Raw genomic sequence first — 143,446 nt, forward strand, 5'->3', positions numbered from 1 at the left:
AGAAAACAACTCCATTTACAATTGCATCAAAAAGAATAAAATATCTAGGAATAAACTTAACCAAGGAGATGAAAGACCTATACCTGAAAACAACAAGACACTCATGAAAGAAATTAAAGAGGACAACAATAAATGGAAATACATCCCATGTTCATGAATAGGAAGAATTAGTATTGTCAAAGTAGCCATCCTGCCTAAAGCAATCTACAGATTCAGTGCAATCCCTACCAAAATACCAACAGCATTATTCAACAAACTAGAACAAATTGTTCTAAAATTCATATGGAACCACAAAAGACCCCAAATAGCCAAAGCAATCCTGAGAAGGAAGAACAAAGCTGGGTGAATTATGCTTCCCGACTTTGAGCTCTACTACAAAGCCACAGTAATCAAGACAATTTGGTACTGGCACAAGAACAGACCCATAGACCAGTGGAACAGAATAAAGTGTGCAGATATAAACCCACACATATATGGCCAATTAATATATGATTAAGGAGTCACAGATATACAGTGAGGAAATGACAGCCTCTTCAACAGCTGGTGTTGGCAAAACTGGACAGCTACATGTAAGAGAATGAAACTGGATTACTGTTTAACTCCATACACAAAAGTAAACTCAAAATGGATCAAACATCTGAATGTAAGTCAGGAACCCACAAAACTCTTAGAAGAAAACATAGGTAAAAATCTCTTGAATATAAACATGACCAACTTTTTCATGAACACATCTCCTTGGGCAAGGGAAACAAAAGCAAAAATGAACAAGTGGGATTACATCAAACTAAAAATCTTTTGTGCAGCAAAGGACACCATCAGTAGAACAAAAAGGCATTCTACAGTATGGGAGAATATATTCATAAATGACATATCCAATAAGGAGTTAACCCCCAAAACATATAATAAACTCCCATGCCTCCACACCCAAAAAGCAAATAATATTATTAAAAAATGGGCAGAGGATCTGAACAGACACTTCTCCAAAGAAGAAATTCGGATGGCCAACAGACACATGAAAAGATGCTCCACACCACTAATTAACAGGGAAATGCAAATTAAAGCCACATGAGATATCATCTCACACCAGTCAGGATGGCCAACATTTAAAAGACAATGAACAACAAATGCTGGCAACATGTGAAGAAAGGGGAACCCTCCTACACTCTTGGTGGGAATATAAACTAGTTCAACCATTGTTGAAAGGAATATGGAGGTGCCCCTCAAAAAACTAAAAATAGAACTACCATTTGAATCAGTAATTTCACTCCTAGGAATCTATCCAAAGAAAACCAGATCCCTGATTCAAAAAAACATATGCACTCCTATGTTCATTACAGCACTATTTACAATAGCGAAAATATGGAAACAACCTAAGTGACCATTAGTAGATGAATGGATAAAGAAGATGTGGTACATATACACAATGGAATATTATTCAGCCATAAAAAGAAAACAAATCCTACCATTCGCAACAACATGGATGTAGCTAGAGGGTATTATGCTCAGTGGAATAAGCCAGGCAGAGAAAGACAAGTACCAAATGAGTTCACTCATTTGTGGAGTATAAGAACAAAGTAAAACTGAAGGAACAAAACAGCAGCTGACTCCCAGACTCCCAGAAGGGACTAGTGGTTACTACATGACAAGTATTTATTGGGTATTCCTATTGGGTATTGTGCAACTAGTAGAGGAAGTTGCCATTTCACTGAAAAAAAAAAAACACTGGCTAAGAAACAGGTTTGAGGGAAGATCATGAGCTTAGTTCTGGAGATGCTGAGTTTAAGGGCCCTGTGGGAGGTACACTCCTGGAGCCTCTGGAGATGTCTGGACTCCAATCTATAGAAAACACTAGAAGCTATGGATGTGGGTGGCACTAGGAAAAGAGTATAGAATAAGAAGAGGGCCCAAGACCTCCCATTTCCTACCACTGCAGAATCTCCCCAATCCTCATCCCCATAACCATCCACCCTCCATAATAAAAATTAGGAGCATCATCGAGAGAAGCAAAGGAGGGAGCTTTTTATGTTCTTTTTTGGAGCCCCATCAGTCATTCTGCTCTTCTTTCAGTCTCCTATCATCTTATCTATCACACTTGCTGGTGAGCAATGCAAGAATTCCCCCTCTGTTCAGGTACTCCAAATATCTCTGGAAGAAATGTTCCTCAAAAACTTTTAGCAGCAAATAATTTGAAAATAAAAAACTCTAAATTCCATTTTAAATTGCATCAAAATTTGTCAAATACCTGGGAATAATTTATTGAAACCCTACACTAAAACTACAAAACATTGCTGAAATTTAAGAAGACCTAAATTAATGAGAGATATGCCGTATTTTGGATTGAGAGACACAAAATGCCTAATATAGCAATCCTGCCCCCATCTGATCTATAAATTCAATGTAATCCCAATCAAAATTCTACCAGGCTCTCTTTTTCTTCAGAATTTGAAAATCTGGTTTTAAAATACATGTAGAAATGCATAAGACCTAGAAAAATTATGCAGTTTAAAAAAGGACAGATTTAGAGAACTTACTCTATCCGATTTTAAGACTTCCTTAAATCTACAGTAATCAAGACCATTTGGCACTGGTGAAAAGGTAGACACATAAATCAATGGAACAGAAGAGAATCCAGACATATATGGACCCACACATATATGGTCAATTGAATTTTGATAGACATACTAAGGCAATTCAATGGGAAAAGGCAAGTTTTTATTCAACAGTTGTGCTGGATTAACTTGATATCCAGTGGAAAAAAAATGAACGTTGATACCGCATACCATATCCAAAATTTTGTTCAAAATAGCATCAGAAACTGAAATATAAAACCTAAAACTATAAACTTCTAAACAAAACAAAAAAAAGGAGAATATGTTTATAATCTTGGGATGGGCAATGATTTCTTAGAATACAAAAAGCATGATTAAAAGAAAAATAGATAAATTTGACTTCATCAAAATAAAAAACTGTTCCTCCCGTAAACTCACCATTACGAACATGAAAAAGTAAGCCACATTCTAAGAAAAAATATTCATAAAATATGTAAAAGACAAAAGACTTGTATTCAAAATGTGTAAAGAACTCTTACAAATTAATAATTAGAAGACACATAGCTTAATAAGAAAATGGGCAGAAGATTTGAACAGACATTTCACAGGAGAAGATATACAAATGGTTAATAAGCATGACAAAATGCTCCATATCACTAGTTATGAGGGAATTGCAAATTGTAACACAATGAACTACTATTACAAGTCCACTAGAATGGTTAAAATTAAAAAACCTGCCCATAGCCAGTGTTGGTTAGGATGTGGTGCCACTAAAGCTCTCAAGCACTATTGGTGGAAATTTAAGGTGGCACAGTCACTTTAGAAAACAATTTGATAGTCTTTTAAAAAAATAAACCTACACCTACCATATGATCCATGCATTTCCTTCACAGATATTTAGGGTCTCATCCAAGAGACACTAAAACATTCTACACAAATACTTGTTCATGGAATTTCATAGCTTTATTTGTAATAGCTAAAAATTGGAAACAACTCAAATTTCCATCTACAAGAGAATAGTTCAACTGCAGTATGACCATACACTGTAACACCATTCAGCAGTAAAAGTGTCGGCACTCACACAAAGTGTTGACACACAGAACGAAATGGATGAATCTCAAAATCACTGTGCTTAGTCAAGGAAAGCAGATCCCTCATCCCTTCCCCCCAGAGAAGAGTACATACTGTATAACACTATATTCCATTTTAGAACAAAAGTGCCAACTAATCTATAGGGACAGAGAGCAGATCAGGGATTTCCTGTGGGCAGGGGTGGAGGGAGTTTGATGACAAAGGAGCACAAGAAAACTTGGGGGTTATGGGAATATTTGCTGTGCTTTCTGAAGTTTAGTTTCATGGGTGTAGGTATATGTATATATATATAAACTGACCAAATTGTTCATTTTTAACATTTGCAGTTTATTTTACTTCAATTATACCTCCATAAATTTTGAAAAATCTTTTTAAAACATTTAAAATTAATCTATACCATTAGAAACCAGAATAGTGGCTCCATTTGGGGAGAGTAGTGACTGGAATGGGACAAAAGGCATCTTTTGGGGGCTGATAAAGTTCTGTGTTTTCAGTTGGGTGCTGGTTACACAGGTATGTTCAGTTTATGAAAATTCATTGAGCCAAACATTTATTATTTGTGAACTTTCCCATATGTTTACTATATATCAATAAAAACATGATGTCTTGCCAGTGGGTTTCAGCCCCAGACAAGTTCACTATGGATTCAATGTGACCAAAGAAATGACAGTAGAACGTTCTTGGGGTGAAAGGGTTATACCCAACTTTATTTCCATGGTGGCAAGTCAATCACTGAAATTCCATCCACTCAGAGTGAGTCTGCATGCAGCAAACCGGTCTGCAGGCTTTTCTGCCCACACAGCCATCCTCTGCCCTTGGAGCTGCCACCACTCCAGCCTCTGCTCTGCTCTCCTGCAGCCTTGCAGCCCTGCCACCATGTCCCCCAGAGCACTTGGTGGAGCTCTTTATATAGAGTCAGTAACAACATATTCCCCACACATATGTGGTGAGCTAGCCAATCAGGGCCACTTGAGAATCCTGGCCACAGGAACCTTCATTTTATCCACATATGGGTTTTTTAAAAAGGTTTCCACCAGGCCTTAGATGGTGACCTGGTTGCACACAGTTGAAGGTTCAAGACGGGACACTGGAAACAGCCTGTCTGGCTTCAATATCCTCCTGTACCTGTTTGCTAATTGAATGACCTTAGGCACTTTTTAAAATCTCTCTGAACTTCAGTTTCCATACCTGGAAAAAAATGGAGGTAATAATGAAATTCCTCTCACAGGTCTTTTTGTGAACAACTGAGATGAAAAGAATAATAGAAATCTTTACATTTATTGAGCACATATTATATGCTGGGCCCTATTTGCACTTTCTAAGTTTTATCTTGCTTATTTTTCACAGTGTTAGGAGGATATTCTCAAATTCCCTATTTAACAGATGAAAAACATGAGACACAAAGAAATTAAGTAGCTTGTCCAAGGTCATACAGCTAGTACGTGAAAGATTGTAAACCCAGGAAACCTGACCGTATGACTAACCTACACAGCTTTTGTTAGTCAAGGCTTCACCTGATGCACCTCACACAGTGCCCAGCAGATAGGAAGCACTGAAGAAGTGTTCTTTACTGTCATCATCGTTGTTATTTAAGATGTCTCCATTCTAAAGGCTTCTAACAAGGGAAACAAGAGGAAATCAAGCCTTGCCAGGGCAGATTTAAAAATCATCAGCTCCTTAAACTGAGCACCCAGCAGCATTACCACAATTCCCTTTGAAGATCAGGCTTTCTCAGCGGTGTGCCAAAACCCCGCTTCAGTGGGCCAGCCTGCTTCTGTCTCCCCCACTGGCTCATTCATCTCTGAAGCACAGGGCCTGGCACAGAGGCAGGTCTCTGGTGCCAAATGAACAAGTGGGAGGGGAAATGGAATAGACAGGTTGCTGGGTCCATTTTTAGCCAATGAGAGTCTGTAGACCTTGAAGCCCAAACCTCCCCCCCACAACCTCTCATTCCAGGGCCCATTCCAGCCTGTCCATTACACGGTGCTGAGCAGGTGCTAGAGGTGGAAGGCATGTGGGTTGGGCCCTGGGGAAACCAGACGCTGAGACCTATTTAGGAGTTTAAGAGAACAGGGGGAGAGGTGATGACAGTGGAAGATCAGGCACTGAGGAAGCAGGGCCTGGGTAGAGCAGGTCTTCAGACAGAGAGACGGATCTGACGAGGGCTCAGCCAACCCAACAGGGGCTCTGGAGTCCTGGGCTGGGCAAACACGATCTGGCTTCTGGTTTAGATTTAAACTAGGGCTTGGAAAAGATTCACTTCACAAAGTAGAACATTGCTCTGCTACATGCTATTTCCACGTCATCTCATTGATCATCAGGCAGCCCGGTAGGTGAGGAAATGAGAAAATAACTTTCCAAAGCTACACAGCTCCCAAGTGGCGGAGCAGGATGGAACCCCTCATCTCACAGCCTGCACTACTACCCTACAGAGTCTGGGGCTTGGAGGGATGATGGAGAAAACTTGCTCTGATCTGCTGAGTTACAGAGGAGGATTCTTAACGACCAAGCATGTTAAGCTTGCAGCAGGCAGGAACATGGCACCCACCCATACAGCGAGCCCTCAGAATGTGAGCCTCAGCCAGAGGGGTTACCAGCTGTTCCTTTCCTCAAATCAATTAGGTTGGGTGGCTGTACTTTCAAGGCCCTGGGTCTGAGTCAGCCCTGACCTGTGTCCTCAGGCCCAGCTGCAGGGCCACCCGTGCTGCTAGCTCTGTGGCCTCAGCTGCTGCACACCCAGACAGACGCTGATGGGCATTGTGGAAAGTTGAACTGCACCCACAGGAAGAGAGGGAGCAGGTGGGGTCAGAAAGTGGTAGGGTAAGGAGAAAGGGCCATGGGATCCAACAGAAACCCCACAGGGATGAAAATCGTGGCTCCCCCTCCCATCCTCCCTGTGGGCCAGTGGAGGGGCCATGAGATTTGATGCCTGGTAGTCCTAGGTCCAAATACCAGCTCCACTGACCTCCCTTTCCCCTTAGTTTACTATAAAATGGAGCAATACATTCTTGTGAGGACAAAATGAGAGAATTATAGAGTATCTAGCATCTAGTAGGGGCCTGGCACATTGTGGCTTCCTCCCCACATGCCCTAAGGAATGAGGATCAAAGACCCCAGCCCTTTCCCTGGAGCTCTGTCAGACTAGTATGGGACAGACTTGATCCTTTTAACAGATGATTCTGCTAAGAGGCTGAATAAAGCAAGTCTTACTCTGGAGCTGCTGAGAGAGAGATGGGAAGGCTTCTAGGGGAGGCGAAGGGACTGTTCTGGAAGGAAGTGTCAGGGTTCAGTAAGAGAAGAAGCAGGACCCCTATGAGTTATGGGCTGAGGGATGTATTTCCAGAATTAGACCTTGCATGGCTGTAGGAGGGACTGGGGAAGTAGAAATGCTGGAGGGTCAGAGAAGTGGTCACCAGCAGATCACTCTGAGCAGCCATGTCCAGCCATCCAGGCGGGACCACCAAGAGGAAGCTCCTGAGAGATCTATGAGCAGCTGTGCCTCCCCAGAGCTCCCACAGCTGTAGGTCTTATTTAAAAAAATTTTTGTTAATGGGGTGAAATTCATATAACATAAAATTAGTCATTTTAAAGTGTACAGCTCAGTGGTATTTAGTACATTCACAATACTGTGCAATCACCCTATAATTCCAAACCATTTTCATCACTCCAGAAGAAAAATGCATATCCATTAGTCAGCAAGTCCCCAGTTAAAAAAACATGTTAGGTAGAGCTAAAATACAAGTGGTATTAAATGTGTTCATGATTTTTTTCTTTTTTGAAAAACTGTCCATTACCCCAGAGCTCCTGCTCTGTGTTTCCAAGGAGGAGCTTCAAAATAGTATTCTTAAAAGGATTTATTTAACTTTTCAACCCAAAGTCTTTCCCCCTTGAGATCAAGGAGGATGGGATGAGACAGAGTTGACTAGCTATTCATCTGATAACTTGTAAAAACAAGTAAAAATGAATTTTAAAAACCCAAGTAAACAAAACCAAGTAAAACAAGAGCAGCACCAGTGGTACTTGCTTTGAGATAAAATTGTCAAATAAAATACAGAACACCTATTAAATTTGAATGTCAAATGAACAACGAATGATATTGAATGTCAGCATATATTTCACTTTTCACTATGTCCCATGCAATGTTTGGGACAAACTTTTGCTAAATTTGGCAACCTTACTTGGGAGTTGTTCAGAGAATCACATGAGATGCCAAGGAGTACAGCGTTTTTTATTAGTGTTCATGGGGAGGCAGTTTGCACCAAGGTGGCCTTTGGGGGCTGTTTCTGGGTGTCTCAAGGCAGCAGCCCTCCTCCTTCTGACAAGCCTGGATCAGCAGTATTAGACTCTCACTCAACCCCCTCCTCTCACCTCCACCCTCAGCCCAGGGACTGCGCAGAACAAACAAAAGCAAGAGAAGGCTTTGAGGCTCTACTTGGTCTTCTCAGAGTTTGGACCTGACCTTTCACATATTTCCTGCTTTCTTTTACACATTCCCAGCAGCAGTTGATGTAGTTGGTCTAGGGGTGCTTTTGTTTGTTTTTCCTCTCTTTAATTTGTCCTAAGTGCTTATAACCTTATCCCCTCAACATTTTACTATGAAAAATTACAAACTAAAGAACAACTTCCAGTTTCAAAAGAAAATAAAATCAAAGTCCTTCTCCCTATTCTTTCATTAATGCTGCTGAAACCTGTGCACATTATATACAAACATAAGAACAAAGGTAAGAGAACTCTGAAAAGTGGAGAGTGGAGGGCAGACTGGCTAGGAACCTCAGGGCCTGAGGAATGGCAGGGAGGGAGTTATCCAGGTTTTCTTTTTGCCTAATATGTGCCCAAGTTGAAGCTGGATAAACCAACAACCTGAACACACCAATGGGAGCACAAACAGCCTGGACACGAAGTTGCTCTCTCTGACCAGAGGACAGGGAAATGCACAGCCCAGTAAGGTAGAAAGCTCCAGATAATAACTGTTCTATAGGCACATACCCCTGAAAAAACTGTGGCCCCAGCCCCATCTCATCAGCAAAGAATTCCATCATGCCCAGCTGTAGCAGAGAGCCTTCCACCTACCCACCAAGGTGTCAGCCCTGGTCTCCCAGGAATAGTGACAAGACATTCCTCCCCTTCCCAGCCAGACTGGTGTCAACAGACACCAAGTGGGAGCCTGGACTTCCAACCCCACCCAGCACTAAGACACAGAACTGAAATAAAATCCAATGGCTCCAAACAACATATCCAAAATGTCTAAGACATAATCTAAAATCACTTGCTCTACCAAGAACCAGGAAAAATTAAACTCGAATGGCGAAAGACAATCAATAGACACCAACACCAAGCTTATATAGATGTTGAAATTATCTCACAAGGATTTTAAAGCAGCCGTCATAAAAATGTTTCAGTGAGCAATTGCAAACGTGCTTGAAACAAATAAAAAAGGTTAAAAGAATTTTACAGTGAACTCCAAACTACCTATCACCTAGATTCTATAATTAATCTACTTACTTCCTCTTCTACCAATTTGTCTATCCATCTCTTCCCATCCATCACTACATCTTATTTTTTATACATTTCAAAGTGGGTTGCAGGCTTCTTCTGCTCACAAGGGCTAGAGGTTTCTTGCAGGCAGGAATGAGGGGACAATCCGATGTCTTGTGGCTGGATGATGCCCAAGATTGTGTGTGTGTGTGTGTGTGTGTGTGTGTGTGTGTGTGTGTGTGCAGGTGTGCATATGCACATGTAGCTTTTGTTTCTTAATTTAAAAAGCCCCTTCCTCTCTGAGGCTCCTGTTCATAGGGGACCAGCACTGACAGGAAACCCAGGGAAAGGCAGTGCAGGACGGGTGCTGAAGGCCAGGAATCAGGAGACCAATCTGTGCTCTTCTCTGTTACCTTGGTTAGGGAGGCTGTAGCATGGGACATCAGCCAGAAGCTTCAGGACCAACCCTGGACCCGGGAAAAAAGAGCTGGGTGAATCCTCAGAAATCACAAAGCCCACTGTATCACTACAAATTGAACACTTGTCCTGAGCACTGCTGTAGGTCTGTGGCAGACACCAGGCTGCTGCTCCATCTCTCTGGCCAGAACAGCTGCTGCCTGGACCTCAGCTGGTGAGCTGCTCACCCACTGTCCAGGCAACTGCAAAAAGTATGCAGCCGGTATGGGCAGAGCCCTGGGCCAGGACATCAGCCAGTCTGTCTAGCCCTCGGACAAGTGCTCAGCCTACAGATGGGGCCAGGCCAGATGAAGGACCAGGCTCACAGTGGGGAGGGTGCCACAGTTCTCCTGGGCCCACTCACCAAAAGGCACTCTTCTTTTAGAAAAATATATTTTTAAATTATGAACTATCTCAAAACACATAAACAGATAGGAAATCATAATGAACATTGGGCCCCACTATCCAGCTTTATCAAAACTTATTAATTTAGTTGTATTTGCTTCAGACCTCCTCTTCATGTTTTAAGAAAACTGTGCACATTATATACAAACATAAGAACAAAGGTAAGAGAACTCTGAAAAGTGGAGAACCTATCCCCAAGCTTATTTCTCTTACTACCTCCAGAGTTTACTACTATGAATTTAGAGTTTATCACACCTGCACAACTTTTATACCTCTGCTACTTATGTGGGTATCTACAAACATGTTTTTAAATATTAGTTAAGATTTCTTTGTCCATATATGTACTGTGATATACTGTGATTTGTACAGATCATTCAAAACTTACTTTTTTGCTTAATACCATTTTTATTTATTAAGGTATCATTGATATACAATCTTATGAAGGTTTCACAAGAAAACAATGTGGTTACTACATTCACCCTTATTCTCAAGTTCCCCCCATACCCCACTGCAGGGTAGTAAGGTGCCACACAGTCCTTGCTTGTCTTTTCTATGCTACACTGTCTTCCCTGTGACCCAAAAAACACACCATGTGCACTAATCATGATACCCCTCAATCCCCTTCTCATTCCCTCCCCACTCATTCCTACCCCATCCCTTTGGTAACCGATAGTCTCTTCTTAGAGTTTGTGAGTCTGCCACTATTTTCTGCCTTCAGTTTTGCTTCATTGTTATACTCCACAAATGAAGGAAATAATTTGGCATTTGTCTTTCTCTGCCTGACTCGATTCACTGAGCATAATATCGTCTAGTTCCATTCATGTTGGTGCAAATGGTAGGATTTGTTTCTGTCTTATATAGGCTGAATAGTATTCCATTGTGTGTATGTACCACCTCTTCTTTATCCATTCATCTACTGATGAACACTTAGGTTGCTTCCATATCTTGGCTATTGTAAACAGTGCTGCAATAAACATAGGGGTGCATATATCCTACTGAATCTGACAACTTGTTTTCTTTGGGTAAATTCCTAGGAGTGGAATTCCTGGGTCAAATGGTATTCCTATTTTTAGTTTTTTGAGGAGCCTCCATATTGCTTTCCACAATGGCTAAACTAGCTTACATTCCCACCAGCAGTGTAGGAGGGATCCCCATTCTCCGCATCCTTGCCAGCATTTGTTGTTCCTAGTCTTTTCAATGTTGGCCATCCTAACTGGTGAGAAGTGATATCTCATTGTGGTTTTACTTTGCATTCCCCTGATAATTAGTGATGTGGACCATCTTTTCATATGCCTGCTGGCCATCTGGATTTCTTCTTTGGAGAATTGTTAGTTCATATCCTCTGCCAAGTCTTTAATAGGGTTATTTGCCTTTTGGGTGTTGAGAAGTGTGAGTCCTTAACATATTTTGGATGTTATCCCCTTGTCGGATATGTCATTTACAAATATATTCTCCCATACTGTAGGATGCCTTTTTGTTCTGCTGATGGTATCCTTTACTGTACAGAAGCTTTTTAGCTTGCTATAGTCCCATGTGTTCATTTTTGCTTTCATTTCCCTTTCCCCAGGAGATGCATTCAGGAAAAAGTTGCTCATGTTTACATTCAAGAGATTTTGCCTATGTTTTCTTCTAAGAGTTTTATGGTTTCATGGCTTATATTCAGGTCTTTGATCCATTTTGAATTTACTTTTGTGTATGGAGTTAGACAATATTCCAGTTTCAGTCTCTTGTATATAGCTGTCCAGTTTCGCCAACACCAGATGTGGAAGAGGCTGTCATTTCCCCACTGTATATCCATGGCTCCTTTATTGTATATTAATTGGCCATATATGCTTGGGTTTATGTATTGGCTCTCTAGTCTGTTCTTGAGCCAGTACCAAATTGTCTTGATTACTGTGACTTTGTAGAAGAGCTTGAAGTTGGTGAGTGTAATTCCCTCACTTTATTCTTCCTTCTCAAGATTGCTTTGGCTATTCGTGGTCTTTTGTGATTCCATATGAATCTTAAAACTATTTGCTCTAGTTAATTGAAGAATGCTGTTGGTATTTCGATAGGGATGGCATTGAATCTATAGATTGCTTTAGGCAGGATGGCCATTTTGACAATATTAAATGATTCCTATCCATGAACATGGGATGTGTTTCCATTTCTTGGTATATTCTTCAATTTCTCTCATGAGTGTCTTGTAGTTTTCAGGGTATAGGTCTTTCACTTCCTTGGTTAGGTTAATTCCTAGGTATTTTATTCTTTTTGATGCAACTGTGAATGGACTTGTTTTCCTGATATCTCTTTCTGCTAATTCATCATTAGTGTCTAGGAATGCAACCGATTTCTGTGTATTAATTTTGTATCCCGCAACTTTGCTGAATTCAGATATTAGACCTAGTAGTTTTGGAGTGGATTCTTTAGGTATTTTTATGTACAATATCATGTTATCTGTAAACAGTGACGGTTTCACTTCTTCTTTACCAATCTGAATGCCTTTTATTTCTTTGTGCTGTCCAATTGCCTTGGTAGGACCTCCAGAACTATGTTAAATAAAACTGGGGAGAGTGGGATGGAGCTCAAGATGGCAGCGTGAGTAGAGTGGCAGAAATCTTCTCCCCAAACCATATATATATTGAAAATTCATCAAATACAACTATTACTAAAAGAGAGACCAGAAAATATCATACAAAAGCCAGGCTACATCTGTATCTGTGAGAACTCAGCATCTCACAAAAAGGGTAAGATACAAAGCCATGACCCAGCAGTACCCGAGCACTCCCCCCACCCCAGCTCACTGGTGGGAGGAAATGAATCAGAGTGGAGAGGGAGTGGAAGCACAGGACTGCTAAATAACCAGGCCTAGTAATCTGCACTGGGAAGACAGACACACACTGCATGGAGTTCTGAATATTAGAGAAATGGAAAAGTAAACTCTGAGACTGAGACTGTGATCAGGTCCCCACAGCTGGCTGCCCTGGGACAAAAGAAAAGTGGGTGCTTTAAAAGTCTTAAAGGGACAAGAGTTTAACAGGTGAACAAACTCATCCTGGCACACTAAGCCCAGCAGGCTGGGAATTTTAAGGAACTTCAGGTGCCCTAATCCCCCAGGTGGCAATGCAGCTCTGAAGCCCTTCATGGTGATAGGCAGCCTTCCATTCATTCACCCCCACTGGCACTGCAAGCAAACCAGCTGACCCACCATTGCTGCAGATCAGCCAGGGAGCAGCTCCATGCACAGCAACCACATGGAGTCCTTTCCCAGTGTGCAGCTAACCGGGCCAGACCAAGAGGCTGCCTGCTGCATGCAGCTGCCCAGCACAGGCAGAGGAAGCTGGCACAAAGTCTGGAAGGCACAAAGGGGTGCCATTCTCAAAGGAGAACATACACCACATGCCTGCTACCCTTGGCAGTGCCCTAGGCCATCTCAAGGGCCTCCCTGCCCATGGTAGCTCAGGGGATTAACCAAGAGAATGCCCCTTGTGTGCAGTTAAAAGTCACAGGCAGCAGAGTAGGGCAAGGTGACCAGCAAGCAAGAAGCGAGTTTGTTCTCCCAGCAGACACACGCACCACTTGCTGGCAATCACTTTCATTGCCATGAAAAGGCAGAAGAACCTGGTCGAGTCCAAAAACACTCAAATGCCAGACAGAGGGCTTAAAGAGACTGATATAACTAATCTTCCAGAAAAAGAATACAAAATAAAATTCATAACCATGCTGATGGAGCTGCAGAGAAATATGCAAGAGCTAAGGGATTAAGTCCAGAGGGAGATAACAGAAATGAAACAATGGAAGCATTTAAGAGCAGACTGGATGAGGTACAAGAGACTGTTAATTGAATAGAAATCAGAGAACAGGAATATAGAGAAACTGAGGCAGAGATATAAAAGGATCTCTAGGAATGAAAGAATATTAAGATAACTGTGTGACCAATCCAAATGGAACAATATTCACATTATATGGGTAAAAGAAGAAGAAGAGAGAGAAAAAGGGATAGAAAGTGTCTTTGAAGAAATAATTGCTGAAAACTTACCCAATCTGGGGAAGGAAACAGTCTCTCAGACCATAGAAGTCCAAAGACCAACACAAGGGACCCAAGGAGGATAACCCCAAGACATATAGTAATTAGAATGGCAAAGATCAAAGACAAGGACAGGGTATTAAAAGCAGCCAGAGAGAAAAAAAATATTGCCTAGAAAGGAAAACCCATCAGGCTATCCTCAGACTTCTCAACAGAAACCTTACAGGCCACAAGACAATGGCATGATATATTTAATGCAATGAAACAGAAGGACCTTGAACCAAGAATACTGTATCCAGAAAGACTATCATTTAAATTTGAATGAGGGATTAAACAATTCCAAGATAAGCAAAAGTTGAGGGAATTGGCCTCCCATAAACTAACTCTACAGTGTATTCTGAAGGGACTGTGCTAGACGGAAGTACTCCAAAGGCTAAATAGATGTCACCAGAGAAAATAAAATCACAGCAAAGAAAGCACACCAACCAAATACTAACTAAAGGCAAAAAAATGAAATCAGCTATCCACAAAAACAGTCAAGGGAAACACAAAAGAGTACAGAATAAAACACCTAACATACAAAGGATGGAGGAGGAAGAATAAGAAGAGAGAGAAATAAAGATTCATCAGACTGTGTTTATAATAGTGTAATAAGTGAGTTAAAGTGAGATAGTAAAGAAGCTACCCTTGAACCTTTGTTAACCATGAATCCAAAGCCTTCAATGGCAATAAGTACATATATATATATATCAATAATCACCTTAATTATAAATGGCCTGAATGCACCAATCAAAATACAGAGAGTAATAGAATGGATAAAAAAGCAAGACCCATTTATATGCTGCTTACAAGAGACTCACCTCAAACCCAGTGACATACACAGACTGAAAGTGAAGGGATGGAAATATGTAAACAATAGGGAAAAAAAAGTAGGTTTGCAGTACTTGTCAGACAAAACAGACTTCAAAACAAAGAAAATAATAAGAGAAAAAGAAGGACGTTGCATAAAGATAAAGGGGTCAGTCCAACAAGAGGATATAACCATTACAAATATCTATGCACCCAACACAGGAGCACTGACATACATGAAACAAATACTAACAGAATTAAAGGAGGAAATACAATGCAATGCATTTATTGTAGGAGACTTCAACACACCACTCACTCTAAAGGACAGATCAACCAGACAGAAAATAAGTAAGAACACAGAGGCACTGAACAGCACACTAGAACAGATGGACCTAACAGACATCTACAGAACTCTACACACACAAGCAGCAGAATACACATTCTTCTCAAGTGCACATGGAACATTTTCCAGAATAGACCACATACTGGGCCACAAAGAGAGCTTCAGTAAATTCAAAAAGATTGAAATTCTACCAACCAACTTCTCAGATTACAAAGATCTAAAACAAGAAATAAATTGTACAAAGAAAACAAAAAGCCTCAGAAACACATGGAGGCTTAACAACATGCTCCTAAATAATCAATGGATCAATGACCAAATTAAAACAGAGGTTGAGCGATATATGCAGACAAATGAGAACAACAGCACAATGCCCCAGCTTCTATGGGATGCAGTGAAGGCAGTTCTAAGAGGAAAGTACATACAAACCCAGGCCTATTTAAATAAGGAGGAACAATCCCAAATAAATAGTGTAAAGTCACAATTATTGAAACTGGAAAAAGAAGAACAAATGAGGCCTAAAGTCAGTAGAAGGAGGGATATAATAAAGGTCAGAGATGAAATAAATAAAACTGAGAAGAATAAAACAATAGAAAGAATCAATGAAAGCAGGAGCTGGTTCTTTGAGAAAATAAAAGTAGATAAACCACTAACCAGACTTACCAAGAAAAAGAGAGAGTCTACACACATCAACAGAATCAGAAATTAGAAGGGAAAAATCACTACGGACCCCACAGAAATACAAAAAGTTATTAGAGAATATTATGAAAATCTATATGCTAACAAGCTGGAAAATCTAGAAGAAATGGACAACTTTCTAGAAAAATACAACCTTCCAAGACTGAACAGAAGAAACAGAAAATCTAAGCACACCAATTACCAGCAACAAAACTGAATCGGTAATCAAAAAACTACCTAAGAAGAAAACCTCTGGGCCAGATGGATTCAGCACTGAATTTTATCAAACATTCAGAGAAGACATAATACCCATTCTCCTTAAAGTTTTCCAAAAAATAGAAGATGAGGGAATACTCCCAAACTCATGCTATGAAGCCAGCATCACTCTAATACCAAAACCAGGCAAAGACCCCACAAAAAAAGAAAATTACAGACCAATATCCCTGATGAACATAGATGCAAAAATACTCAAAATATTAGCAAACCGAATTCAAAAACACATCAAGAGGATCATACACCATGATCAAGTGGGATTCACCTCACGGATACAAGAATGGTACAACATTCTAAAATCTGTCAACATCATCCACCACATGAACAGAAATGGGCATAGAGGGCAAGTACCTCAGCATAATAAAGGCCATATATGAAAAATGCACATCCAACATCATACTTAACAGTGAGAAGCTGTAAGCTTTACACCTAGGATCGGGAACAAGACAGGGATGCCCAATCTCCCCACTATTATTCAATATCAGACTGGAGGTTCAAGCCATGGCAATCAGACAAAACAAAGAAATAAAAGGCATCAAGATTGGTAAGGAAGAAGTCAAACTGTCACTGTGTGCAGATGACATGATATTGTACATAAAACACCCTAAAGAATCCACTCCAAAACTACTAGATCTAATATCTGAATTCAGCAGAGTTGCAGGATACAAAATTAATACACAGAAATCTGTTGCAACCATATACAGTAATGATGATCTAGCAGAAAGAGAAATCAGGAAAACAGTTCCATTCACAACTGCATGAAAAAGAATAAAATACCTAGGAATAAACTTAACCAAGGAATTGAAAGACCTATACCCTGAAAACTACAAAACACTCCTAAAAGAAATTAAAGAGGACACTAACCAATGGAAATTCATCCCACACTCTTGTGTCAGAAGAATTAATATTGTCAAAAAGCCATCCTTCCTAAAGCAATATACAGATTCAATGCAATCCCTATCAAAATAAGAACAGCATTCTCCAACGAACTGGAACAAAGAGTTCCAAAATTCATATGGAACCACAAAAGACCCATAATAGTCAAAGCGATCCTGAGAAGGAAGAGTAAAGCAAGGGAAATCTCACTTCCCAACTTCAAGCTTTACTACAAATCCACAGTAATCAAGACAATTTCGTACTGGCACAACAACAATCCCACAGGCCAGTGGAACAGAATAGACAGTCCAGATATTAACCCAAACATATATGGTCAATTAATATACGATAAAGGAGCCATGGATATAACAAGTGGTAAATGACAGCCTCTTCAACTGCTGGTGTTGGCAAAACTGGACAGCTACATGTAAGAGAATGAAACTGGATCACTGTCTAGCCCCATACACAAAAGTAAACTCAAAATGGATCAAAGACTTGAATGTAAGTCATGAAAACATAAAATTCTTAGAAAAAAACATAGGCAAAAACCTCTTTGACATAAACATGAGCAACTTCTTCATGAACATATCTTCCCAGGCAAGGGGAACAAAAGCAAAAATGAACAAGTGGGACTATATCAACCTGAAAAACTTCTGTACAGCAAAGGACACCACCAATATAACAAAAAGGCATCCTACAGTATGTGAGAATATATTCATAAATGACAGATATGATAAAGAGTTGACATCCAAAATACACGAAGAGCTCACACACCTCAACAACAAAAAGCAAATAATCCAAATAAAGAATGGATAGAGGATCTGAACAGACACTTCTCCAAAGAAGAAATTCAGATGGCCAACAGGCACATGAAAAGATGCTCCACATCACTAATCATCAGAGAAATGAAAATTAAAACCACAATGACATATCACCTCACAGCAGTTAGGATGGCCACCATGCAAAACAAACAAAAACAAATGTTGGCAAGGATGTGGAGAAAGGGGAACCCTCCTACACTGCTGGTGGGAATGTAAATTAGTTCAACCATTGTGGAAAATAGTATGGAGGTTCCTCAAAATGCTCAAAATAGACTTACCATTTGACCCAGGAATTCCACTTCTAGGAATTTACCGTAAGGATGCAGCACTCCAGTTTGAAAAGACAGATGCACCGCTATGTTTATCACAGCACTATTTACAATAGCCAAGAAATGGAAGCAACCTAAGTGTCCATCAGTAGATGAATGGATAAAGAAGATTTGGTACATATCCACAATGGAATATTATTCAGCCATAAGAAGAAAACAAATCATACCATTTGTAACAACATGGATGGAGCTAAAGGGTATTATGCTCAGTGAAATAAGCCAAGCAGAGAAAGACAAATACCAAATTATTTCACTCATCTGTGGAGTATAAGAAGAAAGAAAAAACTGAAGGAACAAAACCCAAGTAGCGGAATCACAGAACCCAAGAATGGACTAACAGTTACCAAAGGGAAAGAGACTGGGGAGAATGGGAGGGTGGGGAGGGATAAGGGCAGGGAAGAAGAAAGGGGGTATTATGATTAGCATGTATAATGTGGGGGGTGGGGGAAAGGGGAGGGCTGTGCAACACAGAGAAGACAAGTAGTGATTCTACAACATTTTGCTATGCTGATGGACATTGACTGTAATGGGGTTTGTGGAGGGGACTTGGTGTAGGGGAGAGCCTAGTAAACATAATATTCTTCATGTAATTGTAGATTAATGATAATAAAAAAGGGGGAGGATTACTCCCTGATAGGATAAAACTAACTGCAAATCAATGATTAATGCATGCTTTATATATCCTTAATTTTGATCTTTTAAAGGGTGTCAGATGATCAGCTATGGAAGTACATTTTTCTGATAATATTTCTTTCTCTTAAAAAAAAAAGCAGTTCCTGTGTGGTGGTCTCCAATAGGTTCTTCACAATGGCATAAAGGTCATATCAAAGTGTGGGCAAAGAGTTTGTTTGTGTTTATACAGAGGATCAAAGCCTAATTTGGCTACCCAGAAAACGAACTAAGATACAATATGAAGAAGAACTTCCAACATCAACATCCTCTGGAAGAGTCATTCCAGAAGATGATCATAAAAAAAGTTCAACAAAGATCCTGGCGCTGTTGCAGTTGTAGCTGCATTCATCCCACCCGTTCCTGGACTTGTCATTGGAATGAAGAAGGAGATGTCTAAGCTGGCCTGTGCATACAGTAAAACAACAAATTTGACTGGATCTATATTGTCGGAACTCAACCAAGAATTAGGAGAAGTGCAAGTTGCAGTGCTCCAAAATCGTGCGACTGTAGACTATCTACTGTTGAAAGAACATATGGGATGTGAACAGTTCCCAGGAATGTGTTGTTTTAATTTGTCTGATTTTTCTCAAACTATTCAAATTCAGTTAGACAATATCCACCATATTATTGGTAAGTTTTCACAAATGTCTAGGGTACCTAACTGGTTTTCTTGGTTTCACTGGAGATGGCTGGTAATTGTAGGTCTGCTTTTGTTATGTAGCTGTATTCCTATTCTGTTAATGTGTGTACGCAATTTAATTAGTAGTTTGTTAAAACCTATACATGCTTATGTTACTCTACAAGAAGTTATGTCAAAGAAATAATCAATCTTCCCATGTTTTCTTCCATCTGCTACTTCTATAGCTTTTCTTCTTCCTTCCTAATTACAGCCCTTTAGTAGAATTCGTGCCTCATATCGAAAATTACCGAGTATCATAATTCTTCCAAGCTGTAAAGATGCCTCAAGACAAATGCTGGGCATAGAAGCCACAGGGCATAAATATGCAAAGAAGTAAAAAGCTAACCTTTTCAAACAATATTGCTTCTCTCTCACTTACCAACTTTACATTTCCCTGCATGGCCCCAGAAGACAGCTGGTTAGCCAGAGACGGGTAAGATTCCTCAAGGGAGGAACAACCTAAGACAGGCACAGTTGCAGGGGGGGCCATCAGGTGAGAAATTGGGGATCAACAGAGGTGAGGCTTAGAACCTCACACCCCTGTTTTGAGAGAAATCTGCATCTGTGGATGTTTTGTTGCCCTTGTCTAGCTTGGATTAATACTTAGTCTATAGGCACAGACCTGATCATCTACATTTGCCCTCTTACAGCACTAAATTATGTTTTCTACCTTTATCTTGCATCTACCTACCACTTCAGCATTTTATTAAAATAAAATAAGGAAGACAAAACCGAAAATTTCTGTGATGACTGCCCTTGTACTGTTCACCATGTAACTTATTCATTATGTAAGAATTTGTTCTCCATATCAGAACTTGTTCGTTATGCTTCAGAAGATGGGAGACTGACGAAAATTAGGCTTGGGGTGGATTAATGATTGTGCATTGAGCATTGACTCCCCTATACAGAATTTTATTGTTGTTAACAACCATTTGATCAATAAATATGAGAGATGCCCTCACAAAAAAAAAAAAAAAAGTACACACTTCCAATTGTAAAATAAATAAGTAACCGGGATGTAATGTATAGCATATGGAATATAGTCAAAATATTGTAACAACTTGGTATGGTGATAGCTGGTACCTAGAATATCATGTATATAAATGTTGAATCACTGTGTTGTACACCTGAAACTAATGTAATACTGTGTGTCAACTACCCTTCAATAAAAAATAATTATCTACAAAAAAAATAAATAAAATAAAATAAGGGAGAAATGTGAGATTCACATATAAATCAAGTATAAAAGTCAAATGAATATTCGTATTTGACCTGATTGTTTATAGTTCATGATGCGTAATCAAAACCGAAAGTTTCTGTGATATGACTGCCTTTCCACTGTTCACCATGTAAAAACTTGTTCATTATGCTTCAGAAGATTGAAGGCTGTTGAGAATTAGGCTTGGGGTGGATTAATGATTGTGCATTGAGTCCCCTATAGAGAATTTTATTGTTAACAACCATTTGATCAATAAATATGAGAGATGTCCTCTCAAAAAGAAAAACAAAAACAATACTGAGCATCCTGGAGAAAAGGTGGCAGAACTGTCGATTTTAAGTAATCACTCCCCAAGATCCTTACCTTCCACTTCTTCCAGTTGTTAGATTTGCTGTTGGGGCCCAGACAGGGAAGTAGGGACTGTGGGAGAGGGTGACGTAATGCCATGGGCTACAGGAATCTGCCAGAGACCCTTTAGATCCCACACTGAGGCACCAGTTCTGGCCAGGTCCAGAAATAGGGCTGCCCTGGTGCTGATACCTGTCCTGTGAGGTCCCCAATCCCCACGAGAATAGTACTGATTGTAACCAACGGCACTGATTCTAGGTGGTCCTCTTTCAGATTGCTTGTTCCCTTGAGGCATCTGAGATGCCTCTGGCCAGCCCAGGTTGTAAGGCACAAAGGGAAGGACACAGACAGCCCACTCCGGCCCTATCCTCTCCCTTGGACTTTGCTCCCTTTTACAGTCCCCCAAGCTAGGTACAGAGATCCTGAGCTATTTCACCCTCCCAAATTCCACACACTTTCCCCGAATGTCTCCTCCCCCAGTGTCTGCAGATGGCTGTGATCCGCTCCAGCTGGCCTGCTCCCCATTCCCTGCAGTGCTCCTTTCTTTCAGCAAACCCCATGGGTATGGACTTGAGATCATTTTCTGAAAGACATTCTGAGTCGTGAATTCACACATCAGGTAAAGCCCAGGAACTTCCCCGCCGGAGTTCAGCACTTTCGGAACAGTCTGCATCTGCCTCAACCTCCCCCAACGGAACCAAGGTTCAGGAGCGGTCAGGCTCACCTCCCTTGGAGGAAAACGGGGAGGCCCGAGGAGGTGGGTAAGTACTGAGGCCAGCCACCCGGCGACAGCCCTTGCTTGGTCCCGAACAGTCAGCCCCGTCCGTCCCGAGTGGGCGGAGGGTGCAGCTGCCGCCCCTGCGGTGCTTGGCGGGGCTCCCGCCCGGTCCTAGTGTCCGCTGCCAGAGTCTCCTTCAGACCTCCGAAGGCACCACCAGCTCTCGCTCTCCCGTGCCCGGCTCGCCGACGCCCGCGTGGCCCCACAGCTGAGCTCGCCGCGGTTGCCTCCCCGGCCCCCGCTAGCCATGAGCAGCGCGCGCTCCCTGGTCCTTTTCTCCTTGATTGCCGTTTGCAGGCGCGGTGAGTTCTTTTCGGGGTAGGAGGGAGGGGCGCCTGGGTAAGGCAGAGCCCGACGGGACTGGCCACAGGTGGGAAGGAAGGGAGGGTGCCCTGCGCTCGGGGGAGTGGCCCGAGGTTGCCCGGCCGGAAGAGGGTGTGGGCGAGACGAGCCTATGTGGGAGGGGCGGGCCCGGATAAGTGGGTCTGTGAGGTTTGGGGTGTGGACCACCTCTCTCTCTGCACGGGTGCCAGGGCCTCCCTCCGTGGCGCGTGCCTTTGGGCTGGGCATTGGGGCCGATGGACTCGCCTCTGCAGGCAGCACTGCTCAGCCCCAGCGCGAAGGGACGCCGAGAGGCACCGACTCCGGGTAGTAACAGGTTCTTCCCCTGAGAGGTCTGGACACGAGGGAGCAAACACGCTGCTCTGTCTTGGGGAAAGGACACATCACTTTTGTTGAAATCGGGCAACAGGCTTGCGGGGATGCGGCTTGCCCAAATCGCCAGCCTGGAATGTTCTGTAGTTTGGGACAGGGTCTCCTAAGAAAACACACCCTTAATGTACCACTGCTTCTGGTCATCCACCCCTGGGGGCTGGAGGGGCTGGACAGCCAGCTTGGCCGAGGGCGGGGCTCGTGAAGTGCAGCCTGCCAGTCCCTGACACCTGGAAATGAAACCCAAACAGTCCTTCCCAGGCAGAGGCCAGGTGTGGTGAGGGTTGCCTTCTCTGTGCCTCAGTTTCCCCACCTGAGTTCCAAGGACTCTTTCAGCTCCTACCCTCTGGCCCAAGCTTGTCCTCTGAGCCCTAGTCAACCTAGAGGACCGGGCTACATCTTGGACAGAGACACACCACAGGGGCTGTTGGAAGTAGGAGTGATGGGGACATAGAAGTTCCTGTAGGGAAGTGGAGCTCTCACCAGAGGTGGTGTCTGCACTCCGTGTGTGTGTCCTGGATCTGGAAACAGAGCCTGGGAATATGCATTTATATAAGCATCCAGGTGATACTTACAAATGACTGGAGAAGCTACAGAAAATATATGGTAAGCTTTCTGTAAACTGTGAAAACCTTAACTTTTTTTTTTTTAACTCATAGCTGCCTTTTAATAAACACAAATCTTCTGTTCCCTTCCTCAGTTAAAAGATTCACAAACCCTAACTGAAAAGCAGTCTGCCTTTTGGATGCCCACTTGGCAGGAAGATTCTGTTGACCTTTACCTTCTGTAGTTTGTAACCCAAACCAATAGGTATTATCTTTCCATTTCTCCAATATAGATTTTAAGGTCACTATGCTTTTTCAAACTGTACAGACACTCACATAGTTTAGAATTCCAGTTATGGGTTCCTCTTGGATAACCCCTTTCTGCTGGGGAGCAATTTTTCCAGAGAAGGCTTAGGAAGGCAAGGCCCTGGACAAAGGCAGGTGGAGCCCACTCCTTATCAGATTCATTGGGTCATGACTGACCCCTAGTGGTAGCCTCTCTGTTTACCTGAGATGTGACCCCTCATTTGCACCCCAGAAGCTTCCACCCATTCTGGACCATCCTTGTCAGGGCATGTCCCTTGTCTTTTGAAACTAGCAGACCTTGCAGGCATAAAGCAGCAGATGAAAACCCTAAATGTGTGTTGTTCCGGGCTTTTCCCCACCACCTTTTTGGGGAAGTAGGAGTGCATTCCAGTCTATAGCAGCCCTCCTGGTCATCCCCACCCGTAGCCCACACAGTCATACATACAAGTACAAACACAGGCATAGTCATGAGCACATACTTGTCTCCTCTGGACACCAACTCAGCCTCTGTAACGGCAGTCTCCTTAGAGTAAGTTAGCAAGAAATACAAAAGAAGGCACAGGGGTTGGGGAAGGGTCTCTGTCTGCAAGAAGCTCCTAGACCTGGCTCTGTCTCTGACTTGCTGAAGCTCTGAGTAAATTCCTTCCCCTCCTTGGTTTCAGTTTCCCCAGCTGAAAATGGGGAGTTAAGCTAAATGGTTTAAGGTTTTGGGAACCCCTAACTCTGGAGCCCATAGCTGGTACTAAGGTGGGGTTATGTCCCTCGGGGCCAGCTGAACGCCAGAGAGGCAAGACTGTTCCAAAGGTGAGCAGCCTGAGCATTTCAGCTGGGCTCAGAGCCGGAACACAAGCCCCCACAGCCTGCAGAGCAGCCCTGACTTCTCAGGAACCCAGACCAACCAGCCCCCTGGGGCTACAGAAATGGGAGATCCAGCCTCCCCTAGAATGGCACAGCTGGAGGCCAAGAGCTGCAGATTCTGACCCCAGAGCTGCCACAGACATGCCAGGTGGCCTTGGGCAAGTCATACCTTTCCTTCTGAAATAATGAGTCAATCAAAATATACACACTGAAGAAGGCCTGTGGGAGGGACCCATCTATAGCCTGGGGCTACAGACTGGCAGCCAGAGTATTCAAGGAGGTCCAAGGTATGAGAGGCAGGGCTCAGAATCTAGGCCAAGCATCCAAACGACCCCTTCTGGACAGCATGGGCAGTCTGGGGGAGGGACAGCAGGCAGTAGGTGCGCCTGCAGCATCTTTCACAAGGCACTAAATATTTCATCTGCTCCAGATAGGCAGCGACTTGGAAAGTGCATAAAGCAGGCAGGGTGGCACTGCTCCCTATGGCCATTTGTCTATCCCAGCACCCACCCAGGAGTCCACTTCAGAGTTGTTGATTGGGCAATCCACAATCTGGGCTCTCTGACCCCACCCACAGGGAGGGGTTAGCTAAGACACTGGGAACTCCTCTTCAGAGGAGGTTGTAGTCGGAGTCCTAGGCCTGGTGAGCTAGCAGCCCCTCTCTGCCACCCAACCCCCACCCCTTCAGCCTTCCTTACTCCCTCATCCTCCTCCTACCTGTTCTCCTGCCCCTACACTATTTCCTCTGTGCATCCTCATCTCTCTCCTTGCTGCTGGGCCTTCCTGCTTAGCTGTCCTTGACCTTCCTCTGAGTCTACCTCTTTCCAAGACACACACATTCTTCCTGAAGACACCAAGAGTAAATAAGATCGAGTCCCTGAACCTCACCTTCACTCCCAGATGTGTGAGGCAAATGCGATATGGACCCAAACACCACTTGGCAAGAGATCTGGGGCTTTGAACTCAGGGGGCCCCTGGCTAGGTCAGGTTCCCCAAAGAAGGCTGCATTTGTTGGGTCTTGAATGAGGCTCTGAGCCAAGACCACTCCTTTAAGCTCTAGACCAGGAGCCAACTGGCATTGGGTATTCTCAGTTGGTCTGAGTCTGAACCCAGTCAGTTCCCCCTAGCCTAGTCCTGTTCTCTTCTAAGTGAAAGCACCACCATTCACCCAGCTCTGCACACAAAATCCACATTAGAGTAATACCTCTTCTCCTCTATACTGGAAGCTTTCTGAGGCAGGAGCCATTTCTGGTTTTTTGCAAAACACAGACACTCAGATATTTGATGGCTGGTGGCCTTGGGACAATCCTGGCAGGAGTGTGTTCAAAGACTTAGAAGTAAGACAGTGAAGGCTACATGGGGTCAGGAAAACAGTTGGATATGGCCAGAATGTATAGTATCTGGGTGTAGAGGTAGGGAGGGAGGAAAGATCAGGTTGAGGAAGATAAGCTGGTACCAGGGGTAAAGGGCTTTGGATGCCATGCAGATCATTTGGGTTTGCACTTTGCCTACAGCTCTGAGAGGTTGTGGGCTCTGGTCTAGTTTGTTGGAGGAAGACTGCTCTGGCATTGCGTGGTGCATGATGTCGGGGTAGAGTGGGGGTGGAGAGACCAGCGAGGAGGCCACTGGAGGAGAGGGCAGGATAGTAAGCTAGGAGCAGGGCTAGGGGCACGGGAGGGAGGACAGCCTGAGAGACTTGGAAAGCAAAATAGGACTGGCTGGCCACTCCAGTTTCTGGAGGATGTCTAGAGTGTGATGTGCCATTCACTGCTAGAGGGAACAGGAGGAAGAGGTAGGACATGGGAGGAGAGAGCCAAGCTCTGCCTTGGATATATTTAACTTGAAATCCGCAGGGAGAAGCAGCCCTGCCAGCACTTCAGCTGCTCCCACTGGCCCTGAGGGCACCCTTACTGCGCTCCCTTCACTGCCATCAGTAAGGGTCAGATGACCGAGGGCCCAGCACATCTATGTTTTCCCAGGGGACTGTCACGTGGCCAATGCTGAGGAGAAGCTCATGGACGACCTTCTGAACAAAACCCGCTACAACAACTTGATCCGTCCAGCCACCGGCTCCTCCCCGCTCATCTCCATCCAGCTGCAGCTTTCCCTAGCCCAGCTCATCAGTGTGGTAGGTGCAGGGGCAGTTGTGCTAAAGGCAGGTTTCCAGTGCCCCAGCCAGGTCTGGGGAAAGGCAGTGGCCATTCAGTGTGTAGGGCTGGGAGTTGGGTGGTTTGTGTTTTACTTCTGGCATTGCTTAGACAAGATCCCAGATTGCTCATCTCATCTTTTTCCATATGCATAAATTAAGGAATTTGCCAAACCGTTAAGGGTTTTGATTGCCTCTAATAGGCTTTGATTCTTTCATTCCAAAAATACTGTCTGTGCCTTTGCTCATTTACTTCTCTTTGTCCTGCGCCACTCTGTGCACACTAGTGCAACAGTTTGGAGTCACCTACAAATCCATGATCTCAATATTGATTAAAATGCTTTGGCTTCAACTACCAGAACATCCAACTACAAGTGGTTAAAGCAAATAAGAAGAGTATTATATATATCACATAACAAGAGAGCAGGCCAATCGTTTCAGTGCTAGTTAATGCAGTAGTCTGCTGGTGTCAGGAGTCTAGGTCGTTGTCAGTGTCAGGACTGTGATTCTCTTGTTTTTTCTGCCTTCATCCTAAGATGGCAGACACAGCTCCAAACATAAAATCTTCACATAATAATGTCTGCAGCAGGAAATGGCAAATCCCTTCTTGGGTCCCTTTTCAAGTATAAGGAAAACTTTCCCAGAGACCTGCCCTCTAGATAATCCCCACATCTCAGATGCCAGGGCTGCAGCTCATGCCTAAGCCTTAACCAATCATTGGCTGGAGGAATGGAATTACCATGGTTGGCTAAGACTTATCATTACATGTCAAGGAGGATGGGGAAGGGTCCATGAAGTTCATGAGTATCCAATATCTAACAAAGTCATGATTTTGTTAATAGAGATGTGAAGGGGAATGGTCACTGGGTAGGCAACCAATTAGCCTGCCATAGACAGGTAGGCTCCCAACATGGCCATTAACTTCTCCTTGTCTTCACAGCTCTATCCTATTATCTTCCCCAGCCTACTCAACAGATGGCCTCACATACACCCTACTTGGAGGAGAGAGGAGCTAGGTTGCAGTAAACTAATGGATCCAGATGTCCAGGAATAGGGACAGGACCAGAGGCAACTCCTGCCCCAGTATAGCCATGTGGGTGAGGGTCTGGACAAATAAGGGCAGTTGCTGAAGGTACAGAAGGGAGGAATGGACTGCAGAATTCACAGCAGGGTTGTCAGGTCTCAGTGTGTGGATGTGGGGAAGGGGTGGGGGTGCTGAGGAAAGCTGAGGTACCAGGGAGTTCCCCTTCTTCCCTTTGCTTTCTCTGAGGTGTGGATGTCTGAGGGAACCATGGCCCATTGTTAACTTTCCCCATGTGGCCCTTCCCACATCCCTATGCATTGGGCTGGAACCCTGCCCTTGGCAGCAGCACTGAGGGGAGTTTATATGAGGAGCATGTAGGGTTTTCTGTCCAGCCATGGGGAAGGAGGTAAATGAGCTGGCTGAGCCTCCTCTAGTCAGGTGGCTGCCTTCTTACCCACTGCCCCTCTCCCTAGCACAACTGGCCCCCATAAACCCAGCCCTTCCAACCAAGACCTCTCAAGGAATGAAGAGCTTGTGCTCTCTGTCCCTCTCCCCTCTGTAGGCCGACTGGAAGAAATAAGGGCTTCTGGCCAGGCTATGCCCAGGCTGGTTACTGAGAATTACTGTCTTGCCAAGGGGGTTTTGCTTAATGGGGTGAGCCCAGCTGCTGTCCTGGTGAGGGTGAACAGCCAGGCACTCTGGCCAAGATTCTAGGCTAAGGCTGCCAGTGCCAGATCTGCACTGTGGGCCCCATGCAGAAGTTACCAGAAGGAGGATAGGGTACAGCCTCCAGCCCCCATGCATGTGAGTGTGCCACTATGAGTTGTTATTATCCTGAAAGCTGAATTTAGAACAGATACTAAGTTTTAGGATTTTTTTCCCTCTTCTGTATGTCAGGGCTTGGTTTTCAAGGAGGGAGAGTTATGGGTATAACCACTTTGAATATGGAAGTTTCTAGGAAGTAGGCAAGGTGTTTGTGCTGGGTAAGTCAAGCAGGCCTTCAGAGGCAGCTCTTTGAGGAGGCCAGTGACTTGAACCAATGCCCTCAGGCATGTAAACATCAGCTGCTAAGTGACAGAAGGGGAGTGAGGGACAGGACTAAGGCAAAAGAGAGCTTTCTGGGTGATAGAAATGTTCTTTGTCTTGAAAGGAGGGGGGTTCATGAATAATACATTTGTTAAAATTGATCAGACTGTACACTAAGATCTAAGCATTTACAACTATTTAAATTACAACTTAAAAAATGTTTTAGAGACAGATGGTTTTCAGTTTTCAGCAATGGCCAAGTAGCATGTTGCACATTAAACTTTTCACAAGAACAGTTAGAAAAGCTGGACAAAAATGTCCACACATGAAATGAAAGCCTCTTCAACAGCTGGTGTTGGCAAAACTGGACAGCTACATGTAAGAGAATGAAACTGGATCACTATCTAACCCCATACACAAAAGTAAATTCAAAACGGATCAAAGACCTGAATGTAAGTCATGAAACCATAAAACTCTTAGAAAAAAACAAAGGGAAAAATATCTTGGACATAAACATGAGCAACTTCTTTATGAACATATCTCCCCGGGCAAGGGAAACAAAAGCAAAAATGAATAAGTGGGACTATATCAAGCTGAAAAGCTTCTGTAGAGCAAAGGACACCACCAATAGAACAAAAAGGCATCCTACATAATGGGAGAATATACTCATAAATGACAGATTCGATAAAGGGTTGACATTCAAAATAATAAAGAGCTCATGCACCTCAACAAACAAAAAGCATATAATCCAATTAAATGGGCAGAGGAGCTGAACAGATACTTATCCAAAGAAGAAATTCAGATGGCCAACAGACACATGAAAAGATGCTCCACATAGCTAGTCATCAGAGAAATGCAAATTAAAACCACAATGAGATATCACCTCACACCAGTAAAAGATTGCCACCATCCAAAAGACAAACAACAACAAATGCTGGCGAGGTTATGGAGAAAGGGGAACCCTCCTACACTGCTGGTGGGAATGTAAATTAGTTCAACCATTGTGGAAAGCAGTAGGGATGTTCCTCAAAAAGCTCAAAATAGAAATACCATTTGACCCAGGAATTCCACTCCTAGAAATTTACCCTAAGAATGCAGCAGCCCAGTTTGAAAAAGACAGATGCACCCCTATGTTTAACGCAGCACTATTTACAGTAGCCAAGAAATGGAAGCAACCTAAGTGTCCATCAGTAGATGAATGGATAAAGATGTGGTACATATACACAATGGAATATTATTCAGCCATAAGAAGAAAAAAAATCCTATCATTTGCAACAACATGGATGGAGCTAAAGGGTATTATGCTCAGTGAAATAAGCCAGGCAGAGAAAGACAAGTATCAAATGATTTCACTCATCTGTGGAGTATAAGAACAAAGAAAAAAACTGAAGGAACAAAAAAGCAGCAGACTCCACAGAACCCAGTAGGACCAAAGGGAAAGGGACTGGGGAGAATGGGTGGGAAGGGAGGGGTAAAGGGGGAAAAAGAAAGGGGGCATTATGATTTGCATGTGTAATGTATGTGGGGGTCACAGGGAGGGCTGTACAACACAGAGAAGACAAGTAGTGATTCTATAGCATCTTACTATGCTGATAGACAATGACTGTAATGGGGTATGTGGGGGGACTTGGTGATGGGGGGAGTCTAGTAAACATAATGTTCCTCATGTAATTGTAGATTAATGATAACCAAAATATATATATATATATATATATCCACCCCATTCCCCACATCTGTTTGGGGGTCTTTGAGAGCTCAGTCAGGACTTAATGCACCAGGTTCCAGGAGGTGATCCTGCCAGCCCATGGTGCTTTCCCCAGTGTGTGATAATCAGTAAACAGTGAAGGGTCAATGGCTAAGGAGCTGAGCACAAAGTGGTGGCTGAGAACCTGGGAAGCCTTGATGAATGTTTAGCACTCTCATGGTCTGGAGTCACACATTTAGAGTCTGAGCCCCATTAGGAGATGGGACCTTGGTAGAGACATTGAAAGGACCATGCCTAAGAATAAAAATGAATAAAACATAGACCAGCCTTCACAATAACAACCTGCTTTGAACTATTTGAACCCTTCCCTTCTTAGGAACTAGGAAAGAACAGATTAGATTAAGGAGATCTGCCTCTCCTCTAACTCCCTGCCATAAAGGCAAAAGCAGTACTCCCCGGAGGCATTAAAGTTGGATAAAAACTTACTAGGTATGCAATGAGACAAGTAAAATAAGAAATACCAAGAGAAAAAAGAAGACAATGGAAACAGATGACTCAGATATTAGAGAGATCAGACACAGACTTTAAAATAACTGCCATTAAGATGGTAAATTTTATGTTATGTGAATTTTACCACTATCAAAAATAAATAGTAAATAAATCAATTTTCTTAAAAAGAAAATAACAGCCATTAATATGTTCAAAAAATTATAATGATGGAGAATTAAAATTCACTGGATTGGTTAAGTAGATTGGTCATAGCAGAAGAGGGTAATGAACTGAAAGAAATGTCAATGGAAAATAACTGGACAAATGATAGAAAAAAGGATGGACAATCTGTATTGATTGAAAAAAAGATAATATGGTACATGAAAAGAAAAGAAGGTCAGGTCTAACATGTATATCTGGAGTTCCAGAATAAGTGGAAATAAAGGATAAGACAGAAGTAATATTTGAAATGACACTTGCTGAGAATTTTCCAACACTGACCAAAGACATAAAACTACAGATTCCAAGGATCTGTGAATACCATGAGGGGTAAGTACAGAGAAAATCATACCCAGGTAATTCATATTAAAACTCTTAACAACCTAAGACAAAGAAAATCTTAAAAGCAGTGAGAGGGAAAAGAAAGACAGAAGCAACAATAAAACTAACAGCTGAAAATGGAAGCCAGAACACTGAATGACATTTTAAAACTGCTGTAAGAAAAAACCCACAAACCTAGAATTAGATAACCAGTGAAAATAAACCTCAAAAATGAAGGTTTAATAAAATATTTTCAGACAAGAAATAGAAAATAAATAAAATCTGACCATAAGGAATATAATCCCAGATGGAAACACAGAAATGTAGGAAAGAATGAAGCAAAACAAAGAGTAAATGTAAAGATTAATTTAAATTGATATTGACAGTATAAAACAATAAAAATATATTGCAAGGTTTTAATTACATGTAGAATTAAATACATGACAACAATCGCCCAAAAGTCAGAAGGGGATAGATGGAATTGAAATGTTCTAAAGTTCTTGCCTTGTTCTAGAAATGGTAAAAGTACTAATTTGTATTAGATTCTAAAAAGTTAAGAATATGCATATTGTAGTCTCCAGGTTAATATTGGGAGAAATGGAATAACATAATCTGAAGTAAGGCAAGAAAAATGAGAAAAAGAAATAAACAGAAAACAGATGATAGGTTTAAAGCAAACATATCATAACTACATTAAATGTAAATGGCTTAAATACTCTAATAAAAAAAAGACAATTGGCATACATCCTTCTCTCTCTTCTTCCCACCTTTCCCTCAACAGTCTGGGGACATAATGGCTGGAGCTACAACAATCATCTTGGACCATGCTAATAAGACTACACTCTAGGTGTGGCAGAGAAGAAAGCTGGAAGGAATGTGTGTCCCTGAAGACTTTGTAGAGAAGAAAACACCATATATGTCTGAACTGTAAACTTTATTTAAACCAGTGTTACTCTGGCTGACTGTTACTGGCAGCTGAACCTTATCCTACTGATATGCTCACATAGTTGAGGGTTCAGGAAAGTTTCTTTGAAGAAGTGACTCAAGCTGAGATCAAGATGCTGGAAGTTATTTTGCTGAAGAGGAGGCAGGGAAAATGTACAGACTGAGAACACAAGACGCAGAGAACTGAAGGTGGCAAGGGGATGGAGGGTGCAAGGACAGAGCACAGAATAAAGGGAAAGAGGGTGGTGAAACGAAGCTGGGAAAGTTGGAAAGGCCTTGCAGACCCTGTGAAGGAGTTAGATTTTTATTATATATCTAAAGAAAGCCACAGAAGTGACCCATGGAGGGATAGAACTGAAGGGGAAAGTGGCAGGAATTTTGGAAAGTTTATTCTGGCTGCATAGGAAGAATAGATGTGTGTGTGTTGGGGATGCGGGTGGTGCACAATGGACATAGACCAATGGGAGGGTCTTGCAATGGTCTAGAGAGAAATGGATTAGGGTGGGCTGGATTATTGTGGTAGGATTTTTGTATTTTTCAGCACCCTGGCCGCTCTGCAGAGAGTAGACTAAAGGCTAGGGCAGAGCAGGAAGACCAATAGTCCAGGTGACAGATGATGGTGCCATGGAGACGAAGGAAAGCAGACAAATTTGAGATACTTGTAAGAAATACAATCCATAGGACCTACTAATGGATCAGAAAGTGAGGTGTCAGAGACAACTCCCAGATTTCTGGCATGTGGAATTCTATGGCTGGGGGTGCCAGTGGAGGACCAGGTTTGTGTGAAAATCATGAGCTTTGTCTCAGACACCCTGGGTGTAAAACACCATTGAGCCACACAAGAGATGTTGGGCCAGCAGTTGGTCACATGTCCCTGGAGCTCAGAGCCTTTTGTGTGACAAAGTGAGATCTGTATGTGAGGGCTCCTCCTACCCATTGAACTGATAACCCCATTTTCCTCCCCAGAATGAGCGAGAACAGATTATGACCACCAACGTCTGGCTGAAGCAGGTAAGTGCCCTGATGGATCCCCAGCCCAGAAGGACTTTCCTCTAGGGTTGCCTCCTGGTGCTGATGGACCTACCAATGAAGGGGCATTACCTATCTGCTCAGGAATGGACTGACTACCGTCTGGCCTGGAACAGCTCCCGTTATGAGGGTGTAAACATCCTGAGGATCCCTGCAAAGCGCATCTGGCTGCCTGATATTGTGCTTTACAACAAGTGAGTTGCAGGGTTGGCTAAGTTGGTGAGGGCCAGGGCAGTGGGCCCAGCCTCTGGGCTCCTCAGTTCGTTAGTTCAACCTCAGTCCTCATCTGTGCTTCACTCAGACTTTCAGGCCATCGGTCTAGAAGAGGAATTAGAAACGAGCAGTGTCAGCACACTCAGGTACAGTTGGGGAATCAGAGACCCAGAGATGGGGGCCTTTGCTAACTCACTCTCTAGCACAGCTGGCACCAGGGCCAGCATCCTGACCCGGAGTCCAGTGCTCTTTTTATCCTCCATACTGTCTTTTGGACCCTCAGTTGCTTTTTCTGTTTGGGGTATTGGTAGCAATGAGTTACTGTGCATAAATATCTTAGGTAGGTGGAGGGAGCTAAAGAAACTCTTCATGGGTTGTAGTTATATCAACAGCAGCATGAAATGATTATAAGTATGTTAGGGACAACAGACCTGAGTTCAAATTTCAGCTGTATTGTTTACTAGTTTTCTGATTTTGAAGAAGTCATTTAATGTCTCTGAGCCTTGGTTTTCCCATCTGTAAAATGAGGGTAATAATAAAACCTACCTCTTTGAACTATTGTGAGGCTTAAATGAACCAAACATGAGGAGCTTTTAGGCTGCTTCATTGGAAGGCTTGCTCTACCAAGTAAAACAGGCCTTTGCAGTGAGGGCATGAGATGGGGAAGGGAGAGTTTGGAAGGGTAATTAGTGAGAAATAATACTGAAGGGCTTTTTGGTGAGTTCTGAGAGTGGGTGGTCAGGCCTTGTCTGTGGATTTCATGATGCTCTCTCCATGCCCTGCCCCCACTCTCAGCGCTGATGGGACATACGAGGTGTCTCTCTACACCAATGTGATGGTCCGCTCCAATGGCAGCATCCTGTGGCTGCCCCCCGCCATCTATAAGAGTGCCTGCAAGATTGAGGTAAAGCACTTCCCCTTTGACCAACAGAACTGTACCCTCAAGTTCCGCTCTTGGACCTATGACCATACAGAGATTGATATGGTCCTCAAGTCACCAACAGCCAGCATGGATGACTTTACCCCCAGTGGTGAATGGGACATAGTGGCCCTTCCAGGGCGAAGGACAGTGAACCCACAAGACCCCAGCTACGTGGATGTGACTTATGACTTCATTATCAAGCGCAAGCCACTCTTCTACACCATCAACCTCATCATCCCCTGTGTGCTCATCACCTCGCTGGCCATCCTTGTCTTCTACCTGCCATCTGACTGTGGTGAGAAGATGACGCTGTGCATCTCCGTGCTGCTGGCGCTCACAGTCTTCCTGCTGCTCATCTCCAAGATCGTGCCACCCACCTCCCTTGATGTGCCGCTCATCGGCAAGTACCTCATGTTCACCATGGTGCTGGTCACCTTCTCTATTGTCACCACTGTCTGTGTGCTCAACGTGCACCACCGCTCACCCAGCACCCACACCATGGCGCCCTGGGTCAAGCACTGCTTCCTACACAAACTACCCACCTTCCTCTTCATGAAGCGTCCTGACAGCAGCCCCTCCGGGGCCCCCCAGCCCAGCCAGTCTCTCCTGACCAAGTCCAGAGCCACCACCACTACCGTGGCCATGGGACCTGCCAGCCCTTCCAACCTCTATGGGAACTCCATGTACTTTGTGAATCCTGCCACTACAGCTCTCAGGTCTCCAGTTGGCTCCGACTTGGCGGGTATTCCCAGGGATTTTTGGCTGAGGTCTTCTGGGAGGTTCCAGCAGGATGTGCAGGAGGCTCTAGAGGGTGTCAGCCTCATCGCCCAGCACATGAAGAGTGATGACCAAGAGCAGAGTGTAAGTTGCTAGCCAAGCTGCTGCCCCTGCCCACAAGCTTCCCGTTTCCCGCAGTTAATTCATATGAGACAGAGGCTCTCAAACTCTTGGTTTGAATAAGGAATCCCAAACTGAAATGGCCCTCTGAGGACGCAGGGGAACAAGCCTCAGAATCCCACTCTGGGAGGGAAGCAGGGGTATTCACCTGTCAATGCCCATCCCCCATGGTTAGAATGTATCCATCCCTACTGCATTAATGCCCCTGCACTCCTGGTTATGCCAGCCAACTCTGGAGCATGCTGGAGAAAGCCCTGGGGCAGAGAAGAAAGGAAATGCAGGCACCTGAAGTGGGAGGCTGTCAGAGGGCTGGAAAATGCCTTCTGTAGGCTTTAGGGACACGTGTGGGCTGAGGCGCCAACGGCAAACTGCTCCATCCCCATAGGCTTGCCAAGGAAGCCATACGTTACCTTTATGGCTTTTAGGAATTTGGAAACATCAATTAAAATACTGCTACCAAGGCAATAAATTATCAAGTAGGCTGACTATAATTACAGATTTCTTTTTAAAGGTTAAGTTACTTTCACAGGACAAAGTAATGAGTGCCAGAGTTAAGGTATCTGAAATAACTGCACTTCAAAGGACAATTTCATAATTAGCTCAACACAGAATGTGATGGTAACAGAAATTTCCACATACATCCCCATAGTGGTCAGGAGAGCAAGCTTCATGGTCTTGCAAGTGTTCTCATTCCAGCGCCTTATCAGATCAGATTCTTTGAACAAGGTGTTTATGGCACAGCATGCAGCTGAATGGAAAAGAGCACTGTCTCCTTGTTCCTGTCTTTCCACCATTACTCTTCACTAGACGCCTTCTCCAGGGAAAATGCTGGGATTCCATTAGCACAGAGAGAAAAGAGCAGGGCAGAAAAGCTCCAAAATCATGCTGTGGAAAAGAGAAAAGAGAATTGCTAACAAATAGAATTTAGGACACAAGCTCCTCCACACCGTGGCTCCTCGGGGTATGGTGCTCAGACCAGCAGCAGTAGCCACGGCCTGGGTATTGGCTAGAAATGTAGCATCTCGGCCCCCACCCCAAGCTTCTGAGTCAGAATCTGCATTTTCACCAGATCCCCAGGCAGATTCCTAGGCATTTCCCACTTGGAGAGACACAGCTCTCTAGGACTGTCAGATTTCCCTTTCTAAAAATTAATTTGTGTTTTCTTTTGTTTAAAACAATTCAGTAGTTCAGCATTACCTAATTCATTGTCTCCTAAATGTTACTATATAGCTTGGGACCTTTCTGGCTAAATGAGAACCTTGTGGACAACTTTTCAAAATACAGCTTTGGGGCCACCCTTACTGACTGAGCCAGTATCTCTGTGGGAGGCGTCCAGGAGCCTGCTTCTCCCACCAGATCCCCAGGGACTTGTGTGCACATGCAGGCTGAGAAACACTGGTCTCTTGTGCCCCCATATGAGCTGGCACCCCTTCTGAGCTCTCTCTTCTAAAGGTCTTGGCAGTTGCAGGTCTCCTGCTCTTTCTGACTCAATTAATTAAAAGCCTCTTGTGGAAAGTAGCTTAGGCAGGACCCACCATTATTATAATTGCCAGTGTTAATTGAGCTGCAACCATACATCAGCTGCCCAGCCAGGACCTGACATATATTATTGCTAACCCTCCCAGGAACCCTCTGTGAAGTGGCACTTACTCAAACCCGCATTTTACAATAGGGAGAGGCCCACTGACTTACCCAGTGTCACACAGCTAGCCCAGAGCAGAACCAAGCTCCATATATTTGGATCTTTCTGATGTCTTTAAACTTTCTTGCCCTGTACTGAGCAAATGGTGGACTTCTTGATTGATAACTTTCTCATATCTAGCTGGAAAAAGAGGCTTTCTTTCCTTCCAGATCTTGTCTGCTAAACCAGCCCAAGCTGTGTTTCTCATCCACAGCACTTTCATCCTCCTGGTTATTAGCTGGTCACTATAAATAGCATATCACAAAAATATAAAAAGAAAAGGCACACACACCAAAAAAAGTCATTTGAAATGAGTGCTGTCAGGCTGTCGGAAAGAAACCCAGGACAGCCGAGGAGCACTCAGCGTGCAGAGCTGGGCATGCCTGCTGCATCTTAGGGACAGGCCACAGTTGTTTGGCTGGGGGTGAGGGGACCGATGGGCACAGGATTACCCTGGAAGATAGATACACACCGTCGATGCAGCCCTGACAAATTGGGTCACTGACATCAGCTGGCCTGTTGCTGCCCAAATTTCCAACTCCAGAGCCTCTGTTTAGTTCTGATCTGGCCACTTTGCACTAGGAAAGGGCAGCCGGGGAATCCAGACCATCCAGAGTGTGGTGGGGGGAGACCAAGGTGCTGGCTCACTCTCAGGGCACAAAGAAGGTGGGCACATTTGTGGTGATACCTGCAAAGGGCAGCCAGCTTTCTATGAACCTCGCACCCCACAGCCACCTCTGAGAAGACCAAAGGGAGAGAAAGAGAGATGTGAGGCAGCAGGAGGGGCTGGGTCTTAATCATAGGAACTAGCAGACACTGCTGCTATGGAAATGAGCAAATTAAGCAGCAGCACATCCAGGTGGGTCCCGAATCTTCCTTTGTGGGAAGCCAGCTCCAGCAGAAGGCTTAGGGTGAAAATAAGAGAAGGGGCCTTGTCCCCTTATTTATAAGATGTGTTTTTCAAATCATAATGTGTGATATTGGTAACCCCCTCCATTCCTAACTTTGCTGTATAGCCTGTGTTCCCAGTGGCTCTGCAGTGCCACAGTGGCGGCCACAAGGGGTAGATTGAGGACCTGAGAGGCACAGAGGTCCCCAGCAAGTTCTGAGTGGCCTGTAAGGTCCCTGGCCAGAGAGAGGGGGCCCAGTTCAGGGGAAAGTACAGGAGGATCCCAGCGTTCAGTGCCTGTAACTGGCCCCTCTTTCTGCCCACAGGTTGTTGAAGACTGGAAATACGTGGCTATGGTGGTGGATCGGCTGTTCCTGTGGGTGTTCGTGGTTGTGTGTGTGCTCGGCACTGTGGGGCTTTTCCTACCTCCCCTCTTCCAGACCCATACACCTTCTGAGGGGCCCTAAGCTGCTCTGTGCCCAGGGGCCCCTGGATTTGTGAAGTGAGATGATGTGAGTGGCCAGGTGGGCAGTTTGCTGCTTCCTTCCTATGGCTGATGAGGCCCTAAATAAATATGAGGCTAGCAGCCATGGCTGAGGCAGAGGCAAGGATGGGGGTCCCAGACTGAACTCCCTGAAGGCCTTGGAGGAGCCCCAGGAAACCCCAGCAGGAGTGGGCTTTGGACAGTTTGATTCTGGCTAGTTTTCCTCCCAAGCCCCTGCACCAGGGGCTGGGGAGGATGAGCACCAAAGTAGCATCTCATATGTGCCATGCATCTTGCCTGCACCCCGGCCTACCTCTTTTCCATCTCCCCACCCATTCCCACCACCCCTCGTCCCTGAGGCTCACAGGCCTTCTTTCAGCCCCTCATACACACCCAAATCCTTCCCAGCTTACAGCCTTTGCATGTGCTGTACCTTCTCAAACCTTCCCAAGGGCCTCCTAAACTCTTCCCAAGGCCGCATCACTCAGGACTCCACTCTGATCCCTCCTGTGTTCCACTGTAACCCCCTCCAGTCACTTATTCTAAAGTGTTCTCCTCCCATGGCCACATGTCTCGACCACCTTCCTGCAGCAATCCTCAGTACCTCATGCTCTTATTTAGTGGCATGTTCATTGTCCTCTCTTACCCACTAGAGTTTGAGCTCTGTGAGAGTAGGGACCTGGTATTCCCTGCAGTATTCCCAGGGCCTAAGACAGAGCCTGGCATATAGTAGGTGCTCAATAAATGTTTTTTGAATCAAATAATGGCTCGCTCCTATTCTTCCTTCAAGCTCTGATGCCCCTCGTCTGAGCAGCCATACTTGGCTCCACACCTGAAAGGCATGGTTCTCTCCTACACACTCCATATCCCTGGTCACAGTCTGCTCTATGTCACAGCTGGGTTTGGGGGTATCTCCCTCACAGGTGCTCTAATTGGTCCCCCCACATACTATATTTTGCCTAGTGCCTGGCCTGTTGTAGGCTTTCAAAATATATGTGACATGGAGGTGGACTTTTAAAAAAATTCTATCATAAAATTATTATCAGATGACCAAAATATATATTTCTCAGGTATAGTTGGTCTTCATCCACAGTTCCTGAAAATGCTTCAGAGCCATAAAGGTGAAATGAGTGTCTTGTTATGTTAATAGGAAGATTCTTAAACCCCGACCCAAAGTTGGGGGCTGGTTGCCAGGGTTCAACCATGTGATTAGAGGGTAGAAACTTTCAGCCCCCAACCTCCTGGGAGGGAAGAAGGACTGGAGGTTAAATCAGCCACTGGCTAATGACTTCAGTCATGACTATGCTGTAAAAATCCACAAGAAGAACATTTTGCTCCATTTTGCATCCTGCTTCCCTGTCTGAGAGAGTTTTCATGCTTGGGGAACAGAACCCTTCCAAGTGCCACCAAGTGTGGCCTCAAGCCCCACCAGGACAGAGGCTCCTTTATTTGGAACCTTACCCTATGTATGCCTTCATCTGGCTGATAACTTGCAGTATCCTTTGTTAAATCAGTAAACAGAAGTGTTATTCCTGAGTTTTGTCAGTGGCTCTAGCAAATTAACGGAACCTAAGAGGTAGTTCCTTGGAATCTCCAATCTGTATCCTGTGGGTCAGAAGCACAGGTAAGCACTGGAAAGACCCATCACCCAAAACAACTGGAATCTGGAGGAGTGAGGGTGCTCCTGTAGGACTGAACCCCTAACCTGGGGGATCTGGTGCTGTCTCCAGGCAAATAGTGTCGGAAGTTAGTTGTGTCAGAATTCTCAGACACTCCGCTGGTGTTTGAGAATTGCTTGGTGTCATGCATGGGAAACTACCCCCACCCCCACCCACACACTCACACACTGGACTTGGGTCCAGGAACCTGCACAGAATTGTACAACAAAATTGACTTTCTATGTAAAATTCTATGAATTTTAACACATTGATACATTTGTGTGTTCAAGATACAGAAAAGACCCATCACTTAAAAGTGCTCTCTCCTGCTACTCCTTTATGGTCATGCCTCCCTCCACCCCTAGTCTTGGCAACGACTGATATTTTCTCTATCACTTTAGTCTTTTCAAGAACAAGAATGTCATTTAAATGAATCATATAGTATTAAATTTTGGAGAGACGCTTCTTTTATTTAGCATAATGCCTTTGAGATTCATCTACAATGTTAAGGGTACCAATAACTTGCTCTTTTGTTTTGTCGAGCAGCGTTCTATCATGTGGATGTTGAAGCACCTGTAAGTCGTTACCAGTTTTTGGCAATTATGAATAGAGCCACTATAAACATTCAAGTATAGGATTTTGTGTGAACAAAAGTTTTTATTTCTCTAAAATACTCAGGAGTGTGATTGCTGGGTTATATGAGTGTATGTTTAATTTACATGAAACTATCAAATACTTTTCTGGAGTGGGCATACCATTTTTCATTCCCTCCAGCAAAGTATAAGAGATCCAGTTGTTCTACATCCTTGTCTGCACTTGGTATTAGCAGTGTTTTGTTTTTTATTTTAGTCATCCCAGTAGATATGAAGTGATATATCATCTTGCTTTTAATTTCCTTTTCCCTACTGGCTAGTGACGCTGAACATCTTTTCAATAAATTTTTGCTTTCTGTATATCCTCTTTGGTGAAGTATCTGTTTATGACTTCTTTGCTCATTTTAGAAACATCTTTATTGAGGTATAATTTACCTATCATAAAATTCATCCATGTTAAGTGTAAAAATCAATGAGTTTTAGTAAGTTTATCACCATAATCCAGTTTTAGAATATTTACATTACCCAGTAAGATCCCTCTTACCTATCTACTGCTACTGTTGAGTTTTGAGGGTTCTTTATATCTTCTGGATATATAAGCTCTTGGTTGGATATATGATTTCACTTTCCAAATGAAGGGTTTTTAGCCAAGAGAATGAGAATGCTCTAAACGGGGGCCTGAGAGTTTGGCGCTAATTCTTACAAACATTTTCTGGGTTCCACAAAATGGCTCCTTTTGTTTGGTTTTAATGTGAATAAGCAGGCGCCTCACCTGTCCTGTGATAAGAGAACCGCAAGCAAGCCTATAGGCGCCCCACCCCGCGCTCAGTGCCTAGTCAGAGAGGCCAGGCGGGCCTGGGGAAGCCTGCCTGGACACTGCAAATTGCCAGCGCCCCCAGGGGTGCGCATGGGGAGGTGTGCATAAGAAGTTCTGCAGCAGCGTGGAAGCAAAGTGCCCTTTCTGATGGCTAGATTCGAAGCTTCATTTTTTATTTATTTTTTCTTTCTTTTGTTCTACCTCTTAAAAAATATGTCAAACGAAGTAACCTCCAGATACTCATCTAGCCTCAATTGACTCATGGAGGATATTGTTTCGATTGACTGACTCTTCCCGGCCTAAATCATAAAAGCTCTTAAAAACACAAATACCACGATCACACCTAAAATATTTAACACTTTTTTTTAAAACACTTTCTTACAGAGTCAAATCTCGAGACCTAGTACTGAGGGTGTCAGAGCCTCTCAGGAGGACCAGCGAACAGTCAGAAGGTTGAGACCCGCCAGCACAGGGACCAGGGGCCGCTCTGCGCCTCCCACGCGGCAGCACATCTCCCCGGCTGCCCCCGTGGAGACTCAGAACGCCCCCGGCCGCGGGACTGGGAGGGAGGCCGAGAGGAGCCCGCGCTGGGCAGGGCGCGCCTCGGGAGAGCCCAGGCCCGGAGCCTGGGGCCGGACTCGCCCGGCGGGGCGGGGCTGTGGGCGGGGCGGGGCTGGGAGGAGCGGGGCGGGGCGGGGCTGGGAGGAGCGGGGCGGGGCGCGGCGAGGCGCGGCGGGTCCGGGAGGCCTCGGCCCAGCCTGAGCGGTGGGCGGGACGAGTCTGTCTGGCGCGCCGCCTCTCCGAGGTTCAGATCCGCTCCGCCCGCCGAGCCCTCGACGTTGGCCGCCCGTGCGCGCGGGTCTCGGGCCGGCAGGCAGAGTCACGATGGACGCCCACCCGCGTGGAGTCCGCGTCTCGGGGTCTTCGCAGCTGCCAGCGCCGCCCTTGCTGCTGCTCTTGCTGGTCCTCCCAGGTTTGGACTCGGGGCCGCGGGGTGGGAACGGTTGCTGTCCGGAGCTCAGCGCCGGGAGGCGGAGAGCAGGGGCGCGGTTGCCGTTTCCCTCTCGGCACCCCCTGCCTGATAGTCAGGATGCAGGGAAGCGCGGGGAGGGCCCGGGCTGTGGTGCTTCATTCCCCGTTCCAGGGGTTACAGATCGGAGTCCTGGCTCTGCCCTTCGCCCCTACTCGGCGCACCGGGCGCCGGGCCGCTCCAGCGCCTGCATCCCTCCCAGTTTTACCAATAGGTGGGAAACAGGTCAGAGAGCTGAAGAGTTGACCAAGGCCTTCTGGGAGAGGGGAGTCGTTTCGGGGCGAGGGGGCGGCAGCCGGCGCGCCAGCCTTCCTCCCTGTCTCTCCGCGCTCCGGACGGTGTAAACCGAGACGCCTGGCAGTGCAGCGCGTGCCCCCGCTTTCCGCTGGTCTCTAAGAGGAAAGCAAGAGGGAGAAGCCCGTCCTGACACGCCACCAGAAGGCTCTTCAGGGTGCCTGGGAGATGCCAAGTGGCGAGGGATCTGGTAGGGCTGCGAGGGGTTCCTGCGGCCGGTAGGCTGCGGGGAGAACGCGTTGACTGTACTCAGAGCGCTGTTTCTGCCTCCTTGGTGCTGAGACACCCACTACTTCGAGTGCCTGGCACTCCCTACACAGTTGCTGCCTGTGGCCTCTCCTTTATTTGAGGGCGGCACCCCATTCTCAAGACCTGGAGAAGTTGCGTTGGACTTCACCAAGGATTCCCTTCATTCCTTTCCCAGACGGTCCCCAGGTTCAAGACCCCTGGGGTGTGGCTTTGAACAAAGGGGATCCCAGGGTTTCAGAGAGACAAGGGTCTTTGATCAGGATGTGAAGATAGCATCAGCAGAACCACGGGTCACACTCTGAGATCATGGAAGCCCCTGACACACCCTGCTTCTAAGAGGGTTGGTGGCCACACCCCTAGAGGGTCCTGGGTGGGATGAAGGAGAGCCCCAGACCTGGGCTACAGTCTCCTGCAGGCTGGAGTGCAGAACATCTGGCCCTGGGTGACCTGGGAGCAGACTGGTCTTCTCTCCATCACAGAAACAGTGAACTGCTCTACCTAGGTAGACTGTGTTTGCATCACATCCCTGCCTTATAGTAACAATGAAGGTAGGATAGTTCTTGAGCTCCCATATGCCAGGACTAAGCTAAGCTTTTAACAGCCCTAAGGAGGTGGACACATTTATAATTGATATTTTCACAAATAAACAGACTCAGAGAGGTCAAGCCACTTGCCTAAACTCACACAGCTCACAAATAGCTTGTCAGGATCTGTACCAGATCTATCCAAATTCAGAGCCCAGACTTATAAACCACTATGCTTCTCACTGAACGTATGACCTGATGGAATCCTTGTCTCTCTTGGGCCTCAATTTAAGTAGTAAGACTAATTTGAAAGTCTGGAGTTCCAGAGGACCCCCAGCAAGCTGAGAGGGGGCTGTAGGTGGGTGGTGTCTCTGGTGAAGGGAAAAGTGGCAGTTTCCCCAGGGTCTGACAGGTCTAATTGTCAGTGGCCAGCGCCTCGGAGGCAGAGCACCGTCTGTTTGAGCAGCTCTTTGAAGATTACAACGAGATCATCCGGCCTGTGCTCAATGTGTCAGATCCTGTCATTATCCAGTTTGAGGTGTCTATGTCTCAGCTGGTGAAAGTGGTGAGTGCTGGGGTCACAAACTGTGGCCATGGGGAATGGGGTTTCTGGAAGAGCCTTTCTCAGAACCAGCCTTGTTTTTGTAATTCACACGTCAACTTCAATCTCTCTGTCTAGGATGAAGTAAACCAGATTATGGAGACCAACCTGTGGCTTAAGCAAGTGAGTAGACCCTGAGCACTGCTGCCCCCTGGTGGTGACTGCTTTATTTGCTGTCTGTAAATCAATAAGGGACCCAAGACCTGGCTTCACTTCTATGGACACAGATTGGGGTCCACTGACTGGCTCATCCGTCTCTTCCTGGGCTTGGGGTCACATGCCCTGGTCTACAGTCCCTCTGGAAGGACTGCATGGCCCAGCCTCTCGAGTTACGGATGACAGACTGCAGCCTGGAGAGAGAGATTTTTCCCACAGTCACACAACAAAGTGGGACAGACCTTGGTCTGGAGCCCAGGCCCTGAACTCTGGGGTGGTTCCTGAGACCACCTCCTTCCCTTTCTCTTGCCAAAAAGTCATCCTTAAGTCAAAAACAAGTGCTGTTGTTCTTGTTATTAGGGTGGGAATAGGGGCTGTGGATTTTTGTTGAGAGTGAGGCCAAAGAAATTTACTTGCATATCCTTCCCAGGGTTTGTTCAGACCTGGACAAATAACCCACTGGTCTAATGGTGACTCTGCTGCCAGCCCATCCAACTGAGTGCTCTGCTCATGCAGCCTTCCTCCCCAGGAGGCTGGAAAGCCAGATGGGCATGGTGCCCAATTAGCACTCTAAGGCACGTTTTCTTCCTGGCCACAGCCTCGCCTCTCTCAGGCGCTCAGGACATTCCTGGGATCTGATGGAACCATAGTTCCATTCCCAGAACCCTTTAGAGGCCAACCCTGCTTAAACTGGAGGTGGAAGAGGGTTCTGTGTGTCCTTAGCACTCTGTTATTGTGTTTTTGGGGCATCTGAAAAAGATCATAAAGAGCCATTTCAGGGACATATACAGCAGGAGCTAAGGCATGAACCTGGACTTGGCACCAGAAAGGACAAGAGAAAGCACCGGTCCTCCTTCTTTGATTGGTGAGGGGCCGGGTTTGCCCACAGTCATGGAGCTGGTGGCTTCCACGCAGTCAGAAGGCAATCTGAACACAGAGCCCAGTGCTGTCTTCCTACTAGCATCCACATGATAAACTGGGCCTGTGTGGTCAGTGACATGAAGCAGAAGTAGGGAGTTCAAGACTGATGTTAAGAGAAGTAAAACCATGCTGGTTCTTTTGTTCCTCCTTCTCCTTCCTTACTCTCTCCCCCCAGATCTGGAATGACTACAAGCTGAAGTGGAATCCTTCCGACTATGATGGAGCAGAGTTCATGCGCGTCCCTGCACAGAAGATCTGGAAGCCAGACATTGTGCTGTATAACAAGTAAGGTGCTTGGTGGCCTGCAGCCTCCCAGGGATATTGGGTCTGGTGCACTTACAGCCTAGCCTTCCTCACACCTTTTTTTTAAATTGAAGAATAATTGATATACAATATTAGCTTCAGGTGTACAACATAGTGATTCGACATTTACATAAATTATGAAATGCTCACCACAGTAAGTGCATGTAATCATCTGTCACCATACAAATACGGTATCAACTATATTCCTTATGCTGCATATCCCCATGTCTTTCACAACTAGAAATTTGCATCTCTTGATCCCTTTCACAATACTATTTTGTCTATTTCCCCATCTCCTCCCTTCTGGCAACCATCAGTTCTCTGTATCTCTGAGTCTGTTTCTATTTTGTTTTGCTTGTTAATTTGTTTTGTTTTTTAGATTCTATGTATAAATCATATGGTATTTGTCTTTTTCCTTCTGACTTTGCTTACCATAATGACTAATTTCAGTTAGTCCATTCATGTTGTCATAAATGGCAAGATTTCATTCTTTTTTGCAGCCAATATTCTATTATATATATACCAAAACTTCCTTATCCATTCACCTATTGTTGGGCATTTAAGTTGCTTCCATATACCTTGGACATTGTAAATAATGCTGCAATGAACATAGGAATGCATGTCTTTTTTGAATTAGTGTTTTCATTTTCTTCAGTAGATAGCTAGATTGAATGTTTTTTCTATTTTTAATTCTGTACCAGTCTACATTTCCAACAGTGTAGGAGGGTTCCCTTTTATCCACATTCTCACCAATGCTTGTTATTTATTTTTGGTAATAGCCATTCTGACAGGTGTGAAGTGATATCTCTGTGGTTTTGGCCATATGGTTATCTTCTTTGGAAAAATGTCTATTTAGGTCTCCTGCTAATTTTCTTTTTTTTTTACATTTGGAAATGTTATCTTATTGGCTCATTATTGCCTTTGATGAAAATATTTTTTTATTTTTATTTTTTAAATTCATTTTATTATCATTAATCTACAATTACATGAAGAACATTATGGTTACTAGACTACCCCCTTCACCAAGTCTCCCCCCAACAAACCCCATTATAGTCACTGTCCATCAGCATAGTAAGATGCTGTAGACACACTACTTGTCTTCTCTGTGTTGCACAGCCCTCCCTATGCCCCCCCACATTATACATGCTAATCGTAAGGCCCCCTTTCTTTTTCCCTGCCCTTATCCCTCCCTTCCCACCCCTCCTGCCCAGTCCCTTTCCCTTTGGTAACCGTTAGTCCATTCTTGGGTTCTGTGATTCTGCTGCTGTTTTGTTCCTTCAGTTTTTCTTTGTTCTTATACTCCACATAGGAGTGAATAGGGTACTTGTCTTTCTCAGCCTGGCTTACTTTACTACGCATTATACCCTCTAGCTCCATCCATGTTGCTGCAAATGGTAGGATTTGTTTTCTTCTTATGGCTGAATAATATTCCATTGTGTATATGTACCACATCTTCTTTATCCATTCATTTACTGATGGACACTTAGGTTGCTTCCATTTCTTGGCTATTATAAATAGTGCTGCGATAAACAAAGGGGTGCATCTGTCTTTTTCAAACTGGAGTGCTGCATTCTTAGGGTAAATTCCTAGAAGTGGAATTCCTGGGTCAAATGGTATTTCTATTTTGAGCTTTTTGAGGAACCTCCATACTGCTTTCCACAATGGTTGAACTAATTTGCATTCCCACCAGCAGTGTAGGAGGGTTCCCCTTTCTCCACAACCTCACCAACATTTGTTGTTGTTTGACTTTTGGATGGTGGCCATCCTTACTGGTGTGAGGTGATATCTCATTGTGGTTTTAATTTGCATTTCTCTGATGACAAGCGATGTGGAGCATCTTTTCATGTGTCTGTTGGCCATCTGAATTTCTTCTTTGGAGAACTGTCTGTTCAGCTCCTCTGACCATTTTTTAATTGGATTATTTGGTTTTTGTTTGTTGAGGTGCATGAGCTCTTTATATATTTTGGATGTCAACCCTTTATCGGATCTTTCACTTATGAATATACTCTCCCATACTGTAGGGTACCTTTTTGTTTTATTGATGGTGTCCTTTGCTCTACAGAAGCTTTTCAGCTTGATATACTCCCACTTATTCATTTTTGCTTTTGTTTCCCTTGCCCGGGGAGATATGTTCATGAAGAAGTTGCTCATGTTTATGTCCAAGAGATTTTTGCCTTTGTTTTTTTCTAAGAGTTTTATGGTTTCATGACTTACATTCAGGTCTTTGATCCATTTCGAATTTACTTTTGTGTATGGGGTTAGACAATGATCCAGTTTCATTCTCTTACATGTAGGTGTCTAGTTTTGCCAGCACCATCTGTTGAAGAGACTGTCATTTCCCCATTGTATGTCCATGGCTCCTTTATCATATATTAATTGACCATATATGTTTGGGTTAATATCTGGGGTCTCTATTCGGTTCCACTGGTCTGTGGCTCTGTTCTTGTGCCAGTACCAAAATGTCTTGATTACTGTGGCTTTGTAGTAGAGCTTGAAGTTCGCGAGTGAGATCCCCCCACTTTATTCTTCCTTCTTAGGATTGCTTTGACTATTCGGGGTATTTGGTGTTCCATATGAATTTTTGAACTATTTGTTCCAGTTCGTTGAAGAATGTCATTGGTAATTTGATAGGGATTGCATGAAATCCATATATTTCTTTGGGCAGGATGGCCATTTTGACGATATTAATTCTTCCTAGCCAGGAGCATGGGATGAGTTTCCATTTGCTAGTGTCCTCTTTAATTTCTCTTAAGAGTGTCTTGTAGTTTTCAGGGTATAGGTCTTTCACTTCCTTGGTAAGGTTTATTCCTAAGTATTTTATTCTTTTTGATGCAATTGTGAATGGAGTTGTTTTCCTGATTTCTCTTTCTATTGGTTCATTGTTAGTGTATAGGAAAGTAACAGATTTCTGTGTGTTAATTTTGTATCCTGCAACTTTGCTGTATTCCGATATCAGTTCTAGTAGTTTTGGAGTGGAGTCTTTAGGGTTTTTTATGTACAATACCATGTCATCTGCAAATAGTGACAGGTTAACTTCTTCTTTACCCATCTGGATTCCTTGTATTTCTTTGTTTTGTCTGATTGCCATGGCTAGGACCTCCAGTACTATGTTGAATGATAGTGGGGAGAGTGGGCATCCCTGTCTTGTTCCCGATCTCAGAGGAAAAGCTTTAAGCTTTTCACTGTTCAGTATGATGTTGGCTGTGGGTTTATCATATATGGCCTTTATTATGTTGAGGTACCTGCCCTCTATACTCATTTTGCTGAGAGTTTTTATCATGAATGGATGTTGAATTTTGTCGAATGCTTTTTCAGCATCTATGGAGATGATCATGTGGTTTTAGCCCTTCTTTTTGTTGATGTGGTGGATGATGTTGATGGATTTTCAGATGTTATACCATCCTTGCATCCCTGGGATGAATCCCACTTGGTCATGTTGTATGATCCTTTTGAAGTATTTTTGAATTCGGTTTGCTAATATTTTGTTGAGTATTTTTGCATCTACATTCATCAGGGATATTGGTCTGCAATTTTCTTTTTTGGTGGGCTCTTTGCCTGGTTTTGGTATTAGGGTGATGATGGCTACATAGAATGTGTTTGGGAATACTCCCTCCTCTTCTATTTTTTGGAAAACTTTAAGGAGAATGGGTATTATATCTTCTCTGTATGTCTGATAAAATTCCGAGGCAAATCCATCTGGCCCGGGGCTTTTGTTCTTGGGTAGTTTTTTGATTACCGCTTCAATTTCTTTGCTGGTAATTGATTTGTTTAGATTTTGTGTTTCTTCCTTGGTCAGTCTTGGAAAGTTGTATTTTTCTAGGAAGTTGTCCATTTCTTCTAGGTTTTCCAGCTTCTTAGCATATAGGTTTACATAGTAGTCTCTAGTAATTCTTTGTATTTCTGTTGGGTCCGTCATGATGTTTCCTTTCTCGTTTCTGATTCTGTTGATGTGTGTTGATTCTCTTTTTCTCTTAATAAGTCTGGCTAGAGGCTTATCTATTTTGTTTATTTTCTCAAAGAACCAGGTCTTGGTTTCATTGATTTTTTTCATTGTTTTATTCTTGTCAATTTTATTTATTTCTTCTCTGATCTTTATTATTTCCCTCCTTCTGCTGACCTTAGGCCTCATTTGTTCTTCTTTTTCCAATTTTGATAATTGTGACATTAGACTATTCATTTGGGTTTGTTCTTCCTTCTTTAAATATGCCTGGATTGCTATATACTTTACTCTTAAGACTGCTTTTGCTGCGTCCCACAGAAGTTGGGGCTTTGTGTTGTTGTTGTAATTTATTTCCATATATTGCTGGATCTCCATTTTAATTTGGTCGTTGATCCATTAACTATTTAGGAGCATGTTGTTAAGCCTCCATGTGTTTGTGAGCCTTTTTGCTTTCTTTGTACAATTTATTTCTGAATAAGTTTTTTAGTCTGAAAAGTTGGTTGGTAGAATTTCAATCTTTTGGAATTTACTTAGGCTCTTTTTGTGGCCCAATATGTGGTCTATTCTGGAGAATGTTCCATGTGCACTTGAGAAGAATGTGTGTCCTGTTGCTTTTGAGTGTAGAGTTCTATAGATGTCTATTAGGTCCATCTGTTCTAGTGTTTTGTTCAGTGCCTCTGTGTCCTTATTTATTTTCTGTCTGGTGGATCTGTCCTTTGGAGTGAATGGCATGTTGAAGTCTCCTAAAATGAATGCATTGCATTCTATTTCCTCCTTTAGTTCTGTTAGTATTTGTTTCACATATGCTGGTGCTCCTGTGTTGGAAGCATATATATTATAATGGTTATATCCTCTTGTTGGACTGAGCCCTTTATCATAATGTAGTGTCCTTCTTTATCTCTTGTTACTTTCTTTGTTTTGAAGTCTATTTTGTCTGATATGAGTACTGCAACGCTTGCTTTTTTCTCCATATTTTTTGCATGAAATATCTTTTTCCGTCCCTTGACTTTTAGTGTGTGCATGTCTTTGGGTTTTAGGTGAGTCTCCTGTAAGCAGCATATAGATGGGTCTTGTTTTTTTATCCATTCAGTGACTCTATGTCTTTTGATTGGTGCATTCAGTCCATTTACATTTAGGGTGATTATTGATAGGTATGTACTTATTGCCATTTCACACTTTAGATTCATGGTTACCAAAGGTTCCAGGTTACTTTCCTTACTATCTAAGAGTCTAACATAACTCACTTATTATGCTGTTACAAATACAATCTAAAGGTTCTTTTCTATTTCTCCTCCTTTTTCTTCCTCCTTCATTTTTTATGTGTTAGGTATCAAATTCTGTACTTTTTGTCTGTCCCTTGATTGACTTTGGGGATAGTTAATTTAATTTTGCATTTGCTTTGTAATTAGCTGTTCTACATCTTTTGCTGTGGTTTTATTACCTCTGGTGACAGCTATTCAACCTTAGAACACTTCCATCTATAGTAGTCCCTCCAAAATAGACTGTAGAGATGGTTTGTGGGAGGTAAATTCTCTCAGCTTTTGCTTATCTGGGAATTGTTTAATCCCTCCTTCAAATTTAAATGATAATCTTGCTGGATAAAGTAATCTTCATTCCAGGCCCTTTTGCTTCATGGCATTAAATACATCATGCCAGTCCCTTCTGGCCTATAAGGTTTCTGCTGAGAAGTCTGATGTTAGCCTGATGGGCTTTCCTTTGTATGTGATCTTATTTCTGTCTCTGGCTGCTTTTAATAGTCTGTCCTCATCCTTGATCTTTCCCATTTTAATTACTATGTGTCTTGGTGTTGTCTTCCTTGGGTACCTTGTGTTGGGAGATCTGTGGATCTCCATGGCCTGAGAGACTATCTCCTTCCCCAGATTGGGGAAGTTTTCAGCAACTACCTCCTCCAAGACACTTTCTATCCCTTTCTCTTTCCCTTCGTCTTCTGATATCCCTATACTGCGAATATTGTTCTGCTTAGATTGGTCACACAGTTCTCTCAATATTCTTTTATTCTTAGAGATCCTTTTTTCTCTCTGTGCCTCAGCTTCTTTGTATTCCTCTTCTCTAGTTTCTGTTTCATTTATTGTCTCCTCCACCGTATCCAAACTGCTTTTAATACCCTCCATCGTGCTCTTCAACAATTGGATCTCTGACCTGAATTCATTCCTGAGTTCTTGGATGTCTTTCCGTACCTCCATTAGAATGTTGATGATTTTTATTTTGAACTCCCTTTCAGGAAGAGTCACGAGGTCCATATCATTTAAATCTTTCTCGGGAGTTGTATTAATAATTTTACTCTGGACAAGGTTCCTTTGGCGTTTCATGTTTGTATATGGCGCCCTCTGGTGTCCAGAAGCTCTACTCTGGAGCTGCTCAGCCCCTGAAGCAATGTCAGGGTCACAGGGGAGCGGTACTAGGGGGAGGAAAGAGTTGTTCCCCGCCTCCCGGCTGCTGTGCTTGTCTCCACTGCCTGAGCCAGTGGGCCAGTCACACAGGTATAAGTTTTTGTCCCAGAGCAGCTGGATGTGGATCCCTGCTTTCCACAAGTGGCCAGAATCCCAGTCTCCCCAGGAACTCTGCCTGTGTTAACTTTCCAACCCGGTAGTCATGCAAGTCTCATGAAAGCACCATGAAATGTAGGTTTGTGCTCCCAGCGCAGATCTCCGGAGCTAGGTACTCAGCAGTCCCAGGCCTTCCACTCCCTCCCTGCTCCGTTTCTCTCCCTCCTGCCAGTGAGCTGGGGTGGGGAAAGGGCTCGGGTCCCGCGGAGCCACAGCTCTGGTACGTTACCCCTTCACTGAGGTCTGCTCTTTTCCCCAGGTGTGTGCAGTCTGATGCTGTCCTCTTTCCTGTTGCTCTCTCAGGATTAGTTGCGTATATTTTCTAATTGTATCCAGTTTTAGGAGGAAGCCTCTGTCTCTCCTCTTACACCACCATCTTTTTCAACAGAGCTTCATGGCAGGGATTTCTTCAAGCAATCGTCATGCTCATCTCTGGCTTTTTAACAGTGCATCTTCAGTGCCCTTTTTTGACTCCAGTCTACTCAGACTCCTGACAAGTTTTCAGATAAAAACTCAGATTCTCTTAACTTCTTTTCTCATTTTCACAACCTCACTGCTAAGGCTCGGTGTCCCCGGCTGGGCCATGATCTCCTGCCCATTTTAAAATCACATTTTTTTTGTTTTTTATATTAAGTTTTGTTTTGTAAGTTCCTTATATATTTTGGATGTTAACCCCTTATAGGACATACGATATTTGAATATGTTCCCCCACTTAGTTGGTAATTAATGTTGTTGATGGTGTTCTAAGCTGCACAAAAGTTTTTTGTTTGATGTAGTTCTATTTGTTTATTTTTTCTTTTGTTGTCCTTGCTTGGGGAGACAGATCCAAAAAAATACAAATACTGATGTCAAAAATATTACTGTTTGTTTTCTTCTAGAAGTTTTATGGTTTCAGGTCTTACACTTAAGGTTTTCACCCATTTTGAATTATTTTGTATTTGGTATAAGAAAGTGTTCTAGTTTTATTTTTTTTGCATGTAGCTGTCCAGTTTTCCCAAAATCCATTTATTAAAAAGACTGTCTTTCCCCCATTGTATATTCTTGCCTCCTTTTTGTAGATTGACTATAATAAGCATGGTTTATTTCTACACTGTGTTCTGTTCCATTGATCTATGTATCTGTTATTGTGCCAGTACCATATTGTTTTGATTACTGTAGCTTTGGAGTATAGTTTGAAATCTGGGAACATGATACCTCCAACTTTGCTTTTCTTTCTCAAGATTGTGTTGACCTTTTGGGGTCATTTGTGGTTCCATGCACATTTTAGGATTATTTGTTCTAGTTCTGTGAAATATGCTATTGAATTTTGTTAGGGATTGCACTGAATCTGTAGATTGCTTTGGATAGCGTGGGTATTTTAATAACATCGATTCTTCCAGTCCATGAGCATGGTATATTTTTCCATTTATTTCTATCATCTTCATTTTCTTTAATCAATGTCTTATGTTTTCAGAATACAGGTCTTTCACCCTCAGTGGTTAAATTTACTCCTAGTTATTTTATTTCTTTTGGTGCAGTTGTTAAATGTGATTGCTTTCTGATAGTTTGTTGTTTGTGTTTAGAAACACAACAGATTCCTGTATACTGATTTTGTATTTTGCAACTATAATGAATTCACTTATTAGTACTTACAGTTTTTTAGAGGAGACTTTAGGGTGTTTTTAAATATATAATATCATTATCATCTGCAACAGTTTTACTTCTTTCTTCTTTGGATGCTTGCTTCCTTCCTTCCTGTCTTTCTTCCCTCCCTTCCTTCCTATTGGTCTGGCTAGGACTTGCCCTATTAAGTTGAATAAATAAAAGTGGTGAGAGTGGGTATCCTGATCAAAGAGGAAACACTTTCAGCTTTTCACTATTTAGTATGATATTACCTGTGGGCTTGTCATATATGGCCTTTATTATGTTGAAGTTTGTTCCTTCTATACCCACCACTTTGTTGAGAGTTTTTATCAGAAATAGATGTTGAATTTGGTTAAATGCTTTTTCTGTATCTATTTAAATGATCATTTGGTTTTTAATCCTTCATTTTATTAATGTGGTGTATCACTTTTATTGATTGCAGATGTTGAACTATCTTCCATCCCTGGAATAAATTCCACTTGATCATGGTGTATGATCTTTTTAATATATTGTGGAATTCATTTGTTAATATTTTGTTGAGGATTTTTGCATCTATGTTCATCAGGGATATTGGCCTGTAATTGTATTTTCTTGTGGTGTCCTTAGTGGGGCTGGTGTCAGAGTCATGCTGTTCTCATAAAATGAGTTTGGAAGAGTTCCCTTCTGTTTTTTTGGGGGGGTGGAGAATAGTTTGAGAAGGGTAAGTATTAACTCTTCTTTAAATGTATGGTAGAATTCACCTGTGAAGTCATCTGTCCTGTAATTTTCTTCGTTGGGAGTGTTTTGATTACTGATTCAATATCATTACTAGTAATCAGTATGTTCCAATTTTATGTTTCTTCCTAATTCAGTCTTGGAAGATCGTATATTTCTAGGAATTTATTCATTCTAATTTGTCCAGTTTGTTGGTGTACACTTGTTCATAGTAGTCTCTTCATGAGTCGCTGTATTTCTATGGTGTCAGTTGTAACATTTCTTTTTTCATTTCTGATTTTTTTTGGAGTGTGGGGCTCTTTTTTTCTTGATAAATTTGCTTAAAGGTTTATCAATTTTGTCTTTTCAAAAAGTGAGCTTAGTTTCATTGGCCTACTTTTTTAGTCGTTATTTCATTTATTTCTGCTGTACTCTTTATTTCCTTCCTTCTACTAACTTTGGGTTTGATTGTTCTTTTTCTTTCCTCAAAGTGTCAGGTTAGATTGAGATTTTTCTTGTTGCTTGTGGTTGGCCTATGTTTCTATAAATTTCCCTCTTAAAATAACTTTTGCTGAGTCTCATATATTTGGGAATACTCTATTTTCATGTTCATTTCTGCCAAGGTATTTTTTTACTTCCTCTTTGATTTTTTCATTGACACATTGGTTGTTTGATACCATTGTTGTTTAGTCTCCACATATTTTTGTCTTTTCCATTTTTGTTCTTGTAATTGATTTCTAGTTTCACATTGTTGTCTGGAAAAGGTGCTTGATATGATTTCAATCCTCTTAAATTTATTAAGATTTATTTTGTGGTCATAGTCTATCCTGGAAAACATTCCATGTGCATTTGAAAAAGAATGTGTATTCTGTTGCTTTTAAATGGAATGTTCTGTATATAACTGTTAAGTCCATCTGGTCTGACATGTCACTTAAGGCTGAAGTTCCCTTGTTGATTTTCTGTCTGGATGATCTATCCATTGATGTAAGTGTGGTGTTAAAGTCCCGTACTATTATTGTATTACTATCAATTTATCCCTTTGTGTCTATTAATATTTGTTTTATACTTTATCTGCTCCTCTTGTGGGTGCATAAATATTTAAGTGCTATATCTTCTTGTTGGATCAATCCTTTTATCATTATGTAATGTCCTTATCTCTTGTTACAGTCTTTAAAGTCTGTTTTGTCTGATATAAGTATTGCTGCCCCAGCTTTCTTTGCATTTCCATTTGCATGGAATATCTTTTTCCATTTCTTCACTTTCACTCAGTATGTGCCTTTAGATTTGAAGTGAATCCCAAGCAGATAGATGGGTCTTGTTTTTTTTTTTATCTGTTCAGCCATTCAATCTTTTGATTACAGCATTTAGGCCATTTACACTTACAGTAATAGGTAGTGATAGGTATATATTCATTGCCACTTTGTTAATAGTTTTCTGGTGTTTTTAGTTCTCTATTCCTTTGTTTGCCCTTCCTGTCTTATCATTTGATGACTTTCTTTTGTTTATGTTTGCATTCCTTTAATTTTTATTTTAATCTATTTAGGTTTTTGGTTTGTGATTACCATGCAGTTCATATGTAGCATCCTAGGTATATAGCAGTTATGTTAAGTTGCTGATTGGTTAAGTTCTAAAGGCACTACATTTTTACCCTCCTTTTCCAACTTTGTTTTTGATGTCTTATTTTCATTTTTAAAAATGTTGTGTATACCTTACCTAATTATTGTACAAATAGTTGGTTTTACTATTTTCTCTTTTACGCTTTATACTAGCTTTGTAAATGGTTGGTGCACTTCTTTGCTTATATGTTTGCCTTTACTAGTAAGTTTTTCTCTTTCATATATTTTCTTATTTCTAGAATTCTCTTTAACATTTCTTGTATGGCTGGTTTAATTAGGTGATGAACTCCTTTAGCTTTTGTTTGTCTGTGAAACTCTATCTCCCCTTCTTTTTAAAAAGTTTATTTTATATGAAAGATATCTGTTGACATTTTTATTGAAGTATAGTTCACATACAGTATGTTGATTTCAAGTATACAACATAGTGATTCAATAGTTATATACATTATTAAATCCTCAAGCCTCTGTCGGCTGTGTGCATTTCTCCTGTTGTGGTAGAGTCATGACTGCTGCAGGCATGCTTGTGGGCAGTTATCTGTCAGCCTCAAGGCCCTGCCAACACACAGGGTTATAAAGGGCACACTCCCTGCCATTAGCAGTCTAGAGGGAGGATTCCAAAATGCCTCCCACCAGTGCCAGGATCAGCTTGGCAGAATGTCCAGTGTCTCATCTCCAGGGAGAGGCCCAGCTACCTTCTGCCTGTCCAGCAGGTGCTCCAAGATTAGTAAATGGATTTCCTACACCTATAGTCCATGCACTTTTTGATCTGGTGTTTCTGAGCTGGGTTCTGGGTCAAGTGAATCTGTTTACCAGTCCTTTAAGAACAGGTTTTCCTTTTCCTATGTTTCTGTTGTTTTCCTGGATCTGTTTCCTGCTGGTTTCCAAAGCCAGGTGTTATGACGTCTTTTTTATCCTATGTTGGATCTAAAGTTTGGGGTGCCTGATGTAGAGTTTTAATCTTTTTCTCCTCAGGGAAGAGTTCCATACCTTTGAGATCCTTACTGACCATGGAGCACCGTGCTTGTGGTGTGGCTATTTCCTTAGCAAGAACATATCTCTGCCTCTTCTAGTTGTCTCAGTGCTATTCCTTGTTGTGGAGGCTCTAGATCCCCTTCAAAAGGAATTATTCCACAAATAGTTGTAGATTTGATGTGTCTGTGGAAGGTGGTGAGCTCAGGATCTTCCTATGCCTCCATCTTGAATCCTCCTCCTCAGCACTTTTTCAAGAGAGCTTCATTCATTTGTTCATTCTGCAGGTATTTATTGAGCATACACTATATACCAAGTATTAGAGACACAATGATGCACAAAATAGATATTTCCCCTGCCTCTTGGGTTTTACCATATAGCAGGGAAGATAGACATGAATTATTATATTCAAATATACAATTACATTAGAGGAAGGGCAAGGAAGGTAAATACATGGGAGTGGGGAAGCATCTGTCTCCAAGGCCCTCAGTAGAATTTGACCTTCCTGATAAGTCAAGTCTCAGCCAGGATACATGAGGTTAGGTCCACTGGGGGACGATGTGGAGCCCTACTCCAACCCCACTTCTCATAACTCTCCTTTCTTCCTGGAGCCAGAGCTGGGAGCATTCTTGTGGAGAACTGAGGGCACAGTAAGAGTAAAGTGGAACTAAGTATATATAACCCAGCAGGGTACCTTTGGACAAACCAGCCAACTGGAGTAAAGATAGGCAGTGGCCTTGGCATCAAGTCTCCACACAACTGTCCTGGTCAAGACAGGCACGTGAGGATGGGAGGGCCAGAGACCAGCAAGGAGACATGCCCTGGGCATGCTCCCCTTCTGTTTTCAAGTGTTCTTATTCCATAACAACAGAGACACAGGGACATCCCTAAGTGCTTAGGTTTGTCATTCTTTTCAGCTCTTCTGGAAAATGGGTTGTTCCCTTTTGAAGGACATGAATACCTTCAAATGCAGAACTCTAAGAAATTAATAGGGCTGATCCAGGGTAATGTCAAGAGCCTTCACTAGGCAAGGCCACTGTTCTGAGGACCAGCTGGCCTCACCCTCAAATGCAAGACTCAGTATATATCACTGTGTAAAATCAAAGTTGGTACAATTGGTGCACACAGTTACAAGGAAGGGAGAAGAAATATGGGAAGAAAATAGGGAAAGATAGAGAAACAGAAGGCAAAGGAAACTGTTAGGCTAGATTTGAAAGACAAGGAATCAGAAAACTTGATTTTTTTATTCTAGGACAGTGCTAGGAATGGGGACAGCAGAACCAGGATCCAAAGATAGGTTCTGGTGGCACACCCACCTAGCAGGGTTCAGTTCAATGGGAGTTCAGTTCAATGGGGGTTCCCATGGTGGTCAGCGTAGCCCCTTCCAGCTCCAGTCTGGTTTCACACAGACGTATGTGTACACACATTAGGTGTCCAATGGAGACTGAATGAGGGGGCAATCACAAGGTCTAAACCATAGGGAAAGTGAGTGGGACATATCCCCAAAGGTCACTGAAACACCTACCTCCAGGATGACTTTCATCCCATTCCTTTAAATAAAAGGGGAAAAATTCCCTTTCTGGTATTTGGGAGAATCTCAATAAATACTGCCTAGTCAGAAGTTGTATGTTGTGGAATGAAACAGTGGCATGCCTAAGGAATGATAAGTATGTCAGATTTGGGGGAGGAGGGGGTTTGGTTTTGGGCCTCAGTATCCCCATTTGTAAGTGGGGTGGTGAACAAGGTGACTTTTTGCAGCACTTTGAGCTCTCATATTCTGCAATTTTACAAAGTGTTACTTGCAGTGAGAGAAGCTGCAATACATGACCATGTATTACCACACCTCCTCTTCATCTTGGCAGTGCTGTTGGGGATTTCCAGGTGGACGACAAAACCAAAGCTTTACTCAAATACACAGGGGAGGTCACTTGGATACCTCCAGCCATCTTTAAGAGCTCATGCAAAATCGATGTGACCTACTTTCCATTTGATTACCAAAACTGCACCATGAAGTTTGGTTCCTGGTCCTATGACAAGGCAAAAATCGACCTGGTCCTGATTGGCTCCTCCATGAACCTCAAGGACTACTGGGAGAGCGGTGAGTGGGCCATCATCAAAGCCCCAGGCTACAAACATGACATCAAATACAACTGCTGTGAGGAGATCTACCCGGACATCACATACTCACTGTACATCCGCCGCCTGCCCTTGTTCTATACAATCAACCTCATCATTCCCTGCCTGCTCATTTCCTTCCTGACTGTCCTTGTCTTCTACTTGCCCTCTAACTGTGGCGAGAAGGTGACCCTTTGCATTTCAGTCCTCCTCTCCTTGACTGTGTTTCTCTTGGTGATCACTGAGACAATCCCATCCACCTCACTGGTGATTCCCCTGATTGGTGAGTACCTCTTGTTCACCATGATTTTTGTAACCTTGTCCATTGTCATCACTGTCTTTGTACTTAATGTGCACTACAGAACCCCGACCACCCACACAATGCCTACGTGGGTGAAGACCATATTCTTGAATTTACTTCCTAGAGTCATGTTCATGACCAGGCCAGCAAACAATGAGGGCAACACTCAGAAGCCAAGATCCGTCTACAGTGCTGAGCTCTCTAATCTGAATTGCTTCAGCCGCACAGAGTCCAAAGGTTGCAAGGAAGGCTATCCCTGCCAGGATGGGATGTGTGGCTACTGTCTCCACCGCAGGACAAAAATCTCAAATTTTAGTGCCAACCTCACCAGAAGCTCTAGTTCTGAATCTGTCAATGCTGTGCTGTCCCTCTCAGCTTTGTCACCAGAAATCAAAGAAGCTCTCCACAGTGTCAAGTATATTGCAGAAAATATGAAAGCACAAAATGAAGCCAAAGAGGTAAGGATTTTTAAGAATTGGTCATTCTTTCATTTAACAAACATATTGGTTCCTTGTGGGGCAAAGACATAGGGTGGGATTAAGAAATTAGACTCTGTACAGTCAGTGGCTTAGTTCAGATCAGCTCCTCCACTTACCAGTTATATGTCCTTGGACCTGTTGCTTCACTTCTCTGAATCTGTCTTCTCATCTGTAAAAAGGGACAATAGAGCTTCTGAGTAAATGGTGCCCTGCCTTTAGCCACAGGGCTGCTAGCAGTTTAGGCTAATAGAACACCTGATGCCAAGACAGAGTTGATCAGGAGATAGGCTGGCAAAGGGCATAAGGCCAGATTATCTCCAATTAGTATTGATCAGCTGAGCTTACATTTTTTATATTACTTCCTAATTGTGTTTTTTTCCCCAGTTAGGTATAATTTATATAAAGTATACACCTCTTAAGTATACAGCTGGGTGAATTTCTACATTAGGTGTACACCTAGGTAACCATGATCCCAGTAAAGGCATACGTCTCTAGTGCCCAGGAAGTTCCTTCATGCCCTTTCCCAGTCAGCATCTCCCTCCCTCCTCAGTAACCACTAATCCTGACCTTTTCATTGATTGATTTTACTTATTCTTGAATATCATGTAAATGGAATCTCATAGTATAAACTCTCATGTCCGATTTACTCGCTTCAACAAAATGTCTTTGAGGTTTATTCTTTTAATTTTTTGGTGTGTAATATTTCACAATGTGACTATCTGCTTTCTATTTATTCTAGAGTCTTTGGACATTTGGTTGTTTCTAGTTTGTGACTATTCTGAATAAAGCTGCTATAAATATTCTTACATATGTCTTTTGGTGAACATGTGCACCATTTCTTTTTGATATATACCTAAGAATGGAATCACTGAATCATTGGAACTTTAGTAGATACTGTAAGGCTACCAAAGTGTTGGGACCAGTTGACACTCCACCTGGAAATGTTCGAGTTCTGGTTACTGCTCATGCTCCCAAATATGTGTGAAGTGGTATATAATTGCTACTCTAATTAGCATTTCCCTGTGAGTAATGATTTAGGGCTCTTTTTCATATGCTTATTTGCTGCTTGGATATCTTCTTTTGTGATGTATCTCTGCAATCTCTTTTGCCCATTTTTTTTTAATTGGGTGAATTTCTATTTCCTCAAAAAATCTTGTGCTAGAACTAGTGGTAGGTATTAAGAATAGGGAAGTTTTAACACTAGAAATTAGTGTCTGGCTGCTCCCTGACCCTCTATTTACTAAGGTTACCAGAATCATGTTCAGTAATCTTATAGGAAGCTCTGCTTCAAAATTAATTAGCTCTGGTTTGTTGCTTATTAGCAAAGAGCTAATTAACAGATAATTTCAGCTCCTGATGCCCTATAAATAATTCATGTTGATAGGGAGTGTCTGGGGCCTGTTTTATTCAGCTGTGAGTGGCATATCAAAATAGATGGAACAGGAGGGAGTCGGTAACAGCTGTCCTATCTCATCATCCCCACCCACCTGAGCAACTATTGGCATGCCTTATTTTACTAAAGCTTGAGATCTACATATCCATGCTCAAGCCTTTGTCAGACTATTAGAAATTATCTTGATTCCAAAAATTATTTACTAGGTACTTAACAAGTTGTTAAGAGTTTCACAAGGGTCTAAGACATGTTACAGAGGGACATTTTAAAAATTGTTACTGAGAGGGAAATCACAACTGAAATGCTAGGAAGGTAAATTAGTGAAATAGCCTGAATTAGGCTATTTCATAGTGGCCAACTATGAAACATGGTTCATCTCAAGGGGCAGCCACTGCTTACCTCTAGCCATCTGTTACCACAGGGGAATGTGAGCCCAGTATTGTTAGGTCCTCCAGGTTTTCCAGAGAAAGCAGAAGTCTGGCCCACACGCCAAAAGATTACAACCTGTTTATGAAAGTGTGGCAAGCGTTAGCATAGAGATGCCTACTCAGTGCTCTGAGGAGAGAGTTGGGCTGTTCTGAAGGATTCCTGCTTTCCCTCTTACTATGTGACTGGCACAGTCACACAGTTTTCAAGAGATATTTTAACTTCCTAAATTTCTGGTCCAACTTGGCTGTTTTTAAATGTCTCTGGTGCCTAGGATCCTAGACTGAATAGAGTGAGTTTTCCTAGAGCCATCTCCTCAGGGTGTTGAGAACCTGTGAATGACTGTCCCAGGACAGGGCACACCAAGTCCTAAAGGCACAGCAATGTTGTAGTGTTCGGCCTGCACTCGCTGCTCTCTTTTTTAAATTGTTCATGTTGGTAACACCCACTTGCTCATATTTGGTCTTATTAATAAGGAGTTTCATTGGTATTAATAAGTTCACAGTTAGGAATAGGATTGGGTTAACTACTAGGAACTAGTTAGGGAACCTGTGGTCCCATAGAAATGGGTCCCATCTTTGTTGGTGGTTTTGACACCTGATTATTCTGTGCTTGGTTCCACTGGATGAGTTGGTCTCTAGATCTTGTAAGTGTGAAAGATCACAGCCATGATGTTCTCAGCTGGTAATTCTAAGGCAGCTTATTTTCTATTTGGTTGAGATAGATATATATAGCTAGATCTATATGTATCTGTATATATCTGTATGTGTGTACATATATCTCTATATATTTCATTCATTCCAGAACCTGACTTTTGATCAATGATTTATAAATTTACATTTGTTGTAATTACTGTTTCATCAGGGCTAAGTTTCTGCCATCTTATCTCATGTTTTCCATTTACTATTCTTTTTGCCTTACTTCTTAATGCGTATTTTCTGCTTGTTGAAAGTCATGTTATTTCCATGTCTATTAATCTCTTACATTCCTCGGTATCTGTACCTGCTCCTTACCCCATTGTCCTTCCCCTCTGGTCTTCCTCGCAGCCCTGGCTACACCAGTTCTTATTAGAGCTTTAGTTCTGAATTTTTATTAATATACTTTATGATTTTATTACCATTCCTTTTTTGTCTTCCATCAACTTCACTAAATTATTTACTTACCCCTCACATATATTTTACGGTGTCCACATTAATTCATTTCTCTTCATATTGCTATGCCTCATCAAGAGTCCTTGTTGGCAAACCTTCTGAACTTTGTAGGCTTAAAAATGTATTGTGCCCTCAACTTTTGAGAGTTTAGCTGGATGCAAAATTCTAGGATTGATGTTCTTGCCTTAAATACTTAAAAATAATACTCCATGGAGGGGTTTCAAGATGGCAGCATAAGAGGTGAGACAGAGGACTTCTCCCAAAACTGTATATAGTACGAAAATATAGTTAATATAACTAACCCTAAAATAGCAACAGGAAAGAAGGCTGCAACAGACTAATTACAGACCTCACAAACAGAGCAGACCTCACGAAACAGGGTAATGTACCAAAGCCTTGATCTGGTGGGACCTAAGCCCCTCCCGAACCCCAGCTCACTGGTGGGAGGAAGGGAAACAGAGCAGGGAGGGGGTGGAAGCCTAGAACGGCTGAACACCCAGCCCCGGAGGGCTGCTTAGGAACACAAAGCTACACTGTGTGGTACTCTGGCAGTTGGTGAGCTTGGGGAGCTGGGACAGGCAGAGTGCTTGAGAGACAGAATCTGGCCATTTGTGAAGGATGGGGATCCACATCTGGCTGCTCTGGGACAAAGGAAAGGCAGGCAGTCTGAGAGGCTTCCTAGCAGTGAGAGGGCTGCTGAAAGGGCAGGGTTTGCAGGGAGCTTCTGCAAGGGAGAAGGGATAGGTGGAAAAGGTTGTTGGGGTGTGCTCTGCCCAGCAGGTTGGGAATTTTGAGGAGCTTCAGGCGCTCCATTCCCCTGGATGGCTGCTCAGCTCTGAGGTCACCGACTGTGACACACAGCCTGCTGCACCTTCCTGTGGGCTGCCAGCACTGGCTCAGAAACAGGCAGTCACTGTGCTGGCATCCGGCCATTCAGAGGTAGGCCCCACCTACAACAGCTAGAGACACAAAGCACAGAGGGTTACATCTGTGTGCTCAGCCCACTGGCTCTGATACCGGAGACAGGCACTGCAGTCAGGAATCAGGAAACAGCTCTTTCCTCCCACCAGGCACCAGTGCCGCTCCCCTACAACCCCGAACCTCACCCTACAGGCTGAGCAGCTCCAGAGACTAGAGCTTCTGGGCACTAGAGAGGGTGAAACATAGAAATATGAAATGTCAAAGGAACCTGGTTCAGATCTCACAAACCCCAGAAACAGGGCCAAATGAAACTGAACTCACCAATCCTCCTGAAAGAGAGTTCAAAATAAAATCATAAACATGGTCATGGAGGTACAGAAAAATATTCAAGAACTCAGGAATGAAATTAAGACAGAGATTCAATCATTAAGAAATTCCATATCTGAAATGAAACATACAATGGAGAGATCTAAAAGCAGATTAGATGTAGTAGAACAGATGGTAAATGGAATAGATATTAGAGAAGAGGAATACAAAGATGCTGAGTCACAGAGAGAAAAAAGGATGCCTAAAAATGAAAGAATATTGAGAGAACTGTATGACCAATCCAAACAGAACAATATTCACATTATAGGGGTACCAGAAAAAGAAGAGACAGAAAAAGGGATAGAAACTGTCATTGAGGAGGTAATTGCTGAAAACTTTCCCAATCTGGGGAAGGAGATAGTCTCTCAAGCCATGGAGGTGCACAAATCTCCCAAAACAAGGAAGACAACATCAATACATATAATAATTAAAATGGCAGAGATCAAGGATAAAGACAGACTTTTAAAAGCAGCTAGAGAAATAAAACTTCACATACAAAGGAAAACCCGTCAGGTTGTCATCAGATTTCTCAACAGAAACCTTACACGCCAGAATGAAGTGGCATGATATATTTAATGCAATGAAGCAGAAGGGCCTCAAACCAAGAATACTCCACCTGGCAAGGTTATCATTTAAATTTGAAGGATGGATTAAACAATTTTCAAATAAGCAAAAGCTGAGAGAATTTACCTCCCAAAAACCACCTCTGCAGTGCATTTTGGAGGGACTGCTATAGATGGAAGTATTCCTAAGGCTAAATAGATGTCACCCAAGGGATAGATAAAGAGTACCAGATATGATACCTAACATATAAAGAATGGAGGAGGAAGAAAAAAAAAAAGAACCTTTAGGTTGTGTTTGTAATAGTATACTAAGTGAGTTAAATTAGACTGTTAGATAGTAAGGGAATTACCCTTGAACCTTTGGTAACCATGAATCTAAAGCCAGCAATGGCAATAAGTACATACCTATCGATAACCACCCTAAATGTAAATGGTCTGAATGCACCACTCAAAAGACATAAGAGTCGCTGAATGGATAAAAAAACAAGACCCAAATATATGCTGCCTACAAGAGACTCACTTCAAATCCAAAGACATACACAGACTGAAAGTAAAGGGATGGAAAAATGTATTTCATACAACTAGTAGGGAGAAAACAGCAGGAATTGCAGTACTTATATCAGACAATATAGACTTCAAAACAAAGAAAGTAACAAGAGACAAAGAAGGAAATTAATAGTGATAAAGGGGTCAGTCCAACAAGAGAATATAACTATTATAAATATCTATGCACCCAACACAGTATCACCTACATATGAGAAACAAATACTAACAGAATTAAAGGGGGAAATAGAATGCAATGCATTCATTTTAGGAGATTTCAACACACCACTCACTCAAAAGGACAGATCAGCCAGACAGAAAATAAGAGACAAGAGGCACTGAACAACACATTAGAAGAGATGGACCTAACGAACATCTACAGAACACTCCATCCAAAAGCAACAGGATACACATTCTTCTCCAATGCACAGGGAACATTTTCAAGAATAGTTCATATACTAGGTCACAAAAAGAGCCTCAGTAAATTCAAAATGATTGAAATTGTACCAACTAGCTTCTCAGATCACAAAAGTATGAAACTAGAAACAAATTCCACAAAGAAAACGAAAAAGCCCACAAACACATGGAGGCTTAATAACATGCTCCTAAACAATCAATGGATCAATGACCAAATAAAAACAGAGATCAAGCAATATATGGAGACAAATGACAACAATAATTCAACACTGCAAAATCTGTGGGCTGCAGCAAAGGTCATGCTAAGAGGGAAGTACAGGCCTGCCCCAGAAAGAAGAACAATCCCAAATGAACAGTCTAAACTCACAATTAATCAAACTGGAAAAGGAAGAACAAATGAGGCCCAAAGTCAGTAGAAGGAGGGACATAATAAACATTAAAGCATAAACAAATAAAATCGAGAAGAATAAAATAGAAAAAATCAATGAAAGCAGGAACTGGTTCTTCGAGAAAACAAACAAAATAGATAAACCCCTATCCAGGCTTATCAAGAAAAAAAGAGAGTCTATACACATAAACAGAATCAGAAATGAGAAAGGAAAAATCACTACGGACACCACAGAAATACAAAGAATTACAAGAGAATACTATGAAAAATTATATGGTAACAAATTGGATAACTTCGAAGAAATGGACAAGTTTCTAGAAAAATACAACCTTCCAAGGCTGACCCAGGATAAAATAGAAAATCTGAACAGACCAATTACCAGCAAGGAAATTGAATTAGCACTCATAAAACTACCTAAGAACAAAATGCCTGTACCAGACGGTTTCACTGCTGAATTTTATCAAACATTTAGTGTAGACTTAATACCCATCTACCTTAAAGTTTTCCAAAGAGTAGGAGGAAATACTTCCAAACACATTCTATGAGGCCAGCATCACTCTTACACCAAAACCAGGCAAAGACACCACAAAAAAGGAAAATTACAGACCAATATCCCTGATGAACATAGATGCAAAAATACTCAACAAAATATTAGTAAACTGAATTCAAAAATACATAAAAAAGATCATCCGTCATGATCAAGTGGGATTCATCCCAGGGATGCAAGAACAGTACAACATTAGAAAATCCACCAACATCATCCACCACATTAGCAAAAAGAACAAAAACCACATGATCATCTCCCTACATGCTGAAGCATTTGACAAAATTCAACATCCATTCATGATAAAAACTCTCAACAAAATGGGTACAGAGAGCAAGTACCTCAACATAATAAAGGCCATATATGACAAACCCACAGCCAACATTATACTTAACAGATAGAAGCTGAAAGATTTTCCTTTAAGATCAGGAAGAAGACAAGGATGCCCACTTTCCCCACTGTCATTCAACATAGTTCTGGAGGTCCTAGCCACGGCAATCAGACAACACAAAGAAACAGAAGGCATCCAGATTGCCAAGGAAGAAGTCAAACTGTCTCTGTCTGCAGATGACATGATATTGTACATAAAAATCCCTAATGAATCCATTCCAAAACTACTAGATCTAATATCTAAAGTCAGCAAAGTTGTGGGATACAAAATGAATACACAGAAATCAGTTGCATTCCTATACATTAACAATGAATAGCAGAAAGAGAAATCAGGAAAACAATTCCGTCAAAAAGAATAAAATACCTAGGAATAAACCTAACTAAGGAAGTGAAAGACCTATACTCTGAAAACTCCAAGACACCCATGAGAGAAATTGAAGAATATACTAAGAAATGGAAACACATCCCATGTTCATGGATAGGAAGAATTAATATTGTCAAAATGGCCATCCTGCCTAAAACAATCTACAGATTCAATGCAATTCCTATCAAAATATCAACAGCATTCTTCAATGAACTAGAGCAAAACATTCTAAAATTCATATGGAACCACAAAAGACCTTGAATAACCAAAACGATCCTGAGAAGGAAGAATAAAGCAGGGGGAATTATACTCCCTGACTTCAAGCTCTACTACAAAGCCACAGTAATCAAGACAATTTGGTACTGGCACAAGAACAGACCCACAGACCAATGGAACAGACTAGAGAGCCCAGATATAAACCCATGTATATATGGTCAATTAATATACGATAAAGGAGCCATGAATATACACTGGTGAAATGACAGCCTCTTCAACACCTGGTGTTGGCAAAACTGGACAGCTACATGCAAGAGAAAGAAATTGAATTATTGTCTAACCCCATACACAAAAGTAAACTCAAAATGGATCAAAGACCTGAATGTAAGTCATGAAACCATAAAACTCTAAGAAAAAACATTGGCAAAAATCTCTTGGACATAAACATGAGCGACTTCTTCATGAACATATCTCCCTGGGCAAGGGAAACAAAAGCAAAAATGAACAAGTGGGACTATGTCAAACTAAAAAGCTTCTGTACAGCAAATGACACCATCAGCAGAACAAGAAGGCATCCTACAGTATGGGAGTATATATCCATAAATGACATATGCGATAAGGGGTTGACATCCAAATTATATAAGGAGCTCATGCACCTCAACAAACAAAAAGCAAATAATCCAATTAAAAAATGGGGAGAGGAGCTGAACAGATACTTATACAAAGAAGAAATTCAGATGGCCAACAGGCATATGAAAAGATGCTCCACATCGCTTATCATCAGAGAAATGCAAATTAAAACCACAATGAGGTATCACCTCACACCAGTTAGCATGGCCAACATCCAAAAGACAAACAAGAACAAATATTGGCGAGGATGGGAGAAAGGGGAATCCTCCTTCACTGCTGGTGTGAATGCAGTTCAACCATTGTAGAAAGCAGTATGGAGATTCCTCAAAAAACTAAAAATAGAAATACCATTTGACCCAGGAATTCCACTCCTAGGAATTTACCCTAAGAATGTAGGAGACATTTGAAAAAGACATATGCACTCCCATGTTTATTACAGCACTATTTACAATAGCTAAGAAATGGAAGCAAACTAAGTGTCCATCAGTAGATGAATGGATAAAGAAGATGTGGTATGTATACACATTGGAATATTATTCAGCCATAAGAAGAAAGGAAATCATACCATTTGCAACACATGGATGGAGCTAGAGGGTATTTATGCTCAGTGAAATAAGCCAGGCAGAGAAAGACAAGTATCAAATTATTTCATTCATCTGTGGAGTATAAGAATGAAAAAACTGAAGGAACAAAACAGCTGCAGACTCACAGAACCCAAGAATGGAATAAAAATTACCAAAGGGAAAGGGACTGGAGAGAATGGGTGGGAAGGGAGGGATAATGGGAAAAAGGGGACATTACACTTAGCACACATAGTGTAGGGAGGGACACAGGGAAGGCAGTATAGCACAGAGAAGTAGTGACTCTATAGCATGTTACTACGCTGATGTACAGTGACTAATGGGGTATGTGGTGGGGACTTTATAATAGGGGGAGTCTAGTAACCGTAATTTTGCTGATGTAATTGTACATTAATGATACCAAAATATAAATGAAATAAAATAATAATATTCCATGGGCCTTTTGCTTCAGTGTCACTTCTGAAAAATTAAGTTGAGTGTTGTTCCTTTGTGAGTCATCAGTTCTGTCTGAGAGCTATTAGAATATTGTATTCATAGAGAAATCTAATGATATCAAACACAATGTGTCAGTGTGTGTCTCTCCTAATCTGGCATTCTTATAAGCCATTTCATTCTGAGGTTTTCCATCTTTCTTTAGTTCTGGGGAAATCAAGGTTATTTCTGTAAAGATTTTTCTCCTCGCCCTTTGCACTTCCCTTTCCCTGAACTCCTGTTGTACAGACCTGGACACATCTACTTCCAGCCTCTACATCTCTTAGCTTTCCTTTTACTTTCCCACCTTTTCATTCCTTTCTACTGTCTACTGGGTGAATTCCTCACTCTTACCTGCCACTTCACTGCTGCTTTCCTATGCTGTCTCCACTCTTGCTAGTTATCTTATCTCTTGTGTTCTTTACTACAACTTGTTTTTCACAATTACATTCTACTTGGTTCTATAATGCTGCTTATTCCTTCTTCATGTTTCTAATACTCCCTCTTATCTGAAGATACCATGTTTAGTTTAAATCCTTAACCTCTCTGATCCAAAAATTTTCTTTCACATAGGGAAGGTTGTGTATTTGGAGCCTGTAAACTTTTTCTGGGGGTGTCAGCCACCCTTGCTGAATTATGTTTGAAGGAGGGACCCAAAGCCAGGCTCTACAAGGCCAAGAGCCTACAGTATGGGCTACAGCACCCTTCAAGGGTGCTTTCTTTCTCCCAGATGACCTTGTCCCTCAGGGTACTTCTCTGTACCTCCCACCTAGCTCTGACCTCTTCCAAGTTCTTTTTGCTTCACTGAAGTTGTTCACCGTTGGTGTGAGGGAGGTGGGAAGTGTCCAGCTCCTACAGTCAATGGGCACCTTCCATTCTCCTTCACTCACAAGTTACCCCCACTTGAATTTCTGGGCTGGAGTGGGCAGGCTGAAAAGAGACAAAGTGTTAAGGGAGGACAAAGCACTACCTCAAAGCTCTCCCCAGTTCCTTGCCCTATACCAAAAGCCAATGGCACACTCACACTCACCAGGCCACACCTTCCCAGGTTCTGTCCTTAAGCACGTTTTCCTCCTGATTCCTGGACATTCTTAAGGGTTGGACTGGGAGAGGGAGCCAGAAGCTCGGGCTAGTTCACCACTTTGCCTAATACAAATCTACCTGTTACTGATCATTGGGTCTAAGGTTTCCAGACAATTGCCAACACCATTGTGCCTTACAGACTAAGCCTTAGACATAAAGTTAATTTCTCCCACTATTTTGAGGTAGTATTTGTACTCATTTGTAAGACCCAAATCCCATGTTTTTCTCCTATGCTGACCCATGTGAATTGCCGCCAGAGGGAGTCATACTTGGATAATGCTAATTTGTTTAGTTAGCATTAAGTAGGTATTATTAAGTACTATGCCAGGTGCATTATTTCACTTAATCCTTCTAACAACCCTCTGGGGTAGTACTGTTCTTATGCCCATTTTAAAGACGAGGAAACAAGCTAAATGAAGTCACAAATCAGCAAAGCTGGGATTATAATCAAAGACTGTCTCCAGATCTCTGTGTTCCCCTGTGTCCTAGATCTTTAGGATGTTTCCCTGGTAGGGAGTGGGTTGGACTCACAGAGGCTACTGTGTATTTGAAGCACTTATAAACCAAAGTCTTCGGAATTCAAATAAAGTACCTTGTGGCAAATAGGGATTATAATTCTATTTTCGCTGTGACTTGTGTCATCAAGAGGACACATTTGCTCCAGCTCATGATGAAATAGAATCCTCTTTCAGTGCACTGAATTACTAAATCACATGCTGCCTTTTTACGTGATTACTTTTTCAAAATCAGTTGAGTCATGCATTCTTTCTCAATTGTGGTTTCCTTGCTTTCTGAGTTCTCTAGGAGTACAATTAATGTGCAAATCTCCTTCCTATTTCAAGTCTAATTTGAAGCTATTTTATATACAATTAGTCTTGCTTTTTCTTCTTTTAATTTATTGTCAGCAGTTATTTCTCATTTTCAACCTGTTCTATATTGTATAGAATTCCTTGATATTTTGACCTTACAATTGAACATACTTGGTTAGTTGGGCATTGTGGAGGGGGCAGTGGAAGAGTGGTAATAGGTTTGTCCTGATGTGCTTACTTCATTTTTGGAACAGATGTTAACAGGAAATTAGTATCTAAAACTTGATAATTAGTACTTTGAAACTCTGGTAAATTATGTTGGATTCTATTATTTATTCTAACAAAGTCCCAGAGTTCTACCACAAGAGGCATAAGTAACTGGTTTTAGTAACTATAAATTGGAATTCTGCTGAGAAAAAAATAGGTTATGTATACATTAAGAAGTGTCTGATGTAAAACAGATTTAACATGACAAATATTTTAGACTTAATTCTCTAGTGCATGAAGAGAAACAAGAATGGTGCATTTCCTCAGACTGTATGAATAGGAAAGTTTTCTTGCATGTTGGTGACAGAATTGCTGCTTCTGCCACTGCAACATAGTATTAAATATTCAATGTTGAAAATGTGTTCACTCTGCCCTTTCCTTCGTGTTTCATTATTCTTTCATGATTTGTTTTTCAGATTCAAGATGACTGGAAGTATGTTGCCATGGTGATCGATCGTATTTTTCTGTGGGTTTTCATTCTGGTGTGCATTTTAGGGACAGCAGGATTATTTCTGCAACCCTTGATGGCAAGAGATGATGCCTAAGCACTAAAATGTGTGTTTGAGGCTTGGTTTTGTGTGGGGGGGAGGGGTACTTTTTTTTATTGTGGTAAAGTACACTTAAAACTTACCATCTTAACCATTTTTAAGTGTACAGTTTAGTGGTATTAAATATTCAGTTGTACAACCATCACCACCATCCATTTCCATAACTCTTTTGATCTTATAAAACTGAAACTGTGATACTCTATTACATAATAAACAATAGCTCCCTATTCTGTCCTTTCCCCAGTCCAATAATCACCATTTCCTGTCTGTATTTTTTTTTTTACTTTAAGCATCTCATGAGTGGTATCATACTGAATTTTTTTGTCACTGGTTTATTTCACCTAGCATAATGTCCTGAAGTTTCATCCATGTAGCATATGACATAATTTTCTTCCTTTTTAAGGCTGAATATTCCATTGTATGTATATACCATATTTTGTTTATCCATTCATCCGTCAGTGGACACTGGGCTGCTCCATATTAGCTATTGTAGTTAATGCTGCTATGAACATGGAGGTACCAATCTCTCTTTGAGACCCTGCTTTCAATTTCTTTGGGTATATACCCCAAAGTGGAATTGTTGGACCATATGGTAATTCTTACAAGTTTTTGAGGAACTGCCTTACTATTTTCCACCATGACTGTGCCATTTTACTCCCACAAGGGTTCCAGTTCTCCACATCCTCAACACTTGTTTACTGTTTTTTTTAATAGTAGCCATTCTAATAGGTATTAAGTGGTATCTCATTTTGATTTGCATTTCTGTAATGATTAGTGATGTTGTGGTTCTTTTCATGTGATTATTTACCATTCATATCTTCTTAGAGAAATGTCTATTCAAGTCCTTTGCTCCATTTTTGGTATTTTTTTCATTGCTGAGGGATTAATCAAAACTCCTGAAATTTACTAGATATATGATTTTCAAAATAGTTTCTTCCATTCCATGGGTTGCCTTTTTGCTGTTGGTAGTATCTTTTGATGCACAAAATTTTTATGAAGTCCAATTTTTCTCTTTTGCTGTTGTTGCTTGTGTCTTTTGCATCAAATCATTGCCAAACCCAGTATCATAAGCATTTGTTCTGTTTTCTCCTAAGAATTTTATTGTTTTAGGTCTTATGTTTATTTAGGCTCTTTCTTAATAGTAACATACTTTCTATCAAGCTACTGTATTTGGTATTTCAAGGTTTACTTATTATCCAGTTGTCTGTCAGAAATTTTTAAAACATTGATTTTTGTCAAAAAAGATGGATGCAATAAAAATGTCAAAGTATTTATTATGGATAAATGAACATTTAGCCAGCCTTTTTGTTAAGGTGAAAACATGTCAAAATATAATTCTTCTACAGTGATAAGTAGTGTGCTATGTTATGAAACACGTAAAAATGGGCTAAATTTGAAAACTATAACCAACTGATATTGGTTCAGTATCAATAACAATAGATTTCCAAGGTTTTTCTTATTTATCCCATAATCTCCTTGAGATTTCACACAATTTCAACAATACCCCACTACTACCATTTCTTACCACACACTTCTTGTTCTGTACTGTTTTTCAAGAGTCTAAGGGCCATACCTCCATTGTGAAGGGTCTCAACTATCTATCTTACATAATTCTAAATCATACTATGAGAAATTATGCCTAGTCACACATCATCATTAATGAGACTTCAGCACAAGGTTTCTCAACCTTAGCACTAATGATGTTTTTGGTTGGATGCTTCTGTGTTGGGTGGACTGTCCTGTACATTGTAGGGTCTACAGTAGTACCATGATCTCTACCCACTAGACACCAGTAACATACCCTGTCCCTTGCCAGCTGTGACCATCAAAAATGTCTCCAAAAATTATTAAATTTCTATTTGGAGAGAAAAATTGTTCCCAGTTGAGAACCACTGCTTTAGACTAATTATTAAGGAAGTATCCCATACTACACTTCTGAATCTGAATAACCACTAGCAAGAAATGATGACTCACAGATAATTTTAATCTTCTCACTAGTCATTTTGATGATTTTCCTATGCAAAAATAAAACTGATAAAATTGCAACCCACTGTGACTCACAAGTCAAAAGAAAAATTTCTATAAATCTATGCATAAAAATTTTTATAGTAATGGATATATGAGGTATCAGAGTTGTACACATGCAAAGATAGCTAACAGGCCATTTAAATTTATCAAACCAGACTTTCACTCATTAAACGGCATTAAACACCTGCCTACAATAAGATGCAAATTTGACAGGATCCCCTCTGCCTTCCAAAGAGTGTTGATTTGAACTTAGATGGGTTACTTACTATAAATGATAAGGCATTGTTGTCTCAGGATCTAAGAGTTCTAAATCAAATATGAGGTTTCTATCAGGGTTCTTGGTCATAGCTGAATCAGGGGCATTTAGAGATGAAATTTAACTTGTTTCCCTGTGATACATGATACTTAACAGTAAGAGACTAAGAGTAGATTATGTCGAAAGGTCCTTATAACTCTAATATTCCATTGTTGTAATTGATGGAATTAAAGAGATAATTGAAACATTACAGGTAGATAACAATGTGCTTATACCTAATTAGAATACCATCTTTAATCTTGGAACATGGTTTTCTTACTGACTCAGTAGTAGCCATAAACATGTTTTTAAAATGGGAGTCACTTAATAATTTGTGTAGATGATGGTTCTATTAATTGTGGTAAGTGTGGTCAAGGGGATTTAAATGAATGTTAATGAGTTGCTATGGCTGGCTAGTGTTCCTAAGTGCAAGAAGGCTTGGTGTGACCTGTGGACAAAGTAGATATATTAGATAAGCTTCACTTAAGCATGAGTTTTAGTGCTGTTGGCCATGAGTTCAGTATTAATGAATTAACAATGTATATTAAACTGTCTTTAAACAGAAACACACATAAAAGGTTATATATTGATCAGCAGATGAAAATAGTGTGATCAGAGGCCCAGAGGAATCTAACCTAGTATTTCCCCTAGGAACAATGGTTCAGTATTTGCTACTTCAGTGTTCACTGTGACTTTAGAGTATAGCTACCAAGAATAACAAGAATCAAGTGAAAGAGTAAAAGAGAAATTTATAAGACTGAAAAAGCACTATGTCAGTGGGACTTGGAAACACCTTGTGAGGTTGAAGTCCCACCTGAACACCACCATGTGAGGTTGTCTTTGCAGAAAACTGTGACACACTTCTATTCCTTAAGAGCACTTATGATGGATTAGAATGGGATCTCCTTTCTAACAGCTGAGAAGCCTAAGCTATGGCTCAGTGCACTGACTCTCACACCTCACTCTCCACATGCATCATCTGGGAACACTTAGCTAAATGCTAATAGGAGAGTCCTACCCCAGAGGTTGATTTGACTGGTATGGAGTACAGCTCTATAATTTAAGAACTGACCTGGTGATTCTAACTTAGCAAAGCACTCTCAAACCTAGGATACATTAGAAACACATGCAGAGCTTACTAAAACAGATTGCTGGGCTCTCCTGTTTATTCAGTAGGTCTGGGATGGGACACCACAATTTCCAATTCTAACAAACCCCAAGGTGTGCTAAATCTTTCTGTCCACAGACCACTGCTCAATAGCACTTCTATCAAAGAGGACTCAATCATAAGCGCATCAACCTAAGTGACATATGACGGCACAGGTTGGCAATGGAGGTCCCTTCAGCCAAAGCTGAACTGTTCTTACCTCTTGGTTCCACTTTTCCTCTATGGCCTTAATTTCTTCTGCACACCACCTTTCCTGTGGCTTGGGTTGCTGTCTGTCAACAGCCTGTCCTAGCTACAAGATCCTCAGCATTCTCCTCATACCCACACATTAATACTGGCTTGGCTCACCCCACATGTTCATTCTCAAACCAATCCCTGGATACAGAGATGGGTTATCTGGCCAGCCTGATGGATATGCCCACCTCAGTTAAAAGAAGTGGGGTTCTCTGACAGACCTATGACCACCTGGAGTAGATGGGCAGAAAACCAGTGTAAAAACCCTAATAAGTGCAATGACAAACCCAAAACAGTGGTTATCTCTTGGGTATCAAGAGGAAGGAGATCTAATGGAGGCTTCAGAAGTACTGATTAGTTTGTTTCTGAAGCTGGGTATTGTATATGGAGGGCTTTCATTTTAATTATCCTTTCATGTTTTATAGTAGTTTATGTGTACACAAATATGTGCACACACAAATGCACAATTTTTAAGTCCAACATGAATATCCATCAACATCAAAGGCTGGCAACACCTAGCAGAGGAATGTAATTCTTAACACACTGGATAGACCTCATCTGTTATTACCCTATCAGAGGCCTAAGAAAAGGGCATCTCTGTTTTGCTTAAATTGAGTTACAGATTCTCTAAGATGGTAGAAGAATGACAGCAAAGGAAACCTTTAGTGCACAGTTCTCACCTTTTTTTATGATGTCACACTTCTGTCAATTTTAACATCCTATTTAGAAGTACCTGCAAAGGCTGCCACAGTATACATAAAGCATGAAAAGGTCATGGCTCTGTTAATCCTGGTATCTTTAATAAATATTGCTACACAGAATTTTTTCCCTCGCCATTTCTAGTCTTTCCAAGTTTTATTCCAAAGAAGAAGAGGGGCAGAGTCTAAATATGTCCATGAAGAGTAATCATTATTACAATGTTCAACTGGACAGAAATAATGACCCAATTCAGCTGGTACCATCCTATTTTACCACTACACAAGTTAAAAAAAGTCAAAGCTTTCTCAATGTGGAAGAGTAGGACAGCTTTTACACTGAAATGGTACCCCAAATGAATGATAAAATCCCTGACTTTTTCTACTATTTATCTTTTTCTTTCTGTTCTTTTTCTTTCTTCTCACGCTCAGCTTTGGCTTCTTCTTCCTCATGTTTTTTGATCAGCTGTTCTACTTCCTTTTGTTTGAGGACCCTGATGACTGTCTTCCCATTCTCTCTTGTTAGTGTGGCAATTTCCACTAGAAGCAAACACATACATTTGTATTATAGGCAGGCACACTCGGTAAACAAACTTAACAGGCTATCATAGTTTAACCTCTTCACATATCCTGAGCCCTAGTTCACCACTCTTCTGTAGTAATGCTGAGTACCTTTGATCTTGCAATGTTTTTATTAGTATTTTTATTTAAATATCTTCCTTCTCTTCGCCCATTCCAACTTTCTGAACTGCCATCCTGTCACTGTCTTGAACAAAGTACAACCAGCTAATTGCTCCAGCCAACCTGCTATTAGCTGTGATGACTAGCAGGAACTACAATTTCCAGTTGAAACCTCTGAAGGTTCAGCCAGAATCTCTAACCAGTAATTACACCTAGGTTTCAGGGGCTTTTCAAATCTCTTTTCAAAAAAAGGCATGGAAAGCAGCTTCCATGGCTATGGACAAGAAAAGTACACTGATATCAAGAGGAGAAGGAATTTTTTGAGTAGAGAAAAGCTGATTAGTGCCCTCCTGGAAATTAGGTAGAGATAGACAACAAAGGGTATTCTGCAAGTAAACGGCATTTTCTAAGGAACATCAGGAGCCAAGTTATCCTGAACTAAATCAGTATGTTAATTCACCACAACTTTGGAAATATGTTTATTTAGAAATACTGTTTTACATGGTCATAAAACTTAAGCTAAATAAAGCATTCAAATTGCAAACAAGGGCTTAAGGTAAGAGTAGGTTCAACAGAGCGGGCACACAACTCATATAAATGTTAAACCTCTGATACAGTACACCATGCACATATAGAAATATGTAGCTACATAGCTACATACATATTATCATAGGTATACACGTGAACAGGTATCAATTGTCAGGAAGTAAGATAATTTTTAACTAAAAGTAGCATGGCTCAGATCTCTATCTATGAACATTGAAAACTCAGGCTGAAATCCTTAAGCTTGGAATGTGGTGTGGGATTGTGGCTCCATAACTTACCAACCAATGCTGACCTTGATAAAATCATTTAAACTCACTAAGCCCCAGTGTCCTCATTTAGTAAATAGGTATAAGGCCACATAAATCACAAGCCTGCTTTTTCAATGAACTAAAATAACTTGTTAAAGGCCTAATATAGTAGCAACTTAATTCCCTTATTCAAGTGAATACATTTGAGGAGTCAACATAAATTACCTTTTTCAGCAGAAAGTTTACTAACATCCATGGTCTTATTTAGGACTTTAATAGCTAAAGCAAGTGCTGACTTCAAAGTCATTTCTCCTTCTTTGTAGTCTTGTTTTAACATGGATACAGCTGCCTATAAAACAAAGAATCAATATATAAAACTTTCTTTAAATTTCTACATATTTTAGAAATACAGGTTAGTCAAAAGAATAATACCTAGATTATTATTGGCATTCAAACCGATATAAACAATTTTGATGGCAAGGAGGATAGAAATACAGTGGGGTGAGGAATGGGGTGGATGTTGATGTTCTATGGATGGAGTCTTTGACCTGGGTTCCTCAGATCTCCAAAGGATCTGTGACAGAATTCAAGGGATCTGTGAACTAGGATGTGAAAAAAAGACTTGACCTTATTTTCACAACTTTTAATTGAAAATTAGCATTTCCTTGAAGTATATAAATGTAGACAATAAATCACACTAGTATCAGCAATACCGGCGACTTCATCACCAGTAGACATCATAGATAGACATTTTCATATCAACTTACGGTCGTTGCAGCTATCTTAAAATACTGCTTTTACTCATCACTACTTCAAAATTATGGTAGTCATTAGACTTTTTGCTAGATTTAAAAAAAATACAAAAATACTCACAGCGCTATTATTTCCAATGCATGTGGCTTTCCATCCCCCATAATTTCCACTAGGGTCACTCTGATAGAGCTGAAAGCCATAGTGTTTATCCCAGCCAATGTAAAGCAATGAAACACCAAAGGGACGTTTTCCTTTAACAAAGAAAAAAACCCCAAACATGAGCAATTTAAATTCAGTATCACTATAGTTACTTGAACTCAGTCAATGTGGCTAAACTGTTTCTAAGAAATTAACCGTTCATAAATTGCTTTGTGTTCTGGCCACCAGAGAAAAGCTTATCAAAAATTCCACTTTTGTTTCTTGGATTTGGACATAGCCAGGAGAGGGAATAAAGACCCAAAAGACTAGTGCTGAATTTCATTATTATGTAAAAAGCAGTTTTTCTAGATACAAAATATTTGGCCTTTCAATAGTCTACTAATAAAACATATGTGATAATCTACACAGTTGAACCCAGTAACTTCATGAAGCAGGAATGTATGAAGTGTTTACTTGTTCATAATTCAATTCCTTTTTACTGTCTCAAAAGATTACTCATAAAAAATTTTAACTTTGTGAAATAAAATTTCCAAAATATTCAATACCTCCAAACTGTGTATAAGCTTGTTTGATATCACACAGTGCTGTGACCAACTGCTCACAAGGAATTGGTTCTTGATACTGCAATAAATACCTTGGATAAAAAGATTGACGTATTAATAGTTTTCTCTAGAAACACAAATACTCTCTAAGCAAAATACCCTCTGAAAAGAAATATATGCCTTGGGGACATCATAATAGTCATTTATAATTTGAAGGGTGAGGAGGGCATGGCAACATCCTCAGATCGTACAGTAAACAACATTATATAAATCCGTTAAAAAAATAAAACCTACAATTTTCAATTAGATTTTTAATGACTTTAATTTTTGCAAATGAGTTCTCCTTACAAATACTGAAACTAATTTATGTATCTTCCTTCAATTACACTACTTATGATCATACCTTTGAGCAATGAGCCTCAGTTCATTAGTCAGAACATTAGCGTCAGAAGTTATGCCTGCCACACTGCAAGCCATGTCCCTTGAGTAAAAGAAAAATATGACCGGTAAGCAGGGAAGATGTTTTCAAAGGGTATTTACAAATATTAAAAGAACCATGTTCTAATAGAAATTCACCATTCTTAATATTCTTCACAACTGCTACACCCTTCAGACAAAAGTTATGGAAGTTTTATCTTTATAGAAGGCTTTCAATTTGATGATATTCAACATGAAAGATAAACAAATGCCACCCTCCAACAGATTTGTCATTACCAGCTTATGAATGAGGCAAAAGAAAAAACACTGGGAAGCTAAAGTAAATCCCAGTAAGATTCAGCATCAAAGAAAAAAAAGTTTTGCCAGAAAGAAAGACTACTGCTTGTTCTTTGGTAGTGAGTTCCCTCAACTCCTAAACCCTGGACTGATGGTGGTTCTGATGAGGGGACCTAGAGGAGGCTATTTTACAGGCCTGCCTAGAAAATCCACGGCTAGGCTCAAACTAGGGGTGCATTTTCTTTCTTTGCTTCCTATTCCCTGATGGCTGCCCTGAATCTCCTACAACCTAGACCCTAGACACCCTCTGTCACTATGCCTTGTTAAGCCTGTAAACTGCTGACTGGGCCCAGCAGTGACCCTGTGGAGGGAAGACACTTCCTCCAATAAGTGTATCAAAAAGACCCTCCAACAGCCCTCACCTGGCCCATCGCTGAAGGAAAAATCTCTGCTCAACAAATACAGCTCTCTGCTAGCTGCAAAGCCCCACACAACCATCACAGAAACTGCAGTAAGTGCACAGAGTGTGGCTAAACTGTTCCCCGACCTCTAGGACACATGTCCTTTGGGAAGATTCAATATAATTCAACAGAATTCTTAAGTAGCCATTCTAAATACTTTGAGGGCCTGCCATATGCCAGATACTAGACTATTTCATTTACTTTATTTTATTAACCTGCCACCATCACTCTAGTAGGCTGTGAGGCCTGGAGAAGTTAAGACATTGGTGTAAAGTCACACAGCTTCTATCAGCGAAGCCCAGATTTAACCCGAATCTATGTGACTACTAAGCCTGTACTCTTATCACTATACAATGTGATGTTTCTCCACTAACACATGGTCCTAGGTCTCAATGAGGTTTCAAGCAAAATAAAAGCAAAAACTGTCAGAAGTAAAAACACAAATAACTGGTCACTTCAATTTTACCATGTCACATAGAACAGCCCCCCCCAAATATGTGAGATCTCACTTATGCGTGAAAGTGAGATATTCTAGACTCTCTAAGATCTCACTTACTCATTCAGTTTATAAATTTTTTCAGAAAAAAAGACTTCATCAAGAAGTTTGTGGATGTTGCGTCTCTCTGCTGCAAGCAAAACACCATCATTTGCTAAAATTCCCAAACAGGTGCCTGCATGTCCAATAGCTTCCATGGCATATTCAACTTGGTACAAGCGACCTACAAAACACAAGCAGGGAGAAACCAAGACTCTCCTCTGTGCTGCTGCACCACTGGTCCAAGAGAAAACAACAATGCTGACAGGCTAAGAATAAGAGCCCCATTTTCTCTCTTCTATGATGCACGTAAATCAACCTGGTGGCCATAATTACTTAAAAGTATAAAAAGAATAAAACAACTTAGGAGGTATAAAAATGTTTATAGGTCTTTTCCCCCTAAAAGCCAAACACTAAATTTTTTTAAAATTTGAGACAGATTAACCAATTTCCATCTTACCTTCTGGGGAAAATATAGTGGTCCTGGAGTCATATCTTCGAGACTGAAAAGGAAAACATACAAGTGATTCCTATGAATAATAAAAAAGCCAACTCCTGCAAGCTCACAAATCGTCTTATAAAACATATCCTGGTACACAAAGTTCGGTGTGTAAGAGGAAACTGATAAGGAAAAGGACACCATTCAATTATCTTTTTCCTTCCAGTTAATTTTCTCATGCAAGTCTATGAGCTGAGTACAAGCAATACCGTTGAACAGGCAACAGCTTTTGGCATGTGTATTAACTCACCATGTTTTCTGTACTTTAATTCCTGTAAAAAGAAAACAGGATCATTATTAAAACAAAATTTTCAATTAAAAAAAAAAACCTGTTTTGTTCACTCCCTTCATTCAGCTAACGTTTAGGGCGCACCAGGCACTATGCTAGACGCTGAAATACCAGGATGGATAAGACCAATCCCTTTCCTGAAGAGCTTACAGGATGGCGGTGGGGTGGGGGAAGGAGACACAGACAGTTATAAAGCAATGTGGAAATAGGGGCACGAAGTGCAGAGTGGGAAGAGGGATGGAGAAAAATCAAGAAAGTATTTTTTGAAAAACAAAAAATGAGCAGAAATTAGAAATAGGAGAGGCAGGAATAAGGTGGAAGGTCTAAAAGGAAGGATAGGGAAGTGCATTTTAAGTAAAGAAAGCTTGATCAAAGGGCACTGAAACAGGATAGATCGCTCAATGGGCAAGAGACCAATTACTAAGTTAAAAAAAAAAAAAAACCCGAAGACGTTAGAGAGCCAAGCAAGTACCCAGATCATGCAGAGCCTTGAATGACAAGAGGCGTGTGCATTCTCCACAGTGATAGAGGATTCTGAACTACTGGAAGGTGGGTGGGCGGTAATCGGCCTCATCATTACTAATCCTGCAAAGGACAGCACTGGGACTCCGCACGGGTTAGCGGAAAAACCGCACTTCCGACTCCAAGGCCCATTTTCCCAAATACTGGAATATGGGGAATTAAGACTGGTAAGATAACCTGGGATCAGGTCCTGACGGGCCCGCGTACCCAGGTAAAAACTCAATTTTCTCTTCAGCTATGGGGTTCCACCGAATGATTCTTGAGCAAAGAGCCAAAGGCATTATTTTACAGAGATTACTCTTACTCTGGCTGTGAGAGACCGAGAGCAAGGTACCCAGTTACGGAGCTGTTGCAACAGGCGGATGAAAGGTTAAGAATGGCCCTGAGCACAGGGCCGAGAGGCCACGGCTAGAGGCCTGCTGCGAGTTCCGATTCGCGCGGAAGCACTTCTCACACTCACACCTGACGTCCAGCACCGCACGACTCGAGTTCACTGCACATCCAGGAGGCTAACGTACCGACTGTTCCCAGAACGGAAGCCGCCCGACTCCTCAGGCCTGACCACCCGCCCGGCCCCGCCGTACTTGCTACGCGAATGGAAGCCCGAGAGCGGCGGCTGGGCAGTCCCGCGACCGGCCTATCACCGAGGCCGCGGGTGCAGAGTCACCGCGTCCAAAGCTCCGCGGAGGCTGCAGGCCGGGACCCGCAGTGCCGCGACACACACCACCCACGACCGCGGCGACGACAGGCAGCTTCCGCGGGTGTCCCGGGGGCAAAGGCTTACCGGACAGGAGACACTAAAGAGCCGAGATCCGCACCTGAACACCTTACCCGCCGGAGAAAGCGCACAACCGCACCTGAGTGCCCGCTGCTAGTATGGCCCCCGCGCGTGCGCAGAACCACGGGGGACGGGGCAGCCGAGGACACGGAAGTCTCTTGGGGGCGGAGCGAGCGCCGGGTGCCTTCCTGGAGGTGGGGAAGGCGGGGGCGGCTGCTCGGACAGAGGCCTCGTCACCTGGACAGGGCACTACCGCGTGGGGAGGAGGAAGGGAAGACCCTGGCCGAAAGCAAGAGGAATTATAGCTAATTTCCTTCTCCTCATTGTGCTCATATTTCATTTTCACTTTCTTTTAAGCACTGGTCAATCATAAATCAGGATAGTGTGAAAATTAGTAAGGAGATTCCTTATTTACAATGGAGTTGGAAATCCCTGAAGGGGGAGCCCTCACCTAGGAACTTTCCCAGGCAGCTTACTTCACATTTCGGGGCAGGAAGAAACCTAGTTTACAACCCCAGTAGGAGGAAGGAAGATTTTCTCCTTACCAATGAGAAGCCATCACCATCCTGAATTGCTTTTCAACAATAGAATTTTGTTCAAAGCAGCCCTTCCCAACTGCCTCCTTTTTCTTTATAATGTAAGGGACCTCTCTCTCACTGAAGAATGACTCTAGAGCTGAATGTTTAACAGTTTTATTAGGGGGTTTCCTTGCCTGCAGTTACATTGCTCTGACTGCAAATATCTTGCCTTGCTTTCTCCGGAGGCCCTCACCCTACTCAGACTACACCCATGGTCCCTGTCTCAACCACACAGACGCAGCATTTATCTTCTTTACTGAAATTGTTATGTTTATGTGTCCATTATCCATCTCTTCTTTCCGCCCTTCTCCCAGCTTCAGTCCCTATATAAATTATCTGCTATTGGTGTTTCGAGTTTCATCAAGATAGAAGGTTGACTAGGTCTGTGTTAATGTGTAGTCATTTGCTCATAGTCTACTCTAAGAAGCAGTCCAGAGGGCAGGGACTTGGTCCTTTTCATGAGGGGTGAAAAACGATTACTGGGGGATTTGGGCTTTGAAAAGGAGGTAATCTGGGAATGAATTGCATTTTGAGGTCTCCCTATCATTTCTGTTCCCAGTTGCACAAGGTCAGCCAAGGCAAAATGGCTTAAGAGCCACACCCAGACAGGTGATGATCTGAAAGCGTCCTCAAGTGGAAGTATAACTTACGGAATTTCCAAAGATCCCTGCCAACTTAGTTCATACTGCAGAATTAAGCAAGCATTAACAGTTTTAAGTGAAAGGTAAAATTTCTTAAATCAAAAGAAGGATCAGTCGTGATAAAATGGAAGAATGAGTTTGAGATAACATGTAAGAATGAGTTTGACAAGTTTGGATGACAGGGTAGTTCAGTCTGACCAGAATGAAGGAGAAAATAGAAATAAAGGAAGAAATGTAAAAGGAGAGATCAAATAGTAGAAAGCCTTCAATGCCTTCAACTCCCGCTGGGAGTTTCCCAACAATGGTAGTCCCTGAACATTAGTCTGTGACCTGTATTCATTGGCCCAATGCTTGCCTTGGCAGCACCGTGGACAAAGTCGAGGTGCTCTATTTGGTCTTTCCCCGAGGCTGTGGGGAGATGATAGGAGGTGCCCTTGGATGCTCCCTTGGGTGAGTGCACTCTCTGTCGGTCCCCTCCCTGCTTCTGACCCGCAGACAAGGGAGGAGATGCAATGAGATATCGAAGATCTTAAAGGGCCAGCCAGGGGACTCAAGGTATAACAGCGCAAGAGTGGTGCTGAGAGGGCACCCATAGTATTTACTGAGCAAATACATGTTAACAACAATAGAATTCTGTGGGGGGGACTTAATAGACAACCATTAACTAACTCTAAATTTAATCCTTGGCAGCAGTCTCCAGTCTCCTGGGGCATGACATATTACATGGTATTGAAACAATAGCAAGGGCAATTAGGTCACAGAAACTGTTTTGGTCTTGTTTGTAATGTTCCTGATCACTTATCAGGAATTACAGTAAAAATAATCAAGTCATATATGATTATACATTTGATTTTTATACTTGATTTATATATTAATCCCACATTTCCCCCTTATTTTTTTAATAAAATGCTGAAGTAGTGGGTAAATATAATAAACATTAGTTTCTAATAGAAAGTTTTTTAACACAGTTTACTTTTTTATAAAAAATAATCTTTCTTAAATCTTGTGATGTGATATCAAGATGGAAAGTCTGAGCTAGACAAGGGCAACAAAACAGCCATGGGTGCAGAAGATTTCTCTCAAAACTGGGGGCATGAGGTTCTAAGCCTCACCTCAGTTGATTCCCCAATTTCTCACCGGATGGCCCCCTGTGACTGTGCCTGTCTTAGGTTGTTCCTTCCTTGAGGAATCTTACCCATCTCTGGCTAACCAGCCATCTTCTGGGGCCATACAGGGAGATGTAAAGTTGGTAAGTGAGAGAGAAGCAATATTCTTTGAAAAGGTTAGCTTTTTACTTCTTTGCAGATTTATGCCCCATGGATTCTATGTCCAGCACATGTCTTAAGGTATCTTTACCAGCTGGAAGGATTATGATACACAGTAATTTTAAGTATGAGGCACGAATTCTAGTAAAGGGCTGTATTTAGGAAGGAAAAAAAGCTATAGAAGTAGCAAAGGAAGAAAATATGAGAAGACTGATTGTTTCTTTGACATGACTTCTTGTAGAGTAACATAAGCATGTATAGGTTTTAACAAACTACTAATTAAATTACGTACACACGTTAACATAACAGGAATACAGATACATAGCAAAAGCAGACCTACAATTACTGGCCATATCTAATGAAACCAAGAAAACTGGTTAGGTAACTCAGGCATTTGTGAAAACTTATTAATAATATGATGAATATTGTCTAACTGATTTTGAATAGTTTGAGAAAAATCAGAAAAATTCCTGGAAACTGTTCACATACCATACGTTCTTTTAACAGCAGGCAGTCTATAGTAGCACGATTCTGAAGCACCGCAACTCGCACTTCTCCTAGCTATTGATTGAGTTCAGATAATACAGAAGCAGTCAAATTCATTGTCTTATTGTATACACAGGCCAGCTTAGATATCTCTTTTTGCATTCCACCGACAAGTCCAGAAACTGGCAGGATGAATACAGCTGCAACTGCAACAGAGGTGGGATCTAGAAGCTTCAAGTTGTCGTCACAAACAGATGGCAGAGCTCGGAGAAATCTTTCATGACTATTTCTGGGATAATCTATTAGAGCAGGAAGGATACATTCCACACCAAATATACCTTGATAATGTGAAGACAGGGCTTACGGTATGGACTTATACCACCTGCCCTGCCACTACGGTGGGCTGGACTGTTGTCTGTTTGCTAGCGCAGTTTACAGTGAAGTCACCGGTTACTCTGAGATACCCTTCTTTATTTGCAGAACACTCAAACATCCCAGGCCAAGTTGCTCCTGGCCTTTTGAGCTTTAACTGATTTCACTGAAGAATGACTCTAGAGCTCAATGTTTAACACAGAGTTTTAGTAGGAGGTTTCCTTGCATGTAGTTACATTGCTCTGACTGCAAATATCCTGCCTTGCTTTTTCCGGAGGCCCTCACCCTATTCTGTCTAAGCTCAAGGACCCTGTCTCATTCCCCCCTCTGCAGATAGAGACCCTAGCTGCTGCTAGGGAAAAGGGGTGTCAAGCACTCCGGCTGTTTCATCCCGAGAGGGGGAGCATAAAGGGTGCGGTTAGGTCTCCATCAGTGGTCAGTTGAGAGGGCCTCGGAAGATAAGCGCTTCTATTTCGGGTTCCATTTATATTACTATTTGCACTTTTATGGCTTCTAGGCTAGATAGGACAAATTGTGTTATTAGGTTAAGTAGCACTATCTGGAGTTGGATTTTCCTTTTTGGAGCAACTTGACAAAATTAAGAATGCATGGCTGAAAATGAGGACTAGAAACAATAAAATTTTAATTGAAATGATGGGAGAAAACTAAAACATCTAAAGACTCATAGCTTGATATTTTTGGGAAACTAGAATTCTGGATCTAGTCTATGTCCCAATGACTAGTATTAGGATTTAGTACAGATAAGGCTGCATTATTGAAACAATACTTTCCTTTAAAATCACCCTCATTTTTATTTATTTAATTTATTTTGGTATCATTAATCTATAATTACATGAAGAACATTATGTTTACTAGGCTCCACCCTTCACCAAGTCCCCCCCACAAATCCCATTACAGTCACTGTCCATCAGCATAGTAAGATGCTGTAGAATCACTACTTGTCTTCACTGGGTTGCACAGCCCTCCTCCGTGCCACACCCCCACATTATACATGTTAATAATATTACCTTGATAATGTGAAGCAAATAATCCATTTTTCTTTTTCTCCTGCCCTTATCCCTCCCTCCCCAGCCATCCTCCTCAGTTCCTTTCCCTTTGGTAACTGTTAGTCCATTCTTGGGTTCTGTGAGTCTGCTGCTGTTTGTTCCTCCAGTTTTTTTTTGTTCTTATACTCCACATATGAGTGAAATCATTTGGTATGTGTCTTTCTCTGCCTGGCTTATTTCACTACGCATTATACCCTCTAGCTCCATCCATGTTGTTGCAAATGGTAGGATCTGTTTTCTTCTTATGGCTGAATAATATTCCATTGTGTATATGTACCACATCTTCTTTATCCATTCATCTACTGATGGACTCTTAGGTTCCTTCCATTTCTTGGCTATTGTAAATAGTGCTGAGATAAACATAGGGGTGCATCTGTCTTTTTCAAACTAGAGTGCTGCATTCTTAGGGTAAATTCCTGTTGGTGGAACCTCTGGATCAAATGGTATTTCTATTTTGAGCTTTTTGAGGAACCTCCATACAGCTTTCCACAGTGGTTGAACTAGTCTACATTCCCACCAGCAGTGTAGGAGGGTTCCCCTTTCTCCACAACCTCGCCAACATTTGTTGTTGTTTGTCCTTTGGATGGTGGTGATCCTTACTGATGTGAGGTGATATCTCATTGTGGTTTTAATTTGCATTTCTCTGATGACAAGTGATGTGGAGCATCTTTTCATGTGTCTGTTGGCCATCTGAATTTCTTCTTTGGAGAAATGTCTGTTCAGCTCCTCTGCCCATCTTCTAATTGGATTGTTCTCTTTTTGTTTGTTGAGGTGCATGAGCTCTTTATATATTTTGGATGTCAACCTTTTATCCAATCTGTCATTTATGGATATATTCTCCCATACTGTAGGATGCGTTTTTGTTCTGTTGATGGTATCCTTTGCTGTACAGAAGCTTTTCAGCTTGATATAGTCCCACTTGTTCATTTTTGCTTTTGTTACCCTTGCCCAGGGTAATATGTTCATGAAGTCACTCATGTTTATGTCCAACAGAGTTTTGCCTATGTTTTTTCTAAGGTTTTATGGTTTCATTGCTTACATACATGCCTTTGATCCCTTTCAAATTAACTTTTGTGTATGGGGTTATACAGTGATCCAGTTTCATTCTCTTACATGTAGCTGTCCAGTTTTGCCAACACCAGCTGTTGAAGAGGCTGTCATTTCCCCATTGTATGTCCATGGCTCCTTTACCATATATTAATTGACCATATATGTTTGGGTTAATGTTTGGAGTCACTATTCTGTTCCACTGGTGTGTAGCTCTGTTCTTGTGCCAGTACCAAAATGTCTTGATTACTGTGGCTTTATAGTAGAGCTTGAAGTTGGGGAGCAAGATAACCCCCACTTTATTCTTCCTTCTCAGGATTGCTTTGGCTATTCGGGGTCATTGGTGGTTCCATATGAATTTTTGAACTATTTGTTACAGTTCATTGAAGAATGCTGTTGGTAATTTGATAGGGATTGCATTGAATCTGTAGATTGCTTTGGGCAGGATGGCCATTTTGACGATATTAATTCTTCCTAGCCAGGAGCATGGGATGAGTTTCCATTTGTTAGTGTCCTCTTTAATTTCTCTTAAGAGTGTCTTGTAGACATGATCCAGGGGAAAAAAATGGATGGACGGACAGACAGATGGAACAGCTAAGTAAAAGGTTAAAAACAAAACCAAAAGAGAGGGGCGGAAGATGGCAGTGTGAGTAGAGCAGCGGAAATCTCCTCCCAAAACAACATATATCTATGAAAATATAACAAAGACAACCCTTCCTAGAATAAAGACCAGAGGACACAGGACAATATCCAGACCACATCCGCACCTGAGAGAACCCAGCGCCTCGCGAAGGGGGTAAGATACAAGCCCCTGCCCCGCGTGAGCCGAGCGCCCCTCCCCCCAGCTCCCGACGGGAGAAGAGCAGGCAGAGCGGGAGGGAGACGGAGCCCAGGGCTGCCGAACACCCAGCCCCAGCCATTCGGGCCAGAGTGCAGGGCCCTCGATACTGGGAAAACAGGGCAGCAAGAACAGTGAGCAGGCACTGGAGGCTGGGCGACTGAGGGCATAAGAAAAGGGCGCGACCATTTTTTTTTTTTTTTGCTTTTTTGCTGCTTTGTTTTGGCGAGCGCTTTTTGGAAGTCTTAAAGGGACAGGGACCCCAATACTAGGGAAACAGGGCAGAAAGACCGGTGAGCAGAGGCCTGAGGCTGGCACCGGAGAATAAAGAAAAACGAACGACCACCTTTTTTTTTTTAATTAAAAAAAATTTTTTTTTTTAATTAAAAAAATTTTTTTTCTTGTTTTTTTTTTTGTGGTCGTTGTTTTGTTTTGGCGGGTGCTTTTTGGAAGTCTTAAAGGGGCAGGGCGGGTCACTTAATCCAGAGGTAGGGAATCCGGGATCTCTGGGCACCCTAACCCCTGGGCTGCAGGGAGCAGGGAGGCCCCTTACGGAGATAAATAGCCTCCCAGCAGCTCCTGCTCCAACGCGACTCCACCATTTTGGAGTAGCTGCCCGAGCCAGGCCACGCCCACAGCAACAGCGGAGATTAACTCCATAGCAGCCGGGCAGGAAGCAGGAACCCTGTCTGCGCGCAGCTGCGCAGCACAAGCCACTAGAGGCCGCTGTTCTCCCAGGAGAGGAGGGCCACAAACCAACAAGAAGGGAAGTTCTTCCAGGTGTCACTCGTCCCAGTTCTGCAGACTATTCCTATCACCATGAAAAGGCAAAGCTACAGGCAGACAAAGATCACAGAGACAACACCAGAGAAGGAGACAGACCTAACCAGTCTTCCTGACAAAGAATTCAAAATAAGAATCATAAACATGCTGACAGAGATGCAGAGAAATACGCAAGAAAAATGGGATGAAGTCCGGAAAGAGATCACAGATGCCAGAAAGGAGATCACAGAAATGAAACAAACTCTGGAAGGGTTTTTAAGCAGAATGGATAGAATGCAAGAGGCCATTGATGGAATTGAAATCAGAGAACAGGAACGCATAGAAGCTGACATAGAGAGAGACAAAAGGATCTCCAGGAATGAAACAATATTAAGAGAACTGTGTGACCAATCTAAAAGGAACAATATCCGTATTATAGGGGTCCCAGAAGAAGAAGAGAGAGGAAAAGAGAAGGAAAGTATCTTAGAAGAAATAATTGCTGAAAACTTCCCCACACTGGGGGAGGAAGTAATCGAACAGACCACGGAAATACACAGAACCCCCAACAGAAAGGATCCAAGAAGGGCAACACCAAGACACATAATAATTAAAATGGCAAAGATCAAGGACAAGGAAAGAGTGTTAAAGGCAGCTAGAGAGAAAAAGGTCACCTATAAAGGGAAACCCATCAGGCTAACGTCAGATTTCTCAACAGAAACCCTACAGGCCAGAAGAGAATGGCATGATATATTTAATACAATGAAACAGAAGGGCCTTGAACCAAGGATACTGTATCCAGCACGACTATCATTCAAATATGACGGTGGGATTAAACAATTCCCAGACAAACAAAAGCTGAGGGAATTTGCTTCCCACAAACCACCCTACAGAACATCTTACAGGGACTGCTCTAGATGGGAGCACTCCTAGAAGGAGCACAGCACAAAACACCCAACATATGAAGAATCGAGGAGGAGGAACAAGAAGGGAGAGAAGAAAAGAATCTCCAGACAGTGTATATAACAGCTCAATAAGCGAGCTAAGTTAGGCAGTAAGATACTAAAGAGGCTAACCTTGAACCTTTGGTAACCACGAATTTAAAGCCTGCAATGGCAATAAGTACATATCTTTCAATAGTCACCCTAAATGTTAATGGGTTGAATGCACCAATCAAAAGACACAGAGTAACAGAATGGATAAAAAAGCAAGACCCATCTATATGCTGCTTACAAGAAACTCACCTCAAACCCAAAGACATGTACAGACTAAAAGTCAAGGGATGGAAAAACATATTTCAAGCAAACAACAGTGAGAAGAAAGCAGGGGTTGCAGTACTAATATCAGACAAAATAGACTTCAAAACAAAGAAAGTAACAAGAGATAAAGAAGGACACTACATAATGATAAAGGGCTCAGTCAAACAAGAGGATATAACCATTCTAAATATATATGCACCCAACACAGGAGCACCAGCATATGTGAAACAAATACTAACAGAACTAAAGGGGGATATAGACTGCAATGCATTCATTCTAGGAGACTTCAACACACCACTCACCCCAAAGGATAGATCCACTGGGCAGAAAATAAGTAAGGACACGGAAGCACTGAACAACACAGTAGAGCAGATGGACCTAATAGACATCTATAGAACTCTACATCCAAAAGCAGCGGGATATACATTCTTCTCAAGTGCACATGGAACATTCTCCAGAATAGACCACATACTAGGCCACAAAAAGAGCCTCAGAAAATTCCAAAAGATTGAAATCCTACCAACCAACTTTTCAGACCACAAAGGCATAAAACTAGAAATAAACTGTACAAAGAAAGCAAAGAGGCTCACGAACACATGGAGGCTTAACAACACGCTCCTAAATAATCAATGGATCAATGACCAAATCAAAATGGAGATCCAGCAATATATGGAAACAAATGACAACAACAACACTAAGCCCCAACTTCTGTGGGACACAGCAAAAGCAGTCTTAAGAGGAAAGTATATAGCAATCCAAGCATATTTAAAAAAGGAAGAGCAATCCCAAATGAATGGTCTAATGTCACAATTATCGAAATTGGAAAAAGAAGAACAGATGAGGCCTAAGGTCAGCAGAAGGAGGGACATAATAAAGATCAGAGAAGAAATAAATAAAATTGAGAAGAATAAAACAATAGCAAAAATCAATGAAACCAAGAGCTGGTTCTTCGAGAAAATAAACAAAATAGATAAGCCTCTAGCCAGACTTATTAAGAAGAAAAGAGAGTCAACACAAATCAACAGTATCAGAAACGAGAAAGGAAAAATCACGACGGACCCCACGGAAATGCAAAGAATTATTGGAGAATACTATGAAAACCTATATGCTAACAAGCTGGGAAACCTAGGAGAAATGGACAACTTCCTAGAAAAATATAACCTTCCAAGATTGACCCAGGAAGAAACAGAAAATCTAAACAGACCAATTACCAGCAACGAAATTGAAGAGGTAATCCAAAAACTACCAAAGAACAAAACCCCCGGGCCAGATGGATTTACCTCGGAATTTTATCAGACATACAGGGAAGACATAATACCCATTCTCCTTAAAGTTTTCCAAAAAATAGAGGAGGAGGGGATACTCCCAAACTCATTCTATGAAGCTAACATCACCCTAATACCAAAACCAGGCAAAGACCCCACCAAAAAAGAAAACTACAGACCAATATCCCTGATGAACGTAGATGCAAAAATACTCAACAAAATATTAGCAAACCGAATTCAAAAATATATCAAAAGGATCATACACCATGACCAAGTGGGATTCATCCCAGGGATGCAAGGATGGTACAACATTCGAAAGTCCATCAACATCATCCACCACATCAACAAAAAGAAAGACAAAAACCACATGATCATCTCCATAGATGCTGAAAAAGCATTTGACAAAGTTCAACATCCATTCATGTTAAAAACTCTCAGCAAAATGGGAATAGAGGGCAAGTACCTCAACATAATAAAGGCCATCTATGATAAACCCACAGCCAACATTATATTGAACAGCGAGAAGCTGAAAGCATTTCCGCTGAGATCGGGAACTAGACAGGGATGCCCACTCTCTCCACTGTTATTTAACATAGTACTGGAGGTCCTAGCCACGGCAATCAGACAAAACAAAGAAATACAAGGAATCCAGATTGGTAAAGAAGAAGTTAAACTGTCACTATTTGCAGATGACATGATACTGTACATAAAAAACCCTAAAGACTCCACCCCAAAACTACTAGAACTGATATCGGAATACAGCAAAGTTGCAGGATACAAAATCAACACACAGAAATCTGTGGCTTTCCTATATACTAACAATGAACCAACAGAAAGAGAAATCAGGAAAACAACTCCATTCACAATTGCATCAAAAAAAATAAAATACCTAGGAATAAACCTAACCAAAGAAGTGAAAGACTTATACTCTGAAAACTACAAGTCACTCTTAAGAGAAATTAAAGGGGACACTAACAGATGGAAACTCATCCCATGCTCGTGGCTAGGAAGAATTAATATCGTTAAAATGGCCATCCTGCCCAAAGCAATATACAGATTTGATGCAATCCCTATGAAACTACCAGCAACATTCTTCAATGAACTGGAACAAATAATTCAAAAATTCATATGGAAACACCAAAGACCCCGAATAGCCAAAGCAATCCTGAGAAAGAAGAATAAAGTAGGGGGGATCTCACTCCCCAACTTCAAGCTCTACTATAAAGCCATAGTAATCAAGACAATTTGGTACTGGCACAAGAGCAGAGCCACAGACCAATGGAACAGACTAGAGAATCCAGACATTAACCCAGACATATATGGTCTATTAATATTTGATAAAGGAGCTATGGACATACAATGGCAAAATGACAGTCTCTTCAACAGGTGGTGCTGGCAAAACTGGACAGCTACATGTAGGAGAATGAAACTGGACCATTGTCTAACCCCATATACAAAAGTAAACTCAAAATGGATCAAAGACCTGAATGTAAGCCATGAAACCATTAAACTCTTGGAAGAAAACATAGGCAAAAACCTCTTAGACATAAACATGAGTGACCTCTTCTTGAACATATCTCCCCGGGCAAGGAAAAGAACAGCAAAAATGAGTAAGTGGGACTATATTAAGCTGAAAAGCTTCTGTACAGCAAAAGACACCATCAATAGAACAAGAAGGATCCCTACAGTATGGGAGAATATATTTGAAAATGACACATCCGATAAAGGCTTGACGTCCAGAATATATAAGGAGCTCTCACGCCTCAACAAACAAAAAACAAATAACCCAATTAAAAAATGGGCAGAGGAACTGAACAGACAGTTCTCCAAAAAAGAAATACGGATGGCCAACAGACACATGAAAAGATGCTCCACATCGCTAATTATCAGAGAAATGCAAATTAAAACTACAATGAGGTATCACCTCACACCAGTAAGGATGGCTGCCATCCAAAAGACAAACAACAACAAATGTTGGCGAGGCTGTGGAGAAAGGGGAACCCTCCTACACTGCTGGTGGGAATGTAAGTTAGTTCAACCATTGTGGAAAGCAGTATGGAGGTACATCAAAATGCTCAAAACAGACTTACCATTTGACCCAGGAATTGCACTCCTAGGAATTTACCCTAAGAACGCAGCAATCAAGTTTGAGAAAGACAGATGCACCCCTATGTTTATTGCAGCACTATTTACAATAGCCAAGAATTGGAAGCAACCTAAATGTCCATCAATAGATGAATGGATAAAGAAGATGTGGTACATATACACAATGGAATACTACTCAGCCATAAGAAAAGGGCAAATCCAATCATTTGCAGCAACATGGATGGAGCTGGAGGGTATTATGCTCAGTGAAACAAGCCAAGCGGAGAAAGAGAAATACCAAATGATTTCACTTATCTGTGGAATATAAGAACAAAGGAAAAACTGAAGGAACAAAACAGCAGCAGAATCACAGAACTCAAGAATGGACTAACAGGTACCAAAGGGAAAGGGACTGGGGAGGATGGGTGGGTAGGGAGGGATAAGGGGGGGAGAAGTAAGGGGGTATTAAGATTAACATGCATGGGGGGGTAGGAGAAAAGGGAGGGCTGTACAACACAGAGAAGGCAAGTCGTGATTCTACAACATTTTGATATGCTGATGGACAGTGACTGTAAAGGGGTTTATAGGGGAGAGCCTAGTAAACATAATATTCGTCATGTAAGTGTAGATTAGTGATAGAAAAAAAAAAAAAGCAGTTTCTGTGTGGTAACCTCCAACGAGTTCTACACAAGGGTATAAAGGGCATATAAAAGTGTAGGCAAAGGGTCTGTTTGTGTTTATACAGAGGATCAAAGCCTAATTGGGCTACCCCGAAAATGAACTAAGATATGATATGAAAAAGAACTTCCAACATCTGCACTCTCTGGAAGACTCATGCCAGAAGATGATCATCAAAAAACCCCAACAAAGATCTACGCACTGCTACAGCTGTAGATGCACTCATCCCACCAGTTCCTGGACTTGCCATGGGAATGAGGAAGGAGATATCTAAGCTGGCCTGTGCATACAGTAAAACAACAAAATTGGACTGGATCTATACTGTTGTAACTCAACCAAGAATTTGGAGAAGTGCAAATTGTAGTGCTCCAAAGTCTTACAACTACAAACTATTTACTGTTAAAAGAACATATGGCATGTGAACAATCCCCAGGAATGGGCTGTTTTAATTTGTCTGATTTCTCTCAGACTGTTCAAGTTCAGTTGGACAATATCCACCATATCATAGATTTCACAAATCATTCACAAATGCCTAAGGTGCCTAACTGGTTTTCTTGGTTTCACTGCAGATGGCTGGTAATTACAGATATGCTTTGGTTATGTAACTATACTCCTATTATGTTACTGTGTGTGTGCAATTTAAGTAGTAGCTTAAAACCTGTACATGCTGAAGTTACTCTACAAGAAGATATATCAAAGAAATAATCAATCTTCCCATGTTTTCTTCCGCCTGCTACTTCTATAGCTTTTCTTCTTCCTTCCTAATTACAACCCTTAAATAGAATTCGTGCCTCATATCAAATTTACCGAGTATCATAATTCTTCCAAGTGGTAAAGATACCTCAAGACAAATGCTGGGCATAGAAGCCACAGGGCATAAATATGCAAAGAAGTAAAAAGCTAACTTTTTCAAACAATAAGGCTTCCCTCTCACTTACCAACTTCACATTTCCCTGTATGGCCCCGGAAGATGACTGGTTAGCCAGAGACGGGTAAGATTCCTCAAGGGAGGAACAACCTAAGACAGGCACAGTCGCAGGGGGGCCATCAGGTGAGAAATTGGGGATCAACAGAGGTGAGGCTTAGAACCTCACCCCCCCGTTGTGAGAGAAATGTTCTGCATACGTGGATGTTTTATTGCCCTGGTCTAGCTTGGATTAACACATAGTCTACAGGCACACACCTGATCATCTACATGTGCTCTCTTACAACACTAAACTATGTTTTCTACCTTTATCTTGTATCTACCTACCACTTCAGCATTTTATTAAAAATAATAATAATAAAGAGAGAAAAGTGGTATCCACATATAAATCAAGTATAAAAACCAAATGAGTATTCATATTTGAACTGACTGTTTAGAGTTCATAATGCATGAGCAAAACCGAAAGTTTCTGTGATGACTGCCCTTGTACTGTTCACTATGTAACTTATTCATTATGTAAGAATTTGTTCTACATGTAAAAACTTGTTTGTTATGCCTCAGAAGATTGGAGACTGACAAAAATTAGGCTTGGGGTGGATTAATGATTGTGCATTGAGCATTGACTCCCCTATACAGAATTTTATTGTCGTTAACAACCATTTGATCAATAAATATGAGAGATGCCCTCACAAAAAAAAAAAAAAAAAAAGGACAGACTTCCAATGGTAAAATAAATTAGTAACCGGGATGTAATGTATAGCATAAGGAATATAGTCAAGATATTTTAACAGCCTGGTAGGGTGATAGCTGGAACCTAGAATTATGTATATAAATGTTCTACCACTGTGTTGTACACTTGAAACTCATGTAATGTAATACTGTGTGTCAACTACCCTTCAATAAAAAATAATTATTTAAAAAAAAAAAAAAAAAAGAGTGTCTTGTAGTTTTCAGGATATACGTCTTTCACTTCATTGGTTAGGTTTATTCCTAGGTATTTTATTCTTTTGGATGCAATTGTGAATGGAATTGTTTTCCTGATTTCTCTTTCTATAAGTTCATTGTTAGTGTATAGGAAAGCCACGGATTTCTGTGTGTTAATTTTTGTATCATGCAACTTTGCTGTATTCTGATATCAGTTCTAGTAGTTTTGGAGTGGAGTCTTTAGGGTCTTTTATGTACAATATCATGTCATCTGCAAATAGTGACAGGTTAACTTCTTCTTTACCAATGTGAATTCTTTGTATTTCTTTGTTTGGTCTAATTGCCATGGCTAGGACCTCCAGTACTATGTGGAATAACAGTTGGGACAGTGGGCATCCCTGTCTTGTTCCCGGTCTCAGAGGAAAAGCTTTCAGCTTTTCACTGTTCAGTATGATGTTGGCTGTGGGTTTATCATATATGGCCTTTATTAGGTTGAGATACCTGCCCTCTTTACCCATTTTGTTGAGAGTTTTTACCATGAATAGATGTCGAATTTTGTCGAATGCTTTTTCAGCATCTATGGAGACAATCATGTGGTTTTTGTCCTTCTTTCTGTTTATGTGGTGGATGATGTTGATGGATTTTCGAATGTTGTACCATCCTTGCATCCCTGGGATGAATCCCACTTGGTCATGGTGTATGATCCTTTTGATGTGTTTTTGAATTCGGTTTGCTAATATTTTGTTGAGTATTTTTGCATCTACATTCATCAGGGATATTGGTCTGTAGTTTTCTTTTTTGGTGGGCTCTTTGCCTGGTTTTGGTATTAGGGTGATGTTGGCTTCATAGAATGAGTTTGGAAGTATTCCCTCCTTTTCTATTTTTTGGAAAACTTTAAGGAGAATGGGTATTATGTCTTCTCTGTATGTCTGATAAAACTCTGAGGTGAATCCATCTGTCCTGGGGGTATTTTTCTTGGGTAGTTTTCTGATTACTGCTTCAATTTCATTGCTGGTAATTGGTCTGTTTAGATTTTCTGTTTCTTTCTGGGTCAGTCTTGGAAGGTTGTATTTTTCTAGGAAGTTGTCCATTTCTCCTAGGTTTTCCAGCTTGTTAGCATATAGGTTTTCATAGTATTCTCTAATAATTCTTTGTATTTCTGTGGGGTCCGTCGTGATTCTTCCATTCTCATTTCTGATTCTGTTGATGTATGTTGACTCTCTTTTTCTCTTAATAAGTCTGGCTAGAGGCTTATCTATTTTGTTTATTTTCTCAAAGAATCAGCTCTTGGTTTCACTGATTTTTTTCTATTGTTTTATTCTTCTCAATTTTATTTATTTCTTCTCTAATCTTTATTATGTCCCTCCTTCTGCTGACCTTAGGCCTCATTTCTTCTTCTTTTTTCCAATTTTGATAATTGTGACATTAGACTATTCATTTGGGATTGTTCTTCCTTCTTTAAATATGCTTGGATTGCTATATACTTCCCTCTTAAGACTGCTTTTGCTGCAGCCCACAGAAGTTGGGGCGTTGTGTTGTTGTTGTCATTTGTTTTCATATATTGCTGGATCTCCATTTTAACTTGGTCGTTGATCCATTGATTATTTAGGAGCATGTTGTTAAGCCTCCCTTTGTTTGTTAGCCTTTTTGCTTTCTTTGTATAATTTATTTCTAGTTTTATACCTTTGTGGTCTGAAAAGTTGGTTGGTAGGATTTCAGTCCTTGGAATTTACTGAGGCTCTTTTTGTGGCCTAGTATGTGGTCTATTCTGGAGAATGTTCCATGTGCACTTGAGAAGAATGTGTATCCTGTTGCTTTTGGATGTACAGTTCTATAGATGTCTTTTAGGTCCATCTGTTCTAGTGTGTTGTTCAGCACCTCTGTGTCCTTATTTATGTTCTGTCTGGTGGATTTGTCCTTTGGATTGGGCAGTGTGTTAAAGTCTCCCAAAATGAACGCATTGCATTCTATTTCCTCCGTTAATTCTGTTAGTATTTGTTTCACATATATTGGTGCTCCTGTACTGGGTGTATATATGTTTATAATGGTTATATTCTCTTGTTTGACTGAGCCCTTTATCATTATGTAGCGTCCTTCTTTATCTCTTGTTACTTTCTTTGTTTTGAAGTCTATTTTGCCTGATACTAGTATTGCAGCACCTGCTTTATTATCCCTGTCATTTGCATGAAATATATTTCCCCATCCCTTGACTTTTATTCTGTGCATGTCTTTGCGTTTGAAGTGAGTCCCTTGTAAGCAGCATATAGATGGGTCTTGCTTTTTTATCCATTCTATTACTCTGTGATTTTTGATTGGTGCATTCAGTCCATTTACATTTATGGTGTTTATTGAAAGATATCTACTTATTGCTATTGCAGGCTTTAGATTCGTGGTTACCAAAGGTTTAAGGTTAGCTTCTTTACTACGTTACTGTCTAACTTAACTCGCTTATTGAGCTATTATAAACACAGTCTGATGATGATTTCTCTCCCTTCTTATTCCTCCTTTTCCATTCCTCATATGTTGGGTGTTTTGTTCTGTGCTCTTTTTAGGAGTGCTCCCATGTAGAGCAGTCCCTCTAAAATACCCTGTAGAGGTGGTTTGTGGGAGGCAAAATCCCTCAACTTTTGCTTGTCTGGGGATTGTTTAATCCCTCCTTCATATTTAAATGATAATTGTGCTGGATACAGTATCCTTGGTTCAAGGCCCTTCTGTTTCTTTGTATTAAATATATCATGCCATTCTCTTCTGGCCTGTAAGGTTTCTGTTGAGAAGTCTGATGATAGCCTGACGGGTTTTCCTTTGTAGGTGACCTTTTTTCTCTCTCTGGCTGCCTTTAATACTCTGTCCTTGTCCTTGATCTTTGCTATTTTAATTATTATGTGTTTTGGTGTTGTCCTTCTTGGGTGCCTTGTGTTGGGAGTTCTGTGGGCCTCCATATTCTGAGAGACTATTTCCTCTCCTAGTTTGGGGAAGTTTTTAGCAATTATTTCTTCAAAGACACTTTCTATTCCTTTTTCTCTCTTCTTCTGGTACCCCTATAATACGGATATTGTTCCTTTTGGATTGGTCACACAGTTCTCTTAATATTGTTTCATTCCTGGAGATCCCTTTCTCTCTACATCAGCTTCTATGCGTTCCTGTTCTCTGGTTTCTATTCCATCAATGGCCTCTTGCATCTTATCCATTCTGCTTATAAATCCTTCCAGAGATTGTTTCACTTCTGTAATCTCCCTCTGGACGTCATCCAATAGCTCTTGTATATTTCTCTGCAGCTCCATCAGCATGTTTATGATTTTTATTTTGAATTCTTTTTCAGGAAGACTGGTTAGGTCTATCTCCTTCTCAGAGGTTGTGATTTTGGTCTGTATCAAATTTTTCTGCCTTTTCATGATGATAGAGATAGTTTGTGGAGGTGGTGCAAGTGATGTCTGGGAGAACGTCCCTTCTTTTTGGTTTGTGGCCTTGTTCTCCTGGGAGAACTGCACCCTTTAGCAGCTTGCGCTGGGCAGCTGTGTGCAGATGGGGCTTCTGATTCTTGCCCGGCCGCTATGGAATGTAGCCCTGCAGTTGCTGTGGGTGTGGCCTGCCTTGGGCCGCTGCTCCGATATGGTGGAGCTGCGTTGGAGGGGAAACAGCCAGGAGGCTGTTTATCTCCATGAGGGGCTCCAATCTGCCCTGCTGCCCAGGGGGTTAGAGTGCCTTGAGTTCCCTGGGATTCTCAGCTGCTGGGCTAAGTGTCCCTGGATGCTTCCATCCAGCTGTGGGGTCCCTGTCCCTTTAAGACTTTCAAAAATACTCGCTTTTCTTTGTCCCAGGGGCCCCAGCTGCAGGAACCTGCTCACAGGTCTTACTGTCCTGTTTCCCTAGTTTCCAGCACCCCACGTATGCACTGTGTCTGCGCTCTGGTGCTGATGGCTAGGGCTGGCTATTTATCAGTCCTGGGCTCACTCTCCCTCCCTGCTCCGACTCCTCTCCTCCCGCCGGGAGCTGCGGTGAGGGGCGCTCGGGTCCCACCGGCCCGCAGCTTGTATCTTACCCCCTTCGCGAGGTGCTGGGTTCTCGCAGGTGTGGATGTAGTCTGGCTATTGTCCTGTGTCTTCTGGTCTCTCTTTTAGGAAGAGTTGTATTTGTTGTATTTTCAAAAATATATGTGATTTTGGGAGGAGATTTCTGCTGCTCTACTCACACCGCCATTTTGGCTCCTCCCCTGCCTTGTTTTTTCTGGGGGCCCTCACCCTACTCTGACTACATCCACGGTCCCTGTCTCAACAGGATATTGGCTGATTACCAAATAATATGTTAGGAATCTTATCTCCTAACTTCCTGATTTTTAAAATGGAATCTTAGCCTTAAGATGGGTTCCCTACTGTTTTTACTGTACTGTTTGTATCTGGCATTTCTCATCATAGTGAAACAGGGACTCTGGATATAGTCAGAGTAGGGTGAGGGCCTCCGGAGGGGGCAGGGTGGGATATTTGCAGTCAGAGCAATGTAACTACTTGCAAGGAAATCCCCCTGCTAAAACTGTTAAACATTGAGCTCTAGAATCATTCTTCAGTGAAATCAGTTAATGTTCCCCAGATAAAGAAGAGTAGCACATGTTTTATTATGCTAACCATTTATAATCATGTGTAAGCTTCACTTTAGCCTACTAAAAGACCCAGGCCTATGTGCTGTCTTTCCTCCTTCAGATCTGATGAAGTGATTTTGCAAACTGGGCAACTAATTTAGCAAGTAAGCCCAGGCATAAACAACACAGTAAAAGGCAGGAAGGATTCCACCTTAAAGATAAGATTGCATTTTAATACCCAAGAAGTTAAGACATTAGAAATTCTTCACTTACTCTTTAGCAAACAATACCTCAGCCCACCTTGGGGGCTGAGCAGGTGGCCTTGTTTCATATGCTCCCAGACCAAGATGCTGGTCTCTCAGGGAGAAATCACCAGAGGAAGTTGCTTGTGTTAATTCTAAATATTCAGGGACCACTTAATAAGTCCACATCTCTAAGTCTTTTTCATGTTCTCAAAAAAACCTCAACTGCCTATAAAACCCCCTAGACAACGCACCACTACAGGCTCTCTTGTCCCCTCCCACCATGAGCCAGGAGCTCTATTCTCTCACTTTATTTCTAAATAAAAGCCTGTATTTTGCTCTCCTACGTTGAGTGTTTGTGAAGCTCATTCTTTGGTTTCATGAACAAGAACCCTGGCATCATCTTTGGGGGCTCGTCCGGGATAACTTCAGAGGTGAGTATTGGGATCCAAGCCTGCCTTTTCTTTGCTCTCCTTATAGAAGGAAGCCGTCTGTGGCACACAACATTGGGCGCTTGTCAGCCACTTAAATGGGACTAGCCTGGTTGCCGACCTCAAAGTCTCAAGCGACAGGCTCTCCTGTGTTTCCCTCAGTGGATCCCCCTTCTCCCTTGGGAGCTGGGAATGTCAGCTGAGTGGAGGCCAGGATTCCCCTTCAGAGGCATCTCCTTGGATACCAGGGACTGAGGAAATCCATGGGCAACTGTGAGAGTCTAGGCTGAGGCTACACTTCAGTGGCTTCTCAAAGGCCCATGTGTCTGGAATCAGACCCCGACAGCCCAACTGGGTATCCGTGAGGAGTGTATCTCTCTCTGTCTCTTGACTTCCAGCCTGCTTCTTCAGGCCGCCCTGGCCTCAGTGAGGCAGAGGGCATCCCTAACTCCCTTCTAATTTCATCAATGTCACGAACCCAATGCTCACCACCGCAGGGTAGGAGACCTATGCTCCGCTCTTATTCCTAACTAAATGCTGTACTTTTTATCTCATAAAAATGTTTCTGGGCACACGTTAGCCACTTAAAAGATGATTAGTGTCGGCTACCAGTCTTAAGTCTCGGGTGAAAGGTTTCTTGGTGTCTGCTGCTCCTTGATTCCCCACCTCCAGATGGACAGGAATATTGGGGAGTGGCTGAGCCGATTTCCTCCTTTCCTCTCTTAATCTGCGGACCCCGAGGGCAGACCGGATTAGTAGACCATTGTCCTTGGATCTTTGCTCCGGCCAATTGATCCGATGGTGCTGAGTGAACCTCCGGCTAGGCTGCTGCCTATGATAGAGTCGCAGATGACCCCTGACCTCTTGTCTCAGTGATCAGATTTGTTATTGTGGGTGACTGGCGAGATAATTTTCCAGGCAGTGGCAGAAACTTGTGTTTGAGAGTATAGCTCCCCCCATAAATGTCCATGGCAGCCCCTGAATTTTATTTCTGGCCTTAGCAAAAAGTTCCCTTGCTCTCCATTCAAAGCAGTCCTCTTAGGCCTGTGCCACTTTCTCCTGTGTAATGTAAATGATGTCTGTAAAGTAATCAAGCTGAAACCTGAGACCAACATGTAAATGGCTCTATTCTGTTTATCTCCTTTCCTTAGAGGCAGTAGTCCTGGGGCTAGGCATTTCCTTTTCTGCAGCCCCAGAAAAGCAAAACAGGCTTGTGATTTAGATCAGGGCTCTGGCAGCAAGAAGTCACACAGTCCCTGCACTTATCAGACAGGCAGGGAGTGTTCAAGGAAAGCTCATGCAGAGAAAACTAGGGAAACTCCCAAAAGGTGTAAAGTAGGAGCACACTGGTAAGGTCCCACTAAATCCAGAGCTCCGAGGCGACTCTTGCTTAGTGGGAAGGCAAGAGGGGAATCAAGGCAAGGTGCAGGCCAAGCTGGTAAGCAGTGGTTAAATCCAGTAGTCCTGGCAGAAGGGGTGACTGACTACTATCACCTAAGCTCCAAGGTGAGGGGACGCCCTCACAGAGAGAGAGGCTGACCAGGTGCTGTACACTGTCTTTCTCTCTCTCTTTCAGATGGGAGCATCCTTTTCAAGGTTAAAGTCAGACATGTCTCTGGCATGCAGTCTGAGGAACTGGGAGCAATTTTGATCACCAGACCCTGAAAAAGAAGAAATATCTTATCTTCTGCACACAAGCCTGGCCTCAATACAAACTCTCTGATGGAGAGGCTTGGCCCCTGAGAGAAGTGTAGGAACCTCAGGATGTCTTGGAGACCTCAAGAAGAGAGGAATTCACCCAAATCTACAGAAGCCACAAACTGCAAATTGAAGTGCCCATCTTCCAAGGCCCTCTCGAATGACCACTGATGGAGACCTAGCTGTACCCCTTACTGTGCCCCCTCTCAGCATGAAGCAGCCAGAGCGGTCATCGCCCCCTTTCCCTAGCAGCAGCTAGGGTCTCTATCTGTAGAGTGGGGAATGAGACAGGCACTGTGGATGTAGTCAGAGTAGGGTGAGGGCCTCTGGAGGGGGCAGGGTAGGATATTTGCAATCAGAGCAATGTAACTACTTGCAGGGAAATCCTCCTGCTAAAACTCTATGTTAAACATTGAGCTCTAGAATCATTCTTCAGTGAAATCGGTTAATGTTCCCCAGATAAAGAAGAGTAGCACATGTTTTATTATGCTAACCATTTATAATCATGTGTAAGCTTCACTTTAGCATACTAAGAGGCCCAGGCCTATGTGCTGCTGTCTTTCCTCCTTCAGATCTGATGAAGTGATTTTGCAAACTGGGCAACTAATTTAGCAAGTAAGCCCAGGCATAAACAACACAGTAAAAGGCAGGAAGGATTCCACCTTAAAGATAAGATTGCATTTTAATACCCAAGAAGTTAAGACGTTAGAAATTCTTCACTTACTCTTTAGCAAACAATACCTCAGCCCACCTTGGGGGTACTGAGCAGGTGGCCTTGTTTCATATGCTCCCAGACCAAGATGCTGGTATCTCAGGGAGAAATCATCAGAGGAAGCTGCTTGTGTTAATTCTAAATATTCAGGGACCACTTAACAAGGCCACACCCCGAAGTTTTTTTCATGTTCTCAAAAAAATCCCCAACTGCCTATAAAACCCCCTAGACAACGCACCACTACAGGCTCTCTTGTCCCCTCCAGGCGTGAGCCAGGAGCTCTATTCTCTCACTTTATTTCTAAATAAAAGCCTGTACTTTGCTCTCCTACCTTGAGTGTTTGTGAAGCTCATTCTTTGGCTTCGTGAACAAGAAGCCCAGCATCAATAGGCAGGAAAGTTAATCATGATGCTTGTTCCATGTTCCTGCTCTACCTCACTTATGTCACTTCATTTTAGGACATCTCAGAATTTTTTTGCCTTACTACCTCAAAATGTGTCAATGAATTTTCGAGTTTAGTAGCTCAGTCCGGGAGGGACAGGACCTCATCTCTACAAATAGGAAGTGGAAAATTGAAGAATGCATTTACCTACTCATATTTGTAGGTTTGGCTTCACTTTTGATGGGAAGTGGGCCAGAGTTGTACGGAAGGAGTTATTTAAATGTTTTAAGTAATTTCCCTAAAAGAGAGGCAGGGGTGTGGGGTGTGGTGAGCAGCTGGCAAGCCCTTGTCATAGGGAAGATTTACAATGACAGCAACCTGGAGTGACTCCACTCTGTCTCTCCCCCCTCCTCAATACAAACAACACTACAAGAGGACAGTAATTTACGAGGTGGCTCCCCTCCGCCTCACCCCCCTCCTCAACACAAACAAAAAAACCCACTCCCTTGGTTTCCCACCTTGCCGAACACGGGTTCCCAAGGTTCACTCCCTAAACTCCCCCCCACCCTTGCCTGCTCGCTTGCTGTGCACACAGGAATATTACAGATAAGGAAGCAGAAAGATATACATTGCTCTCTTTTCCTTTGTTCGGGGCTCAGACTTTTTGGGAGATTACTCCCCTCTGAGCTCACCGGTGTGAAATAAAGCCTCAACACTCTAAGACCTCCGAGTGCCGCTTGGGCTTGGTTTTTCCGTCGGTGATCCAGTCCAGTCTTATCAGTATTTTCCGTAACATTTGCATACTCAGAAAAAAACAGGAACTCTAACTAAACAAAGCAGCCCCAAGATCAGAGAAGTTAGAATGTCAGGGACCTCTTCCAGCTGGCCCTCTCCAGTCCTTTAAGTACTTCATCCTAAACCTCTGGAGAGACTCAGTTGCACCTGTGACAAACACCCAGTGACAGCCCCAGGAGCAGCCCCTGGAGCCTCCGCCACCGCCTGTCTTTTCCCCACTCGCCCTCTCTCCCCATCCTCCTGTCCACTCGCCCCCACTCCGCTCTCTCTTCCTCTGGTGGGGGGAGCGGGGAGGGGGCGCTCCCACCCAGCTGTGGTAGGTGCCTGGCAGGGGGCTCTCTTTGCAGCCGAGTTTAACAATAATACTCAAAATTATTTTAAATGTTATTATTTAATATTAAACATTTATAATATTTTTCACATTCTGTACACAGCATCTTTTATAATTAATAAGTTTCTGATAGAGAAAACAGCTGGCTAATGATGTTATGTAAACTAACAGCGTTCAAAATGGGGCCCAGAGCTTCCGGGGACTCAACTTCTCCAGTGTCAAATGGAGAGAAACGCCCAATTTGGCCTGAGACTTTTACCTAGCAAATATATTCCATAGAAAGGAAAAAAACTAAGAAACTAGAAGGTATTGTCCCTACACTAGGGGTCAAACCTGGGTCACTTAGGTGAGAACCGAGAATTCTAACCGCTAGCCCATATAGGAGGATCCAGTAACCGTTTCTCGTCTATATATATATATATATATATATATATACATACACACACACACACACACACATATATCGCTCATCAGTTTGGCGTCCACATGCCGCAAAATGCAGTTATTGTCCAGGGCGTCTCACGTGTGGAATTCCGTTCTGATTGCGCCTGCGCGAGCCCCGGCCTCAAGGCGCCGCTTTTCTCCAGACTGCCCCGCCGTGGGAACACGAGGTGGGCGGGGACTCCCGCTCGGGGAAGTCTCCCGAGGAACTGGAGTCCGGGCAGTTTGCTGACATCACCTGGGTACTGGCCGACCCCGCTGGAATTGCTCGACTTTCAACCTCAGCTGACATCTAAAATAAAGGACCCCACCCAGGACCGGGGTTCCACGTGAATCTTTCCCGTAGAAAAGCGTGTTATCTTTTTGGCTTCAAAATCTTACTGGTTGGCACTTAATTTGATAGCTAGATTTTGTTCTGAAATTCAACAAAATGTGTGGGAAGGGATGTTTTTTTCCTCGTCAAGGGGATTCCTTCCGAGTGCTTCACTGACGAGCTCAAGCTCAACATTCCCCCAATCCAACCACAAATCTTCCCTATGTGACTAAAGTAGATGTTGAAGACTCAAGAATTGAAACAGGTGCCTGTCTTAACTGACGTTAAAATCAATGAAATAATGGAAGCCGAAAATATGGTTACAGGTATACACTGGGATTAAGGGAAAGAAAAAGGTGGCATCTCAAATCAGCAGTAAGGGGTTGATCACAGTGTGTTGGACCTATGGTAAAAAAGATGAATGCTTCAACTGAACCCACAATGGTTTTTGAGGAAACGAGTGGAGAATTCCTTTATACCACATCAATTACGACCCCAAATCCAGAAATCATAAAACTGGTTGATAAATTCAACTTTATTTAGAAAAATGACTAAGAAAAAAAAAACCTAGGTGATAGTTATCATAGCTCTCACCTTATTCATTAAATTGTTCAATTGTCATACAGTTTAATATATTTTATTTTTCAATAAAATTGTTAAAAAAAAGAACACCATAAACAAAGTTAAGACAAACTGGGAAAAAACATTTACACCTCATGTTATGAACAAAGAACTAATTTCCCTCAAATACAAAACTTAGCTCCTGCTAAAAATATCAACAAACAATAAGAAAATGAAGCAGGACAGAGTTCCCAGTACAGGAAATACAACTGGCCCTTCAAACAAATTGAGAGGCTGGGTCTCACTTCTGAAAATATAAAGGCAGGTTTTTAAAACCTGAAAGGTCTCAGAGTTCCCTTAAAAATCTAAGTCATATCTTTTTTACTTTCTGGGTTAAAACCTGCCAAGGGCTACCCATCTACTCAGATGTGTTTTTATTGATGTGGACTCATCCGTGTATGATTTTTCTCTTCATTAAAATCTGTTTGGAGGATTTAGTGAAACTTAAGCACTATTTCTTGTCCTTCCCTGCCACTAGGTGTGCAGTATTTCATCCTGTAATGAAACCACAGCTGATCTATCCATGATGTGCTGGCTGTTCACTAATATGAACTAACTTAATGGCTTTGCACCTGTCCCACATGAATGTGTCCTAGAAAAACACAAGCTTCTAGAAGTGGTTACACAATAGTGACTTTCAACATTACTCAGTTTGCCTCTTCACACTTTCATACCTAACAAAAGTTGGAAACATGCAGACCAGAGATATTTTAAGGAGGGAGGATAAGCTGAGGCAGGGCCATCTGAAAAGGAAGGCCCAAGGTAAGGCAGCCACAGGAAGAACTGCTCGCTGTCCTGCCTCTGTGATCCCAGGTTAGGCAGCCCCAAGCTCCAGGTTTTTAAGTTTCTCCTGTAGTTCCTGGAGCTGGCTTCGACCCCAAATGATGCAGATCTGAAGGTTGGCCATGTCTATAGCCAGTTGCAGGCCTAGAGGAAGAGGTGAGATTGTTATCATGGTATCTGCGGTGTGACACTTGTCTCAAGGGCTCTGGATATCCCTAGGGACTGGAAAGGCCCCAGGCCTCTCTGGCCTCCACACTGTTCCTACAACACTCCAGGTATAGCTTGGATTGACTACTCCAGAACCTTGCTGGACTCACCTTCACCTCCTTCAGGTCTTTGCTAACATGTCACCTCCCAAAAAGGAATACTTGACCCCCTTATATCATCTACCAAGAACAAAAAATTCACAACCATGACACTGTCTCATGCTCTTATTTCCTTCCTTCCTCCATCATCACTTCCTCACTGCTCTTGCCCTCTCTCTTGCCACCTGTTTTGTTTCTCCACCCCCAAGAGTGATCCATACTCTGGGTCTACCTCTAGGTGGCTTTCGCCTGATTTCTCTGGTGCATCACTTGTCCTCCGGATCCTCCACATGGCCCAGTCACTGGCCAGTCCTGTCTTCAACCCGCCTGACTGAAGGCCACATATTTGAGTCCTTCCTCCAGAAAACACTTTCTCCTCTCGGCTTCTTGGATTCTTTGCTCTCTGGTCATTGCTCCTGCCTCACTGCTACATCTGTCTCAATTGGCTTCTTCCCTTACTCTCTCACCTTCTGTCCACACTCCTGGGTCCTCTGCTGATCCTAACCCATCTCAGCTTTAATGCTGCATCTGTGTCAGAATCTTGAGAATTTAAACACCAGTGTTATCTGGTGGGCTCCCAAATCTCTCTCTCTAGACCAAGCCTCTTCCAATCATCAGATATATGGTCCCAATCACTTGCTCAAAATCTCTACCACACAGCACAAGGAACATACCCACCACCCAACTCCTAACTTCCCCTCCACTGAGGCTCTACAGCCCTCCCACACCAGATGAAGGCAGCTCCAACCTCGCAGGTGTTTTGGTCGTACACAATGGAGTCATCCTTTGCTCCTCTCCTTCCCTTACTCATGATCTGCCAACAAATCCTGTGGCTTCTACTCCCAAAACATGCAGGTTCCCACCACTTATCCTGCCCTCCAGTGCTTCTGCTTGCATCTTAAGCATGGCTGCTCCCTGGTACTTGCTTCCTCCCTCTGCTCTAGTTTATTCCCACACAGCACCCATAGGATTCCTGTCACCCTCTGCTCAGAGCCACCCCATCACTCCTAAAGTCCTCATCAGGGCCTACACAGCCCTAAAATCAACTGGGCCTAGCCCCCTCTGACCTCAATTACTGCACTCCCTGCTGCACCAACTCCACTCCAGCCCAATGGCCTCCCCCTGCCACTCTAGAAGCAATCTTGCCTCAGGGCTTTTGCCTGGCTGATCCCTCTGCCTAGAACACTGTTGCCCCAGATCACCCACAAAATTTTCTCCTTCATCTCTTCAGAGAGGCCTTTCCAGGCTACCCTTCATAAAACAGCTCCCCAGCCCACTCCTGTCCCACTCCATCCACCATGCCCCATCTTCACAATAGTCCTTAATACCTGGTATTATATATAAAATATATAATAAAATTTATGTTTATGTTATTTATACTTATTTATTTGCATGCTGTCTTTCTCCCCTGAACAGAATTTACATTCTACAAGGGATGTTTGTTTCTTTCATTTCTTCCTGTACCCCCAGAACGATCATGAGCCTGGAGCACTATAACGAATAAATGTTTTCTGAAAAAGAAAACAGCAGGTCTGCAAAAAATGTCTGCAACAGAGAGAACCTGCAAAATACTTTGCTGACTAATCTTGGTCCTGGCACTGGTGCCTCAGTGCTCCCTGTAGATAGAGGGTCTGTATTTGGCCCAGGGCCACATGGCTGACTGGCAGTGTCCACTTACCCTCCTGGAAGCTGGCTTGGGCCTGCCGGAGACTGTGAGGAACCAGGATTCCAAACCAGTTTAGGGGATCCTGGGGGGCTGGGGAGGGCTCCGGCTCTGGGGTCCTGGTGAGACCCTTGCGCCTGCGCAGAGCTAGAATAAAAAAGGCTAGAGGTTGGGGATCTTGCCACCTGGCCTTGTCTTTTCAGGACAATGTTGAAATTGATCTGAGATCAGGATCCATTAAATATTGACAGTTGGAAAATCCCTCCAGCTTTTATGTTCTGGAAAACAGTTTACCGCAAAGAACCACACTATCCCTTGTGATTCAGATTAGTCTCTGTCCACTCTTTCTCATGACTCTCATAAAACCATCAGGTGATACCCTTTGTACAAGTGACAAGGCTACACACTGACCTTTCCATTTACCTGAACATGCTGAAAGGCTCCAACTCCAGCTCTCGTGAATAATAAACTGAAATTATAAGTTTGTCCCCTGAAACTAGCTAGACACAGAGATAAACATTTTCTGTTCAGCTAAGACTTCCCAATTGCAAAACAATCCCATCCGTAAAGGACCTCGCCTGTAAAATGTCTATTTCTCTCCACAAAAGTCTAAGGCAAAAACCCAACCCTGCTGACACATTCTATTCTTTTGATCTGGGGTGCTCTCTCTGTCCCAACAGCCTTAATAAAATAATCTCCTCAACTGTCCTGTGCATTTTGTCTTTGACATCGGGAGGAAGAAGGGGAACTCACCTGCCTCCCGGGGCCCCACCTCCTCTGGGGTCTGGCGGCCGGCTCTCACCACCCACAACTTCTGGATTCCTTCTTGGGCCTCACTGAGAACCGAGAAAGGAGAATGGGCGTTTAGTGGCCCCGGCTTGGATCCTGCCCGCCCACCTCCTCCAGGATTCAAGGCTCCTCACCTGGTGCACAAGCGGACCTGAGGCTGCATGCGGGAGGCATACTGCAGAGGTCCTACCGATTTGTTACCCATGGCGTAGCGAGCTTTGGAGAGGGACAGCCAGCCCTGGGAAGAGGGAGGAGAGCGGTGAAACTCAGCTTACCTCCTCCTGCCCTCCAGCCGCCCACCCCAGGCTCCCACCTCTTCGACCCGGGCGTTTAGCGCTGCCCGCTTCGCCTCCAGTTCCTCCAGGTCCTCGAGCAGCTGCAGAAGCAGAGCATCCAGCTCGGCCCGAATGCCCGTGGCCGCCATGGTACCACCAAGCTCAGGGCCGGAGTCATCTTCCTCCCAGGCCGCCCAATCACCGCCCGCCATGCTGCATGACAGCCAATAGGCGCGCGTGTCCGCCTTCAGAAAGGGCGTCCCACTGGGCCTAAACGCCGCGGGGATGAGGTTCCGGGCGGCCGCGCGAGCGGTGTTTGTGCTGGGGATGGCCAGCCTGTTCCTCAGCCGGGCAGCCGGCCAGAGCTGTAGGTGGTTCCGAGTCCGCCTTTTTAAAAGTAGAACTACCACTGTGGCGACGGAAGGAGGCGTAGCTATGTGGCAACCATTTTAAGAAAGGAGACGCTTTGAATTTAATTCCAGAAGACTACGTTCAGGCCAATTGTTGTCCTGCTTTTTTCTTTGCTTGGCTTTTGTGAGCAGCCAACTGTTTTGATTTCAGAGGTTCGTCACCTTAAATTGGGGATCCGGCAGAGCTAAGCCGGTAGTGAGGTGAAGGGCGGGCCTCTCTGTTAACGGCAGCCCAGCCTATCGGCGGCTCCACCGAGCGTGCGCCTCCGGACTGGCCAATCGCCGTACGACTCGACCCATCTTCCGCCATGCTAACGCTGGGCATGTGCCGCAGCGGCAAAATCTAGAGAGGCGTATTCGTCCGCCTTGGTTGAGGGCGTTGCGCAGCGGTGCTGGCCGATTCTCCTGGGCCCACGTGGAAGCAGCGCTCAGGATGGTAGGAAGGACGTCTGAGCTCTGGCTCTGGAGGTGGGGGCTCGCGGGAGGCTGGCGGCGGGTCGGGGAACACCGGGGCCGGGAGGCTTACCGGAGCCGGGGTTTCCCAGCTGCGCCGGGAGGCCCGCCTGCGCCGGGAGTACCTGTATCGGAAGGTCCGCGAGCAGGAGTGGCAAGCGGCGCAGGACAGGAAGGAGAAGGTGCGGCGCGCGCTTGAAGGTACGCCTGTCCCGCCTCCGCGCCGCGCTCCTGTCATTGTAAAGACCATACAGTGTAAACGCGTTTACTTAGCACTTGTGTTAGTGTGACCCAGCATCTTTTCAAGTATTCTCTGGCCATTTTCTTCACCTGTTGGGTCTTCCTGATTGTTTGCAAATGTCCCTCCCTTGATGGTATGACTTACTTGTTATTTATGATGCAGTACCCTATTTTACAGCTTGCCTATTATTTTTGCTAACTGTGTATGCAGTTCTTCCCAAATTTAAAGTTTTCCCATGGTTCTTTAGATATTTTGACTCCCGTGATTTTTCTTGCTGCCTTTTTTAGTACAAGGTAATAAGAATGTCTTTAGCGCTATTATGATAATCCTGCATTGTAAAACTGTTCATCCGTGTAGAGATTAATTTTGTTTGCGTTGTAGATTAGGAATCTAACTTTGCAGCATTTTTTCCACTTTCTATTTGCCCTACTAATAAAGAGTTTGTCACACATGCCCAATTTGGAGCAACATATTTATCCCTATTTTGTTGGTACTTATCTGGGTGGAGCTTTGTTTCCAATCTGATGATTCATCAATATAGAATCACTACGATTTTCCTAGGTTTCAGACATACAAAGAACTTGTGGTATGTATACCTTTAGGTTAACCATAATGTTAAATGCCTGTGACCTATCTTCCCATGTTGAGAAACGAAAAACGGTCAATATATTGAAATTCAGGAATATTTTCTCCAGTGTAGATAACCACAATATTGAATATTGTTTAAAAAGAAAATTGGCTTGCTTGTATGTGTACGCGCATGCACTCTTAGATCATACTTGTTTGTATTCCTAATCATATTGGTAGGTTTTTAGTTTTTTTTTTTAATTCCACTTAGTTTTTATTAATTTATATTCTATTTAAATAGCCACATACGGCTTTGGGAAACTATATTGGAAAGCCCAGTTCTAGTGTATTCTTCGTGAATATTTTTTTAATTCATTTTATTATCATTAATCTACAATTACATGAACATTATGGTTACTAGACTCCCCCCTTCACCAAGTCCCCCCCAAAAACCCCATTACAGTCACTGTCCCTCAGCATAGTAAGATGCTGTAGACTCACTACTTGTCTTCTCTGTGTTGCACATCCCTCCCTATGGCACCCCCACATTATACATGCTAATCGTAAGACCCCCCCTTACTTTTTCCCTGCCCTTATCCCTCCCTTCCCACCCCTCCTGCCCAGTCCCTTTCCCTTTGGTAACCGTTAGTCCATTCTTGGGTTCTGTGATTCCGCTGCTGTTTTGTTCCTTCAGTTTTTCTTTGTTCTTATACTCCACATATGAGTGAAATCATTTGGTACTTGTCTTTCTCCACCTGGCTTATTTCACTGAGCATAATACCCTCTAGCTCCATCCATGTTGTTGCAAATGGTAGGATTTGTTTTCTTCTTATGGCTGAATAGTATTCCATTGTCTATGTGTACCACATCTTCTTTATCCATTCATCTATTGATGGACACTTAGGTTGCTTCCATTTCTTGGCTATTGTAAATAGTGCTGCAATAAACAAAGGGTGCATCTGGCTTTTTCAAACTGGGCTGCTGCATTCTTAGGGTAAATTCCTAGGAGTGGAATTCCTGGGTCAAATGATATTTCTATTTTGAGGTTTTTGAGGAACCTCCATACTGCTTTCCACAATGGTTGAACTAATTTACATTCCCACCAGCAGTGTAGGAGGGTTCCCCTTTCTCCTCAATCTCACCAACATTTGTTGTTGTTTCTCTTTTGGATAGTAGTGATCCTTACTGGTGTGAGGTGGTATCTCCTTGTGGTTTTAATTTGCATTTCTCTGATGACAAGCGATGTGGAGCATCTTTTCATGTGCGTGTTGGCCATCTGAATTTCTTCTTTGGAGAAGTGTCTGTTCAGGTCCTCTGCCCATTTTTTAATTGGATTATTTGGTTTTTGTTTGTTGAGGTGCATGGGCTCTTTATATATTTTTGATGTCAACCCCTTATCAGATATGTCATTTATGAATATATTATCCCTTACTGTAGGATGTATTTTTGTTCTACTGATGGTGTCCTTTGCTGTACAGAAGCTTTTTAGTTTGATATAGTCCCACGTGTTCATTTTTGCTTTTGTTTCCCTTGCCGGGGGAGATATGTTCATGAAGAAGTTGCTCATGTTTATGTCCAAGAGATTTTTGCCTATGTTTTTTTCTAAGAGTTTTATGGTTTCATGACTTACATTCAGGTCTTTGATCCATTTCGAATTTACTTTTGTGTATGGGGTTAGACAATGATCCAGTTTCATTCTCTTACATGTAGGTGTCCAGTTTTGCCAGCACCATCTATTGAAGAGACTGTCATTTCCCCATTGTATGTCCATGGCTCCTTTATTATATATTAATTGACCATATATATTTGGGTTAATATCTGGGGTCTCTATTCTGTTCCACTGGTCTGTGGCTCTGTTCTTGTGCCAGTACCAAACTGTCTTGATTACTGTGGCTTTGTAGTATAGCTTGAAGTTGGGGAGTGAGATCTCCCCCACTTTATTCTTCCTTCTCAGGATTGCTTTGACTATTCGGGGTCTTTGGTGTTTCCATATGAATTTTTGAACTATTTGTTCCAGTTCGTTAAAGAATGTTGTTGGTAATTTGATAGGGATTGCATGAAATCCATATATTTCTTTGGGCAGGATGGCCATTTTGACGATACTAATTCTTCCTAGCCAGGAGCATGGGATGAGTTTCCATTTGTTAGTGTCCTCTTTAATTTCTCTTAAAAGTGTCTTATAGTTTTCAGGGTATAGATCTTTTACTTCCTTGGTAATGTTTATTCCTAAGTATTTTATTCTTTTTGATGCAGTTGTGGATGGAATTGTTTTCCTGATTTCTCTATCAGTTCATTGTTAGTGTATAGGAAAGCCACGGATTTCTGTGTGTTAATTTTGTATCCTGCAACTTTGCTGTATTCCGATATCAGTTCTAGTAGTTTTGGAGTGGAGTCTTTAGGGTTTTTATGTACAATATCATGTCATCTGCAAATAGTGACAGGTTAACTTCTTCTTTACCAATGTGGATTCCTTGTATTTCTTTGTTTGGTCTAATTGCCATGGCTAGGACCTCCAGTACTATGTGGAATAACAGTTGGGAGAGTGGGAATCCCTGTCTTGTTCCCGATCTCAGAGAAAAAGCTTTCAGCTTTTCACTGTTCAGTATGATGTTGGCTGTGGGTTTATCATATATGGCCTTTATTAGGTTGAGGTACCTGCCCTCTTTACCCATTTTGTTGAGAGTTTTTATCATGAATAGATGTTGAATTTTGTCGAATGCTTTTTCAGCATCTGTGGAGACAATCGTGGTTTTTGTCTTTTTTGTTTATGTGGTGGATGATGTTGATGGATTTTCGAATGTTGTACCATCCTTGCATCCCTGGGATGAATCCCACTTGGTCATGGTATATGATCTTTTTGATATATTTTTGAATCGGTTTGCCAATATATTTTGTTCAGTATTTTTGCATCTACATTCATCGGGGATATTGGTCTGTAATTTTCTTTTTTGGTTGGGTCTTTGCCTGGATTTGGTATTAGGGTGACGTTGGCTTCATAGAATGAGTTTGGGAGTATTCCCTCCTCTTTCTTCTATTTTTTGGAAAACTTTAAGGAGAATGAGTATTATGTCTTCTCTGTATGTCTAATGAAATTCCGAGGTAAATCCATCTGGCCCGGGGTTTTTTTCCTTGGGTAGTTTTTTGATTACCGCTTCAATTACTTTGCTGGTAATTGGTTTGTTTAGATTTTGTGTTTCTTCCTTGGTCAGTCTTGGAAGGTTGTATTTTTCTAGGAAGTTGTCCAGCTTCTTAGCATATAGGTTTTCATAGTAGTCTCTAATAATTCTTTGTATTTCTGTTGGGTCCGTCATGATGTTTCCTTTCTCGTTTCTGATTCTGTTGATGTGTGTTGATTCTCTTTTTTTCTCTTAATAAGTCTGGCTAGAGGCTTATCTATTTTATTTTCTCAAAGAACCAGCTCTTGGTTTGATTGATTTTTTTCTATTGTTTTATTCTTCTCAATTTTATTAATTTTTCTCTTTATTATGTCCCTCCTTCTGCTGACTTTAGGCCTCATTTATTCTTCTTTCGATAATTGTGACATTAGACTATTCATTTGGGTTTGTTCTTCCTTCTTTAAATATGCCTGGATTGCTATATACTTTCCTCTTAAGACTGCTTTTGCTGCGTCCCACAGAAGTTGGGGCTTTGTGTTGTTGTAATTTATTTCCATATATTGCTGGATCTCCATTTTAATTTGGTCGTTGATCCATTGACTATTTAGGAGCGTGTTGTTAAGCTTCCATGTGTTTGTGAGTCTTTTTGCTTTCTTTGTACAATTTATTTCTAGTTTTATACCTTTGTAGTCTGAAAAGTTGGTTGGTAGAATTTCAATCTTTTGAAATTTACTGAGGCTCTTTTTGTGGCCCAGTATGTGGTCTATTCTGGAGAATGTTCCATGTGCACTTGAGAAGAATGTTTGTCCTGTTGCTTTTGAGTGTAGAGTTCTATAGATGTCTATTAGGTCCATCTGTTCTAGTGTGTTGTTCAGTGCCTCTATGTCCTTATTTATTTTCTGTCTGGTGGATCTGTCCTTTGGAGTGAATGGTGTGTTGAAGTCTCCTTAAAATGAATGCATTGCATTCTATTTCCTCCTTTAGTTCTGTTAGTATTTGTTTCACATATGCTGGTGCTCCTGTGTTGGGTGCATATATATTTATAATGGTTATATCCTCTTGTTGGACTGAGTCCTTTATCATTATGTAGCGTCCTTCTTTATCTCGTTACCTTCTTTGTTTTGAAGTCTATTTTGTCAGATACTAGTACTGCAACACCTTCTTTTTTCTCCCTATTGTTTGCATGAAATATCTTTTTCCATCCCTTGAGTTTTAGTGTGTGCATGTCTTTGGGTTTGAGGTGAGTCTCTTGTAGGCAGCATATAGATGGGTCTTCTTTTTTTATCCATTCAGTGACTCTATGTCTTTTGATTGGTGCATTCAGTCCATTCACATTTAGCGTGATCATCGATAGGTATATACTTATTGCCATTTCACGCTTTAGATTCATGGTTACCAAAGGTTCCAGGTTACTTTCCTTACTATCTAAGAGTCTAACATAACTCACTTATTATGCTGTTACAAACACAATCTAAAGGTTCTTTTCTATTTCTCCTCCTTTTTCTTCCTCCTCCATTTTTTATGTGTTAGGTATCAAATTCTGTACTTTTTGTCTGTCCCTTGATTGACTTTGGGGATAGTTAATTTAATTTTGCATTTGCATCGTAATTAGCTGTTCTACATCTTTTGCTGTGGTTTTATTACCTCTGGTGACAGCTATTCAACCTTAGAACACTTCCATCTATAGCAGTCCCTCCAAAATAGACTGTAGAGATTGTTTTTTGGGAGGTAAATTCTTTCAGCTTTTGCTTATCTGGGAATTGTTTAATCCCTCCTTCAAATTTAAATGATAATCTTGCCGGATAAAGTAATCTTGGTTCCAGGCCCTTCTGCTTCATGGCATTAAATACATCATGCCCGTCCCTTCTGGCCTGTATGGTTTCTGCTGAGAAGTCTGATGTTAGCCTGATGGGCTTTCCTTTGTATGTGATCTTATTTCTGTCTCTGGCTGCTTTTAATAGTCTGTCCTCATCCTTGATCTTTCCCATTTTAATTACTATGTGTCTTGGTGTTGTCTTCCTTGGGTCCCCTGTGCTGGGGGATCTGTGGATCTCCATGGCCTGAGAGACTATCTCCTTCCCCAGATTGGAGAAGTTTTCAGCAACTACCTCCTCCAAGACACTTTCTATCCCTTTCTCTTTCCCTTCTTCTTCTGGTATCCCTATAATGCCAATATTGTTCCTTTTGGATTAGTCACACAGTTCTCTCAATATTCTTTCATTCTTAGAGATCGTTTATTCTCACTGTGCCTCAGCTTCTTTGTGTTCCTCTTCTCTAGTTTCTATTTCATTTATTGTCTCCTCCACCGTATCCAACCTGCTTTTAATCCCCTCCATCGTGCTCTTCAACGATTGGATCTCTGACCTGAATTCATTCCTGAGTGCTTGGATGTCTTTCCGTACCTCCATTAGAATGTTGATGATTTTTATCTTGAACTCCCTTTCAGGAAGAGTCACGAGGTCCATATCGTTTAAATCTTTCTCGGGAGTTGTATTAACAATTTTACTCTGGACAATGTTCCTTTGGCATTTCATGTTTGTATATGGCGCCCTCTAGTGTCCAGAAGCTCTATTCTGGAGCTGCTCAGCCCCTGAAGCAATGTCGGGGGTCACAGGGTAGCGGTATTGGTGTCTGGGGGGAGGAAAGAGCTGTTCCCCGCCTCCCGGCTGCTGTGCTTGTCTCCACTGCCTGAGCCAGTGGGCCGGTCACACAGGTGTAAGTTTTTGTCCAAGGGCAGCTGGATGTGGATCCCTGCTTTCCACAAGTGGCCAGAATCCCAGTCTCCCCAGGAACTCCGCCTGTGTTAACTTTCCAACCCGGTAGTCATGCAAGTCTCATGAAAGCACCATGAAATGTAGGTTTGTGCTCCCAGCGCAGATCTCCGGAGCTAGGTATTCAGCAGTCCCAGGCCTTCCACTCCCTCCCTGCTCTGTTTTTCTCCCTCCTGCCAGTGAGTGGGGATGTGGGAAGGGCTCTTGTCCTGCTGGGCCACAGCTCTGGTACGTTACCCCGTTCGGTGAGGTCTGCTCTTTTCTCCAGGTGTGTGCAGTCTGACCCCACCATCGATTAGTTGCGCCAACTATATTTTGTAATTGTATCCATTTTTAGGAAGAAGCCTGTGTCTCTCCTCTCACACCGCCATCTTTAATCTGTCCGGTTTTTAGTTTTAAAGGTACTATTAGGTTCTGCAACTTTATGTTTTTGTTATGCATTGTTTCTAAGATCCATTGAGTGTAGTGGAAGCTCCTTCAGGTGACTATTCCACAGGGTCCTTATCCATTTCCCTGTGCTTGGGGTTGAGATTGTTTTTATATTTAGTTTAGGGCACTTAGGAACAGCACTGCTACTATGAACATTCTCTTTCAGGTGTGCAAAGAGTTTCTCTAGGGCATATTGGAGATAAGTGCTACATCTAAGGGCATGCTCATGTTCAGCTGTGTACTCGGAAATGTGCATGGCCACAGCCTGGCCCCTCTACCAGGTCTTCCTTTAGTTCACAGAGGAAATCTCTGACCCAGGGCATCACGGTTAGCAGTTGTGTTGTCTGAGGGTTTCAGGGTTTCTGGTCCACCCTCATACAGAAAAAGCAATCTGTTTATTATTAAAAATTTTTTTTCCTAACTTTAAAAGCAATGCATACTTGTGATTATTTTAGAAAGCCCTCAGCCATGAGACTCGGGAATGAAGTCTTTTTTAACCACTATTAACAGATTGGCATGTAAATGAAACTAAATTGGTTTGTCATCCCTCCCTCACCCCGATAATCATGTATCAATTCTCTGCTCAGAATTGTGTAAAACACATATTTTCTATCAAGGTTTTACAGTTTTATATGCCACAGCGTTGCATAAACTGAGAATTTCATGCATGTGTCTTACTCAGCCCCTCTGTCTTCTCCCCACAGAGAACCGTCTGATTCCAACTGAGTTGCGCAGGGAGGCTCTGGCATTACAGGGGTCCCTGGAGTTTGATGATGCCGGCGGTGAAGGTGACCTTCCCTACACTGTGGGCCAGCTCCTCTCCTTGTCCCTTCGGCCTACTGGCTTCCAAGTCATTGCTCAGACACTCTTGAGGAAAGGCTTCATGGCTCCTGCTCCTGGTCCCCTCATATGTGCCCTCACAGCTCTGCACACACAGCACCTGAGAGCTCTTCTCAAGTGCTTCCAGTTCCATTTATATGACACAATACAGCATCTCTCCATTACTCTTGGCTTCGCTTTGTCAATTAATTGTTCTTTCCCCAGAATGTGAGCTCTGCCGGGTAGGACAGGTGTCCATTTTGTTCACTGCCATATCCCCAGCTCCCAGCACTTCATGGCACTCAAATATTTCATTCATTGCCTTATTTAAGAAATGTGAAAGGAATCGCAAACGCTATAATTATTACGAGGGAAAAGAGTCTGTTAACTTTGACCTTAACAGAATCTGGACTTATGCTAACATAGTCACTAGCCCCACGAGATGAACACAGCTGAATTGGACTATAGCTAAATCAAATGTGAAAATTCAGTTCTTCCATTGCGCTTTTGCTTAGAGCCAGTGTGGCCGGGGACCATGCTGTTGCTTATTATGGGTGTGGAGCGTTTCCATTACTGGGGGAATTGTCAAGACAGTGCTGTTAGACACAATTAGCCACCCCTACATTAGCATTTCACTTCCCAAGCACTGCCACATTCTTGAGTCTCATGCTTCTGACAGGTGTGACCAACCACATGGACGATGAATATCGATGGGCAGGGGTTGAAGATCCCAAGGTCATGATTACTACCTCCCGAGACCCCAGTTCCCGCCTTAAGATGTTTGCAAAGGTACCAATAGTGGGGCGTGAGGGGGAGATTTGAAGGCCCCATTGGCTCCAGCCCTAATGGGTGTGTGCTCATGTGCAGGAGCTGAAGTTGGTGTTCCCAGGTGCCCAGCGCATGAACCGTGGCCGGCATGAGGTTGGGGCACTAGTGCGAGCCTGCAAAGCCAATGGGGTCACTGACCTGCTGGTTGTCCATGAGCACCGAGGCACACCTGGTAAGGCTGGTGGGAGGGTCGGGGTGTCGGCATATTTGGCTGTCTGAGAGCAGACAGGGTCTCTGACAGCCTGCCTGGCCCTGCCAGTGGGGCTTATTGTCAGCCACTTGCCTTTCGGTCCCACTGCTTACTTCACACTCTGCAACGTGGTCATGCGGCATGACATCCCCAACCTGGGCACCATGTCAGAGGCCAAGCCTCATCTCATCCTGCATGGCTTCTCCTCCCGCCTGGGCAAGCGGGTGAGTCTGGGGCCATGGGGTGAGGGCTGGGGGGAGGGGGTGGCAGGCTTGGCATTTGCCAGTCTCCTTCCCTTTGCCCTAGGTCTCTGATATACTCCGTTACCTGTTCCCTGTGCCCAAAGATGACAGCCACCGGGTTATCACCTTTGCAAACCAGGATGACTACATCTCCTTCAGGTGGGTGTGTACGCTGGGCCATAGTGGGTGTTCTGACATTTGTGTCCCTGCACTGTTTGTTCACCCGCAGCTGCTTCCTGCCTCTCCTCACCCCTGCCATGTGCCCCTTGATCCAGGCACCATGTGTACAGGAAGAACAATCACCGAAGTGTGGAGCTAACTGAGGTTGGGCCCCGCTTTGAGCTGAAGTGTGAGTTAGGGGCTTTATACCATGTCTTGCTGTTGGGAAATGCTGGCTGTGTAGGTGACAACATTCTGTCTACTCTCCCAGTGTACATGATTCGCCTGGGCACGCTGGAACAGGAGGCCACAGCAGATGTGGAGTGGCGCTGGCACCCCTATACCAACACTGCACGAAAGAGGGTCTTCCTAAGTGCTGAGTGAGCCCACTCGCCAGTCAGGATGTGAACCTGGACCTGGGAGGTGGGGAGGGGTCAGAATAAAGTCTGTGTGCCACGTGCTCTGTTTGCTCCTGAGTGGTTGGGACAGGCCCACTGTCTGGCTGAGTGTGAAGGACGATGACCATGGGGTATCCTTAGGTGGGGACTTGACAGATCTGGAACATCCTTGGATCTAGAACAAGGCTGGCCTGGCATGCCGGCTTGCCCCTTAGCACTGCGGAGGCTTTGGTGTTACCCTTGGCAGCTGTGGTGTTGCCGTCTCCTGGGAGTCAGAGGCCCGATGAGAGCCCATCACTGGGCGTGGGCCCGGTAGTGGGGCACATCATGTTTGCTCAGGACTGAATGGAGGAGGGTGGGACCCACTCAGTGCTCAGCAGGATCCCTCCACCCACCTGGCACACACTGCTCTATTCATTGGGGACATAGTGTACCACCTGCTGCACGCCTCTCCACCTCCCATCAGGGAGGGGTTTGTCTGAGGTCACATGGTGGATGGGAGGCATTGCTGCCCAGGAGAGGTAGGGATCTTGTCTAGCCTTCCATATTCATTCCCTTTGCCCTTCCTCTCTGCCCACTCCAAGTTTGTAACCAAGGACTCTGGCTTTACAAGGAATGGGTGTCAAAACCTTACAGACTGCACACAAATTGACATGGAGTGGAGTGATGATAGTAAGAAAGAAATCCATCCCACCAGGGGTGTACATTTGTGTATCCCTTACACCTCATGCAAACTCATGCAAAGTCTATGAAGAAACAAGTCAGATGTGGAAGTGGAGAGTGATGGAGGCCTATGCGGTTGCCTAAGAGCTACAGGATGGCCCAAAGCAGCAGGAGAGTTTGAGGTGGACATTGCTCATAAGGGTTACATTACTGGGAGCCCTGCCAGTAAATGGGTCTTGAGGGAGAGCAGGGGACCTACTGGGCCATGGCATTTAAGAAGAGCAAGAGGTAGGACTTCATGGGATGTCTTTAGCTTCTGGCCCCTAGGTGAATTCAGTTCCTTCTGCAGGGCCTTCCAGGACCCCTCCCAGCTTGTCACAGCCTTACTTCACAAGTGAGTACACTATTAAGATTGTAAGTTATGGAAATTCCAATATATGTACAAAAGTAAAAATAATACAATGTATTAGTTTCCTCTGGTTCCATGACAAATTGCCATAAGCTGAGTGGCTTAAAACCACAGATATTCTCTCATGGTTCCCGAGGCAAGAACTCTAAGATAAAAGCGTCAGCTCCATCCCCAACCCCTTCTTCCAGTGTCTGGTGGCTGCCAGCTCTGGTGTTCTTGGCTTGTGACTGCGTCAAGATAGTCTCTGCCTTTGTCTTCACATAGCCTCCCTCTACTGTATGTCTCTTATAAGGACACTTGTCATTGGATTTATAGCCCATCAGAAAATCCAGGATGACTTTTTCATTTCAAGATTCTGAGCTTAATCACATCTGCAAAGACTCTTTTTCCAAATCACAATCATGGTTTCCCAGACACTAGTCTGTGGACATAACTTTTGGAGGCCACAATTCATCCAACTGCATGTGCCCATGCCTCACCTTCAGTAGACATGTTTTGTGTATCCCTTACACCTCATGCAAACTCAGGCAGGGTGAGGATGCTTCCTGCTCACTCAGCATCCTCCCATGTGAGCATCATGAGGTATGGCTGTGTTTACTGTTTACCAAGTGCAGGGCACACCCTTGTTCACTAGTGATTTATTTTTGGATAATGTAAGCACAGAAGTCTCAGTGCAGAGTTTGGTGCTGTGGGCCAGCTCTTAGCCAGGGTCAGACAGAAGATAAGCAAGATGCAAACCATTTAAACTCCACTGTGGTCTCCACTGCAGTAAAGAAGCCTTTGAGTAATTCAGGTTGGTCAGAGAACCCAGCACACTCAGGCTCACCAGCAGTGGAGGGCTTTATGAAGGACAGGTCTGCATTTTGCTCATCAGCTGTGTGTAAGCCACTGGGGGTGGGTAGTATCTAATGTTGGTGACACTTGGGAGAAATGACCCTGATACCATGCTGGTGGAAGAACCCGTGGGTAAAGTGCAGCAAGTTTTTTTAGCATTTAAAATGTCCTACTCTTTTGAGTCGGCTTTCTAGGGTCAGAAGTGGTCTCTGGGATGCCACTGGAGACAGTTTGGGCACAGCTTTGCCTGGGTGTTAGAGCAAGGGAGTTTGTAAAATGAGGCTATGTAATGACGGTAATTAAAGAGAGAAGTTGGGGGAAATGTCCACTGTAGCACCTGGGGTATTACACAGATAATGTCCTGAAGGCTCATGGGGATCCTTGGATTTGAGGGGCGGTACAACGCTAAAGGGATATTTGTGCATCTTTTGTTAGACTACCCTAGAAGAGATCAGTTAGTACTTGTGTAATCTTGAAATGCAAAGGACAAAATGGACATAAGGCAGGCCTGGGCTTTGGTGTTCAGTGTGAGCACCTTCCCAGGCTGGACAGCAGTGGCGGAACAGAGGGCTGTTGTGCTTGGGGGAAGCCCTGCACCATGTCTGCACCTGATGCTCCAGTTTTAGGATTCTTCTCAATATTCAGGAATATTAACAAGTGGGAAATACAAGTTGAGGTGTATGGGAGATCTGTGCCCTGTTTTTTCAACTTTTGTATAAACGACATTATTTCAAAATAAAAAGTTACAGAAGTTTTAACAAAATTACAGTTAATCTTTTTGGTTGACCTGGCAGTGGTGTTACTTTAGAAAATGTCTTTAGTTTTTAAGAGACAGGGTGAAGTATTTGGGGGTGAAATATTAGCCAGGTACTTCTTGAAAATGCTTCTGCAGAAGTGCAAAAAGTAGCTGAAGCAAAATACTGTCATATTTAGGTGATACAAATGAGTTTTGTTATAGTCTTTCCACTTTAATGTGTGTTCTAAATTTTTCATGTAAAGAATTAAAGGAAAATAATTACAAATGCCTTCTGTAGTTGCTAAAGCAGCTTTTGTATTTGTTATAAGTTATTTAAAATCTTTAAATAAAAAAATCTAGAGGGAGACATGCCAACCATTAATGGAGTCTGAAAGCCATTGAGAATTAGGTCCAGGAGGTGATGGAGAAATATATTCCACATGTATGAATTTGTAATTTTTAGGGTAGAGAATGTATTCATTTTCACTTACACAAAAAAGTAAAAATTTAAACACAACAATGAAGTGCATTTTGGGTTAGGTCCACCAAATTGGCTGCAGTGAACATTTTGCCCACCATCCTTTATTCTTCCTTTAGGGTACATTCCTAGAAATAATCCAGTGAGATGTTCAAGTCTAAGCCTTTTGATATTTCCTATCAGAAAGTTGGTATTAAGACCATTTATATCTTACCAGATTGGCAAAGGTCAAAATGTCTGAATGTGGTTGGTAAAGGGGGAATGGACTTTGTAATAGGTGCAGAACTTTGAAGATACATATTAATGTGTACCTAGTCTCTAGTCAAGTAAACCTTCAGGAATGTGCCTGACATTCACACTGCCAGCATGGCACAGTAGTAACTGTGCAAGGATGCTTTTTGTAGCAGCAAAAGCAGGGAAACAGTTTGGATGTCCATCAACAGGATTGCATTTACATAAGCAGGATGCAGGCACAGAGTGGATGGATCACAGGCCATTGGAAAAAACCTGAAGATATAGGGTGTTAAAGAAGTATGGTGAGATGCCATGTGTGTTATGGTACCAGTGTGCAGAATAGGGATGGCCAGGTGCTGATGAATGGACTGCATTATCTCTAGAAGAGTGAACACAGCTGTGCTTTGTGGGAGGGGGTGGGTGCACTGGCGATCCAGGGACGGGGAGACTACTCTATAGTGCTCCTGTGAGTAGACGTTGACCCCTTGTGAGTTACCTTCTGGGTTCTCTGCCCATTCTTTGGAATGCAGGGAGACACTGATTTTCTCCGTTGGCTTTCAAGAGTCTTAAAGATGTTGCAAATATTTCTCTAATAGTGATACCTCTTAAATTGTAGAAACAACACATCGTCATGTTAAAAAACATACAGAGGGCACACAGCGAAAAATAAACCTTCCTCCTTCCTGTACCTGTAATGATCCAGCCCTTCTCTCAGAGACAATTGACTTTTTTGAAACTTTTTTTTAATTGGAATAAGATTGATGATGTACAATACTATGTTGATTTCAGATGTACAGCATAGTGACTTAATGATTATATATTACTAGATGCTTGGCAAAGTAAGTAGTTCCCCCTGCTACCATACTAAGGTACTGCAATATTACTAGTTATTTTCTATATGTTGTACTTCCATTCTTAGGACTAACTTATTTTACAATTTACAGTTTGTATTGCTTTAGTCCCTTCACCTATTTCATCCATCTTCCTACTCACCTCCCTGTAGTAACCAACTGTTGCCCATATTTATGGATCTATTTCTTTTCTTCTGTTTTATTTTTAGATTCCACTTATAAATAAAATCATATGTATTTGTCTTTCTCTGCAAGGTGTATTCACTTAACATAATACCCTTCAGGTCCATCTGTGTTTTCACATATAACACACTTTCCTTTTATATAGCTGAGTAATACTCCATTGTGTATTATACCATGTTTTCTTTATCCATTCGTCTATCTAGGGGCATTTGGGTTGCTTCCATATCTTGGCTGTTACAAATAATGCTGCAGTGAACATAGGGTGCATATATCCTTTTGAATTATTGATTTTGTTTCCTTTGGGTGAATTCCCAGAAGTCATATGGGAATTGCTGAGTCATACGGTATTTCTCTTTTTAGTTTTTTGAGGAACCTCCATATCGTTTTCCACAGTGGTTGGACCAATTTATATTCTCACCAACAGTGTAGGAAGGTTTCCTTTTATTCACATCCTCACCAATACTTCTTTATTTCTTGTCTTATGGATAGTAGCCATTCTGACTTGTAAGAGATGATATCTCATTGTGGTTTTGATTTGCATTTCCCTGATGATTAGTCATGTTGAGCATCCTTTCATGTGTTTGTTAGCCTTCTGTATGTCTTCAGAAAAATATGTCTTCAGGTCCTCTGCCCATTTTTTAATGGGATTATTTGGGTTTTGAGTTGTATAAGTTCTTTATATAGTTTGGATATCAGCCCCTTATCAGATATGTCATTTGCAAACACATTCTCCCACAGAGTATGTTGCCTTTCTGTTTTGTTGAAGGTTTCCTTTGCTTTGCAGAAGCTTATTAGTTTGATGTGGTCCCACTTGTTCATTTTTCCTTTTATTTCCTTTGCCTGTGGAAATGTGTCCATAAAGAAATGTCTCATATTGATTGTTTATGCGATTCTTGCCTATGTTTCTTTCTTTTAAGAGTTTTATGGTTTCAATGTAGTGGGGGCAGAGGGGACACGGGAAAGGCAGTATAACACAGGGAAGACAAGTAATGATCTATAGCATCTTACTATGCTGATGGACAGTGACTGTATTGGGGCATATGGTGGGGACTCGATAATAGGGGTAGTCTAGTAACGATAATGTTTTTCAAGTAATTATACATTAACAATAGCAAAATCAATAAAAGGAGTTTAATGTTTTCTTGTCTTACATTTAGGTATTTAATCTGTGTCAAGTTTACTTGCATGTATGATGTAAGACAGTGATCTGGTGTCATTGTCTTACACATCCAGTTTTCACAGCATCATTTTTTGAAGAGACTGTCTTTTCCCCATTGTATATTCATAGCTCCTTTGTCATACGTTAACTGTCCATATCTGGCTGGGTTTATATCTGGGCTCTCTATTCTGTTTCATTGATCTATAGGTCTGTTCTTGTGGCAGTGCCATGTTTTAATCACTAGCTTTGTATTATAGTTTGAAATCAGGAAGTATGATACTCCCAGCTTTGGTCTTTGTTCTCAAGATTGCTTTGGCTACTCAGGGTCTTTTGTGGTTCCATAAAAATTTTAAGATTATTTATTCTAGTTCATTGAAAATTACCATTGATATTTTGATAGGGATTGCATTGAATCTGTAAATTGCTTTGGGCACCATGGCCATTTTGACAATGCTTATCCGTGGGCATTGGAGATATTTCCATTTATTTGTGTCTTCTTCAGTTTTTCTTATCAGTGCCTTAATAGTTTTCAGAGTACAGGCCTTTCACCCTGGTTAGGTTTATTCCTAGGTATTTTATTATTTTTAATGCAGTTGTAAATGGAGTTGTTTTCCTGATTTCTCTTTCTGGTTCATTGTTAGTATATTGGAATTCAGCAGATTTTTGTGTATTGATTTTGTGTCCTACAACTTGACTGAATGAAATTATTAGTTCTAACAGTTTTTTGTTGAAGTCTTTAGGGTTTTCTTTATATAGTATCATGTCATCTGCAAATAATTTTACTTCTTCCTTGCCAGTGTGGATGACTTTTATTTCTTTTTCTTGTCTGACTGCTGTGGTTAGGACTTTCATACTATGTTGGATGAAAGTGGTGAGAGTGGGCATCCTTGTCTTGTTTCTGAACTTAAAGGAAAAGCTTTCAGTGATGTTGGCTGTGGGTATGTTGTATGTGCCTTTATTATGTTGAGGTACGTCCCCTATATACCCACTTTGTTGAGAGTTTTAATCAAGAATGGATGTTGAATTTTGTCAAAAGTTTTCTCAGCATTGATTGAGATGATCATATGGTTTTTGCCCTTTCTTTCATTAATGTCGTGTGCCCCATCGATTTATGAATATTGTACCATCCTTGCATCCCTAGAATAAATCCCACTTGGTTGTGATGGGTGATCCTTTTGACGTATTTTTGAATTTGATTTGCTAATATTCTGTTGAGGATTTTTGCATCTGTACTCATCAGGGATATTGGTCTGTAGGGTTTTTTTGTTGTTGTTGTGTTTTTGTTATTAAAATAATACTGACCTCATAGAATGAGTTTGGAAGTATTCCCTCCTCTTCTGCTTTTTGGAATTCTTTAAGGATAGGTATTAGCTAATGTTTGAATGTTTGGTAGCATTCACGCACGAAGCAATCTGGTCCTAGACTTTTGTTTGTTGGGAGCTTTTGATTACCAGTTCATTTTTGTTACTAGTAATTGGTCTGTTCAGATTTTGTTTCTTCATGGGTCAGTCTTGGAAGATTGTATGTTTCTGGGAATTTCTAGGTTGTCCAACTTATTGGCATATAATTTTTCATAGAATTCTTTTACAATGCTTTGAATTTCTATGGTAACTTCTCCAGAGGCTATTGACTATTGACTTTAAAAAAAATCTGACCAGACATTTTCTACTCATGATATTTTTTTAACCCAAAAGGAATCATGCTCTGTACAGCATACTGAAATTTGCTGTGTTTCCCTTCCATAGTCTCTTTAGGATACCTCCTAGATTGTCTAGGATATGTAGTACAGGTGAATCCACCTCCTTCTTAATGCCTGCACATTCAAGTTGTTTCCCGTTTTTACTACACAAACCCTGCTTCAGAAACATCATTGAACATACGTGTGCATAGTTATGCAAGTATATCTGATGATTACTTTGCTACAAGTGGAATTTTGTCTTTAAAATGACTATAGATGTTGCTGAATTGTCCTCCAAGAGGCTGTTTGTCTGGCCATTGCCTACAGAGCTAAATGCCTGTCTCCTGTGTCTTTTCTAGACCTAGGTACTCTCAGGTCTTTCATCTTTGCCAAGCTCTAGGTGCAAAATGGTTTCCTAATTGGATTTGCATGTCTTTAATTATGATAGAGGTGGTGCATCCTTCCAAGTACTTATTAGTATTTCCAAATACTAATGTGTGTGTATGTGTATGCACGTGCTCACGCACTCTGTGACCTGTTTGCTCTCTCTTTGTATAGAAATAACTATTCAGCTCTATATTGATAGATTACTTTGAATCTCTTAATTGTGGAAAAATTCAAACATACAAGAGCAGGTAGGACTGTACAGTGAGTCCATGAGCCTGGTTGACTGGTCTGGTTTCCTTTATAGCCCCACCTACTCCCTATGTCCACTCTAATTGGTTATTTAGAAGGAAACCCCAAATACTACATTATTTTATCCATAAATATTTCCATACGTATCTCTAAAAAATAAGGGCTCAACAAGATAGCAATGCCACTATCACACTTAAAAAATCAACAATTATTCCAAACACTGTATTTTATATATATTATTATATACTAAATATATTATTTCAAACAGCCAGTTAGTGCTCATTTTTCCCTGATTACAGTATGTTGGTTTGAACCTAGAATTCAAATTAGGTCCATTCATTACAAATGGTTAACAAGTCTCCTGTCTTTTTTTAAAAATCGGTATATTGAGATATAATTTACACATCACATAGGTCACCCATTTAAAGTGTACAATTAAAGTTTTTTATTCTAATCACAGAGCTGTGTCACCATCCTCATAATCTTATTTTAGAACATTTCGGCTCTTCTCAAACCCCACACCCATGTCATCCCCATCCCCTCCAACTGTCTCTACTCTCAGCCCCTGGTAACCACTAATCTACTTTTGGTCTCTATTGACTTGCCTATTCTAGACATTTCCTATAAAAGGAATCATACAATATGTGGTGTTTTGTGACTGTCTTGTTTCACTTAGCATTGTAATTTCAAAGTTTATTTATGTTACAGCATGTATCAGTATTTCATTTTTTTTAAATTGCTGAATAATATTCCATGGTATGTATGTACCACATTTTATTTATCCATTCATCACTTCAAATTTGGGTTGTTTATACATTTGGGCCATTATGAGTAATGCTGCTATTAGCATTCATGTATAAGTCATAAGTCTCTTTTACTCTATAGGATTCTTTTTAATTTACTCAGGACTGGTTTGTTTTGTGGATTTGTCACTGTCTGGGTGTTGCTAATCCTGTCCCTGTGGCATCATTTAACATGTTCTTGTGCCCTTGTGTTTCTACTAAATTAATATTTTGATTTAGAGGCTCAATAGGTGCAGGTTTAAATTTTTTTTCATAGGTATACTTGACGGGAGTGTTTTGTTCTTTTACCAGGGGGCTCATAATGTCTGGGTGTCATCTTTGTGATGTTAGCAGACATTAATGTCATTGCTTAGTTCTATTAACTTACTACGGTTTGAAACTTGGTGCCTATTTTTAAGAAAATAGTGTGAAATCTTTTTTGCATTATAGTTTCAAATTCCTTTTTGATTGTACATAGAAAAGTAATCTGTAGATGTGTGATGTGTGTATTATACTTTAACTAGATACCTTATTAAATTTTCTAATAAGTCCTTACGGTTTTTCATAAGATTTCTAGAACCTTCTAGCTGACAATGCCATATGCCAGTTACAGTGTTTTGACAGCCCTCCTCCTTCTAGTTCCCTACCACAGTGCATTGGCTAAGACTTCTGATCACCTAGCAGCAGCCACAGCATGAGATGCCCGCACGCTCACCTTAGGTTTCATTACAGAAACCATTCCAGAGATGTTAGTGCTTACCCAGACATAGATGTGCACTTAATTCTCTGGCTTTGTAGTTTGGTGGCAGAAGCTGGTGCAGACAGATCCATACTTCCCTTTGGTTGTAATGCCATGGGCTCTGCATTCAGCACCCACAGCAGGGCTGTTCCAGACCCCAGCCAGCCTGTGCTTAAAATCAGTGTGGCCAGTTGGTCTTTTCCAAATAGTGTCACACACAGATGTGTGCTTGGGCTGGGCAAAAATCTGGTGTAGAAACTGCAACTAAGGACACAAAGCAGCCAGACTAGAAGTCCCAGCATCACTGTTGGAGCATTTGTTTGCTTGGAGCTCACAGGTATCCAAGCTGTCATCTCAGAGAAACCAGGGCTGAGTTTATTTCATCCAAAGGCATGTGCAAGCATCTGGAGCCCACTCTGGGTGATGAAGATGCCCAGGCATAGCCCTGAAAGATGTCGGGCCAGCCTGGGGAAAAATTGGTATGAACATTTTAAGGATGTCATTTTTTAAAGATGAGGAAGAAGGCTTTCACCCTTCCTCCCTGAAGCAGAACTAGAGGGCAGTTTTGAGCTGGGGTTGGGAGAGGTGACAGTGGGACCAAGAAAGAGTAGGGTGGCTTTCTCCTTGACTGTTCCCCCAGCCTTGAGCTTCTGACCCTTCTCCCGGAAAGGGACCAGGAGAGATCCTCAACTCAGAACTCCTGAGAAAAGTTAGAGGAAACTAAAAAATGTCCTCCCAAAGGCAGTTAATTCCAATCACTGCCATAACTGGAAAGAATGGCATTTTTGCTTTTGCCAAATGCCAGACTTGTGGATGGGCCAATAGGTTCTTACAAGAATGGAGCAGTTGAAAGTTTTTTCAAATTTATTCTTCCATTTTTTGGCCTAGCAAAAATAGGAAGCTAGAGAAGAACTGTACAGTAGGATTGTCAATAGTCTCGAATTATCTCCCCACAAGCTTCCAGGGTTAAGGTGTTATCTGCCAGGTTTCTCTTCTATTTTTTGGAATTTCCCTCTCTACTGCAAGCTTATTATTTTCCCTTTGCAACATAAGCACAGACTGGGTTCCTACAACACTGGGAAAGCTTCCCTGAGCACCCTCCAGCAGCACCCAGTTCATGTGGCTCTTTTGAGTTCAATGAACACAGAGCTGACAAGCAGTTAGCAGACTGGCATGTGGTATGTGGCATTGGGGTGCTCAGGATCTTCAGGGGGTAATGTCAGCTGCTCCTGTTGCATGGGATTGCCAGCAGTAGGGTGAAGAAGAGGGCCACCATCAGCAGTGAATCCCATTCCAAGAACACAGCTTGGAGTTATGTGGAGAAGGGAGAGGTGGGATGGGGCAGGACTGCTGGAGGTGGTTTGGAGGTCTTCCCATCCCCCACACCCAACCTGAGCTTAGCAGAGGGCAAGCTAGGAAATTGTGAATGTTTGAAGAGAGAGAGGGTTGATCAGTATCAGGAGGGCAGGCAGGTTAAACAGCAAGAGTGGGGCATGGAGTGGGAATAAAGAAACATGCAGCCAGAAAGACACACTCAATGCTGCTGGAAGCACAACAGGTGGACCACAACCTCAGCCACTTCTGTTCACAGGCTAAAAGATCCCTAACCAGATAGACAGATCCCCAAATAGACAGACACATAGCCCCTGACTAGACAGATTGCCTCTAGATGGACAGAATCCCAAGGAGACAAACTCCATCAAAACTGACAGCCAGAAAAGTCTCTTGAATGTAAACATGAGCAACTTTTTTCCTTAACACATCTCCTTGGGCAAGGGAAACAAAGGCAAAAATGAACAAATGGCACTACATCAAACTAAAAAGCTTCTGTACAGCAAAGATGCCATCAGCAGAACAAAAAGGCATCCTACAGTATGGGAGAATATATTTGTAAATGACTTATCTGATAAGGGGTTAGCATCCAAAATATCTGAAGAGCTCACACACCTTAACACCCAAAAAACAACCTGATTAAAAAAATGGGTGGAAGATCTGAACAGACACTTCTCCAAAGAAGAAATTCAGATGGCCAACAGGCACATGAAAATTGCTGCACATTGCTAATTATAAGGGAAAAGCAAACTAAAACCACAATGAGATATCACCTCACACCAGTTAGGATGGCCAACATCAAAAGACATGAAACAAATGCTGGTGAGGATGTGGAGGAAGGGGAACCCTCCAACATTGTTGGTGGGAATGTAAATTAGTTCAACCATTGTGGAAAGCAATATGGAGGTTCCTCAAAAAATGAAAAACACCATTTGACCCAGGAATTCCACTCCTAGGAATTTACTGGAAGAAAACAAGATCCCCTATTCAAAAATACATATGAACCCTATGTTTGTCATAGCACTGTTTACAGTAGCCAAGATAGGAACGCAACCCAAGTGTCCATTAGTAGATGAATGGATAAAGATGTGGTACATATACACGATTGAATATTAGTCAGCCATAAAAAATATCCTAGCATTTGCAACAACATGGAATGAAGCTAGAGGGTACTATACTCAGTTAAATAAGCCAGATGGAGAAAGACAAGTACCAAATGATTTCACTCATTTGTGAAGTACAGCAACCAAACAAACCTGAAGGAACAAAACAGCAGAAGACTCACAGACTCCAAGAAGGGACAGCTGTTACCAAAGGGGAGGATTTGGGGAGGGAGGGAGAAGAGGATTAAGGGGCATTATAATTAGCACACAATATAGGTAGGTCACGGGGAAGGTAGTATAGCATGGAGAAGACAAGTAATGACTGTAGCATCTTACTACACTGATGAACAGTGACTGCAATAGGGTGTGGGGGGAACTTGATAATATGGGTGAATATTGAAACCACAATGTTGCTCATGTGAAACCTTCATAAGATTGTTTATCAATGATACCTTAATTTTAAAAAAAGATTGACAGCCAAAGAGGTAAATTCTTGGACAGGTGGGAAAGACACTCAGCCAGACATCCAGAAAGACCTGTGGGCAGATAACACCCCCACCCTCCAGCCAATTGGGAAGGTAACCCCAGGCAATGAAAAGACAGAACCCGTCAAGGACAGCCAGCCTTCCCACCCCCCAACTGGGCAAAGAGATGTTACCCAAGCAGAGATACCCCACCCATCCAGTCAACTAACCACCCAGGCCTTTAGTTTGACAATCTTACCTTTTGCCAGTAAGTCTTCAGCCTCTAAGAAAATAGAAGGGTAGAGAGATCCTCCCCCAAGCCAGTTGGATGGATAGACTGTAAAGCTAGGGATTGGATAGACAGATATTCCCACCCTAACCCCTACCTTAGTTGATGAACAGACCCAGTCCCTAGAGGAACAGAAGATACTCAGCTAGTCACCCCCAGTTGCTAGGTCAGCCTCCCTGCCCCTCAGTCACCAGTACTGATGGCCTTCGGACCCCTCAGTGTTGCCTCTGCTTCCCAGGTACCACCAGTTTCCAGTGACCACTGACCTCCAATAACACTACCAGGAGGGTACACAAAAACATTTCATGATCCCGAAGTGGCTCTTCCCCATGTATCTGGTGTCCACTAGTCCTGAGTGACTGCCATTATTATTCATGAGTGTTCGGAGACCCAAGTATCCACGACTCCTCCATTGAGCCTCAGACGTTTTCCCAAAGATCACTGATACTTCTGTATCTCACCTCCCTGAGTCTCCAACAGCCATCCATGAAATCTTAGTGATTTTCCTGATAGTCACTATTGGGCTCTGCATAGGAGCCCTCAACGTTGATACATATAACAAATATAAACACTTAAAACATCTCTGAATTAAAACACTCTGGTAACCCTAATGGATTAAATACGCACCCTGAGCCATGTCGACCCCTCAGTGACAAAGCACACCTCACTGGTCACCGTTTGATTCAACGACCTCCATCGAGCCTCCACAGACTTCCCCTCCAGTGACACCCTGGGAATTTACTTTCCTGACTCTGGAGAGGAGACCCGTCCTGGCTTTGTCCCAAGGCTCCCCTCCACTGTCTCCAGCCTCCCCTTGGTGACCCTGAGAATAGGGGCAGCAGCTGTCCGTCGGCGATTTCCTGTCCGTTTTCTGAAGGTAAGGGTATGGGACAGAAAAAAAAGGGAAGCTCTTTAAAGCAGCGTTGAGAACGCCGTCCTCTGAAACCCACTTCCAGGGCCTCAGTTCTCAGTTTCCCGACAGGAGATCCTCAAATTGCAATTACCCTCTGGCGCCCCCAGCCCCTCCTAGCCCTAACCAGAAAAAGAGGGAACCTCAGGAAACACACATGTGAAATCCCACATTACTCCCACTAATTGTGAATTCACAGGAGCATACGTTTCCACTCGGTCTTTCACACAGCGTGCGTGTCCGGAGGATCATTTTCCTTGCTGCCACTCCCCAACCTCTCTGAGACCCAGCCGTGGTCCCCCAGGCAGGAGCTGTAGCTGCATCTCTGTGGCCGTCCCCACCCCCAGCTGCCGCGCCACTGCGGCAGAGCCTAGACCAGCTCTGGGGACACCGAACCGGGATGCTGTTCGCTCAGCGCGGGCCCTGCAAGGTTGGCCCAGGACGCGGACCCGGGTCAGAGCGGGAGGAAGAGTCTGTCGGGCTGTGAGGACTCAGTGGGCAAGCACGGCGGCCACGAAACGGGAAGCGCAGCGCTGGACCCACCTCCCCGACGGGCCGTAGAGGACCGGGGCTCCCCGACCTCCCGGTCACCGGCGCCTGCGGGAGGGGCTGCGCGGGCTCCGCACGTCGTTGGCTGAAGGGGCGCGCCCTGCCGGCCGCTGCTCGCTTCTATTGGCTGGCGAGTGGGAGGCGGGGTCCCTGCCTCCAGCCTCGGGCTGCGCACCGTCTGCTGGATCTGCGAGCGCCGAGCACAGCGGCCAGACCGGACCTCGCTGCCCGGGGCACCATGAGCCGCAGCCTGGACGCGGCGCGGAGCTTCCTGCATCAGTTGGAGGCTCGGGGCGGCCGGGAGGGGGCGGTCCTCGCCAGCGAGTTCAGAGTGAGTGGGCGAGTGTGGACGGCTGCGCGTCCGTCTTGACTCCCCGTCCTGGACTGTCCTCTGCGCCCGCGGCGCTTTACCTCTTCCCTCGCCGGGAGGCGTACTTCCCTCCCGCCCGGGCCTCTCTCTGTAGCTGCTCCTGTCTTTGCCTCACTCTCCTGCCCGCAAGGCCCCAGGGGCGAGGTCCGCGGTGGGCGGGGCCGGGCAGGGAGGAGGGAGAGGCTCACACGCCCTCTGGCCCTCGGCCCGCGCGGACGGGTCCTGTCGCTGGGTGGGGCGGGCGGGGCGCGCCAGGACTGGACTCCCACCGTCGCCCAAGCCCTCCGGGTGGCCTGGCTGCCGCTCGGATGGTCCTGTGTAGGAAGGAGCCGGAAAAGCGGAACCAAAAGGCCTTGCTGCGGCGAGGGCGTGGACGCATGGCTCTAACCTGAGCTGTGGCCCGGGGCCCTTTCCCGGCCGCTCTGGCCTTGTATTTCCTTGGGGGAAATGTGGACGGTTAGGGACTACTCTGGCCTGAGGATTAAATAACTCTTGCGGGTAGAAAGTGTTTAGCACATCTTAAGCGCTCACTTTGTAGGCGCCTTTTTCACTTGTTCTAAATATTCTAAACATTGCAGTGGGCTGGTGAAAGCAATGTGTAAGGAATACTAATGCTGCATAGTGCACATAATGAGATGCTTTAAATGTAGTAACTTATGTAACAAATATAAAAACATTACAAATATGTAAGCACAATATATGGTGACATGTATTATCAAGTTTAGATATGTATGTGATATAAATAAATATACAAAAATAAGTGATGATATATGTATATGATACTTTATATAATGAATATATAATCATTAAATCAGTGAAAATACATAATAGAACCAAATTTATTAAATAATTTTATTACTATAAAATAGTAAATAAAAATAAGTAACTTATACAATATGTTACTTCATAAAACAATAAACAAATACGTATAAAGTTGTAATTTATAAAATAAGCAGTTACTCAATTAGTTCCTAATATACAATATGTAAGAGGTTAAACAAGTATAAAATCTAAATAATTTACACAAATTTAAAAACAGACTTTGTATTTTCAATGTATAATAAATGCAAAATATATAATTTATTCAATATGAAAATGTACTTGATGAATGTAAACATACAACACCCAGGTGGTACACGATGTCATGCTTGTCTAGGCCTGGGGCAGGTCTGGGGTAGGAGACGGTGCCGAGGACCCTGCATGGGGAGGTTGGAGGTGAGCAATGGCAGCTCCCCGGGGGCCAGCCTCCTACATTCACAGGAGACTCGGGCCTCTCTCAGCTTTCGTTTCTTCTTCTGTGTTGAACAAACAGCAGTAGAGGTACCCATTATTCTAGTGTCCATGAAGGCTTAAATAATAGTATGGGCATAAATGCAGCACTCAGAATCTGTGCTCAAACCCAGTGGTGTCTTGGTAGGTGTTACTTATTATCATTATGATTATGAATACCTGATGATGGTGGTAATACAACATTCACTATGATCTAGCAATAACAAAAGTAACATTATACATTAGTTACATAGTAACATTATACATTATAATTCATACATACTGTATATTGTCATATGTATCCTATATCATTGTTTATTAATTAAGTACATAATGTTCCATTACAATTATTGTTTACGATACAATGTGACATGGATTGAGTGTGCAGTGGGTAAAAGCTGAGAGGTCTGAGTTCAATCCTCAACGTGCCACTTCCTGGCTGGGACTTTTGGTAAGTGATTCAAACATGTAGTGGCTCAGCTTCTCACCTGCAAGGCGAGGACGTCAATAATAGTACCCACTTCAGTGCCCTTAGCAGGGAGCCTGGCACAGAGAAAGCACTTTGAGTCGCTCTTATTATTGGATCATTACAACTGGCTGGGCCCTGTGCCATCTGAGAGTCTGCGCTCACCTGCCCTGCCTGCACTTCCTATCCCCAAGTGCCTCTGTGTCCCAGGTTTCTGAGCTGGTCCCTTCTCCCTCTCTCCTCCTTGCCTTGCCCCTCATGTGCTTCCTGCCAGGACATCCGGGCCCGCTCAGCCGCCTGGAAGACTGACAGTGTGTGCTCCACTGAGGCTGGCAGTTTGCCAGGGAACGTGAGGAAGAACCGCTACAAAGATGTGCTACCCTGTAAGTCCAGGCCTCGGGAGCGTGCCTGCTCCGTCCTGGCCTTAGCGAGCCCTGTGCGCTTCGAGACTGGTCTCCCAGTGTGCTTCCTCCCATAGTCAGGCCGGGGCTCCCCAGCGCTGCTCCTCCGAAGCCCTGACAAGGGCATCTTGATGGGAACCTGACCAGGGGTGCTGCCCCCGCTGGCTTTCATCTGGGAGGCTGTTGGGGCCTTGGTACCGCTGTTGCCCCCAAATCACGTGTCTCCCTTTCCTGCTGGCAGATGATCATACACGAGTGATCCTCTCCCTGCTGCATGAGGAGGGCCACAGCGACTACATCAATGGCAACTTCATCCGGGTCAGGCTGGGAGTCAGGGAAGGGGTGGACATGGTGGAGGGTGACAGCAGGATCTCGGTAGTGAACCTAGCCTTTGCAGGGCACAGATGGAAGCCAGGCCTACATTGCCACGCAAGGACCTCTGCCTCACACCTTGCTAGACTTCTGGCGCCTGGTCTGGGAGTTTGGGGTCAAGGTTAGCTCTGGAGGAGGGTGAGGTGGGGCTGCCATCTGGAGTCCTCCCTTGGCCCTACTTACCCCCATCCCCTAACCCAAATCACCTCCCTCTCCCCTTACCCCTCTTGTCTAGGTGATCCTGATGGCTTGTCGAGAGATGGAGAATGGACGGGTAGGTGTCCTTAGCCCCCTAGAATGCTTCCTTGTGCAGGGAGGAGGCAGAGGAAATATTGCCAGGTTCTTCCTCATCCCAAGACTCAAGGGCCCAGTTCTTGGAATGACCCCACTGTAGCTCTGTTGAAAGCCCACTATTACTAATTTTTTGTTGATCTTTCTCCTTGTATTCATGGGGCTCCTCCCTCTAGTGTTGGCAACCCCTCTCTTGTTAGTCTTCCCTCCCCCTTCCACAACACAAATGGTAAGGCCCTATGACACTGTGACCTCCTTTGTACAGCTCTGCTCCCTCGCCCCACCTTTCTCCCCTTTCATCCCTCTGTTCTACCTGTTCTGGAAGTGCTGGGGACAGCTTCAGCTCAGGGCCTGTGCCTTGGCTGTTTTCTTTGCCTGGGGCATTCTTCCCCTTGGCTTGCTCCATTACCATCTTCAGGTCTTTGTCAAATGCTACTTCCTTCATGAGAGGAATTATTTCACACCATTTAAAACTCCCAGGACTCCCACTCTCCTTCCCTGGTCCTACTTTCCTTTGTTTTTTTTTTCCATAATTCCTACCACTTCCTAACATGCAAGACAATCTACAGATGTGTTATATACATTGTTTATTCTCAGTATCCCTGATTAGAAGAAAGTTCCATGAGGGCAGGGATCTTTGTTTTGCCTGTTAGTATAAATTAGTTACTCAATAAATGTATGTCAACATGGAAGACACTGGTTTCTGCATCCTGGCCTGCTCGGTGGGGAGGGGTGTGTGGTGGGGTAAGTATTGCCCAGGAGTGACTGGGTTGATCATGGAGTCTGTATAATCTGTAGTGATGTGCCCCTTTTCATACCTGATTTTGGTAATTGGTGGTCTTTCAGTCTCTGTACCATATCACTCTGGCTAGTGTAAAGACTTTTATACTAACTTTAGCTGTTGTAGTAAACCTGTCCTTCTACCTGTTTTTGTAAATAAGATGTGTTAGAATACAGTCACATTAGTTTGTTTACACATTGTCTATACCTTTCTTTCACGTTACAATGGTAGAGCTCAGTAGTTGCAAGTTAGATTGTATGGCTCCCAAATTGTAAAATATTTATTATCTGGCCTTTTATAGGAAAAGTTAGACCGTTTCTGTGCTACAGGGTATTAATTTTATTTTTTCAAAGAACCAGCTTTTGGTTTTATTCTTTTGCTCCATCTTTTTCATTTTGTTTCGTCAATTTCTTCTTTTACCTTTATAATTTCCTTCCTTCTGGTTATTTAGGTTTAACTTGCACTTTTTCTACTTTCTTAAATGGAGATCATTGATTTTGAGATTTTTCTTTTTTTATATATATAAGCACTTATTTTTTTTCTTTTTCTTTTGGTATCATTAGTGTACAATCACATTAGCAACATTGTGGTTACTAGATTACCCCCATTATCAAGTCCCAACCACATACCCCATTACAGTCACTGTCCATCAGCATAGTAAGATGCTATAGAGTCTTTACTTGTCTTCTCTGTGCTATATTGCCTTCCCCGTCCCCCCCCCACCCCACATTATGTGTGCTAATCGTAATGCCCCTTATTCCCCTTGTCCGTCCCTTCCCACCAACCCTCCCCAGTCCCTTTTCCTTTGGTAACTATTAGTCCATTCTTCGGTTCTGTGAGTCTGCTGCTGTTTTGTTCCTTCAGTTTTTGCTTTATTGTTATACTCCACAGATGAGTGAAATCATTTGGAACTTGTCTTTCTCTGCCTGGCTTATTTCACTAAGCATAATACCCTCTAGCTTCATCCATATTGTTGCAAATGGTAAGATTTGCTTTCTTCTATGGTGGAATAATATTCCATTGTGTATATGTACCACATCTTCTTTATCCATTCATCTACTGGTGGACACTTAGGTTACTTCCCTTTCTTGGCTATTATAAATAGTGCTGTGATAAACATAGGGGTGCATATGTCTTTTTGAGACTATAATCCTGCATTCTTAGGGTAAATTCCTAGGAGTGGAATTCCTGGGTCAAATGGTATTTCTATTTTTAGTTTTTTGAGGAACCTCCTTACTGCTTTCCACAATGGTTGAATTAATTTACATTCCCACCAGCAGTGTAGGAGGGTTCCCCTTTCTCCACATCCTTGCTAACATTTGTTGTTGTTTGTTATAGGCACTTAATACTATTCATTTTCTCTTACGCACTGCTTTAGCTACACATCTCACAAACTTGTGTCTTCTTTTTCAATTAGTTTTAAATATTTTCTTATTTCCCTTGTGATTTCTTCTTTGACCCCATGGTTTTTTGACCATGGCTATGTTTAGTTTCCAGAGAATTGGGGACTTCTCCATTTATCTTCCTGTTATTAATTTTTAATTAATTCTATTGTGATCAAACTATTTTATATGAGTTCAGTCCTTTTAAGTGTTCTGAAACTTCTTTTATGGCTATGAATATGGTCTATCTTGGTAAATATTCTGTATACACTTCAAAAGAGTGTGTATTATGCTTGTGTTGAGTGTAATGTTCTATAAATATCAATTACATAAAATTGATTGGGTCTTTTTTGAAAGACACTTTAATAACTTTTATATCTTCACTGTTATCTTACATTTCTTTACTGATTTCTTTTCTGTAAATATTCTATCAGTTGCTGAGAGAGGAGTGTTGAAATCTCCCAGGTATTTTATAACTGTCAATTAGGACAAGTTTGTCAATAGTATTATTCAAATCTTACTATTTTCTTAGTATGTTTTGCCTGCTCACCCTATTATTTGTTAAAAGATAAGTGTTGAAATCTCCAATTCTAATTTTGGACTTACCTATTTCTTTTAGTTCTGTCAGTATTTGCTTAAGGTATTTTAAATCTACAATTTAGGGCATATACACTTAGGATGATGGCTTCCTGTTGAAGCAAGATATTTCCAATATGTAATGTCCCTTTAATATCCGGTAATATCCTTTTTCTGAAGTGTACTTTAATATTAATAGTTAACCATTTAAATTACTTTAGAGTGCGTAGTATCTTATTCCATTCTTTTACTTTTTATCTATGTCCACCTTTACTTTTTTTTCATCTTATTTTATTTTGGTATCACTAATCTACAATTACATGAAGAACATTATGTTTACTAGACTCCCCCCATCACCAGGTCCCCCCCACATACCCCATTACAGTCACTGTCCATCAGCATAATAAGATGCTCTGGAATCACTACTTGTCTTCTCTGTATTGTATAGCCCTTCCCGTGTCCCCCGCTACATTGTGTCTGCTACTAGTAATGCCCCCTTTATTTCCCCCTTATTCCTCCCTTCCCACCCATCCTCCCCAGTCCCTTTCCCTTTGGCAACTGTTAGTCCATTCTTAGGTTCTGTGAGTCTGCTGCTGTTTTGTTGCTTCGGTTTTTTTCTTTCTTCTTATACTCCACAGATGAGTGAAATCATTTGATACTTGTCTTTTTCTGCCTGGCTTATTTCACTGAGCATATACCCTCTAGCTTCATCCATGTTGTTGCAAATGGTAAGATTTGTTTTCCTTTTATGGCTGAATAATATTCCACTGTGTATATGTACCACATCTTCTTATCCATTCATCTACTGATGGACACTGAGGTTACTTCCTTTTCTTGGCTATTGTAAATAGTACTGTGATAAACAAAGGGGTGCATATGTCTTTTTCAAACTGGGCTCCTGCATTCTTAGTGTAAATTCCTAGGGGTGGAATTCCTGGGTCAAATGGTATTTCTATTTTGGGCATTTTGAGGAACCTACATACTGCTTTCCACAATGGTTGACCTAATTTACATTCCCACCAACAGCGTAGGAGGGTTCCACTTTCTCCACCACATTGCCAACATTTGTTGTTGTCTTTTGGATGGTGGCCATTCTAACTGGTATGAGGTGATATCTCATTGTGGTTTTAATTTGCATCTCTCCAATGATTAGTGATGTGGAGCATCTTTTCATGTGTCTGTTGGCCATCTGAATTTCTTCTTTGGAGGAGTGTCTGTTCAGATGTGCCCATTTTTTAATTGGATTATTTGCTTTTTGTTTGTTGAGGTGCATGAGCTCTTTAAATATTTTGGATGTCAACCTTTTATTGGATCTGTCATTTATGAGTATATTCTCCCATACTGTAGGATGCCTTTTTGTTCTGTTGATGGTGTCCTTTGCTGTACAGAAGCTTTTCAGCATGATATAGTCCCACTTGTTC

At 42.5% G+C, this 143,446-nt stretch overlaps 6 protein-coding genes across 11 annotated transcripts in view; 4 read left to right on the plus strand and 2 right to left on the minus strand.

Annotated features, from left to right (window-relative positions):
- Positions 1–21,835: 21,835 nt before the first annotated feature.
- Positions 21,836–39,010, plus strand: CHRNB4 (cholinergic receptor nicotinic beta 4 subunit). Its single transcript, XM_036907589.2, has 6 exons — positions 21,836–22,147; positions 26,245–26,393; positions 33,107–33,151; positions 33,254–33,363; positions 34,178–35,165; positions 38,098–39,010. The coding sequence occupies exons 1-6, from the start codon at positions 22,093–22,095 to the stop codon at positions 38,236–38,238; spliced, it is 1,488 nt and encodes a 495-aa protein (XP_036763484.1). The 5' UTR covers positions 21,836–22,092; the 3' UTR covers positions 38,239–39,010.
- Positions 39,011–42,057: 3,047 nt separating this feature from the next.
- CHRNA3 (cholinergic receptor nicotinic alpha 3 subunit) lies at positions 42,058–73,183 on the plus strand. Its single transcript, XM_036907588.2, has 6 exons — positions 42,058–42,296; positions 43,846–43,985; positions 44,100–44,144; positions 45,274–45,383; positions 58,672–59,683; positions 71,644–73,183. Exons 1-6 carry the CDS (start codon positions 42,209–42,211, stop codon positions 71,770–71,772), a joined length of 1,524 nt encoding a protein of 507 aa, XP_036763483.2. The 5' UTR covers positions 42,058–42,208; the 3' UTR covers positions 71,773–73,183.
- A 3,096-nt stretch (positions 73,184–76,279) lies between these two features.
- On the minus strand, positions 76,280–83,062 carry PSMA4 (proteasome 20S subunit alpha 4). Of its 3 annotated transcripts, none has more exons than XM_036907584.2 (9): positions 82,929–83,062; positions 81,584–81,605; positions 81,295–81,337; positions 80,856–81,018; positions 79,528–79,605; positions 79,128–79,216; positions 78,544–78,674; positions 77,896–78,019; positions 76,280–76,735 (listed from the first exon to the last, which is right to left on the minus strand). In XM_036907584.2, the coding sequence occupies exons 2-9, from the start codon at positions 81,584–81,586 to the stop codon at positions 76,581–76,583; spliced, it is 786 nt and encodes a 261-aa protein (XP_036763479.1). In that variant the 5' UTR covers positions 81,587–81,605; positions 82,929–83,062; the 3' UTR covers positions 76,280–76,580. The 3 variants fall into 3 exon arrangements, with proteins under 3 accessions (XP_036763479.1, XP_036763480.1, XP_036763481.1); XM_036907585.2 differs by having other exon boundaries at positions 82,963–83,049; XM_036907586.2 differs by lacking the exon at positions 82,929–83,062 and adding an exon at positions 82,663–82,687.
- Positions 83,063–107,546: 24,484 nt separating this feature from the next.
- Positions 107,547–111,822, minus strand: CCDC115 (coiled-coil domain containing 115). Its single transcript, XM_036907583.2, has 5 exons — positions 111,504–111,822; positions 111,325–111,428; positions 111,155–111,237; positions 110,417–110,548; positions 107,547–108,577 (listed from the first exon to the last, which is right to left on the minus strand). Exons 1-5 carry the CDS (start codon positions 111,675–111,677, stop codon positions 108,465–108,467), a joined length of 606 nt encoding a protein of 201 aa, XP_036763478.1. The 5' UTR covers positions 111,678–111,822; the 3' UTR covers positions 107,547–108,464.
- On the plus strand, positions 111,815–122,150 carry IMP4 (IMP U3 small nucleolar ribonucleoprotein 4). Of its 4 annotated transcripts, none has more exons than XM_036907582.2 (9): positions 111,815–112,311; positions 112,421–112,529; positions 120,157–120,240; positions 120,951–121,060; positions 121,139–121,271; positions 121,375–121,513; positions 121,596–121,690; positions 121,807–121,880; positions 121,962–122,150. In XM_036907582.2, the coding sequence occupies exons 1-8, from the start codon at positions 112,309–112,311 to the stop codon at positions 121,848–121,850; spliced, it is 717 nt and encodes a 238-aa protein (XP_036763477.2). In that variant the 5' UTR covers positions 111,815–112,308; the 3' UTR covers positions 121,851–121,880; positions 121,962–122,150. The 4 variants fall into 4 exon arrangements, with proteins under 4 accessions (XP_036763477.2, XP_057345003.1, XP_036763474.2 ...); XM_057489020.1 differs by having other exon boundaries at positions 121,807–121,855; XM_036907579.2 differs by having other exon boundaries at positions 111,878–112,311; positions 121,359–121,513.
- A 14,115-nt stretch (positions 122,151–136,265) lies between these two features.
- Positions 136,266–143,446, plus strand: part of PTPN18 (protein tyrosine phosphatase non-receptor type 18) — an 18,539-nt gene continuing 11,358 nt past the window's right edge. Inside the window, exons 1-5 of the mRNA XM_036907578.2 lie at positions 136,266–136,448; positions 138,497–138,605; positions 138,865–138,941; positions 139,021–139,116; positions 139,231–139,269. Coding sequence (XP_036763473.2) covers positions 136,356–136,448; positions 138,497–138,605; positions 138,865–138,941; positions 139,021–139,116; positions 139,231–139,269 — 414 coding nt within the window. The 5' untranslated portion in view covers positions 136,266–136,355. The remainder of the gene's footprint in view (positions 136,449–138,496; positions 138,606–138,864; positions 138,942–139,020; positions 139,117–139,230; positions 139,270–143,446) is intronic.

Source organism: Manis pentadactyla, chromosome 11, assembly GCF_030020395.1.
Source record: "Manis pentadactyla isolate mManPen7 chromosome 11, mManPen7.hap1, whole genome shotgun sequence".
NCBI classification, from domain to species: Eukaryota; Metazoa; Chordata; class Mammalia; order Pholidota; family Manidae; genus Manis; species Manis pentadactyla.

What these genes read in the sequence shown, in the direction of transcription:
- CCDC115 (XM_036907583.2), bottom strand. Translation starts at nt 111,677, where the DNA reads ATGGCGGGCGGTGATTGGGCGGCCTGGGAGGAAGATGACTCCGGCCCT. An exon ending in TAAACGCCCGGGTCGAAGAG is followed by an intron (nt 111,429 to 111,503) that starts GTGGGAGCCTGG and finishes CCCTCTTCCCAG; the next exon opens with GGCTGGCTGTCCCTCTCCAA. An exon ending in GGTGGGGCCCCGGGAGGCAG is followed by an intron (nt 110,549 to 111,154) that starts GTGAGTTCCCCT and finishes TTTTTATTCTAG; the next exon opens with CTCTGCGCAGGCGCAAGGGT.
- CHRNB4 (XM_036907589.2), top strand. Translation starts at nt 22,093, where the DNA reads ATGAGCAGCGCGCGCTCCCTGGTCCTTTTCTCCTTGATTGCCGTTTGC. An exon ending in GATTGCCGTTTGCAGGCGCG is followed by an intron (nt 22,148 to 26,244) that starts GTGAGTTCTTTT and finishes ATGTTTTCCCAG; the next exon opens with GGGACTGTCACGTGGCCAAT. An exon ending in CCAACGTCTGGCTGAAGCAG is followed by an intron (nt 33,152 to 33,253) that starts GTAAGTGCCCTG and finishes CTATCTGCTCAG; the next exon opens with GAATGGACTGACTACCGTCT.
- IMP4 (XM_036907579.2), top strand. An exon ending in GGTGCGGCGCGCGCTTGAAG is followed by an intron (nt 112,530 to 120,156) that starts GTACGCCTGTCC and finishes TTCTCCCCACAG; the next exon opens with AGAACCGTCTGATTCCAACT. An exon ending in TGAGCACCGAGGCACACCTG is followed by an intron (nt 121,272 to 121,358) that starts GTAAGGCTGGTG and finishes TGGCCCTGCCAG; the next exon opens with TGGGGCTTATTGTCAGCCAC.
- CHRNA3 (XM_036907588.2), top strand. Translation starts at nt 42,209, where the DNA reads ATGGACGCCCACCCGCGTGGAGTCCGCGTCTCGGGGTCTTCGCAGCTG. An exon ending in GCTCTTGCTGGTCCTCCCAG is followed by an intron (nt 42,297 to 43,845) that starts GTTTGGACTCGG and finishes TCTAATTGTCAG; the next exon opens with TGGCCAGCGCCTCGGAGGCA. An exon ending in GACATTGTGCTGTATAACAA is followed by an intron (nt 45,384 to 58,671) that starts GTAAGGTGCTTG and finishes TCATCTTGGCAG; the next exon opens with TGCTGTTGGGGATTTCCAGG.
- PSMA4 (XM_036907584.2), bottom strand. An exon ending in AGCTTATACACAGTTTGGAG is followed by an intron (nt 78,675 to 79,127) that starts GTATTGAATATT and finishes TCTTTGTTAAAG; the next exon opens with GAAAACGTCCCTTTGGTGTT. An exon ending in GCATTGGAAATAATAGCGCT is followed by an intron (nt 78,020 to 78,543) that starts GTGAGTATTTTT and finishes TTTGTTTTATAG; the next exon opens with GCAGCTGTATCCATGTTAAA.